This window comes from Lissotriton helveticus, chromosome 9 (genome assembly GCF_964261635.1).
Source record: "Lissotriton helveticus chromosome 9, aLisHel1.1, whole genome shotgun sequence".
Taxonomy (NCBI): domain Eukaryota; kingdom Metazoa; phylum Chordata; class Amphibia; order Caudata; family Salamandridae; genus Lissotriton; species Lissotriton helveticus.
In genome coordinates, this window is record NC_136070.1 from 117,257,297 (window position 1) to 117,401,475 (window position 144,179).

A 144,179-nucleotide genomic window follows, 5' to 3' on the forward strand; every position below is an offset into this window, starting at 1 on the left:
ACTTGGCGTGATGAATAGAGAAGTCAAGGACCCAAGCAGATTGTAATAAAATTTGGTACTGAATTCCATAACACATCTGGAAAGCAGCACATAAACTGGTTAAAATGCACCCTAATGCGCATGCGGATGGATTACTGTAAGCCAGTGCTACGGTAAGAGTAGGCAGTGTCGCGATTCTTTGCAACAGTTAGGTGGGGCAGCAGGAGGGTGCTACATCAAAAACTTGATCTCTAACGGTAGGGTAAAATAATTTTGTGTAGTACATACAGAATTTCTGTTAACTGGCCACCAAAAATGGAAATACCTACTATTAACTCAATGCCTGGGACTAGTCAAGGCCCCCTCACCATATCATCCTCATACATCTGTATTTTATACATATCTTAGAAAATGTGGGGCAGTGGCGTAACAATGGGGGTGAGGGTGTCAGTCCACTCCGGGCGGCACAGGTTTTGGAGGCTGCGGCCTCCACCGCCCCACTCTTATATGCGTTTGCTGCGGGGCAGTATTTGCAGGAATCGTCAGCACACTCCCCGCTCTTACATGCGGCCGCTGAGGGGTGGCAAAGCCAGACACCACCACGGGCGTCAAAGTGGCTAGCTACACCACTGATTTGGGGACGTAGGGGCAGTCACCTTTGTTTTATATGGTCCTATAATAGATCCTATATTCTAAGTACCTACGGTGGAAAAACTTCACAAGGTATGGAGTGAAACGTTAGGCATGGATTACGTGGAAACGTATTGGAGGACAGTCTTGGGACACCAAGGGGAAGGGCTATGCAAGGCTTAACCCCAGTTTTTTAAGATATTGCACTGATGACATTGGACGTCACAGGAAGTATATGGGTTTTAGTTACATCCTGACTCAAATTGTTGGCATTGTGGGAGGGAAGTTGGGACCTTCTGCTCACTCTTTGAGCCACCACCTCACCAGCAATCTACTGGGCATCAATGGAAGCTGAAATGAGAACTGCACATCCTCCTTTTCACTGCATCTGTGGTAATGTTGCGTGAGTTTTCAGGCATTGCTGGCTAAAGATCCATCATTGGTGGTTATCGCTCTCTGTTACCACCTATTGCATTTTACAACACAGAAGATCCGGGTACCCTCCGGGTGAAGAAACATGGAACAAGGAAATAATCTATATTTTTGTACAGCTGGAAGAGTTCGTGGAAAACATATGGGTCCCAAGAAAACTCGTGGGTAAGTCATTTTCTTATTCCTAGTAATGGAGACGCTTAACTTGGACATACTTAAGATATGTTGACAGTGGTTCTTTATTGCACATGATAATATATAATGATTGGGGCTCAGGGTGGATACCTGTGGCTGGGGCTGTACACTTTTCTTCTGATTATATACGTTGACCTGTATGATGTGGAGTGGTGTGGCTCACTGGTTAGAGGCAGACCCGGAAGCAGAGAACGGCCCGGGACCAGGGTTCAATTCCCGACGCGGCAGGGTCGTGGACCAGGGTCAGCAGACTCGATAATTCTCGCCTCGGTGCCTACTCGAACCAGGGATCACACTCGGCAACTCTGGGCATTAGCTTGCCTCATCTCTACAACGGCCCCCCACATTTGCCGGGGATGCCTGGCTCCACCTTCGAGATACCCAGTAGGGACCATCTCACAGGGATAGCCAGGACGGGTTCCCCAGCGGTCTACAGCGCCACGACGCCTCAGGGCAGCAGTGCGCTTTACAAGACACATACATACATACATACATGTTGCTGTTAAAGATTTTACTAGAGAAATGTAGCTGAGGGTTGTTTGGTAGGTTGTCATATTCCGGTTGAATAATTCGGAGATATTTCATGGAGCATCAGATGTAGATTATATCGATACTGTTTTTATAGTCTGCCTGTGATATAAAGAGAAATACAGAATAAAAAAAAAACATGAACTCTCTGCGGGCTGCTGGAGGTCCAAGGTGCTAAGTAGATTCCGACATAACTCGCTTAATGTACTGTAGCGCAATTAGGCAAAATGACAGCAAAATTACGCAAGATTACATGGTAATACGCAAGGAGCGTAACCCAGCGTGCAGCACCTTTTTCTTAGCGCATATTTACAATTCCGCTGCGGCACTTTTACGCCGCTGAAGCATCATTTTTGTGATGATCCGGAGGCGCAGTGAGCAGGTCCATATTTACAAGGCCACACAAAGCCACCCTGCGTGGCTTTGCATGGCCTTGTAAATATTGAGTAAGGCAAAGCCTTAGCATGTGTGGAAGGGGTGTTGCTGTGGGTGTTCCGAAGCAACACCCATGATTTCTGACACTGCCCCAAATTTACAACATAGGGTAAAGCTGGGGCAGCGCCAAAACTAATGCCTCCCTAAAGCAGGCATAACGAGGAGAAAATACTTACATTTCTCCTCACTTTTTCCTCTTTCTACGTGTGCTGCATTTTCACACACAGAACGAGGAAAACTCCTCCTTTGATTTTTTTTTGTGCAGGAAGGTGTCCCTTCCTGGACAAAAACAACTATGCCAACAACACAGGCGCCCTTGCACCATCGTGCAAGGGCGCCTGCGTTGGCGCTCGACTGCAGTTTGTGCACTGGCGCCGGCAGAAAGGCCAGAAATGGGCGTATCTTGTACGTATATACTTGCCTTTTTCTTTTGATGTAGGGCAGCGCTGCTAGAAGCCTTGCGGTGCTGCCCCTACGCCAAAATATTGTAAATATGCCCCTATGTTTGTTGTTCCTGTGCTCCTGCTGTAGGATATTTTTGCCAATTTACTCATAACTAAGCAAACAGGCGTAATTTTCGCCAATTTTGTGTTAAACGGGTTACACGAAATTAACCACATTACTCCGGGGTAATTACAATTTCGCGCATATCTTGTGCTAAGTTTTCGGCTCCATCTCACCATCAGTGTACAAGAGAGCGGCGAGCGTGAGCCTGCTGTGCTAATACTGATCAGTTCACATGTGACACTTGGGTATACACATGGGGGTCCTCTGAGGTGAACAGTCCTTTCATCTATGAACATTTCCTTGACTTCCTTCTTAAATGGCTGACTTTGTTCTATCCTGAACTTTGGCATAAAGTGCCCCGGCAGCGGGAGCCTCATTGACACGTAGTAGCATTGCAGGGTGACTGATCAATGCAGCAAGATATCGGGTCATAGCTATGAATAGTGCAGAAGGTGCAGTGGCACCGGGCCCATGGGTATGAAGGGCCCACTGTTCCACGATGATGACTGTTTTGTTTGTACTGGTCCATGACACCTGTGCTAAGCCACTGCAAAATGTGCACCTTCAGCAGCCCTAGACCTGCCCGAGGGCACATTTACCATCACGGAGTTTGGTGGTTTAAAAAAAAAAAGTCACAACTGAACTGTGTTCTGCATATATCACAGTTACTTTGTAAATGTACTTACGTCCCACAGTATCCCCCACTCACGCAGACAGGGAAACTATTTTCATGAATATGCCCTTGATCAGCACTTTCTGCCAACAAAAACCTAGAATTCAATTAGCCCAGTGCATTCCAAAGAGAAATTCAAGCTAGACAAAACGTTTGTGCTTCCTGTAGCTCAGGATGCTATGATTTAAAGACAAGCGGCACATTTTCCTCTGCAGGATGCCATGCCTAGAATTTAACAGATTGCTGCTTTTACCGATAGTATGAAATGCCCTATTTTGTCTGCTTTGTAATTGGCAGGACATTTAAATGCGGCAGATAAAGCTAATGTAAATGTAAATGTAAATGTAGTTGAGCTTATATAGCGCACACCTACCCGCAGTGGGTTTCCCGGCGCTTGCTTAGGGAACCCTTCCTGGTATTCCCCTGTGAGATAGCAGGGTATCCACAAGGTGAAAGTCAGGCATCCCGCCGCGAGGGGCCGTTGTGGAGATTAAGCAAGCTATTGCCCAGAGTCGCAGAGTGTGAACCCGTGAGTCGAGGAGGCACCAGGGCAAGAATTATCGAGTCCGTGGAATTTTTAGCCCAAGACTCGCCGAGGCAGGGAATTGAACCCTGGTCCAGGACCGATCTCAGCTTCCGGGTCTGCTGCCTCTAACCCCTGAGCCACACTTCTCCACAAAAGAATGTGACCACGGACACCAGTGATAGCCTGACTTAGCCATAAGCAAAATATTAAATGTGCCAGTAAATGCTGCTAACGAAGATTCGGCGGCCAAAGGGAAATATACCCAAAATGTGCCTGGTGCATGATTTAAAAAAACACGTGACAAATATATGGCCAGTAAATATTGCTGACTAGTTTGAATCGAGGTCCGAAAAGCCTACACGCAACTGGTGCATTTTATGTTGAAGTTTGTTCCTAATATTAAAGGTGTGAAACTACCAAAGCCCAATTCACCATCTGCCAATATCATGGCTGCAAAGGAGGGCCTTCTGAACAGGTTCTGGAACTGGTTTTGAAGGATTTCGATACCTCCAGGATGAACTAACTCACACATAAACTGCTGTTGTGATATGGTTACAAATGCTTTTTTACAATTATTTTTTTCTTTTTTTTAACTAATTTAAGTGATTTTATTGTAAATTTATTATATCGTCCGGTTTTGTATTTCATCCTATCTACTGTGGAAATGAACTATGCTTGTATTTTAATATGCTTATTATGCAATAATTGTGTGTATTCTTTATGTGGATCTCATTGGAGATCCAAATTCTTTTTAAAAAAAATTTTTTTTTATTGAAATCAGAGACATCATACAGATCTTAACAAATCTTTTACATTCCATTAACATTTTTCCTATAGGCCACAGACCATTAAGTGCTGAGATCCAAATTCTTAATACACGTATTGAATTGAAATGAACAGGTTCTGGGTCAGCACAGACTTCTACGAGCACCTTAATTCCATGTATGGCAGTAGGTGAAAATTTGTCCTGGAAGGTTTGGCTGGTCAGTCTATCCCTGCATTCAAAGATAGCTGAAGGACCCTTGCACCTGCTGTCACTCCATGCATCTCACCCCATGCTGAGGAGATATGATCATGGCTGATGAGACTTGCTGCCCAAATAAATCTTATCATTCTTTTCTCTGGGAAGTTGGAGAATCCAATGTTTGGTTAAGTACATGGAGAAAGCATTGCAGTAGGGGAATACTATTATTAGGTTTAAAAGTCTTAATGGATGCAAAATCGTCGAATACAGAATTGTATACTGTTGTTAGACAACGCGGGAAGGAGGGAGAGACGTTGCCTATCTAAATTACCTTTTTTATGAATTAACTGCATAAATTGACTTATTAGCTAAAACTCCTGATTAATAATAATTTTGATGCATGGATTGTGCATGAAACATTCTGTAAAACAAAATAAAGTTTGTTTAAAAACAAAATGGAGTAAGCATTGCAGTAGATTGTCATAACAAGGATGGGCAGAGAAAAGGGAGAATTTAGGCGACTGTCAATACCAAAATGATGTATCAGATGTTACTAGCGAATGCATGGGCTAGATGTTTCACTTAGGGATTTAATGCAATGGTCTTATTGAATAGGGAGCAGGACAACCTTTTAAGTTTGGCAAGGCTTATGCCATTTTGGATGAACTCTCAGCTGATGATGTCTAATGGGATCTACTAAGGCTCAGATGTAAATGTTTATAAGGCAGGTCAAACGTCGGGCGGGGGCACTCAGGGACACCAAACACACAAACTGTGATGGGAGGAATGTTTGAAATAAATCTAACCACTAGCAATCACTTAGAGTAGCATTCCAACCAACCACTCGTTTGGTCATCATGCCACCTCAGTTTGGACCAAGCCATATGCAGATCAGTCTTGACCCTGCTCCAATAGGAACAGTTCAGCCCAAACTGTCAGTGGCAAGTGTATGCCACTGAGGTCCTGGCCTGGCAGTATGGCTGGGCCCAAACTGAGGTAACATGGTCAGCAAAAGAACTATGGGTTGGAATGCTACCTCGAGCGATTGCCAGTGGTTTGACTTATTGGAAGGATTACTCCCATTACCCGCCACCTCCATCAATAACCTAGGCAGTGTGATCCTTTACATCTAGTAATGGACTTTCATTTTTGATTTCTAAAATAATGGAAGGTGCACCAGAAAAAAATCCAAATTCAAATACGGAAGTCCTTTATGTTTCTTTTATTCATATAGTACAAAAAGCAGTCAGACATCAGCCAACGCGTTTCGTTCTTTAAAAAAGAACTTCTTCAGGGCAAAATAAATCATTAGCAGTGATCAACTTGGAGTCAGAAAACGAAAGCAGTACACAGCGATCTATATAATAAATATAAGTGTGTAATTTCAGGGTCCCTACCCAAAAACTGTATAGTAGTACACAGCAATCTATATCATGTGTGTGAGCAAGCAATTGAAAAGTTAATCACCGCAAAAGTGTCTCAATCTCACAGAGAATCCCAACTAGAGGCTTCGTGATAAGAGTCCCAGAAACGACAAATCCAGCCCCAATAGTCAAGAAACCCTTGAGCCGCCACTGGGACCGGCCTCGTTCCAGCAAACAGCTTCCAGTGGAAAGATCTAGATCTACGGGAAGCTGTTTGCTGGAACGTGGGCGGTCCAGTTCCTTAGAAGCTTATAGGGTAAGATAAAATGATGTGCCTCACCCAGCCAGCACTCCATACTGCCAATCCCACCATCACACTTCGAACTAGATGACCCATACATTTGCACTACATTCGCACAACAGATTCAACCTCCTACACATCCCACTAATTCCACACACTCTCAAACTACAGAACATGCATTCCAGATCATGCTCATTAACACTTGCAAGCACCAGACATCACAGTCATCATAACCTATCACAAGCTTGACTCTCTCTTCATCACAGAAACATGGTTTACCCGCCCCACCATTCTCACACATCCTAAGTATCCTTTTCCCCACAGACTAAAGTATCGATTGAGTGGACTGTGTATATAAGAAGGAGGAGTCCTTGTCACTAACCCATATGGCCTCCTGGTCCTGCACCCTAGGCAAACAAGTAACACTGAACTCCATGGAGCTGCTGACTTGCCACTTCCCAGCTCTGCAAATCTGATCACCACCGTCTATCTCATCTACAGGGTCCTGGGTGGAACACTGACTTCATTGAATAATTCTCGGATCTCTTCACCACCTCGTCGATCTGGCATGCCCACATAACACTCTTTGGGGACCTCTACCTCCAATACAACTTAAGTTCAGAAAAAGAAGAGACACACTGAAAGTAGTTCAGCATGTCATGAAACCAACATGCTCAAAAGGCTACATCCTTCACCTGGTCTTATCAACTACACCGACAATTCAATGAAAACCACCAATACCCCAGGACTGGACCAGAATAATTTCCATCCCTAACTCCCTGCTCAGCTTGAGCTCGACACTGAAACTAATTAATGTCCAATGTTAAAACCCTTCAAAACAACTTCAAACCATTTTTTGAAAACATTCAGGTGCAGGTCAAAGCCTTCAGCACCCTGGTACTCTAAAGACTTTTCTGACAGAGAACGATGCATCTGTAAACAGGAAAGAAAATGGAAGAAAATCAGAATTCCTGATGACCTTACAATACAGAATACACTTCGCATAACTCACAGACTGTTCATCAGTCAAAAGAAAGTGCCATCCCAATGCCATCCTTGAATGCAGAACCATTCCAAGACAATCGCGCACCACATCAACCCCCAGCTAGACTAGTCAATTACTCACACCACACAAAAATGCAGTCATCAACCACTTCCTCAGTTAAAAGAAACTATCCAAAAGCACACCGATTACCACAAGTCTACTTCATCTCTTACATCCACCTCTCCCAAAAGAATCTTGCAAAGGTTAGCCTTCGAAGCCCTAATTCTTGCAGATCTCACTGACACACTCAACTCCCTCCAGTCCACTTCTTAGGAGGATGATGGCTTACATCATCAAAACTCCCTCAGGTAATGCTTTCTTGCCGTTACTCATGTTTGCCAATACTTCCCTCACTGAAGGCCTCTTTTAAGAAGCTCCCAAGACAGGCCAGATCCTCTCACTCCTAAAGAACCATACACTAGATACTGATGATCTTATCAAATACCGGCCCAAAACTCACCTGCCATTCAAAGGTAACATCATTGAATAAGCAGTGTATGTTGATGAATGATCAAATTAATGCTAACCATCTTCTGCATGACTACCCGTTAGGCTTCATATTACACAGCAGCATTGGAACCACTACCTTACACATCATAGACGATGCCCTCCAGACAACATATGAACATGACCCCTTCCTCCTCATATTGCTGGATCTCTCAGCTGCCTTCAAAACAGTTGAACATCCCACCCGCATTTGCGCCCTGTAGTCTCCAATGGAATTCACCAATGATTCCTTCAGTGGTTCTCCTACTATGTTTCCAACTGACACCAGTTTGTTTACATAGACACATCTAGGTCCGCTACGGAGCCCCTTCCTCCCCCAGAGTTCCACATTGTCCCCTCTCATCTTCACTCACTACATGGAGCTGCTTGTCGCTCTTGACCCAGATAACAGCATCAAGATTTACCAATATGCTGATGGTACACAGTTCTACTTGATAGTCTCCACTGATTCAGATGTGCAGCATCTCAAACAGTGGTGGTGCGTCCATTGGGGTGTTGGGGTTTTGCCCCACCTGGCCACATGGCCCCATTCATTCACAGTCGCACGCCAGCAAAATAGCAAATATAACTTCTAAACTACTCGCTTCGCTCATCGCTCTGCGGCACTGGTGGATGGCAGACAGTCAGGCATTGGCAATCGGCACTGAAGGGGGTGGGGGCGAGGCTAGCTATGGCAGCAAGTGTGACTGACAGCAGCGCTTACTAAAGTGCAGCTGCAATAGTGTGCATGCTCGATTTTGGGCTAGTCATTTTTATGACCAGCCCGAACATGCACACTGCAGCCACCTCCTAATACCATCCAGGACCAGGAGAGCAAGGGAGGAGTCGGGACCCAAGAGGCCGAGGGTTGCTTCATGCAGCAGCCCCCAGTCTCTAATGGGCAGGCCGTCTGCGTGCCCTAGCCAATCCTGGCGCTGCTAATGCAGCGTCTGGATTGGCAGAGTGACCGCGGAGCCTGAGCCTGTGAGGGCAGGCATGAACACATTGGGTGCCGTGCGTGGGTGGGTGGCACTACCGCAGCAGCCACGCTGTGATTGGCCATGCTGAGTCTGTCCGTCAGTCACGTGTCACCGCGCCAGTGCCACACGACGAGTCTACACCACAGAGAGAGACCTTGTCTAGTGCGTACTGCTTAGAGTGACGATCATCATTTGAGATTCTGATCATCAACATTCTTCAGTTCTTGTCACCTTTTTGTGTTGAAAAAAAGTAAGAAAGAGTCATCATCATGAGTAGATAAGACATATTTCCATTTACTTAGTCCGAGTCCATGAGGAAAAGTCAGCCCATAACACACCAGATGCCCAGGCTGCTGGCGCAGGACGCCTCTTAGTTCCCATCTTGAACGATTACCAAATAAAGAGACGGGCGCTGGAAGCAGGAAGACAAGAATAGAGTTTTATTGCTCATGAGGAGAGCCTGTCATTTTGGACACTCGCATAGTGTCTTCAGGAGGTGCTCTAACAAGTTCTCTGAGGCTTCGTCTTTTATACATATGTTTATGGCACACAAATATTCCTTATTACAATAAGACGCTTCAAAGTAGGGGAAAGGCATGCTTGGAATCCCAGCTTCAGGCCTATTCCCATATCAGTCGCTCAGATGTCATCCTCCCCTCCTAAATGTAACAAGAGATTGTGATCTCTCAGCTGGACATTCCTACAGGACACGAGGGCAGGAGGGGATGATCAGGTCAAAGGTTGGTCAGGTGGTAAGGTCGGACACTTCGGTTGGTGTATCACGGGTTTTGTTATGCTGGGCAGAGAAAAGGGGGATGTATATCCAGGAGGCTTGGTCTTAGGACTTGGGACCGGGTCGATAGGTCAAGTGCAGCCGGGGGGGGGGTTGTCAGCTGAGGGGAAGGGTGTTCTTGGGAGGAAATGGGGGGGGTGTGGATCAAGCAGGAGTGCTACTTTTAGAGCAGGGTCACGCAGAGGGAGAGGGTCTTGTGGTCGATGCATGAGCAGTGCGCGCGGGGAGGGGTGTCGGGGGTTTAGCAAACGGTCAGAGAGGCCATGGTGCCTAAAATAGCTGACGTGTACATGTGTGCATGGGTCTTATGCTGGCGGGATAACACAGTCAGTGTTTCGTAATTATTTGTTCTGCTTACAACAAGGGGTACAGTGAACACAAATGAACGCCGCTTATGTACACATACATTGCCATTTTCAACAGTCGCTGCTTTTTTACATAAGCAAGTTCAATTTCTACATAGTCGATGCGATAGGCAGAATGCAATACATGTTAATTTACATTTGTTGGGTTCTTCATACAAGTCTAGAGATCGGCATAAAAGAGGTTCCGAAACATTATAGAATCAAGTTCAGACTTTCTCTCCGGTGACATCAACATACAGTAAGAGTATCTGATACCTTCGGGTCTTATCAGTGCTTTGGAAAACTAGATACATGGGTGACCGATGAAACATTTTAGAAAGCAATAAAAAATGGCTGAGGGAGGAGTTCGAGTTGATACAGGCAATTTGGTCAAGGGGGTGAGTAGAAAGTTCAGGAAGGGGGTTTTCGTCACAATGTCTTTTTAACGGAGTCCGTCTTCTTTTGTTGGCGCTGTTGAGCACCGGCGGTGGAGCTATAGGTCCAGCTCGGATTCATCCTTACACGTTGCAGGGTGCGATCAGTCCTCTGCTGTTAGATCACAGTCCTGTTTCTTAACTCATTTTCTTAGGGGTGCCTCATGCTTGGCACCTGCGTGTCTTTCTTTTTCCGTGGTAAAACCTCATTCCATAGTCAAAAGTTTATGCGAAAAGGGTGATGTTGTTGAATAATCAAGGGAAGAGAGGGCGGAGTGGGATCAGATCTTTGAGCACATCAAGGGACCAAAAGGAGCAAAGGATAATCGAGCAGGCAGGCCCATCGGTCGGGCTCAAAAAGGACGGGGACTTCAGGCACGAGTGGGGCAGCAAATCGAGGGCTTCAAGGCAGCCCTTTATTCCTTAATCTGCCGAGTTTGAGAGTGGTGCCTCGTCCCGCGTCTCGTTGCTCGGTGGCTCCACCTTTGGTCGTGGTCACACGTGCTTCATGATCTGTGGCCAGGCTGTGCGTCACGTCCAGCTCCTCTCCTCCGGTGATTGTATCTTTGAATGGGTAAAAACAAGTTTTAGAAAGACTGGCAGGAGAAGACATTTATACATCTCAATTCCGTCCCCAATCCTATATAGGTGGGGGATAAGTTCATCAGTCACAGTCAGAAGTCATTATTTATGGAGTATGTAGGAGGGCATTACCATTGAATTCATAAAACCTGTTTGGCGTTCATTCGTGACGTATGTGGAGAGAAATTGGACCTTTACACACAGTGCATTATATCAAAACTCAAAATCGAGTCCTTATGTAGAGACTCGCCCTTCCCTTTAACCCAAGTATCGACAATCTTACATTTCCCTCCGGGGTCGGCTAACTCTTGTAAGCAGGGGCGTTATCGTCATGAAGAAGGGGGAGGGGGCAGATGTAAAACATGCTTTTCTTGGGGAGTGGCCGTTAATCAAGGTCATCAATTTCGCTTTCGAGGGTAGATGACATGAAGCTGGGGTTAATCGGGGGAAATGGGGACGCTTTGGACAGGGAGCTGGGGTCGATCGGGAGAAGTGGGGTACTCTGGACATCCGCACTTAAGGGAGCGAAGTAATCTGTGCATTGGGAATTGCATTTTTAGCGAACCGAAAAACAGAAGGCCATTGACGTTATAGTCCCCCCATAAAAGGCCAGATTAGAGGACATCCGTCGTCTTACCTGTCCTTTTCTTCATTACCAACTCGGGTTCTATCGTTTTGCAGAAAAGGAGAGGTAGTAATATGGCGAGTCACAATCGTTTTAGTTCCTGTCAATTTTTCCAAACACCTTTGTGTTCGAGGAGACCCAATTAGGTGTTGTGCCGGGGGGGGGCACAACGTTACCATACAAAGAAAGAGGGAACAGGGGGCTTTTGGAGAGAGAGAGAGAGAGCGCACTCTAAATGGTCCATTCGGTACACGTATGACATGGAGAGAGAAAGAGAGTGAGAGAGGGAGAGAGAGAGAGAGACGTGTACAATAATGGGTCATTCAGCGCACGCACAACACAGAACAACAGGGATTAAGTACTACGGAAACACAGGCAGAGGGATGACGTAGATCCACACATTACGTACATACATACTCAGATGAGGGAGACAGTACATGTATTATATACAAAAATCCAAGACAAGACATATAACCGTTATTGGCCATAATGATCTCTTCCTGTATGCTGCGTATCTTTAGCATACTAAGCTCTTTTTACCCCTTTCTTTCCTTTTATTGTCGGCTGCCTTTACTGGTCTTTGCTGTTTTACACACTTACGCCTTTGGCAATTGGTCATGAGCTAACCTGGTCGGGCTAATGCTCACGGTGGTATTTTCGAGTCATTTTAGTAAATGTGTTTCCAGGCTGAGACAACAGTTGGTGTCAGTTGGGAGAACAATAGGGCAGCTCTGAGTTTCCGGTCCATGAGGGTGTGGAAAGGACGCAGTAATTTCTATACACTGATAACATTCCTAGTCCTCCAAGCGGAGTGTACTAGAGTTTAAACCTCACCTCAGAATATTCTTTAAACCTTTCCCTATTTAGTTAAGTGTGAAGTGCTTAATCATGTGTGCACATATTTTTGGTTGTATTATTCGGGGTGCGTGGGCACCATAATCGAACACCTTTTTCCCGTCTCTTCGTCCGTTAGATCACCTTTTTCTTTTTTTTCGCATTTTTAATCGATGTTCCAAAGTGACCTGCAGAAAGAGGGAAAAAGAAGGGGGCGGGGGCAGCATTTAAAAACACATCAGCGCGCATAAACCCGAAAAGGCTTTTACTTACTACATACTCGGTCTATCTCCACGGAACGCAGTTCTTGCCAACTCGGCATTTAAGCCCAGATGAACCTTTTAGTGTGGGAGAGATGATTATCGGAAGCCGGTGGATAGCATAGGTCACCCAAGTGTGGTATTACGGACCGTATGTAGGGAGGCCAGGTGGCACTCCTTCGGGGCGACTTAGGGGCATTTTAGCACAATTTTCCTGATACAGGTAGCATATAAAGTATAGGCTGAATTCCAGCGTCTTTCTAGCGGTTGCTTTAGGCTGCACAAAAATGTGCAAAGTACATACAACAAAAACCTAGACCATTCATATTTGCAGTATTTCTGCGTATTATACTTTTTAACCCTTAACTAATCGAGCTGAGCCATTTCACCTGTAATTCAGTTATATCGGAAACAGTGATCATTTATTCGAAACGTACCAATTTACACGTGACAACTACGTACGTTTTTTCCAAAAATCTTTAATAAAAAATGTCGGTGCATAAATACGGGCCTACAACCCAGTGGGCCGGCCAGAACTGTACATGTGGGGATACTTATTAGTGGAAAACCTAATGGAGTCGGTGATCGTTGATTTCATAATGAAAGTGCGACAAGTGCAATAAAATCATATCGAAATTTCAGTGTGGGCGAGTATCATAAGTGTTGAAATTCGAACTTTCAATAATCATGATGCGCCAAACTTAACAACAATTCATTGTCCGAATGTTCAATCAGCACCCATCTCACTTCAATTCATTGTCCGAACACATAATCAGTACCCATCCCATATCAATTCATTGTTTTTTAAAAAACTGTATGCATATTTCATTGACACCAAAGTTGAGCAATCGGGGTACAACAAGGAGTTGAAAGTTTTATTTGTACCAGCGCCATTTTGGGTGCGGCCAGGCAGATCCAGGCATAGTCAAAAACCTCCACCAACTCGTGGTTGGCCCAGAACCTCTTTCGGCAGTCCAAAAAGTTCCGTTGAAGGGCAACAGAAAGGGATCGGCAGTATGAACCATCAGTCAAAAGGGGGAGGGAGGCAACAATTTTCCCTACCGGGTCATACTGGGTTTTTCACCGGAACTGTTCCGAACTGTAGTCTGCAGGATTTTAGTCATTCAAATTGAGGCTGGCGTCAGCATGGGAGCGCCGACGTCCTGCGGCTACATTTTCATCGTTCCACAGGCAGTTATGGCAGTCATTCCCCATCGGGGGTATCTGCGGGGGTCGGGGACTCCCGCGGCTCCTCTAGAATCTTCAAGGTCGAGGAGAACTTTTATGATGGTGGAATCAACAAGCAACCGGGCCATTCCTTCATGCTGGGCCCGCTCTTACAAGGTCGACCGCCATTTTGAGAGTTCGGCAGCTACCGGCAATCGCGGGGTCAAATGAGCAGACGGGCTCCAACCTGCCGGGCGAAGTGTCGCAGCATCGCCATAGTGGATGAACCCTTTGCCGGGTGCGTGGAGCGTTGGGGGTGCAGCTGGGGAGCCTTCACCTGGGGAGGTGGGAGAGGCTCGTTCGCGCCGCCTCTCCCTCCCGGTGCACCCCACGGCGTCTTGCTTGACATTTGTTATGGCCGGACCAGGCGATGAGGACGAGGGGGGGGTCGGAGGCATGGGCAAGACATCCCCCCCCCAGTGTTGTCGCAGCAATTATTAAAGAAGTGGGGACGCATGGCAGGTTTCGGGCCGGGCCCACAGCCGATGGCGGCCGGACGCTTCTTCGCCCTGGCCCCAGGAACGGGTCCCTTGGTTCATCCGGGGGACAGGCCTTGGCGTATGGCGCCGCCTTCGGGCTATTCGCGTAGTGGTCCTTCCACCCCACCGCCCCTGACGGTTTTTGTAGACTTTAAAACGCCCAAAAACTACTAGAAAGTAGCCCAAAGTAGCCCAACATTGCTACTTTGGGGAAGGAAGGGCTGGAACGGCGTCAGGCAGACGGCGAAATGCATTGTGGGTTTTCGTTTGCCGTTGCAGCCGTTTGTCCTGCAAATAGTTGCTTAAATGTTTTTTTTTTTTTGTTTGTTAAAACAAATAAAACGTTTTCACCTGTTACTTCGCTATAGTGTTGTATATTTTCTATTATTCGCCTACGGTTTGTCGTTAATTGGGTGGGGTGGGTGGCGAAGCCAAGCTGTCTCGAAGTTATAGCGTTAAGTTCGGCTTTCCTCACCAGTTTCATATTTCCTGAGGGGTTGTTCCCTATGTTTCCATTTCAGCGAGGTTGAAAAGAGATCTCATCAGCGGCCTACTGATTTCACTCTATTCCTTTTCTTTTCCCTAACGATTTTTATATATATATATTTTTCTCTTTTATTTGCTAGCATGATACAGCGGCTAATCCGCATTTTTATATTTGTCCTTTTGTATTAGGGGTACCCTCCTGGTCGAGCCAGATGACCTACCTCCAATAAATGGTCCGGGTGGAACTGGTTTACCAATCAGTGGGGAGTAGATAGGCATGACAGATTACAACGGGGGACAAAGGTCCGCATTACCTACCCTTCCTTATTTGCAAAGACTAGACAGAACATTTCTATTCCACGTTATTTGCAAACAGAGAATGCCTCAAAAGAACTATTCCTTGAACAATAAATGTCCAGACAATGAATCAATCAGTGGGGAGAAAAAAACAGGCATGACGGATTACAGCGGGGACAAAAGTCTGCATTACCTATCCTTCACTATCTGCAAAGGGAGGCAGAATATTCCTATTCTTCCCCGTTTGTAGACAGGGAATATCTCAAAGAGCAATAATCGATAAAAATCGATAACAAACAATCAAATGCGGAGAAAAGATAGGCATGACGGATTACAACGGGGACAAAAGTCTGCATTACCTACCCTTCACTATCTGCAAAGGGAGACAGAATATTCCTATTCTTCCCCATTTGCAGACAGCGAATGTCTCAAAGAGCAACAGAGCAACCAATCAATCAGTGGGGAGAAAAAATAGGCATGACGGATTACAACGGGGGACAAAAGTCCGCATTACCTATCCTTCACTATTTGCAAAGAGAGAGGAACGTTCCTATTCGTCGCTGTTTGCAAACAGAGAATGTCTCCAAGAGAACCAATACTTAAAGTAGCAACCGAGGCTAAATGAACCAATCAATGAACAATACCAGTATCTAAATACCGTTTCCAATATCAACAATCAATCAATCAATCAGATGGATAAAGCCATCCTACCAATCAGACGTAAAGACGTCCTACTTAACCTTACCCGGACCGGATCATGTGGGCAATTCTTTGTCTTCCTTTCTCCAGCGCCTCTTTTCTCTATGTTTTTATCGCAGCATTCTTGTGGGATTCCAGTCAGGACAGTAGGTCACTTGAGAGAGGTCCGTTCAGAATCGGTGAAGTTCATTCAATCGGCAGCCGGACGAGGGCCCTCTCAAGGCAGGTATACTCCAATCATTTAGATGTTCACCCCATCGTCTGGACCTCTCTTACCGGACCTTATGTCGCTGATGGACCCCGCGTTAGGGCACCAATTGAGGAAAAGTCAGCCCATAACACACCAGATGCCCAGGCTGCTGGCGCAGGACGCCTCTTAGTTCCCATCTTGAACAATTACCAAATAAAGAGACGGGCGCTGGAAGCAGGAAGACAAGAATAGAGTTTTATTGCTCATGAGGAGAGCCTGTCATTTCGGACACTCGCATAGTGTCTTCAGGAGGTGCTCTAACAAGTTCTCTGAGGCTTCGTCTTTTATACATATGTTTATGGCACACAAATATCCCTTATTACAATAAGATGCTTCAAAGTAGGGGAAAGGCATGCTTGGAATCCCAGCTTCAGGCCTATTCCCATATCAGTCGCTCAGATGTCATCCTCCCCTCCTAAATGTAACAAGAGATTGTGATCTCTCAGCTGGACATTCCTACAGGACCCGAGGGGAGGGGGGGATGATCAGGTCAAAGGTTGGTCAGGTGGTAAGGTCGGACACTTCGGTTGGTGTATCACGGGTTTTGTTATGCTGGGCAGAGAAAAGGGGGATGTATATCCACGAGGCTTGGTCTTAGGACTTGGGACCGGGTCGATAGGTCAAGTGCAGCCGGGGGGGGGTTGTCAGCTGAGGGGAAGGGTGTTCTTGGGAGGAAATGGGGGGGGTGTGGGTCAAGCAGGAGTGCTACTTTTAGAGCAGGGTCACGCAGAGGGAGAGGGTCTTGTGGTCGATGCATGAGCAGTGCGCGCGGGGAGGGGTGTCGGGGGTTTAGCAAACGGTCAGAGAGGCCATGGTGCCTAAAATAGCTGTCGTGTACATGTGTGCATGGGTCTTATGCTGGCGGGATAACACAGTCAGTGTTTCGTAATTATTTGTTCTGCTTACAACAAGGGGTACAGTGAACACAAATGAACGCCGCTTATGTACACATACATTGCCATTTTCAACATCCAAACAGACTCCGAGTCGGAGTCCGCCTCTCGGCTGGGTGTGGGTGGTTGGGTGGGTGTGGACCCTCAGTTTGTTTCAGACAGTTCTAGTTTAATGTTTTTTCTTTTCCTGTAGTAGGCCAGAGCGATTGGCGGTGAATCCCCTGCGCCGCGGGCCTGCTCACCTCCCATCAGGTGCCGCCAGAACTTCAACACCTCCTGCCAGGCCTGTAAGTTACAGGTCAGGCAGCAGGACTGGAGGTGTTGAAGTTCGGTCGGCGCCCGCCGTAAGCTTCTCCCGCTTCCACCGTATAAACCCTCTCTTTCTCGCTCTCTGGAAGCCCCCCGGAGTTGCTTTTTTTGATGACATAGTATAAAGTGTCACAGGATCAGCAGCATGAAAAGGCAAACATATCAACAGATATAGAAATAATTGTTTCTACTTGTCGATCCAATTACAGCTGCTGGACAGGCTCATTATTCCGACCATCCCCGGCACTTACAGGAAAATCCTTCTGTAAAGGCTGCATAAGTCACTTTTTAATCGAGACTGCGAAATGAATTATTCCTCGTGGCCCACAAAAAGCATATCTAGCAATTCCACTAACCAATGAAAATCAATGCTAAATATCTTGAAAGGGAGCCTGCCATGGCCTCGGAAAATGCAGCGCACTAGCCTTTCATTCCCCTGGGAGTGATTCCGTGCAACTAAACGTGAAGGGTGCTGCCTACCCCAAGATAAGATTTAGCTAGTAGATCAGAGGGAAGCCATTTTTCTGCTGTACAATGGTTTTACTGCGCCTCCCTTCAGTGCTTCCATTAATAGCAGCAGACTCTGAAATAAAGACTTGACTTGCACCGCTGTGACTCATGATGACAGTGGGTATTTCCTCACCACTAATATCCGAGATATATTATATTTTCGAAAGATGCCCATGCTTACAACATAGTAACCACCTCCGTGTCATTTGCTGTGCTTCCGTTTTGTTGAACTGGACCATTTACTTTCCCTTTTCCATCTACCAAAATGGTGCTCCTATCATGGAGGTTCGCAGCACCTTATACCCACTGTAAGATGGCGTCACATTAATGTTTAATTATTGATCAAAAATAGCTGTATTTAGTAGTATCTTGCAATGGTCTCTGATGTCCCCATGTTAAGTTATTTTTCTTCTCGCTACAAACAGAAGAGACAGACACTGTGGGTGAGGGACAGATTATAGGATGCTACCGTGAGACTTTCATCAATGGAAGGGAAATGCAGCCATTTTGCCTACTTGCTGAAGAAACATTTGTTCTGCTCCATGGGTCTAAATAACGTTAACTTGACACTTCGAAGGGCACCCCAGCACCTTTACAGAGTACGCAGTTCTTCTTGCAGCGACCCTTTTTTTGTTTAACAAACTTTAGTAGCAAAGTCGGAGATCCTGAGCTTACGCGCCAACTGTCAGTGGCTCACGCGGCGTTTCACTCAGTACGCGTGTGTTGGAATGTTATTACATACTTGCTGTCAATGCAAAACCACTCCGTTTTCAGACGTTAGAGTTTGTGGGTCGCACACGAATGAAGAAATGTATAGCGCCAGTTCACAACTCAAGAACCTCCTCTCGAATTCCCTATTAGCTGCAAGAGCCTGATGAGCACTCCCCCTATGAAACCGGGGGAACCTTCTCTGAGGAAGACAGAACCATTTTGGGGATACAGTCGTAGAGTCAGGTCTCCAAAAAGGCTTTTCGTGTACTGTAGGTACTCAGAAAATGCATTGTATCTCGAAGTCTGTTATGAAGCTCTGTGGTTATACTGAATAAGCAGCTACCTATGTTATATGACATCACTTTATTAATGTAATAACAGCACTTTCACAATTGCTTTATTAACCTTCCTGCTTTCTTAAATGTGCTTGAAAATGAACCATTTTTCCTTTCTTGTTTTCAAAATTTTCTCGGGGGAGAATCCCCCCGAAACCCCCTTAGGTTGTTCGTGATCGCTCGCTATGCTCGCTCGCTACGGTGCAGTATGCCAATCATTTTACTCCCCACCACTTTCAAACGTCACCATCCGCCATTGATCTCAAACATTGCCTTCACTTTATCCAGTCCTGAGTGTCCAGTGCCTAGCTGACGCTCAACTTAACCAAGACAGAATTTCTATTATTTGGCAAGAACAACAAACAAGAAACAGTACAAACTTGGCTAAATGACCTGAGCCTTCACAGCTTCAAGACCCATTACTACCCAAATCTAAGTCACTTGGATTCACCCTGGACACCAACCTCACTCTTAAGGAATACATTGCCAAAAAAAGATTAAGACAGTCCGGTACCAGCTCTCTCTTCTAAAGAGAGTGAAATATTTCTTCCAGAAAGCAACTTCAGTACTGCTGTTCAAGTCCTTGCACTCTTGCATCACGATAGTGGTAATGCTCTTCTCTATGGCCTGCAAAACTCCACACTGGTTCCCCTTAAAGGCATCCTACACGCCTCGGCACCTCTCATCCAGGGCCTCAAAAAATACGATCATATCACCCCCATCCTGATGAAACTCCATTGGCTCCCTTTAATAGAATATATTGTTACTCAAATGCAACATCTGTCCATGTACAAACAGAGCCTTTACCCTCATGTTTGAGAGGTACGCTCCTTTTATTACAGCAACTGGCATGAGGTTACTTCACACTAGACGTTGAAGATAATTATGTGTTGCCCTCCTGTTACAACGACATATGTTGAGCTTTCATTTATATGTGTATATGCATACTCTGCAATGTATCAGTTCCTCAACCCATTTTTGTAATATTGTTGACCATTTGATAACATCTGCCTCCCAGCCCTACGTCACCGCGTACGTGCCTGACCGGCTAGTCTTTTTACTAGCTCTACTCTCCCCAGCTGCCACCACATGACCTGTTTCCATGACTCCCATATCTAATCAGGAAACGCGGCATTCGCACCGCATCTCGCTAACGGAGCCACAGAGAACAATCTACCGAGTAAGTCACTTTTCACTCAAAGCCCGCTCCCATTCCCCCCTGATACCAGATGATTTACCATCCTTCCTTGTTACATCCCACAGACTCATCTCAGCCTGAAATCGCCGACTTTGGACATTACCGAACACTGATATATTCAGTCACCTCCCAAATCGGTAAGCTGCCCGGCTTAATTTACATGCGGGACTTCTCTGTCCAGCGGCCCCGCTGTTCCTTCTAGTCAGCATGTATCGGCCTTAATTATTTAACTTATTTTAATTTAATTTACCTTATTTATATCCCACAGACCCGTCCCGCAGAGCATTTAGCCTGCAATTGACGATTGTATTTTTCCGTTCTTTGACGACCTGTGTACCGCCGCGAACTGGTAAGCTGCCCGGTCTTTCTATTATTCACCAGTTGGCTGTCTTTGCGAAGTGGTTGCATTGGCTCGCCCAACCAGCCGTAGTCGGACCTTAGTTTATTGATGATTACCACATTGCTCGTTCTTTTTCCAGATGCGGTATTCATCTACTTGTTTTAACCATTTGACCCGCCGCCTGTGAGCCATGTGACACGCTGACTTGCGGTAAGCGTTTCTGAGAGGGCGTTGTCCAGACATTAGCCATTCTCCTCTGTTTAAATTTAAATAAAATAGAGACTATGTCCCCCGGTCATACCCACCCGGCAGCTCCCACTCACGCGGCTTCTATAGTAGGCCGCATTCCCTGTATCCCCACGGTAGTGAATCACGCCGACCGCTGGCCGTACGTACAGGTCCTTATGACTTGTAGGACTGTCTCATACCAACTCCTTGGCATTCAATCTTGTGGCATCGCTGTTTGCGAATGCCTGTGTAGTAGCGCACATTGTTTTCTGTCTTACAATCACTATGTCTGTTCAAATACATGGGTATACACATACATGTCCTTAAGACATGTTGGATGGTCTCATTTGAGGTGCCACTGTCTGTAAATGCTTGTGTAGCGGCTCGCTCTGTTCCCTATCTCCAGGCCCATTTATGCATCCGGTTTCACTGCATGTATAATCATTATTTCTCAACCAATGACATAACTTGGTCATTTTTTGTTTTGACCCAAGCATTTCTACCTATGTGTAAATTTAGAGGTTGATTACCCGCCTCTAACCTGGAATTATTGTACCCCCATTAGGTCCTTTGCCCCCACCCCCCTGGTCCTGATGAAGACCCGACAGCAAGGTTAAAACGATCCTGCAACCTCAAGAGGGTCGAAACGTCGACTGTTTGTTTTTATTGTGGCAACTACACACCAATATTGTATATATGCTGTACCTGGTGTAGTATGCCTTTGTTTGAACAAGTGACTATTATGTGATATACAAGTTGTTGCCACCGCATTGGTGTCACGTATATATGCTTAAACAACTGATTTTACTGTCACCTAATCCCTTCACTTCACGCTATCCTCACTATCACGTTCCTTCTCCCACCTGGGGCACTGTATGACGCTAATACAGTTTATTGCATTCTACTATTTGTATATGATACTCTATCCCACTGTGAATTAAACCGTGCGGATCTGTAAACATTTGTGCTTTGAATAATTGTGTTCTAATTGTCTAATTAGTTCCCTTGATACACTGGGACCCCTTCCTTCTAGTATACTTACAACCCAGGTCCCAGTGACCATACATGGGTATACCCCCTCGTGCATACTCCCTTTAATAGTCAGCATCATCTGCAAAACTAGCTCCATCATTTAGAAAGCAGTCATGACTAGCGCTGCTGCTTATCTCTAGTGGTTCGCGGAACCCTTGTAAAAGGACACCATCTGATTACATACCAGCAAAAGTAACAATGAAAAAACAAGGTGGCAGGCCTTTTTCATCTATGCTCCCAGGAGCTGGAATAACCTCTTAATATCCATCAGGACCCGCCCAAACCTGCTCCAATTTAGGAACGAAATGAAGATGTACCCATTTAAAGAACACTACATCACAATGTATTAACCGGTCCACAAACCAGCTACCTTTCCTTTTCACTTTTTGATCTCATGCTTGTCTTTGACCTTGTACGGTGCTCTACTGATACTGTATAGGTTTGCGCTATAGAAATGCCACAGTTTATAGATAAGGAGTCGCCTGAATGAGTCTGTAGAGTGCACACATTGTTATAAAAATGTCCACTAAATATTTACCTAACCACCCATGGTGTTATTAGGGAACTGGGGTGGGTCTGGTAGAGAATTAATATGAAACAGTGGATAGTTTTTTTTATTACTGCAGGACGGCTTTGAAGACTAGCTGGGTTACTGATGCTATTTCTTTGGCATTGGACCACCCAACACCCATTATGCCCCAAGGAAGAGCTTCTCTGGTATGCCATCATTACGCAGTCCTTTCTCTGTGTCCCAATTATTCCCTTTCCATGGCTGGGGCCGGCGGCTCACAGAGGGCCAGCAATGATACTCTTCTGCTTGAACACAAGTCATGTCTCCAACACTTCTTTTTTACTTGGAGCGAAGCAAGGAATGCTTTGTGGAGAAGAGTTTGAATGCTTTTGATTCAATCAATCAATCAGAGATTTGTAAAGCTCTACTACTCACCCGCAGGGGTTACGAAAAATGTCTGCTTTATAATGTGCTGCCTGATTTCTCACCCTCCCATTCCAAAAGCTGTGAAAACAACAGTCCCTTTCCCGCTAACGCATCTGTGAGCATTTGGAAAACAGATATTAAGCAGCTCAGCACATTGGTTCTTTCCTTTCCTTCTGCCTGCTGTGAATGACTGTGAGAGGAGGGAAGCGAGGGGAGAGGATGTGGCATAACAGCCAGAGCTACCGGCCTTAAAACTGGGGAACCAGGTTCGATTGAGGCCGTTGGTTCAACATTCTGTGATTCTGGGCAAATCACTTAATCTCCACATGCCTACCAAGAAATGAATGAGTCCTTGTAACTAGTGCTCATGTAAAGCGCTACAATACATTTGGGTTGAGTTCACGCTATATTCACGCTATATAAAACTGCAACAACAAAAACATAAAAGGAGCTACTTTCTCTCTTTTTACCCTGTTGATTGTATAGTTTTTAGGTCTCGCCTGAGCCAGCGCATGGGCTACTCAGCAAGACATTTAGTAAGTGGGTTTTCAAAGTGCTACAACACGCTTTTGCTGGCCTCAAGCTTGTGGTTAAGAGCACAATAGCGCGCAGAGCTGCCATCTGCCTTTCCTTTGTTGTCATGGGTAATTAAGCGCCTCTCTTGCGGGCACCTTTTTTATTCCATGACGTGCTCTCTGTTTAAAGCCTGCCTCTCTCTCTTTTTGCCTCTCCATTAACGCGCCAGAATTAACTTTCACGGCCGCGGGACCGCGCTTGTATTTCAGTGCTTGTTAGGACTTGTGCCCTGATAACAATTAATATTATTAAGATGCTGGCTTAACATGTGCTTGCTTCATTTGTCAGTTTGCAAAGGCCAACTGACGCCCACAACAATCAAGCGAGGAGCACGACCAACGCAACGTGGGACACTGATGCACAGACAAAACCCCCGCCCGCCCCACCCCTCCACCTGCCTGCCCACCCGCTTCCTCATTAGGACTGTAATATATTTCTTAACTCTTTGCCATTTGTTCTCAAAGCACACAGACAAAACTGTGCAGTCGGCTCATTAAGACACTAAAGAGCCATTTGTTTGCTCCGTCTTAGTAGAATGGAAATATTGTGTAATGTGATTATTAGTTCTATTCATGTCCCCTACTCCACCGCCATTAAGCAAGCACATTCCAAAAAGGAAATGAGGCAAGGTCTCTATCTCGGGAGTCAGACACAAAGATGAGTAATTGTATTCAGGCTGGCAAAACAAGCGGAAATAAGATCAGTTCTTGTGCTGTTCCTTCTGTATATCAATACTGCGCACAATGCCGGGTGGAAACATGGCGTCTTTTTTTCTCTTCTCCGAACATGTATTTCATCTGCGTGTTTAGGGGACGTTTCTGGAGAACGACCATGCAATAATAAAAGTGCAGCACTTACTTGCAGACTAGGTATGCACAGATAAGCTGGAGTTTTGCTTAGATCCAAAGCCCTTGCCAGCGTTGTGTGTGTGTGTACATGACGGCTGCTATTTCATTTGAGGTGCTTCCTGTCTCCGCGCAGTGGGCTGTCATGCACAAGAAGTCAGCAGTACACAATCAATGTGGCCTTGTGTTTTATTACTTGCGGTTTAAGAGGTACTATCGTTTACACAGCACTAACATGCCAGGGCCTGTACTGCCTCACTTGCTTGAGGGATTAATTTGCGGCAGAATCAGTCAGGAGAGTAACACATTCCCATTAGGCACTGCGTAATAGTCCTGTTAGTGGGAAATACACTATTTTGCAGCAGAAAATGCTATTAGGCTCTGAGACCTGATTGTTGGTCATCACGCGCACCTATGAAAAGGTGCACTTATGAAGAGATCACCTTTTCTCACCACCGACACAAATCACTTCTAATATAACAGGAGAAACAGGCTCAGGTGTCACATATTACTGTTGTCCAGGCCCTCTCAAACAGGAGGACGGCTTTATTGACCACCGGCAATGCTGCCCCTCCCCTCACAGATCAAGAACAAACATTGGCATAGCCAATAGGTCTCGCCTTTGGGACCTTATAAGTGTTTAGTTATCCAGCACAATATCCTTGGTGCAACAACATCAAGTGTTGCATGGCTAAACACTTATAAGGTCCCAAAGGCGAGACCTATCGGCTGTGCCAATGCTTGTTACTATTTGTCACTCCGTCTTTCCAGCAGTCACTAAAGCCACACATATACTCAAGGGATTAAACCTACAGCTTGCCATACATCTTGTGTATAAGTGAATCACGTCTTAACAATGATTAAGTCCACCCACGTCCTTTTCGGAAGGAAATGTTCAGCCACACGTCACTTGTTTACTCTTTCCTTTTGGTATACGGTATAGTGTGGACTTACCTCCGATGACCAGCCTAGAGCGTTACAAAGAAAATTTTTATTATAACAAAGCAAGGGTTTTGTGTCTACAAAAAGTTAAATATACAACTGGATCCCAGCTCAGACCAGATTACAGAAACCAGGAAGTGACGAGGCGAGGGAGAGCACCGAATACGTGTACATACATATTTTGCATTACACTAAAGTGCAATTTGAGACACAGGGAAACACATTTCACAAAATGTACTGCAAGTGCAAAGCAGGGATTAAGGTCCATGGCAGAGAACCTGGCTAAAAGAGGAGACCTTTTAGAATTTGATTGGTGTATTTTCGCCAGGGTAATTTGTCCAGTTGCATTATAATATATTGTGAAATGTACGTACTAAATGACGTGGTTCGCAGATATATACTAATATGGTCTATTCTACCCCTTCCTTGGACTGGTGCCATGCAGGTCAGGCAAGGCAGGAAATAGTCCCAGGCACCAAAATAAAAGTAAATTTATGAACTGGGCAATAAAAAACACCATGGCCAAATTTGTAAATCGAGAAACTCCGGACTTTTAAGGCCATGCTGCGTGGGTGGTCTTTGAGGGATGGGGAACTGCAGGAATTTGGGCTTGCTGTGGGCAATGTGAGTGGTAATAATAGACAAATGTGGCAGTGACACTCACTATGTTCTTTACCTATCAAAAAAATTACATTTTGGACGCACACTTTCTTCTCTACCCACAAAGGGTGATTAGTCCCAGTGGCATAAAGAAAACTTGAGGGGCCCTCCTGCAAAGTAGATGAAGGGGGATTCCCCACCCTCCGCTGAACCAAGTCAGGAGGCCTCACATAGCTACCAGGTTTTTCCATGTCCTTGAGTGATGTGCTGGTCCAGTACCGTTTTGAAATCTGGGACTTGTAGTCCTGTTTTATGAAAAAATAATCAAGCCTATAATTCCCAGAATTCCAAGAAAGAAAACAGGTACAGGAGGCTTTGCTTTTCCATTGCTTCTTGTGCCTCATTGTGTAACACTAGCTCAGCCTAATCAGCCCCCTTGCAAGATGCTCATAAAATACATTGGTCTCAATTGGGAACTGTGTGGAGTGCAATTCCAGTGTGGGATTCTGGTTTGCACAATTGTAAGAGGTTCAGTGTTCCTGCACACACATTAGAATCCTTGCATGACCCCTGCTCAAACCTTACACAAGGAACATTCTCCACTCCTTCTTCCACCCTCCTCGCCCCTACCTTCACCCCCCAACTTACAACACATGTTTACCACTTGTTCAAAGCAGGTGGTAAATGTTTGTGTTAAACCCCATGATAAGGGAATGCCATGTGGACTACCACCTGGTAAGTTCAAGTCTGCACAGTAATTGTCCATTCCTTGGGGTATAACTCATAATTACACAGCACTGGTGGGTTGCTACTGCACAGTACAGGTAATTACTGGTGTGGAGTTTGCACCCCGCAAGTATTACACAACTTGTAATCAGGGCAATGGTGGGCTATTTAACACGTATATGGATAGATAAACAGGGAAGAAAGGCCCAGTTATCACATCCCATCGTATCTACAAATACAGAGCTGGGGTACTTTACCACTCTCCAACTTCAACAACTAGTCTGCAGACCTGATCCCGGGTAATTGTTGCATTAAGCAAAGTGTATAGTGGGTTCTGTAGGCTCTGTGAAGTTCACATGGCTGTTTCTTAACACAAAGACTGTTTTGGGGTTGATTGAATGCACTCTTGGGCCTTGTAACTCCCGTCCTGAATATGAGTTTCTCCACCCAAAGTTCAATCTATTCATCTCTGTGCACTTTTTAAGGTCCAATATCTAAGTGGTTTGAACTGTATAAATAAAGACCACGCCATAAATAAATGGCAAATATGAGCTTATGTGGCTGCATCTTTCCTCACACTTCTGTCCTACTCCCATTGGCATGACAGCTACACACTTATTTATGACATTTTCAGTCGTTTAAGCCATAGTCACACACTAATATATATTTCAAACATAGATAAGACTGCATGTACTCACACACAATCAGAATTGATTGCTTAAGCAACCCATCACTCACTTATTTCTATTCAAGTTCATGCAGATGCATGGCAACAAAATGTATTAGTAACAGAACTCTGGTCCTGATCTATAACATCAGGTGCCTAAGCTAGTCTCAGTTTGGGCTGACCAAGCCACCTACTTTGCCCATGTTTGAATCTGTTGTATCCTTATAGCCTCTAATAAAGCTCTAACTCTGTCTTTGCCCTGATAACACAATTACATATTTGTAAACAGAGAAGGGGGTGTGGGATGTGGAGTGTGACTGTGTGTGTGTGTTAGGGGGAGTGGGGGTGGTTGGAAAACTGATGGGTTTCATCAATTATTTCTATTTTCTTGCTGTCACTAGCTCTGTCTTTGCTCTTGCACTAGGATAACATAGAGAATGGCTAAAGGGATAATCAAGACAAGCATAGATACTGATGAGAAAGAGAGACCGCCAGACTCATCTTCAATATCAAATGCCCTGCTTAGGGAGACATTGAATCTGGTAGACAGTGAATGGATCCACCAGAAGGGATAACCCCAAGGTGTCTACCACTCAGCCAGAGGACGGTCCACCGCATTTCGATATCGTAGCATACCTGGCCAAGATTTCTGTGCTGTGAGGGCAGCCTTGTCGGCGACACCCTCATTAGAGCACAACAGGCTTATTGAATGGAAACCATATTTAAAAACACCTGCTCAGAAAACGTCTCTATATTGAGAAAATAAACTTTCAAAGCAGGAGCTTGGTCTCTGAATACAAAACATAGATGGCCTGGTGTGTGAGTAGTTTTTGCCTTGAGTGTGAGAGCCATTCTTCATCTTCCCTGCCTGCAGCCACCATACCTTTGGAAGGAATAATGAGTGATGGTGGCTGCCCCTAAAGCGTGGGGAAACTCTTATTATGATTTGGTTGGCCCTGGCCCATGCCACCATGTCTAAATTTCAGTATAGCCAGTGGAGGCTCCTGCTGTGTAAAGATAACACTGCCACCAATTCTAAAGAGAGGGAGGACTGAGAGTTTGGTGGGGCAGACGCACCACAGATGACGGTTGTGTCCCGGGTCCGCCCAACTCAAAATAATGCACTTAGTTTCACCTGTGTCTTTGCTCCTGGTGCCTTGAACCTACCAGCTTGTGGTATATACAGTGCTTAATTTTTTAAACAGCATGTGCCGGCACCCAAGAGTTCACTTAGGATGCCACTGCAGCTTACACCACCCACTGCCCATGCCAGTGCTGCAAAATACCAGCACCAATGGCCTTGACACACTACTATTATAATTTTTAGAGCAATTTGATTGGCTAATCTGATGTGCTCTGTTGAAAATTGGCAAACAGTGACACATACCGTGACAAGTTATGCACTGGGAATATAGTGCTTAAGAAAACACAAGGATTGGTCTCATGAACAGCAAAGCATCATTCTTTTGAGAGGACAGCCTAGAGGTAGTTTAGGCATATCCGATTGAGGTCTGGAGGAAGCAACACAGGGCTGCAACCCCTTCTCCGTTGTAAGTAAAAAAAATATGCATTTTGCATTCAGCAGAATACAAACCTATATGCACACACACCAGACTTTAAAGCACCACATAAATGGCAACATCTCATTATTTAAAAGGTGTCTCTACTAAGACGTCTTTTATTTCAAAATCAATTTCTCAAGTTTCCAACTCCTCATTGGCTGTTTTGCAGGCAGTCTCCAATTTCACAAATCTGCTGTGTGTCAAAGTAACTTTTCCCCATGTTTGTGACAATTTGGCCTCTTTTTTTCTGTGACAAGATCAAGGGCATCCAACAATGTATTCTCCAACTTCTAATTTCATCCTGTCTCAAACAGCATGATTGAAGTATTCACCCTTTTCCCCCACTCCTATCACAGCTCTTCCAGTGTTAAGGAAGAGGAGTAGGTTTCCTCCTTGTTTACCACTCTAAGGTCGGGCTCCCCAGATGATGTGTGTCCAGTATGAACTCTAAAGTCTGTGCCTTTGTTTCATCCATAACCCCTATTTCTAGTAGATGGAAGAAAGAGGTCCTTAAACCCCTTTTGAAGAAGTTCGATTTGGACGGCGGGGCAGGAACTAACTATAGATTCAGCTTTCTTTTACCAGCAATCACTAACCTTGGTGAAAATGTCTGAACTCGTCTGCTTTCTAAATATCTTGAAATGCACCAGTTGCCAGCCGTATGAGTTTAAGGCCCAGTTCAGACAATGAGACTGGTCTTGTGGCTGCACTGAGTGACATCAGACAATATTATCATGATGGCACTTCCATCTGCCTTATTCTGCCTTATAATTCTGTTGCAGTTGTGCAAAATGAGGATCTTGAAAAAAAACGTATTCTATTACACTTGAAAGCATGTTTTGTTTCGTTCGTTCCAAAACTTTATTCGATTAAAAAATAATCATAAAAGCACATAAAGAAAATTTTTAACATTTACAATCCATAAAATTATGTTCTGATACAGTTATCAAGGGGAAGGAAAGACAGGTTTAAACGCAGACGTTGAAGGAAATCAATGCATATCTATGTAACAGTAATGTTTTGTTAATGCTACCATCATTTCTAGATTGAACTATGCCAGTGCTGGCTATGTAGGTCTCCCTGAGTTAGCTATTTATAACCTTCAGTATGTGCAGAATATGGCAGTGTGATCTATGGGGAATTTTAGGAAATTTGATAGATTGTCCGAGCCCCGCCATAAGCTGCACTGCATGCCAGTTTTTAGAAGGGTCCATTATAAGGTGCTCCGCTTTGCCGACAGAGCCTATTATGACACAGACCCCATGCTGCTTATGTGTTTGCTTTCAAGTCTAAGCAACCACTTCATTTGGGCTATTCCCTCCTGCTATCAGTTCTCCCCAATTTAAAAATCTGTAGTGGGTGCGGTGTAGAGGGGGGATGTTCTTTATCTTTTGCTGTTTCTTCTAATTGGAATGTACTCTGCCTTGGCATGAGCAAAATAGAGAACCCTGCTTGCTATGTTGTGGCAGGCCCTTACAATTCATCTATTTTATTGAATATTTTCATATCTTTTCTGATGTTGTCAGTCCGTTTAGCCATAGGACAGTCAATGTATTTTATTAGCAACAGCTCAGCTCATATCTTGCAAGTTTGGGTGGACAATATATTTAGCTGTGATTGGCATTCACTTATTCAATCTCAGGAGGAAGGGAAGACACATTAGGAATCAAATCCATAACTTGCCTTTTACACATCCCATGGTCAGGGGCATTAATCTACTAAAACCAATATTCTAAGACCTGAATGTGTTTGGCCTCAAAGTAGCTTATGCTGCAACGTCCTAATGACCAAGCTGAAAACATACCTTTGGTCAAGCCTGATTTGCATATAGCCAGGTCTAAATTGGGGTTGCATGGTGAGCAAAAGAATGATGGATTCAACCCAGATCTCTTGACTGGGGGTGAATGTTTTGATTTGTTCTGCATTTCGTCCATCAAATTTGTGTCTTCCACTTTCTCGCCCTAAGTGCGCCAGGAATTCCCAGATGTGGGTCCAAGGCTCACTGTGCCACTGGAATCAAGCTATTTTGGCTGAAGCGGGGTGAAACCCTGAAACCGGTCCTAGGATGCTTGTATCTGGTCCAGGGAGGACCTGGCTTGGCAGTTCGGGCTGGACGGTTCCCATGAGGCACAGGGTCAAGACTGATTTGCATACGGCCAGGTCTAAACTGGGGTGGCATGGTGATCAAAAGAATGATGGATTTAACCCAGATCTCTTGACTGAGGTGAATGTTTTGATTTGTTCTGCATTCCGTCCATCAACTGTGTGTCTTTTGCTTTGGTCAACATTCAGGCATGAGTGTCTTTCTGAAGATGGAATTAAAAATATTTCTTGAGCTCATTGTCATTTCATAGAAGGAATCTTTGGAGAATTAGCAAAAAGGTCCATTGCCGTGTACCAGCTTAGCAGAAACTGGTGCTGAAGTTCTATGTACTGAAATATGTAGAAACTGCTTTTTGGTAGTCAGATCACTTATAGCCCTTTTTTAAAGATATTTGTCAGATGCTTGTAAACATTATCAAATCCACTAAAACATGTTTGTTTTACTCCCATCAGGTTTGACCAATAAGTTTAAAATGCACAATGTATCACTATTTTCTTGAGTTGTCTCCAAGTATAGCTCTGTCCTATTGTTAGAAGTGTCAGCCCTGCTTCCATTGGATGATCTGTTAGCCCCCAAGCACACCTACACCCCACCGTGAAGTTCAGGTCTAGTTAGGCTACGGCCCTGTAAACCAATCTGCCCCTGGTGGCATGTTCCATCCTTATTCTCACAGTTAAGGCACAGAAGATCACAATCATGCTGTGGTGTTTAGTTCTACGACAACAATTCTGATTTAGTTATATTCCTGTAGGGTGGAAGGTCTCTAATATTGTAGTGGGTGAATCCACCCCCATTGTGTAAATCGGAAAATATCTTTAATTCCGTTAGGTTACATTTTAAAATAGAAACCAAATGAAACTACTTTTCTTTAAACTCAGTGATTTTGAAAGATTGACGATATTAACACACTCCAAAAAAGACTCCTGCAAACTAAATCATTTGCTAAAGTGCTTTGGAATTGTAAAGCTCCTCAGATGTTTATCTAGGGTTTTGAGGTGGTAAATAGCCATGGGTCACTTGTTGTGTAGGCTGTGGCGATGGATGATACCCAGCACTTAATTTCATACGGTGGTTGCTGGTGGAGGAGTCACCGACACTCATTTTTGGGGACCAGCATTTATTTTTCCTCATCAAATATTTACCAAGAACAACAGAGAGAGAGAGAGAAACACACAAAGCGGAAAGAGAGAGTAGGGGAAAGACAGAAAAAAAACATGAGAAAAGGAGGAAGCAGGGACCAGCAAGACAGATAATGGGACAGGGAGTGTCGTGTAGTGGGTTATAGAGGCCTGCGGTGGATTTTAAGACTACGCAGTCTTGAAAGTCAGTGCGCCAGCATTTAATTGCTCAGGCAGCGGGCTTTTGAGCAGATCTTCATTCTTCATAAATTCAGCCCTGATAATATTCCCTATTCCTAGTGTTTATGTATTAATTCGTGATTTCCATATCTTTCTGCCATAAATGAATAGAGCTGGTCGTTTTGTGCGTGGCCTCAGTCACAAACCATGCATTTCTTTCCAAGTACTTGGGCAGGCCTCCGAGGTAAACAAACAGCGGAAGTGGAACATCTAAGCAACATGGCGACTTGAACTCAGACACCGCCTCCCCACCGCGGAAAAACAACACCCCTCCTCCCCTAGCGCCTGTCTTGAGGCCAGACATTAGTGTACAGCCAGCTGATATAAAACCACAGAGTGCAGAGGAGACCTAGAGAAATATACGAGTTCTGGTCATAAGGAGAACGCGCCCTCTGAAGAACAGAGAGACTCCTTATGAGAAAATGTTTACTTTCTTTATCCCCTGGCTGCATACCTCACCAGCACGTGCACTCTACCAGCGGCACTTCCGTGTTTACCTTAGGCAAATGTTTCAGGACTGGAACTCAGAAGTAGGCCCATGGGTGTTTCTTGTAAGGGTACGCCGGCCAGGGCATGTTGTTTTTTTAATAGATCACATGTAGCACAGATGGAAAGACATTCCAAATGTATATCTTGCCCTTTGCGGATACCACTTTTAATGTAACCTCTAACTCGGTCAGAGGGAGGGAAATTCTGGCCCAGACAAAACAGACCTCTCTGTTTTTTTTGCAAACAGCAGTTGAAAAAATATACCACTTAAGTAACTTCAGAGCAAAGTAGTTTGGGTTCAAACAGCAGACGCTCTGTGGGCTCATAGGTTTCTCCTGCTCTTTGCTGAGGGAGCAATTACTGTACATCCGTTTCAATATGTTAGCGAAATCTGACTTACACCCTCCCTCCTTGGAGGGCCATGTAAGTGCCAACTCGGCCAAAACAGTATTTCCAAGTCAAATCGGGAATTACCAGGATAGCAGAAACATGGCATCTCTGATGTCCTTCCACATCCCTGCCCACTCTGGACATTTCACTTCCTAAAAGCTGGAAGGGGGATATTTATATGAGAATGGCCCAAGAACTGGTGAATTATTAAAAAAAATCAGGTGCTGACAGTATTCCTGATTGCTGCAGTAATTCTCCAAATATCTGGGAATTCTAGCGACAAACTTGGAAACCTTATTCCTGAGCCTAGGAATTACTGATACCTGCAGTACTTGTAATTTTGGGTGCAGGAATACCAGTATGGTGTTCCTGCCGTACCTGTACTCGAGGTCTTCATTCTTACTCTATGACAAGTTCATTACCTGTATCCAACACGTTATTTTTCAAAGTCCCTACAAACTACTATAATCTTGACTTCCCGATGGTGAAAGTCCAAGCGAGCTGCACATTTTGTCAGACTCCATGGCACACTTCATGTATCAGATTCAAAAAATACCCCAAGCTAAAAACATCCTGTCCATCGCAAAGTGATAATAGGTGTATTTGTGGACAAGGTAAGAAACGGGATTACTAATTGGGAAGGGTGACTACCCACCTCAAGGAATAATCACAAACCTTGTCGGGGGGAACCCTCAAAGTCACTAAATTAACCTGAGCTCAACCCCCTGGTAGCCATGGCACAGAGCAGACAGTTTAATTTAGGGCAATGGGGGATAACACACAAAAGATGGCCATTTCCTATAGATGGTAATTGTCTTGTGCTAATAACGAGCATTCATCCTTAGCCAACAGGAAATATTTCTTTGAGCAATGGGTCCACAAGTCAACAGCACCATTCACCAGACACCAGTCATGGGTAGATTTTCCTCAGCACATGGGCCAGTGTGGGTGGACTGGGGCCATGCCGAGTGGGAATACAGACGGGGTCTCACCGGCGCACTTATGGGCTATGTAATTAGTTTGGATCAATATGGACACTGCTACATCCCAGCGAACAGGGTGGTTTATTGGGTGCCGGAAGCAGTTAGTACTGGGAAGCATACTTGAATGGCGAGATTACACTTTTTTAATCTGCGCTAACCTAGTCGCAAAAAGTCAATAGTAATTTAAAGATAATAAAATAGGAGATTATTGGAACACTAAATGCAAAATATAAACCTAATATGTTATGAAAGTAATAACAGAATTGTGCACTGTATTTTCTGCTGATCTATACAAATATACCCTAACCCATGCATACCATTCCTCTTGCTATTCTAAACCTGGAGCATCCCTCATGTTGCCAGTATCCAAGTCCTTGGGCATATCGCTGGGCCTATCAGAGTGCCCACCGTAAAGAATAATCCTTTCTTGCTCCTGGCTAAAACAAGGGTATTTGTTTAGTCAATCTTTCATTGTAAACATTATTGTCTTTCTTCCCATGATGTGCATGGGAATGCGGCCTAAGAAATGTGCACATATAAAACTGTCTCAATGTAGCATGTAAACTGGGCCACTGAAATTATGCAGCAGTGGAGGGCCAAATTATGCGGCAGGGTTGAGTACGCTTTGTGGCAAGAAAAGACAAACTGCAGCATGATGCCGCACAATTCGTGATAGTATTTCTTCATCATTTTATAATTTTACATTTTTGTTGGCGAGATCCGGCAAGATGGCCGCTGAGGCGCTGTAGGAGTAAGTCGCAGCCAGACCCCTCTCCGACCTAAGCGCAAAATTCAGGCTTGAGTGGAGCTGCAGAAGCGAGCAAGCAAGCAAGCAGAATGAGCGCAGTATGCAACCTGTATTCTGGCTTCAACAAGCGGGAGGCTTCTGTCTGAGATCACTTCATGACGGAGCTATTAGCCTTACACGAATTGTGGAGAGGGCAAAGACAATATATCTCAAATTCCTAAAAATGTCTGCGGCAGAGATGGCGGAAAAAGTGACCCGCGGCAAAAACAGACAGCAGCAACCGCCACCCATACTCGAAGGGGCAAGTAAAGAGGTACTTCAGAAACAAGAAGCAGGGAGAACGGGTACTATCCCGAAAAACAAAATGCCCTTTACTAATAGAAGAGCGACCCCCACAGTCTCCGCATTAACGAAAGCGCAAATGCGCAAATTGGAAAAAGCTAGCGAAAAGGGCAAGGCGGTCGATCAAAGCAAAGACCCACAAGCTGTCAGTAACATACCGGCAACGCGGGATACAGCGGAAAAGAAGAAACATGATACTGTGTACCGGCAGCCGTCAGTATCAGAGGTTTTCAGCGTAAAGGCTCCCATAGAGGCGTCGGGTGCTGCCACGGCAACCTCGCTAAGCACTTCATTCACGCCGACCGCCGGAGCTGGTCTGAGCGTCCTCGAGGACGCAAGCGGTGGCGTTGCCAAGCAACTAACAACTGCAGAGCCCATGCTTCCCGCGGAACGTCCTGCGGCGACTGAGTCAGACAGCGCTGGGCAAAATCAGTCGCAGGAGAGGCAGGATGACTGGGACACACTAAAGGAGGTGAGAGAGGCTGATCAAGGGGCTGATCAAGGGGCAGGGATGACGATCACAGGGCAAATGCTCGAGGCCCTCATAGAAGTGGAGACAGAAATACGTGAGGAGCAGGCACATACCCAAAAGAGAGATAACGCAGTGCTGGGTGAGGACACTGCGTTCTTTTCAGTCCCTGAGGACTGCGAATCAACGCTGGCAAGCAGTGAAGAAGAGAGGGGTTCTGCAGGATCATGCTCGAGCTCCGGTGATCGTGATAGCTCTAGGGGGAGAGACACACAAAAAAGGCGCAAAATGGCATCCAGAAGGACAGGATCCCCACTGAGCTCACATAAAGGCACTCATAGGAAGCTTGTTTGGGATTATTCCGCTACCTCCAATATTTATAAAGAGGATGCTCAAGAAACTCAAAATGATGGCGAGAAACTGGACATAATGTTTACCACTCTAAAGCAGATGCAAATGGAGGCTAGGGCGGAAAGTCGGAGGGCCAGGCACGATACTAAAAAAATTCAAGCGTCAATCAGGAAAATAAATAAAAAGTTTGAGGAAGTGGAGGAGAGGGTTATAGGAGTGGAAGAAAGAACTGGAAGATTGGAGGATGAGGTAACGGACTGGCAGACCTCCAGAGAGGAACAGTCTAAAATGGTGGAGGACTTACAGTGGAAGGTGGAGGATTTGGAGAACCGCCAGAGGCGCAATAACGCCAGACTCCTTGGAATTGAGGAAGGGAAGGAGGGGCAAGACCCTAGAGGCTTTGTTATCAAGTTATTAAAGGGGGCCTTTCCGGAGGTACCATGGAACTGGGAGCAAGAAGTGCAGAGAGCTCATAGATTCCCGATCTTTGCAAGGAAAAATCATAAAGAGGGTGCAGGGGCTCTCCCAAGGGCTATGCTTGTATTTTTTGGTAACTTCCTGGCAAGGCAAGAACTAATGAAAAAGCCAGGCCTGACTCTAAAAAAACAGTTGAAGGAATAACATTTTTTGCTAGACCTGACTTCTGCCATGTAACAGTGGAGAGGCGTTGGCGGCTCAGGCAATTGATTACAGCATTTCAAATGCAGGGGGCGGAGGCCTATCTAATGTTCCCAGCAAAGCTAAAGGTTATCTCTGGAGGCCGCACAAGAATGTTTTTCTCGGAAATTAAAGCAGGGGAATTTCTGACAGAGTTAAAAGAGCAAGGGGGGGCCAGAAGGAAATAGATAGGGAAGAAAGGGGGCACTAGGGCACATTAGACACATAAAATGCACGCAATGGATGTATAAGTTCTGGGTAAATCTATAAGCCTGATAGCTAAAGATAGCAGTAAGTGAGGGGGGAGGAGAGGGGTCGCGACGCTACATCGCACAGCGGACACGCATAGGTCAGGAGTGACCTATTTGCCTGTCGCAGGGGGGGTGGGGCAGTAGTCGGGGTGGAGGGGGGCTAAGGGGGGGGGTGGGGTGGGGTGAAAGACACTGGTGAAAGTTGGTGGTTTAACACGGTGCAGATTTGTAAAGTTTATAAGGAAACAGCAAGAAATTGTTTTGGTAAATTGAAGCTGGCTGCAGAGGTGTCGGTAAAAGCCAAATCTAACGCATGGCACTTAGGATAATGACGATCAATGTCTGTGGTTTAAACAATAAGGAGAAAAGACAGAAGCTCTCCGCATTGCTGCGATACTGGAGAATTGATATAATATGCTTACAGGAAACACATGTGGCAGTTAAGGACAAATTTATTTTGGACCAAATGGGGTTTGAGGTTCTGGCTTATACGGGTCAAGAGGGGAGAAACAAGGGAGTGGCTATCTTGGCTAGAAAAGGTATTGCAAAAATCATAAAGAAAAAGGGAGACCATGATGGGAGATGGTTATTGTTAGATATAGAGACCACCGCAGGAAGATGTACACTGGCCTCTTTGTATGGACCAAACGAGGATGAGCCTGATCTATTTGAATTTATTGACAATGAACTAGCGGTGTGGCCAGAGCCTGTGATTTGCTGCGGGGACTTTAATATTAATGGATTCAATGGTCTAGTAAATGGGAGGGGGGGCAGATATCAAGGGAGGAAAAAGAAGGTGCTCAAAGCTGTACAAAATCTGGCTCACCATAATGCATTGGTGGACGCATGGGCGGAATTCAATCCTGTAGGTACAGGCAGCACTTTTTATTCAGCTCCTCACCAAACAATAGCCAGGCTGGATTATTTTTTTATCTCTAGTTCACTTGTTGGTAGAGTTAAGATAGAATGTTTTCCCAGAATAGTGTCAGACCACAATCCGTTGGTTTTAAACTTAGCAGCGCTCCAAAAAATAGAAAAGGTTAACTCAACATGGACGTTTGAGAGAGGGTTGCTGAAGGAGGAGGGATATATTACTAGAATGAAAGAATGGATAACGCAATTCTGGGACATAAATAGATACTCAGCCTCAGCAGATATGGTGTGGGACAGTTTCAAGGCAGGGGTGAGGGGAGAGACACTAAGTTATACTCTGGTAAGACGCAAGCAGGAAAAAGAGAAGGTGGAAGAGGAGATTAGAATTCTGATGGGTCTGGAAAGAGCATTAGTGGAAGCAATTGATAGGAAAGATCCCATTGATCAGATTTTGGTGGCCATGGAAGTACAGAAGGCAGAAACGGGGGTGTCCCTGGCACAGAAAACAGCAAGGAATTACTTAGCAAAAAAAGAGAAATGTTATGAATTCAACGAGAGGGTCGGCCACTTGCTCGCAGTTAGAACTAGGCAAACGTTAGCAGCAGGGGAGATAAAAGAAATTAAAGATTTTACAGGGGCAATTGTCAATAAAGGGGGGGAGATACAGGAGGTATTCAGAAGATTTTATGAGGTGTTATATGAGCAAGACACAACTAACGACAACATAGAGGTAGAAAGCTGGGAATATCTTAGGCAAGGTACACAGGAGGGGTTGAGTATTGAAGAAAGGGACAAGCTAGATGCACAATTAACAGTTCAGGAGATAAAAGAGGCAATTTTCAGCTTACCATCCGGGAAAGCATCCGGTCAAGATCAAATTCCTGTAGAATTTTATAAAACATTTTGGGACGTGTTGGCTAAGGATATTTGGGTAATCTGTTGCTTGGCACAGGGGGGCAGAATAGTCCCTCAGTCATGGGCGGGCGTGGATATAATCGTGATCCTGAAGAAAGACAAACCCCCCATTGAACCAGGCTCCTATAGGCCGATAACATTGTTGAATGCTGATGCAAAAATATTTTCCAAAGCTCTGGCTAATAGGTTGAGCAAGGTAATAGAAAAAGTGGTTTCTTCTACACAACATGGCTTCATACCGGGGAAAGGAACTACCCAACACACTAGGCAGCTAATCACTATTTTAGACGCTGCAGAGGCCGCAGGAGACCCTGTCGCGGCTATATTTTTGGATGCCGAGAAGGCTTTTGACAGGGTCTCCTGGGCATACCTATGGAAGGCTCTAGAGTGGGCTGGTATAGGCGGAGGATACATAACAGCAATCCAGGCACTTTATAAACATCCTAGTGCGCGGATACGTATTAATAGATCCTATACCAATACAGTACAGATTAGACGGGGGACTAGGCAGGGATGCCCAGCCTCACCCCTATTGTTTGCGATATATTTGGACCCCTTTTTAAGAAGACTCACGCAAAATAGGGGGATTACTCCAGTTACATTGCACGAGGAAGAATATAAATTATTTGCATATGCAGATGACGTAGCTGTCATGACTCCAACACCAGAGGAATCACTGAAAGAAATAGAACAGGAGGCAAAGAAGTTTGGCAAGGTTTCCGGGTACCTAATAAATAGGGGAAAGACACAAGTTGTTCAGAACAGATTCACTGTATTTACAGACACAAGAGTAACTCCGGAGGCAAGGTATTTGGGGGTCAGGGTGACTGCAGAGCTAGAGAAATTAGTGGAGATAAATATGGAACCTCTGCTGGGAAAGGTTAAAAGTAATATGGAGAGGGTAAATAATCTACACTTGACTCTCATGGGACGAATTAATTATATTAAAATGGTGACTTTTCCTAGATTTTTATATTTGTTTAGAGCAATTCCGCTATATTTTGAAGCGATATGGTTTAATAGAATAGAATCAACAATAAATAAACTAATCTGGGCACAGGGGAAGACACGCAGGGCATACCGCTTCTTGACACTACCACGACAGAGGGGAGGCTGGGGTGCACCCGATTTTAAATTTTACTACTGGGCATCAGCACTCCAATATTCCAAAGGTTTACTAGGTGGAAGTATACAACAAGGGGAGAGAGCACACTTAGGCAATGTTTATGAAGCACTCCTGGGAAAGGCAGCAGAGAATGCCTTAGTAACAACTATAGAATACGCCTACTTCAAACACACAAGATTTAAGACCCTGAGTGCAATCTACAAAGTTTGGAGAGCAGTAAAGAAAAAATTGGGGCTTGGGAGATATAACAGATACCTCAGGCTGTATTTGAATCAGGATCTCCCATCAGAAATTTTCAGGGACACAGTCATGAAAGAATGGGACGAAAAAGGGATTAAGAAACTGGGAGACTTAATGGATTTAGGAGGAGGGCTTCTAATGTTTCAAGATATACAGCATAAATATAAAATAACAGGGAACAGCTTTTTTAAATACTTGCAAGTGCGGAGCTTCTTTCACACAAAAATAGGGGGTACAGGAGGGATGACAAGCTGTAGGATAATGGAATTTATGGGAAGCAGCTTAAAGTGTTCAATTAGGCAGCTGTATGCGGAGCTGCAGGCTCTTAAAACAGACGATAGAGAGAGTTATAGTAACAAATGGGGCGAGCAAGTGAGAGCCCGTCCAGAAGATCTGCAAACCTCATTAGACCTAGGCCGCTCCATTCTATGCTCAGCTACACTACAAACTCAACATTATAAAACCATCTATTCATTATATCATACACCTGCTAAGATCGCCCAATGGGGGGGAACCACGGGGATAACATGTCCGCGTTGCAATGCAACAGGGGCCAACATCACACACATGTTTGCACAATGCCCGCAATTATACACCTTAAAATTGGCAATAGAGGAGTTTTTTGAAAAGTCATTAGGAATTAAAACCAAACTTACTGATGAATTGATAATGTTGGGTATAAGTGTAGGAGAAAATACTGTATATTCAGAATTTTTATTTATTGCGACAGCAGTATTTAGGATAATTGTAGCCAAAGCTTGGAAAGAGAAGGCAGCACCGTTGTTTCAAATCTGGATGGCAAGGTTACTTTCTACTTATAATCTAGAGAGGGCTATATACGACAGGAAAGGCAAAAAGGCAAGAGCCCTGGGGGGTAGGATATGGTTTCCCATTGTTCAATGGAAGAGTGGGAAGAGTTAAAAAATATGTTTTCTTTGTTTATTTGGTTTGATTTGTGAAATTTGCACAGGCGATAAGCATGTACCACATGATGTATTTTATTTATGCTGCTTCTATCTTTTGTATATGTATAACCGTCTAAAAAACAAATCTGTACAGGGGTGGAAAAACTCGATGTAACATTCAAAAGACTATGGTTGTAATAGAAAAAAGGGGGGGGGGGGGGAAATCGAATAAAAATATAAAAAAAAAAAAAAAAAAAGAAATACTTTGTGTAAAACTGTGTGACATATACAATCACAGTAAATGTTTGATTTATTTGTATTTTATTTGTTTATGTGCGTATTAGCGGTATGTTTTGTAATCGTTACTGTTTAAATTAAAAATTTCTGGTCCATATCAAAAGATGCTTATCCAGCTTACAGTGTCACCTTGAAGGTATTGTGTGCTTTGACATGATCCCAATAAGAAACTTAAATGAACAGAATTAATACATTATGAGGTGGTTCTTCAATGTAATGCAACTAACATGTGAATTGAGGGGTTAAGCTATGGTCCTGTTGGAACCTTAAAATGTATATTTAATGTTTAATTTGTGCAGTGATAGACTGAAAAATACCTAATTAATTACCCGGTTCCTCATTTTCATTCTGCTAGGCAACATTGAATGTAATATTGGACACTCTAATTCAAAGGAAAGCAACCAATAACTGGATTTAGACCAGAGGATCAAACAAAAATCATTGGAATGATAGTGACTAATAATTGATTTTGAATATTATGAATTAGGCTCAGTAGCTGTATATCGCAAAAATCGAATAATACTGTACTCAAGCGCACACACATCGCAGTCGATCATGAAATAAATTAAGTATGTGTAATAAAAAAATTAAAAAAAATAAAAAAATTTTTTTTTATAATTTTACACTTAACACTGTCTGGACATTGGTTTAACCTCATTAGTATCAGTTTAACACCTACATTTAGCAATAAGCAACAGAAAGGTGACTAGTTAAGCTTTGCAAAGGGCCTTCCACTGCACTGTAACGCGTTTTGCTGCATTTTTAGTAACTTTTGGACCATTAGAGTTTAAACATTTTTGTTTGTGAAAATCTACAGATTATGCAGCACATGATGGATTATGTGGCAAATCAATAATTATGCAAAAAAAGCCATTGCTGCACAATCGCAAAAAGCCCAGCATATAAATTGCATACATTTAGGACTAAATGCAGACCTATACATACTATTGCAGTTAAAGACATCAGTAATAATAACTCACAGGCATATTAGAAGACATTAGTTACAATAAAACAATACTGCAGTGACAAATAAAATCATAGTATGACCAACAAAAAACGCATATCATTTTACACTACCATGGTGCAAAGACGAAAGGCATTAAGTCATATGTACCATCTGCAATACTGGGTGTTTCACCTTTTTGAGCTACAAAACAAACTCTTAATTGTACAATGTTTATCCCAATACAGTCTGACAGGTTCAAGTGTTACCCTCTCTGTGAAGTGAGATGGTGAAGTCTATCATGGTGGCACATCTAGTAATGTCTATTCAGGTGAAAACTCCTGCTTACACATGAACCCTCTTTGTGAATGTTTTGGCAGATTTACAGCTGCTTTGGCACAGATACAGTGAGTTGTTCAGCCTTGCACCCATAGGCCTGGTGAGAAAGTAGGGCCAAGGACTAAAAATCATATTATAATTGGTACATTGTAGTATTTTGCCTGCCATTTTTGTTTCATTGCCTGGGTAAAGTAAACAGAGTCATAGAAAAACAGAACATAGCTGGAGAAGCCCTGTATTTTAAATTGCAGAGCCAACCACATAAGCAGAGTAAAACTGCTAAGTTAATCAAACCTTGGCCTGTGATGGTTCATGGGCCTTCTGATGTATTTGTTGATCAACACTAACTGGCCACATATGCTTTATATAAATAAATATACATTCTTTGTAAATAAAACATCTCAGAGTGGACGTTTACCAGAGGCATGTCTTAGCTAGTTAAGTTCGCAGACTGTGAGCCTGAAGAAAGCACTGCTGTTAACCCAACTTGAACAAGCACTGACAAAGTAAATTGGTGTGCTGTCAGGTTTTTGAATTTGTCAATGGTGCTTTGTCAAGTGTTTTGAAAAAAAAATATTTGAGGAGCTGTCAAGCACTTGTCAAACATTGGCTAAAATCAAGAGTATTTTTACCCACACACATTACAATTCGCCATTGCAATTCATGGTAGTGAAGGGAAATACTTCGTGTGGGTGTACTGTATATGAAAGAGACGAATGCTGTCGTTCACAGTGAAGAGAGCCAATAGTTGAAGTGGAATGACCTACTGACCCATGCTGTATGCTGTTGTGGGCAGAAGAAAACATGAATGACACAAGAACAGACAAATGGATGAAAAGGACTGGCTAAAAGCCTGTATAGGTATACCATATACATAATTTTAGTAAAATCAAAAGATCTTGGTTGACACCATATCTAAAAAGAAGGTGTATCTATAGGAGAGTAGAACGCTGGATAGGTGCTAGGTTGTGAGTGGAGAGTAAATGATACAGTGTAAAGTAAACAACATTATTTAAACCATTTAAATGCATTCAGACATCAGGGTGTCTGTGTTATATAAAAGAGGTTGACCATAAGTCAATAAACACATCAGTGAGTTAAGTAGAAGCCATACAAATGAGTTCCCTGCCAGATAATGGCTACAAATCCAAAAAGATAGCTCAGGAGGTTAAGTGTCTCTTGCTTAATACAGATTGGAGTATACACTCTGTCAGTCAGCGGTTACAATGTCTGTAAGATTGCTTGGTGGGTTAATCCACCTGAAGCGCAGGGGCATGTGAATACTCAAGTGCACTTAACAAAGAACATTTTTACTTCTTCAGGAGTTTTGCAAGCTAAAGCCACTGCACAAACAATAGTAATGTGTGAAATGGATATATCTGAAAACACATTAGAAAAAACAATTGATGGGGAGGTGATGAATAAGAGACATATTATTGTAAAATCCAAAACTCATAATGTGGCTTGAAACCATCCTACCAGCCTTTAAACGTTTTCAGGTCAGTCAAATATTCTTTATTCGGTCGAAAGGACCATAAAAGCACAGGATAAAACAAGTTACAAACTTACTTAGTTACATATATTCGATTGTATTTCTGTCGTGTCGTGACTGAGTCACTGTATACTGTATACTTTTTCCTTATACCCCCTCGCCTGTGTAATAAAATTCAATACTTCGAAACAGATTGTAGAAGACTCACAGCGTTGTAAAAACAGTAAGCCTTCTTGGTGAGTTTTAAACCAGTTCCCTACTAAAATTGGGTGTAAAAAACGGGTTCTAAAACCCCAAAACCAGGACAACAAAGTGCATGGGCAATTTCTTGGCCTTTTCTCCCTTTTTGTTCTCCGACTGCTTTGTAGAACATATAGTCCCATACGAACTAACACATTTTCCAAAAAGGAGAGAATTGGTTAAACCTTTTGATACAAAGAGTCATTCTTCTATACTTTGCAGTTAATCTGATAGTTCACAGTTACACCGAGTCCCTGCCATAGTAGCTAAAATACTCCTATGCAATAGCATTATGCCCATTGTAGTTGTCACTTATTAATTAATTTGCTCACATACTTTAAGTGAAACTGTACTTTTTCAATATGAATATTGTTACTCCGTTAGAGGGCACTTTATGCAGACACTTTTAACATAAAAAAAATGTATAGTTGAAGCTACATGTAGATACCGATTTGCATAGGACACACAATCACATGATTTGTTGGTAATAGCAAGGAACAGACATTTGAAAACAGGGGGGCTGTTTATATGGTAACAGAAAGAGATTATAAAATACAAGCTAAATTTGGTGCTGTAGCGCTTTATCTTGAATTTGGAGGTAGGGTCCAGCATCCTGTGGCCAGTTAATATCATGGGTGCGCAAATTTCCAAAGCCACATAGCTTGCATGTGCGGGTAATTGTGTTTTTTTAAACTCTGGGTAGCTATACAAGGTGTTGTGGTGTGCATAATTTAAAAAAAAGTGAGAAAACACTCAATTCAATTGGGAAGGAGGCAACTTTTGCAGCTCGGCTGACATTCGCACCATACTGCGAAAAAGACATTTGTGCAAATCGCACTTCTGTTTATGAAAGGTATTTACAATGAGTGCTCTGCATACCAAACTGTATACCGTTCATGCCGTTTTCATGTTCAATCGCCATTTCAGGCTCCTTTTGCTCTTAAAACCGCAGCAAGTTCCCTGAGCACACCATGCACGACAATTCACCAAAGTGCCGGGGGTAGCGGAAGTGATATCACATGCAGTTTTATCTCACCCACAAATGTGCTTACATATATACACACTTTCACACTTACACACACTCTCTCACATAAACACACTCTCACCCACAAGCATGCATACAACATACATTAAAAAGCATTTTTACTTACCACGGATGCCAATGCAGGTCTTATTCCAGGTAACTGAACTCCATATTTAATTACACTAATAATGTATGTATAATCTACTCTTAATTGACAGAATACAAAGAGAGTGGAGCCCCAACCAACGTCCATAATGGACAAGCCACCACTGTGTTCCTGGTAATGATTTTGGCACCTCTGAGACCAAGGGTCGCAAAGGCGGTGCCAGGGGTTGCAAGAGGGAAGCCAGGAGTCACAGCTGCGACCCCTGCAGACCCCCTAAATGCTAAATGATGTCCATAGTGCACACTGAGCGCATGCCACTTTTATTCCTTAATATTTGTTCGAAGATTATATACTGCAATAGTTGCTTATATAAATCAATCGTATCTCAGTTGTTGTACATGATCGTGTTTTCGATATACTAAGGGCATCATCTAATCGTCTGCGTCTTTTCCTAATATTTAATCCTTGTTGGACAATAGTGTAAATAATTATACCGTCATTAGTACTATTGCATCCAAAACACAGCAACTATGTATTAAAAATTAAGTAGACACTTATTGTTGCACCTGGAAAGTTCTTTAGTCCTCAAAAGTGGTATAGAAATAGAAAATGCAAAATAATGACAATATTAGGTGTGGCAGGGAGTGCTCTTCGGGAACAGTTGAAAAGGATCAGAAATAAGCCCTGCTTGTGCTGCTGATTGGAGTTGACACTAAACTCAGACAGAGCACACTTGACTGCAAGGCCCCACACCCAACTAGCTTTCACATCACAAGGCATTAGCTCCTCCACCGCCTCCCCCCGCCCCTCGCCCCACCCCCAGCTTCATCTCCTATCACTCATTGACTTTAGGCTTGTCTTTGACTAAGTGCAGTGCTCAGCTGCCGTTTGGCTAAGTTCATGCTATAGAAATACCATATACATCTCAGCAACCCAAAAATCTTATGGGAGGGCATCCCACGCACCCCAGGAAGGTATACTCATTATATTGAGTTTAATTGTCTTTACACTCACATTTCCTCCTGGAGTAAGGTGTGACTGCTTGCACCAGCTACCAGTAGCAAGTGCCTTTTACAAAGGTTCCTCAATTTGTGTGCAATGCCCTGGATACTGAAAAAATGCTGGACGTAGTGTATGCACCTCTATGATTACAAAGTGTGCATAAACAGCAAAACAAAGATTTTATAAGACAACAATCATACAAACTGAAGTCATGTGGCAAGGTTTTAGCATTTCAGAATTGAGATTAATTCTAAATAGCTCTCCTGTATTTTCTGGGATGCACAAACAGTCCCAAAGTGAGTGTTCTCAGTTATCTGCTTCCATTTGAAGACCTTTTCCTTTCTTGAAAGTGCACATGTTTTCCAATAGCTCACTGTTCTTGATGGAGATGACTTCATTAGAGCACTGCCTTACCTCATCTGATCTCCTCATCTGTGATGTTATCACCTCCCAGATGAATAATGCAGGGCCTTACATTCCACTGTGGTGACGTTTGTCCCACCAGGGGTCAGGCACTCCACCCACTCTCTTGGCTTTAACTACGGTTCATTATAAGTCATAGTATGGGACGTTCTGTAAGGGATGCCTTTTAAGGGAGAGCAGACTTTGAAGAGGGCTAAGTAGCAAGCAGTGCTGTGTGTCAAACTGTGCAGTCCAAACTACCTAGTGTGGCTGATGACACAAGTACGTAGAACCATTCTGACCCAATCACAGAGATAGTAGAAATGACAACACATTCCCCTGGGTGGTCCAGTAATATCAGAGGAAGTGACATCATGCAATGGATGAAGAAATATATAATAAACTTTTAATGCGGAGAGTTATAGATGTTAGGCAAAGACATCATTATAAAAAGTACTTGGAACAACAGTCAGTCATGGTGTAAAGCAAGTCTGCTCGTGGAAGAGGAAACTTCACAAACATGATCTATGGAGTCAATGAAAGTTTTTGCCAACAGGAAGAAAGTTCCCAAGGGCACTCATATCATCCCGATATTAAGGTAACCGCATTGGTGGTGATCCCATAAGAGATGGCTTAACAGCAATATGTCATAACTATGTCTGTAATGTCTGCAAGACATAAGCACATCCTTATAGGTTAAGCATGCACATACTTGAGTCTACCAAACTTAAGACTGACAGCCCGGCTTGAGTCCAACTTTAGCCCTGGTTTCCCTCAATATGCATTGATTTCCTCCTTCGGCAGCATAGTTTAGTCAGTCGGTTAGTTTGCTGATAACCCGTGCAGCTGCAGGCTTACTTGTTTATCTATCCATTGTACCTTCATTCTGGTCAGTAACTCCAGAAATTCTCCATCTGAATGTCACACTAGTGAAATAAACAAACATGCACAGATGACTGGTGGCCATAGTGGAAGGGATTTTATAGACATGCACCCCTGGCACAACAGGGTAAAACAGCTTTAGACAGCAATCTACCCCATGGCAACAAGGTAACATTCCACTTCATTTGGGCAAACATTCACAAACAATATCTCTTGCAAGCCCTCTTGGCTCAGACTCAAATGTGAGCTGGAACATTACTTTTCATCACCACCAAATGCAGGTGTGGCTCCTCCATGTCTGATGAGTACTATCCAAATGCTTCTTACACATGGGTGGGTGGTAGGAAACAAACAGTGAAGATTCAACAGATACGGAAGGTGTGAGGAAAGCCTACATCTCATAATGTCCACCTAACAAACATGCTGAACAGTGGAGAACAGACTGGCAAGCCCAACATTTGTAGTAATTGCTTTAAGCCAAGGTCTGTGAGCAGGCCCTACACGATGAAGAGTAGGTAACCGACCACCAGTGCCATGGTAGTGGGGTACCATGAACTTGCCTGCAAAGGTTGGAAATGCCAGAGAGATGATTTGCACCACATTGGCAATATACTGCCAACTCCAAGAAACACTAAGCCCAGATCCAGCAACTGCTGTGCCCTTTCTGCAGCTCTTTTGGGCAACGCGAGGATGGGCCTCTGGGCCGGAGAGTTTTATGGAACCTGTTGCACAATAGCACCTTAGGGACTATTGCTTGTCTATCCAGTCATACAGGACAGCCCCACAGGCACTGCTCCCCAGCACTTTAGTCTCTGCTGCCTACCTGGAAGAGAATTCAATTCATTTGTCTTGGCATGGTCCATAGGGCTAGACGGAGTATCTAAAATAGTTCTGAAACTGCATGCCCTTGATTACCACTCCAGTACAAACACATTTATTTGGTACTACAGCAAACAATGTCCCTTTGCCTTTGGTGTACAGGTCTGTGGGGAATCCACAGCTTATATTCATTACAGTAGAGTTCCTCAAATTATTTTGAAGGTATAATACCAAACTCAGAGTTAGGCCTGCCTCTTCTATTATAGACGGTAAATAGATGTATTGAGTAACCTATCAAAAGTCAAAGACAGGTGTAAAATATTGTGAGAATGTTTTCGGGTTTATATAGTTGCATATTAATAATGATGATTAATTTGTATTTTTAGGAGTAATTTCTTATGATGTATAGAAACGTGTTTATTAATATGGTTTAGGTATGTAACATTTCTGTATAAAACACAATTTTAAACAAGATGGATGCCATCTCTGTTGCTCACTCCTGCTTCCCCCACTGTGCATACCCTCTCCCCACAGGCTCCTTAGCACACAGTATAAAAAGGTCATTTAAGTTTATTTTCATTGCTGTATTTTTTTGCTCACGATTAACTTACTATGGTGCAAAGGTAAGTTTGAAACAAGCCTCTGTCCCACTTGTTTCTTCACTGGATTTAGTCACTGAAAGATGGACTCATTGTCAGTGTTTCTTATTTGTTCGAACACCTCCGGCCAGTATTTCATATTTGTTCGAACATCTCCGGATGATATCATAAAGGGTGTTGAAAAGTTTTCTTAATAATTTAGATGGTGCTTATGATACTTTTGCTCACACCATGATAAATTCACAGTTTTACGAATATTCTATGCAAGAGTTGTGAATAAAATCCCTTGCTTTTGGGCTAAGAAGACTTTCTCATTCTACTAGGGATGCTGTCCGCCTTATTTACTGATTTTGCTGCTCAACTGGGACTTAAAATATTTTCAAATGTTTACATATTCTATATAACTTTGCATCTGAGAGCCTTCATGGCAATGACTTTGCACTGCTTATGTATGAATTTTGTATCAAAACCTTTTTTTTGATAATCAATTTTATTCATTTTTGCAAAAAGAGAGCGATAAAACTTGATTACAAACAGCACAGCATAAAGAGCAGCACTACAACATGAGGTTTTTAGTAGGGGTGGGCGTAGTTCGCGAAGTAGCGATACTCGTACCTACGCAAAGTGCACTTCGCACTACGTGAGCTACATGTAGCGCTACGCGACCCGCGTAGTAGCATGTTCGCACTGTGCAACATGTCGTTTTCAATGATTGCACAGTGCGGACAAGTATCCGGCACTGTGCAATCATTGAAAACGGCATCTTGCACAGTGCGAGCTGTACTTTTCTGCCGCTCGAATAGATTTCTACTCAAGCTGCAGCTTTCTCAACGCGGACTGGCAATTTCTCATCGCGAGCGGTCGCGAGTATGCGCGACCACTCGCAATGAGAAACCCGACCCCCACGTTGAGAATCTCACCGGGAGGTTTATTTTCCATTCTTGCGATTGCGAACAAGGAAAAAGTCTCACGAGGATGTCATTTTGCTTGCTAGGGGTCGCCAACATGACGTTGAGGACCGCGACCAAGCAAAAAATTACTGCTACGCTACGCATGTTTGCACTGTGCTACGTGCAGTTCGCTTAGTGCGAAGTTGCACAAACTTCTCAAACTACGCGAGCGTAGTGTAGTGCTTTGCCCAGGGTTAGTTTTTAGTGAATAATACAATTTGCAGCAGAATGCATTGTTATTCTTTCTCTTCCAGGGGGCACATAGAATGAGAGCCAGGGAGACGAGGGAGTCAATCAATCTAACATTCTCAAACATCTGCCCCAGACATTCCGGTGTTTGGCCGGGCAACCTGTGGTTTCACATAATGGTAGTTCCTGTGTAGCGCACCAGTCCACTCCTCGGTGCCACTTAGTTATAGTGGGCGGGGTGGGTTTTTTCCATGCTTTCGCTATGTCGCGCTTGGCTACTACCAGAGCGGTTCCCAGGAATGCCTTTATCTGCTCTGGACCCATCCAACCCGTCAGTAATACCCAATAGTATGTTCAGGGGGTTATGCAGGACTTCCCAACCCAGCACCTCTGTGAGCTCTGCTTCTAGTGCTGCCCAGTAAGGGGTTATGTGTGGGCAGGACCATACCATGTGGAAGAAATCTGCTGGTTCAGTACCGCATCTTGTGCATGTTGGGCGCGGGATTAGGCCTGCTCTGTGTAGGTGGCTAGGAGCAAGATAGGAGGGGTGCAGATAGTAGAGCTGGACCAGGCGAAGTCTGGCTGAGAGAGTAATGGTTTTGCAGCCATCAGTGCATCCCTCCAATCCTCCTCCTCCAACGGGCCCAGCCATTTCTCCCAGCTATTTCTCAATTGGTCAAGGGAGGAGGTGGAGGGTCCTGGGTCTCGGCGAAGGTGAATGAATGGCAGCAGTGACGGCAGGTAAAATGTCAGTGGGTGTCGAGTGGTGAGGAGGGCTTGCAGTTGCGGTTCTTGCCAACATTAAGTTCATGGAGAGCCGAGGAGCTGTAGCGCTGGTTGACCGGAGGCCCATGGGTCCTGGTGCTGATCACGGTCGGGTCGCGGACGGGCGCAGACAGGCTTGCCTTCATGGTGCCTGCAGCGCGGCTGCGCATCAGTCACCATTAAATAGGTGAGGAGGTAAGGGAGACGCAGCTGGGAGGCAGGAGCGGGGGGAGGGGTCGCGGGGGCAGCAGCAGTGGGGACAAAAGCAGGAAAAAGACAGGCGGAGAAAACGGACAGGGGGGCACCAAACAAGAGCACAGGCACAAGAGTGGGGCAGAAACAAGGCAAATTAAATACAGAGGAGGAGAAGCAGAAGCAGGCAGAGATGTAAGGCAGAGCGGGCGCCGGCCTCGAACTGGAGCCAAGGTGGATCATGAGACAGAGGACTTCAGGTGGAGCTGCGTGCCTGGGAGAGCAGTATCCTGCTATTTAAAATAGTTGCTGCTCATGTAAAGTGTTCCAATGCCCTTGGGCAGCTGCCTCTCATTTTAACAGAAAAATGGTTATGAGCCTTACTCCATACTTTGCTGCAGAAGAGGTTTTTCAAATTTTCTAAAATCACTGTTACCAACACCAGGGTTTGTGATGTTCGCGAACAGCTTCCACAGGGCAGGACCCCACTCTGGAAAACATTCCAGCTCCAGTGCAGTTCACTATATGCCACTTTTATGGGCAGATCAATATCTTTGCCATAGTCCGATAAAGACATATCGAAGGGCGTGGTCAAGGTCATAATGTTTACAAACAATTGCTGTTAGAGAGCAACTCCAAAAATTCTAAAGAGTATTGAATGTTGGTACAGTACTTTGAAAGCACGTTTAACATTACATTAAAAAACCACTACTGTCATATTAGGCATACGGTCCCTTACACTTGAGGCTATGACCCATGCAGACTGGCGGCTTATTAATGACATGTTCGGTGCTGCGAAACAGCTCATATGCCACGCATGCAAGATACCCACAGCCTCTTCTACAGCCCTGTGATTCACATGTCTTTGGCATGTGTTTGCAATGGAACAATTATGCCACAAACTGGCACACACTGACAAAAAATTCACACATGTCTGGCAGGCGCTAGTTAACTACCTCTCCCAAATAGAATATACTTGCTTCACCCCACCCAAGCTTAAAGCACTACCACTCTTTGAATAAGGGGTACACTCTTCAATATGACTGGGACTACCGTACAGGACATCAGTCCTCTCCCCATCCCCTAAGGTGGTTCTGATTCACACCTCTCAGATGGAGTGATGTAAGCCTGTTCTCCCCGAGGTTGTATCATGACCAGGTACCTGTTGATTTCCCCGGTTTGTTGTTATCTTTTCTGCTGCAAGTCCTTTGACCGGTGACTCAGACCTGTAATGTGTTCCAAATCAGCGATCTCTCGCCAAGTACAGTAACATCCATGGTGTGTTGCTTATCATCTATGCTATGTGAAAGCGTTGTGGATTTGACTCTGAAACCATGTCTTGTTTTACTTCATGATAAAAAACTTTAAAAGACAGATTTCTAGTAAAACAAAATCACCCCACCTCATGGCTAAGTGGGTGGTAAATGTTTGCTGGTCTAAAACTTGTGTGATGCCTCTAAAAGTTTCGGGAAGCACTGAAATAATACATTTATTTAAGCTCCAAGAAGTTGCATTTCTTTTGCATGGTTCTACCTTGGTGCATAGGAATCACTCAAGGGTGGGCATACAATTAGTCATTTTATGCTTTTTGGTCACACGTCAGTTGCAGGTTGGACAGCCCACATATATGTATATACTGAATAATTGACCCCACACCTTTCTGACACTGGACAATACACTGTTCTCACCATGTCTTCAGGGTTAGAGATATTCACTATTTTAATATGAAGCAATTTCATGAGAATCTCAGAAGCTACTGCAGAGCTTTCCATACAGTACGGAGGCATAGGGTGGCATCCGGCTGGGCTGCCTCCACGCGGACAAACCCTGAATCTGGTACACTAACACGAATTCTCCCTCCTTGCGCAAAAAACAGCTTTGAGCCGGATTTTCTCACACCCTTTCCAGTAAGTGTGTGAAAGATTTCTTAAATTACCTGCATTATTCTCTCCCCTTGGTGTTACTCAGGGCACCCAATTATTAAATTCCCCGTGCCCTTTTATGAGTCAATGGAAGTGAGCAGACAAAGCCTTAGTCCTTTCAGTCATCTGGCTGGAATGTTCCCTCCTTTGTTGGCTCTTTTTGTTCTGCAGCTCAGGCCTGCTGATGGCATTACATGAGACAGAGCCCCGGCGGCCCGGATTGTTCAGTCCCAGCTGCATGCTTCTGCAGCGCCTTGGGTGTCAGCGCTATTCATCTCCTTGGGGGCCTGGCCTCGGAGCACACGCTGTTCAGTGGGAATGTTCAGCCTGTGCTTGCACAGGAGGGGAGTGCAGAGAGTGGGGCCACGGTACAAAGGCGCACACGTTTCAGCTGGTTCCACCAGCTACAGTCCTTGGGCTCTCAATAAAGGCTATTCAGTGCCCTTGACAGGAAGGTCACCTGCTCTAGCAGAACAAATAGTTTTAAATTTCTTATGGAATAAGGTAACAGTACACTGCAGAACTGCAAAAGGGAGGCACCTCTGAATGTTGTAAATACGATGCCATTGGTTGTTAGACATGCTATGCTGTGCACTTGCATTAAAAAATATAATAATATTTAGAAGTGGCTCTAGTAGGAACGACCTGGGAGTTTGACTTTGAACTTCAAAGTTTGGTAAAGTTTAGCTCTCAGTGTCCTGGACATCTACACTCACAAAGAGAAAACTCACCTTATGCTAGCTTATGCCAAGCTCTAGTTACTGCTGGGGTGGGATGGTAGGCAACCAGATCTTGAAAAGCACTTCAGTTTAGAAATGAAAATTGATAAGAGTAAACATGTAGGAACTAGCTATCCTAAATCTTATGGCAGTAGATTCTAGAGATGGAACGATAACAATATTTTTAAGGATTTACAATAAGCATCCGGGCAGTCCAGTGCTAATAAGAAGCAAATGGACATCAATGTTAGTCTGTAAGGAAAAGATAAAGTGGATTATGTATCAAATACTGTTATTACGATTCTCAAATAGAGATTTTTAGAGACTCGCTATTTGAGAATCGCAAAACGGGATGTAATAAAAAATTCGCAAATATTTTGTGATTCCTTGGCATTCCTTAATTGCGATTAGCAAATGGAGAATCACAATTAAGGAATACCTTCCCATTCATTCCTGTGGGCTAGGAGGCCCATAGCAATGAATTGGAAGACATTCTCAATTTGCGATTCGCAATTAGAGAATCGCAAATTGTGTATACAATTTCAAGGGTGGCAGGTTGGTAAAAGGACACCCTGTTGCACCCCTGAAATATGTATGTGTGCACATGTGGCGCACATACATGCCCAAAGGGCATGTATGTGCGCCACATGGCACTTTGAAAAATGCAAAAAGGTGCATTTTTCAAAGAAATCGCAAATTTGCGTTTCCTCATGTCCAAATCACAATTTTTCTGTGCTTCATACATTACATTTAAGGAATCACAATTTGTGATTCCTTAAATGCAATCGCAAAATAGAGAATCACAAATTTTGCAATTCTCTAATTTGCAATGCCCTTTTGGGATGATACATCCTAAAAGTCCTTTTCCCATTCGCAAACGGGCCGATTTGCAAACGGGGAAAGGGCTTGATACATATGCCCCTGAATCTTAGAAAAAAAATTACCCAGAGCAGGCTAACTACCAAACTGGGGTGATAGTCTCCCACCTCAACCTCCCCACCCCTTCTTTCCCCCCTCAATCCCCACTCTATCAGCGCAAATTCTTTGCCCCAAAGTACTCCAGCTGATAGAGTGGGTGCAATATTGAGAGGGATACCACATCACAGCAGCCCAGTTGACATATTTGTTTTTTTGTAAACTACCCACAAAGCGGGAATTTGTGTCTGAAAAACAAGACAGGAAGGCCACCTGCTTACTAGGAAGCGTCTCCCAGTTCATGGGGGACATTGAGGCTTGTCTAAACAGGGAGAATCTTTAACACCATCGCAATGCTGGTTCTTTGGTGGCTACAAAAGGGCTTCCAATAGTGGAGCCAAAGAGTCGTCATCTTTAGAAAGAAAGTGAGGTACAAAGGAATGGACACTGGATTTCAGTGGTTGTCCCCTCCCACCCCCATATCTACATATCTACATTTCCCCCTTTTTTTCTTTGCATATTACACAAATAAGGTAAACCAAGAGAGAATGTGAGTGGCTTGAGTAAGAGCCTGGGACCAAGGAAGAATAAAATGTTTTACTTCATTTAAACTTCACTTGGTGTTGGACTTCCAGTCTTTATTACACCTCATTTTGTGATGGGGGAAATTGCTTTATATCTGATGGCAGCCCATTACGTCTCTACCATTTGGAACAAACTAATTGTGGTCCTTGTTGTGTTCGGCAGTCGATAAGACATCAGAAGCCGTGCTCTGTGTATAGCGAAGCTTCCATTGCCATGTCAGAAAAAGTTTTTTCCTGCGTGAGACTGCGAAAGAAGGAAAACATTAGTTTACTCTATTCTCCGGAGGAGAACTCCCAGCATGTGAGTGGCATTGGTGTTTCATTGCTCAAAGGTAAACTCAAAAATGGAATTGTACAATTTTGGCAGAAGCACTATTGTGAAAAATTCCCCCCAAACAATCAAGGTTCCACACATTGGATAGGTCTTGGTCTCTCACATAGAGCAAAATGAGTTCATTGGAACAGGGGGCTATACAATGTTCTAAAAGGTTTCCAGAACCACAGACTCAATGGTGGAAGCTCTTTTGGAAGAAGAACATTTTAGACAACAGCTTCTAAACATTGTCATGAGCTTATAAAGATCCTAAAAGAGATGCTTGTGGTGTGAAGCTGAATTAGGCATAAGTGGTCTGAACTGTGGAGGAGAATAATTTAGGTTCCACCCTGATACGTCATGTATGACTGTATGCAACCATTGATTTATATTAGTGTAACGTACACCCATTTTTATTCTTGAGTCAACTTAGATTGACATTAGGGCTTAGCTGAAGATGTTTGCTTTAACTCTGCCAGTGGGCTGTTTTTCTCCTTTGCAGGCACGTTATGGTGCTTCTTGTTGGTTGGAGAAAGGCTTATTGTTATGTATTACAGTGCTGATGGTGAGGCTTGGGAGAAGAAAGTCGGCAAGGAATGAGGAGCAGTGATGGTGAGTTCCAGGTGTACCAGGAGGATGCAACATCCAAGGCCAACAGACGTGCATCTGACGATGTGGAGCTGGGAACTTAGGCATGCCGACTCCCTTCAAATTTGGTTACCTCGCTGGCTCTCAGTGGTGGGAATGAGATATGGATGTTCTAGACACTGTTGACTGTATTTAAATTGGTGTTTCATAGCTAGTTAGGCAGACTTCGAGAGAGAACAGATCTCTCTCTGATGGGCTTCTCGGAGACTGAAGCTTCATCCTGAACACTCACTTATTTCCCTGAACTTCAGACCTTCCATGCTCCCCTCTAGAAAGTATCTTTAGAGAGCCTTAGATTAGAAAGGAAAAAGTTTCTCTATGGAACACATGATTGCATCTATTTGGTTTTTTTGCATTGTGGCTGTTACTATTTTGTTAGGTTAATCAAAAAAGGGAATGGACACTGGTATCTACTTAACCATTGGTCAAGTATTGACAACCCTCATAGAACGCCTGGTCTAGATCGTTGCGGTATATCTTTTTTCCGCCCCGCCAGGGATCTTGGCATAGTCATAGGGTTGTCAAATAACGTGCGGTATGCCTGCCTCACCCGAGGCTACCTCTGGTTCAGGTAGAAGTGTCCAGAAATCAAAAGAGGAAAAAAGGAAAAAAGGGGGGATTTTTCTCTAAAAACAGTGTGTCACCTTCGTGGTTTTTAATAAGAAATAGGTTGACACTGTGTTAAAAGTTAGCGATATATAAGGTATAATCGGGTTACTTGATTACCATATATCAATCAGTATATGGGGGTGTCGACATGTTTCAGCTCTTATGGCCCAGCCGGGTCTAGCGAGCTTTCGTCAGGACAGTAGACAAACAAACAACATATAAAGGTACTCACACAGTTAGTGTTGGGTCCTAATTAGCTAATTGAGCTGAAATTTTACCTATAATGGGGACACAAAATACCACATTGAAAGTATACAGTATAGGTGATTAGGCATTTTCCTGTTAAGTAAAAAGCACAAACTAGAATTACTAGTAGAAAGAAGAATGGTATATATCTAATTTAGAGTACATACAATTACGCAAGATAGGAAGGTAGGAAGGAAATGGAGTAAGGTTTCAGCAAGGAGTGTCGCTTTTAAGGTTAAGAGTCGGTAATTTGTAACTTGAAAGCCCCTGCGCATTGTTGTTCATATGCGTGGAAGCCATTGGGAAATGTATGTTACAGCATTGTCTAATCGCATTCAATTCTAGAAGTAAAAACATGAAAGACCCTTCGCATTGCTGTTCACATGCGCGGAAACGATTGATAAAATATGGCCACTGATAGCTCGAGCGTTGTCTCCTCGCTTTAATTTCTTAAAGTTGAAACAATAAAGCCCCAGCGCATTACTGTTTATATGCGCGGAAGCCTTAGGGCAAATGTGAAGGCACCGTTTGTATATGGGCAGCGTTAGTTGTAAATGACATGCTTCCCACCGGTACGCTGATTTTAAAGTGCGCGCTAAAGCAAATACGTCAGCACACAAACACACACCCCCCAAAAGTGCTACATACAAGTACCTTAATAGGTTTAGTTTGTCAGCATCAGCAGGAGTGCGGAGTCGCTGTACGCGGTCCTTGCTATGAAATATACATACAATTAGGCAAAGGTTGCTATGCACTCTTACCAGTTTTCCGACGTGTATGAAGAGAGATCTCTTACCCGCATGGACCGGCTTGCAGTCCTTGTGCTGACTCCGCTCCTGGTTACGGGCGGGGCTCAACATCCGGGTTTAAGACTGGTGTCTCTGACACTGAAAAGGGACTAAGAGAATTCATCTAAACACCAACTACAATATGGCTGCCAATCAGTCTTACCTTGTAGTCACATTCTCAGTATGAAAACTAGATGGAATGTTGGTAAAGAATGTTACTAGTTACCGTTACCTCTAATGAATGCCAAGTAATCATAGTTCATTACCCCCAAATTTCATAAGAACGAATACAGATACCGGTATTCATCTGATTTGTTAATGTATGGTATTCAATGTTCATCTCAAAGGGTGCCACTTAATTGAACTGGTTCCAAGGAACATTGTCATTCATTCCCCGTACATGGGTGCCAAGGCGGTCCACCCATCTTTGCTCCTTTTCGAACAAAACTTGCTCGGCGTTGTCATTTTTGTTCTTTAACATCTCAATTACTGTCCAGCGTAGGTCCTCGCAAGAATGACCTGCTTCCACAAAATGTGTACAAAGCTTGGTGTTGTTTTTCTTTGTCCTGACATTACTGCTGTGTTCACCAATTCTCAACTTGATTTTTCTACAGGTCATGCCTATATATTGGCGTTCACAGGGGCAAGTGACCATGTAGATTACGTGTGTTGAATTACAATTGGTGTGTTGCCTTTGAGTCCATTTCAGGGTAGATGTCAGTTGTAGAGTCTTTGTGGGTTTTGTTAGTTTGCATACTCCACATGTGCCACACGGATAGTGTCCTACTATCGGTTCCATTCTGATGTCTCTGATCACAGGAATAGTCTGTTATTTCTGTGGTCTTGTATGGACCAGGACATCTCTGATATTTTTTGTTCTTTTATTGGCAAATCTGGGTTTCGGCCAGTTCAATTGTCCAGATGTAATTATTTGCCAATTTTTTCTGATAAGCTTTTGTACATCGTTGGTAGCTGGACAGTAAGTGGTTACGCACGTTACCAGATCTTTTATCGGTTCCTTTTCATTGATTTGCAAGAGGCAATGACGTGGTTGATTTTTAGCCCTTTTCATACATTTCTTGATCACGGTGGTAGTGTAGTTTCTCTTTTGTAGTTTCAGACTCAATTCCTGTGCCTGTATTGCGTAATCGCTGTTCTTGCTACAGTTCCTTTTGTGGCGAAGGAATTGGCTGAATGGGAGGTTATCTCGCAAAGGTCGAGGGTGGTAACTGCAATAGGAAAGCAAGCTGTTCTTTGCCGTTGGCTTTGTAAAGGTTCTAGTCTCCAATTTTCCTTTTTCATGGAAAATGGTTAGATCCAGGAAGTCTATGCTTTTGTTACTGGCAGCAAAAGTGAACTTGAGCCATCGATCTCTTGTGTTCAGCCAATTCATGAACTCTGGAAGGTCCTCTTTTGTATCCCAAATCAGTAACACATCATCTATGTAACGTTTCCAGTATATGATACTGGAAACGTACGGATTGGTCATGTTCAACACCGAATCTTGTTCCAGTTGGCTCACGTAGAGCCCAGCCACCGAAGGAGCACAGGCACTCCCCATGGAGGTTCCATGAATTTGAAGGAATAGTTGTCCGTTGTACTCAAAATAGTTTTCTTTTAGCACCAAGCGACAACATTCCAAAATGAAGTGGCGAGGGGTTTTATGGAGCCATTCTTGATTAAAAAGTAGATCTTCTAACATTTGCAGAGTGTCTTCTTGGGGTAAGCTTGTATACAAGGCTTCAACATCAAGCCCTACCAACAGCATTTTGTTGGGATTAAACTCTAAATCTGCAATTTGGATCAAGAGGTCCCTGGTGTTACTATTTTGTATCTAATTTTGTTACAACTTAATTTCCTGCCACACTTTGGTCTCCAGACCCTGTTGTTATACCTTTTAAAATTGTTTCTGCTTTGATATATACTGGTTGGATTGATGTTCTAGAAAAAACCTTCATGGTTGGATTAATTGAATCTGGGTCTTCCTTGTGGAGTCATATTGGTTTCACAGAATTGGAAATGTGTTTCTGATGTTAACTCTCTTACAATGCTTCAAATCGACTAACTAAGGTCTTTAGGACCAATGGGGAAATATATTTGATGATTTCACTATGAGATTGCGGTTCAGATAGCCACGTTCCATCAACAGTTACTGTAGGAACTCCTAATAGAGGGTCTTTTTGAATTTTAGTTTGCCCAGGACCAAGCACTTGTTCAGACTGAGCATGTTATGTCTTTCCACAAGTGTTGGCAAGTTGTTCCCCAATGGTTCTCAAACTTCTACAAAGTCTTTCTTGTAAGTAAATTGACTGCTTTGCGTAACCTGGGTAGCAATAGTTGTAGTAATGTTATATCATTTTATGTTTCCTCAAGACGTTTCCATGCATTTAGGTCAGCTGATCACAGCCTAGAAGCAACAACAGGTTGTTCAAACAGGCCCAACTCCCCTCCTAACCAACCTAAGTCTCAAGACCAAGAGGGAATAACCTTTTCTTGCTTCTTTGGGGATGGTAATGCCAGTTAGATTTTCCTGGCCTCTTAAGGGGGTGGGTATGGCCGTACCTCTGAGAAAAAAAAGAGACAAAAACTGACAAGAATTTCACATGTTCCCTAAAATGCCATACAAACCTGAAGAAAGGTGTTTAGGGAACATCAGACCTGACAGAGATACCCCATTCCGACACCCCGCCCCCTCTAAATCAGTGCGCACCTAAAAGGCATTATGATCATGGAGAGTTATTATACTCTAAACTATACAGTGTACATATGTGCTAGAATATTCATGATAGCAAATACCAGCAAACGGAAACTAAAGATTGGAAAGAATAAAAATACAAAACTTATTTCTCACTAGTTAGCGAAAAACCTAATTTGTTGCCAGATCTACACTACTATGTAAAACATCCCAAGTTACCTAATTGTGGACCATGTGCCTGAGTAGCTAACTGCAGTGGTGTAACATATGCCCCTGCAGCCTCCGCGGTGCAGGGAGCCCTCGAGCTCTGGTGGCCCCCTCCGGCACTGGCAGGTACCTGGCCTGAGAGCTCCGAACTGGATCTCGGAGCATGTACTTTGCAGGGGGCCCCTCACATTTCATTACGTCACTGCCTAGCTGGTTAGCAGGAACATCCTTGAGGTGGACAGCTCACAGTGCTTAGAAGTCCTTCTCACTAACAGAGATGGGAATACATCTTTTGTGCCTGGATACAGCAGTAGCCTAAAAAATGGTATGGCCACCCTTTGCTTGTCAAGGGAACTTGTTAACCCGTCACCAGGTCTGTTCGCTTATTGGCCTGTTGCTGGGGAAAGTGGCATGGTAACCAATATGTCACGTGGAAAGCATAGACTGGAAGCCATTGGTGAATAGCTCACTATGTTATATGCAGGACACAATTTGCACATGCACTATTCTTGTTATGATATTAATAGATGTTCTTTTTTTGTTACGGAGTTTTATATAGCGTATACTCGACCGAAGGTATCGGGTATCAGAGCGCTTTACACAAGCACCAGTTGCGTTACATGAGGACACATTCATTTTTTTAGGCACGGGGAGATTAAGTGATTTGCCCAGAATCACAGGATGTTGTGCGTCTTTGCCGAGACTCGAACCTGGTTCCCCAGATTTGAAGTCGAACACCCTGGCTGTTAGGCCAACTCCTCTCCCCAAATACCATTTTACATAACACAATATGTATGCAGCCAATAATCATTATAACCTAAGGGCTTCTACTCCAAGAGGTAGCTAGTGCAGGTTACTAGTAAGGCAGAATCCTCTATAACTCAGATTGCTATATTGTGTTAGAAATGATGTCATGAGGTTGAGCAGCAAAAATAAGTAAAACAATGGAAAGAATCCCTGCAGGGGACTAAATCACATCACACCTTGCCTTCAGGGAGCTGTTCACTGTCGTATAGGGCCTAGCAGCTAGCACGTAGACAGAAAGGTACTATGCACCCGGGGTCAACCAGTAGGAAGGAAGGGTGCCATGGAATGGATTCCTGTGAGACTGGTAGTAAGTCAGAGAGGGCTGGCTTGTCCACCTTAAATAGCAAATACTCAATCCAACTTAGTTGGTTCAGTCCAGAAAAGGACATAAAGCAAGCAGCAGGTGAATCAGGAAATGTTCTTTCTCCAAATTATTAGTAAGCAAGTGGACCTAGCTTGCCTTTCTTGTTGTGGAATCCAGCTATCCCATTGGGTGATAGTACAATTCACTTTGTAAGCAATGGCCACAAATGCAGATGTTCATAGCAGTGTGAGGAGACACAAGGTTTGGGTTGCCAACTTCTACCCATTTCCTCTCTTAAGCTTGATGGTGGAAATCTCTATTTGTTAACATCAATCTCTCACTTTCAGCCATCAGTTAGTGTCAATTAGCAGCAAATTGAGCTACCAGGAACTCCCAACTGCCCGGTGCCACTAGTCTGAGTGCTGTAACAAAGGACGTCACCACACCGGATGATAAGCACCTCCTTTCATCCTCCTGGCATTTTTAATTGGATACCCTCCAGGTGCTGTGTCCTGGGAATGTGCATTCCACCAATGACGTCAATATAGTACAAAATGTAAGCATCTTTATAACTCAATATTTCGAGATTGATCATAATTTTTTCAGATTTTTCATATTTGGGTGCTTTAAACAGGCATCTTTTCCCCTTTCCCTTACGAAGTTAACAATAGTTGACATAATGAGGATAATGAAATAGCGTTTTAATAGATTTGCACAATATCTTGTTGCACCACTGATCTACACAACGAGTCAGGTGCTGGAAAGACCATGTAATGGAGAATGAGCAGAGTCAGCCTGAAGAGATATGGTACAAGTTCTCGCAAAACATCATAATTTTAGGGCTTCTCTTTGCCCCAAAGTCAGTGGCGACAGCCTCTATTCATAGCGCATTTGCTTTCCATATTTTTAAATTGAACATATCTTTTCCTCCTTCTTTAGTTCATTTTACGCTATGAATAGAGGCTGTCGCCACTGTTCATGCACGTGCTGTTTGGGCTAGCATGCTTAACAGTGAGCACGCCACATGTGAAAGTTTGTTGGTTAAATTATGGTTGGAAACTTGTTAAAAATAATGGTGTGCTACCCATATATATGTGAAAACAAGTTCTCCCAAAGCCAATTTTAAAATGTTACACAAATGACATGTTAGCGGTCTACTTACACTTTGCATGTACCTGACTCATCCCAAACCTCATTCTCCTACTCTCTCCAAGGCACTACCCTATTTCTCCCCACATACCTCTCTCAATATATACTCTACCTCAACTCTCTGTCTCATCCCAAACTCCATTCTACTACTATGATCCCCAAAATAACTCTTTCTCGACTTTTTCCCACCTCAACTGCTTCTTGCATCATCTCTAACCTCTATTACTATTTAGATCTCCCAAACAAGTTTTTCTAAACCCCTCCCTCATGTATTCTTCCTGGACTCATCCGGTGCTTCATCTTTCTCCCTAATCCACTTCTAGAGACTCTTCCCCCTCCATTTCTCCTTCACTCATCCCAGACCTCCTCCTACTACTATGATCTCCAAATAAACACTTACTAGACTCTTCCCTCTTCTGGCCCTTCAATATTATTTTCAATCCAACCAACAGACTCACATGTCCCCCACTCAAATTAATTTTGTATTTCCCTATACTAATTCACCACTGATTCTTTTTGGGTTCCGGAGTAGAGTGCTACTCGCCGAAAAGCACTTTGACACCTCGAGTGAGGTAGTAAGCGCTACATAAATGCGATTACAATTTATAGTGCAATTCAACAAGAAAGCGCATCTGTCCGTAACAATTCAAAAGATCTTTGAAATGTCAAGCCACATTTAAGTTAAACAGCTGTGCTGTGCCTGGGCTAACACTCAAAAGGGGAGCGAGGACCGAGAAGGGAACAAAAAAATAATCTGCTGTCATCCTTAAATGCTGTTTTTATATAACACTTTTTTTTCCAGCATGTTTATTGATTGAGTTTTATACAGGCAAATATAACCATTCCAATTGTTGATGGTGTCCACCTGTCATGGAAGCAAATTAAAAGATGAGTCAGCATGCAATCGCGTGAGGAGGTCACAGGCTAATAGGGGTCAAACTACCCCCATGTTGGTGGGGAGTGGTGGGAGGGGACGGTGGGAAGTGGAAGGGGAGAAAGGGATGTAGGAAAGATTGGGCATGGGGGCACCCACTGCTGTCAAATTTGGACTTGTGTACTATCTGGAAGGTGGAGGGGTGGGATTCAGGATGAAACAAAATGCTTACGGTGTATGGCGTGGGTTATAAATCCATGAGTGTAGTGTCAGAGTAGGAGCTCAGTGGCCGGTCTATCAGCTTGCAAATTAACTCTTCCCATGTTGGAGCCATCGGGCAACGATGCAGCCCCCTGGTGAGTTCACAGTGCAGTGCTGTCACCTCAGCTTTAGCCCAATGGATGAACAGCGTCAGTCACTGGTCAGGGCTCAGGTGACATCCAGTGCGTTGTGACAGTTTTCTTTAGCCAAGATAACAGGCTAGACAGAGCCAAAAAAAGACTTCCTAGAGGAGTTTTAAATAAAAGCCAGCCCAGCTACTTGCTACATCTATGTTTTATGCACCTTTATTTCAATTTTGTTGAGCAGAATCCACGCAAGGTCACAATTCGCATCCCTTTGCTCATGTGTGAATTCAGGCAGCGTACCAGCCACAATAAACATTTTAATTTACCCAACCTTTCATTTTAGTGTCATATTTCACACTTAGCAAGTTTTAGATAGAGAATATTCCTCTCCTTTAGGCATATCAGATCTGAGGTTTCTCTGCGTGCCTGCCCAAGCTTCTGGGACTGTTCCTAGTTTTTATTTTTCTTCATTCAGCAGGTTTTGTATCTAATCTGGTTTAGCCCTTATGATATTTCGACTTCAAAGTAGGCATTCCACATTCTTGCACAAGAGATAAACACTGCGTGAAGGAATCAGGGTCTCCAGAAAACCCCGTTTCCCTTGATATGTATTTTTGTGGTTGTTTTTTAACATCAGTGAGCACTTTGCCTGGTATGCTGAGTAGAGTCTCACACATTTAAATGGTACCACACTCGGGAGATTACAATGGAGCTGCTTGTTTATGAGGCAATGCCATTGTGATTAATCTTCATTTTGCATTTGTAATTCAAAAGGAGCGCGTGATGAGCTCAGCTTGAAGTGATTTTTTTTAATCAAAATGGCCGCGCTCTCTGACTCAATCAACAGCAGCCTTTATTCCCCGTTTGAGATGTTCTGAAAGCAAATGAGTTTTCAGGAAATGCTTCCAGCAGAGGGGATCCAATTTGCATTGCCTGCAGAACTGTATCACACCGCTACGCTGCCGAAGGGTACAAAAAAGCTGCAGAGGAGAAAACAAAAGAAGATCCCGGGTGTAGGCTTCTCAAAGGGCTCTTGACATGACATGCCAAGCCTCCGGCACCCCTACTTACTCCTATTCTGCATTTGCAGTGTGGCTTTTCTTTTGCCCATCATCCGCTCATTGCAAAAAGAGAATAAAATGTGTGCATGCAGAGATGTCCAAAGGCGGTGTGAACTGTTCCCGACCTCTCACACCGCCCCCCCACTCTTGTCGAAGATTGACAAGACCACCAACCCCTCAAGGAAATGTACATTCAAAGGGTGGACAGGCATAGAGCAGGTCAAGAGGCTCTTTAACTCCTGAAGTAGGCACCGAACAATGCACACCTGTATCTCAATATGTGGGGCGTCGCTTCTCTTTTTATAAAATTCATATCTCCCCTAGCTTTGGGGAGCACTAAAAAGTCTCCTTTTTGAAATCAGTAGCCTCAACCACAAATCTAATTTTCCATTTAAATATAAACAGTGCAAGGCATGCTAACTTTACCCAAACATAGTATCTGTAAACTCTGTAAATCTACTAAAATCTATCACTCAAGTGTATTCTGAAAGAAACTCAGTGCAATCCAATAATGAGTTCAATAAAGATTTACTAAAATGTCTGATTGGCTCCCGAAATCACAATATGCTGTGGTTCTTCCGTCCATGTTTTTCCCCAACTGAATTTACATTTGTTATCTTTCACCTTTGTCAAGTCAGCCATCTTATGAGAGAACTCTCCATGGTAGCCTTTACTCATATTTAGAGCCCTGCACGGGGCAGCAAATTTAATTATCTACTGAGCCTGCCACATTGCTGCCAAATTCAGTCTTGTTCCACTTTCCAGCTCTGTCGACTCGCGCTTTCTAATAACACCTCAGTCACTATGTAGTCTCTCCCATCAGAATTACCAGCAACTAATTCTAGACTAATGCCCAATGGCAATTATTGTTAACACCAGTAAACCCGTATGGTTTTAGTTCTCTCTATGTTTGGTCTGGTCAGAGAGAAGCTGGTTTTAACTCTTTGCTGAAGGACTTTGGCAAGATTTTAATCCAATAGACTGCAACACCAGTAGAGTGTGCGGTCTCGTTCATTTTGCTAGGTCATATCCCGCAATGTAAATCATCCCTGCCAGTGACATGTGTACTACAAGGCTATGTATGCATCTGTAGGTTAACACCAAGAAAGGGAACTCAACCGCTGGTGGAGTGCCATACCACTCTTCATAGAGATGATTCCAAGGTTTATTAGACTGGAGGGAGAATAGGTTGTCTCCTTGACTGATGGAATGAAGCATGATTTAGATCATAAAGATCATAAAGGGATCGACAGCTTCTCAAGGGCGGTGTAGGCGATGATGTGAATGCTGTGGCTCCTTCAATGGTTGAGCTCTCTCACCACACCCTTGAACAGGTGCATCGCTGGACCCAGGGCTGCGCCTGTCCTGAGATGCATGTGTTTCCTTGGAAACACGTCCTTTGTCATCAGAAAGAGGATACTCTGTTATCTTTACTACATTTCTAAATGCGGCAGGTATGGCAGTGAGAGAGCTTGGAGGGAAGGATGGTGGCAAGCGTTAGAGCTCTCTTAGTATCGATACCCTTGATTTTAGGGTTCTGTGTCTCATTCTTAATGCATGCTACAAATCTAGCACTGTCTTACTGACAAGCTTGATGGCTTTGAAACCCAGCTTTCACCAAATGCCATGGCTCCTGGATACACCTTGGACATCAATATAACCCTCAAGGGCCACACTAATTTGGTCTGGTATCATCTTTCTCTTTTAAAGAAAATGAAACCTTTTCTTCCAGAAAACTCCTCGATGGAGTCCAAGACCCCACACATGCCCCCCATAACGGCATCCTATATGCTGCAGCACGTCTGATCCAGAGCCTGAATATATATTATTACATTACTGCCATCCTTAAGGAAATTCACAGGGTCCCCATGCCAGCCCACACCATGCTCAAACCCAGCTACATCATTGACAAAGCCAGCACAAACCGCACCCTGGCTTATCTTACGTACAAACTCACCATCTCTGGTGGTTCTTGACACCCCCACAACCAGGACACCATTAGATTAAGAAGTGTAAAAAAAGAAAAAAAGAAGGCAGCAAACCTTTTTCGGTTTATGTACTAAGAATCAGAAACAATATCCCAATATCCAACAGGACCCCTATACCTCTTCAGTTTAGGAAAGACTGGAACATAAAATTACAATGCATTAACAGTCCACAAACCAGCTACCCCTTCTACACCTCGTTTACTGCATGTTTGACTTGGCCCCTGTGCAGCACTACACTGACTTTTGGCTAGGTTGCACTACAGAATTATTGCAAAAAAAATTAATGCATACAGGAATTTGCAGTTCCATATGAGAATTTTCAGTTTTAAATATTTTTTCTGCCACTGGTCAAGAGTATTAAAGCGAATTCACACATTTAAGAAATCTCCACAAAGTGCATTAAAAGTAGCACAGTGTCTTTAATAAGAATTCTTGTAGCTAGCCATATTTAGAGCTAATTGTTTCAGAGATGATGACTAGATAAACACCCAAACCATAGAGAGTATAGATAAACACCCAAATCATAGGGAGTATGGAAGAATGTTGGCCAAGCGATCAGCACTTGAAAAACAGGAAATGTAACGTTTAATCAATTGTGTGACAGTAATAATTCTGGTTGATTTCATAATAGTAGTTTGGCTTGAACTTCTATTTCACATTCCCTTCCATTGCCAAATAACAAGCTCTCCTAGAATTGGCCGTCCAAGACACTTTTGGGAAGTTGCCCTTTCGGGGCTATCCTACAAAAAAGACTGCTTTAAAAGGGATGCTGCGCAATATGCTTTTTAACTTGAATATTTGAAGTCTAAAATTTTAGTCTTGTACAAATGTTCTGCTTTTACAAGTTGCTATTAAATGCAAGTCAGTTTTACTATAACAAGTTTATGGGGCTTGACCATGACATATTGGAAAGGAAAAGCTGACTTGAATCTAACACAGAAATAGAGACAAGAGGGTTAAGAATAAAACAAGAAGCATCTGAAACAGGAATTCAAAAATAAGATACAGACTCCCATTGTCAAATATCATTAATATATTTCTTTTAGTCACACCACAGTGTGCAGACTATACTTTTTAAAGTAGGCAGGTTTGGTCTTGCCTTTTCTATTTTCGTTCCCACCTACTCAGGCCCATTACCATAATTCTGCTCCACAACAGCAGGTTGTTTTACCCAAAGTAGTGGCAAGACAGAGGTGCAGCAATGGCCGGCATGGGATGCTGGAAGAACCTCCTTCTGGTAGCTGTCTGGTACTTCTGATGGTCCCATGAAGTTGAGCTGCACTTTCTCAGCATTCTCAAATCTTCCTTAAGGATCAAATAGTAGAAGGCTTGGGGAGGTGTAGCTAGGCTGAGACATCATTTAGAAGGCCTTAGCCCAGCCAGGAACTCACCTAGAACCTTCTCTTTACTGTGGGATGCTCCTCTTTGCTGACCATGCACCCTTGAAATACCAAATTTCTGGGTGCACCAGCCGTGGTCTAAGCTAAAAACGTTTTCGTCCTGTATACGAGGCAGTGACTAATAGCATATGTTAGAAGAAATAGATCAGAGTGACATTTATTGCGCATTAAGTACTACCTTTTTAATATTCGTTTTTATTCACATAAAATTGGGACACACCACAAAAAGATCCGCTACACCCAGGAAAAACTACGAGACCTAAGCGCGATTCCGGTTAGCCATACGAAGCTGCACGCGAACCAGAAGAAATCGGAAACCCTGGGGAGCTGATGGGCACTGACCGCATAGGGCAACAACTATGACATAACTGACAAAATCGGATGTAAGAAAACGAACTCCGGCAGAGAAGAAAACCAAAATGGCGGCGACGGAGTAAGAAGAAGAGTAAGTCGGCGATACAACGTGTGCACTGGTCTAAAGATCTTTCCCGATCGGAGAACCACCACAGCGAGGTCAGTGCTCCTATCCCCTTCTCCCCAGGCAGTATACCACCACTTCCCAGACTCCGGCAAGGGTCAAACCGAGGACACTATCAGCGCGCAGAAAGCGGAACTAAACGGAACTGCAGGGCAAAGCCATCTTGGGGAGGTTGGGAAGCCAGACAGCCATTACGCACCCGAGAGGTTATAGGCGCTATTCAGCTGCCCGGATGGCCCAAACCCATCTTACAACAGCTACTACCTGCTCGACCTACAACAAGGAGAAAACATTACAATTAGCTACAGTGATAATGCTCAGCCCAGACCAGCGGAGGGTGAAACCGAAAGTAACTAAGGGCGCTGCCATCTTGAGCAGACCCACCCAATCAAGAGCAGCGCAAGAGTGGACGAAACAAACATCCACAAAGGCGCTCACTAAGACATACCAGCAGCTGCTAACTGCGCGACTAAAGCAAGTAGGAAACAACAGAAACATCCACGGTAGTAGACCTCAGCCCATTTCTGTGGAGGGGGAAACCGAAAGTAATAAGAAGACGCCGCCATCTTGAGCAGACCCACCCAGTGAGGAGCAGCGCTAGCGTGGACGAAACAAACTCCAACAAGGCGCTAGCAAAGCCATACCAGCAGCCATTACCAGGCCGACAAAGAGCAGGGCGATAACTATAGGGACACTCACGGCGATAAAGCTCAACCCAAACCAGCGGAGAGCGAAACCGAAAGTGACAAAAGGGCGCCGTCATCTTGAGGAGACCCATCCAGGGAGGAACATCGCAAACGCGAATGAAACAAATCAAACCACAAAGCCACTCGCAAAGACAAAAACAATAAGAGCAGTCTTGGCGGTAAAGCTCATCCCAGGTCAGCGGTGGGTGAAACGGAAAGCAATAAAAGGACGCTACCATCCTGAACTGACCCGCCCAGTGAGAGCAAACGAGGACGAAACAAAATACCACAAAGTCCTCAGAGAAAACCAAATCCCAAGGGGACAACAGAACCAAAGTGGGGCCCGATAACACCGCAACCTCGGGCGCTAACACGACACGAAAGGAAGGGAACAAGAATCACATCCTTTAAGTCTACCGTGGACGGGACAACAAGCAAGCACAACCACGGAAGCATCCACGAACAAAGCAGACAGTGCACACAATAGGGCAAAATAACTAGGGAGACCAGAGCTAAGAAACTCCAAGCGGTGCCACCACAACTGAATACACATACAAGAGCAAACACACAGAAGAACTACGACCCACAAAACGTTCGCCGACAGAGAAATAAAGTTCTTTCAACTCCACAACGAGGCGGTAAGAGATTCAAAAGCCTACTAACAAAAAGGGGCATAGCTAAAATGGCCGGAAATGATGGGAAACAACTGCCGAAAAAAACAAAAACGGAAGGAGTCTCTAAATCACCAATAAAACAAAAATCGGACATCAGCAGCACTCTAGACAGCATTCTCAAAAAACTTTGCATAAGTCCATGACCTAGCAAAGACTACCAAAAAAAACACGAACGCGATCCGGCTCGAACTGGCAACCGTCAGAGCAGACATTCACACAGCGAACAGCAGGCTCTCCAAAGTCGATCAGAGAGTCAGTGATATAGAAGACAGATCACAGCTCACTGGAAAGGCGATCGGCAACTTAGCTAAAGCTACCACAGACCTCCGCAAACAAGCAGCGGAGCTCGAGGACAGAAGGAGAAAAGTAATATAAGAATTCTGAGAGTGCCAGAGGGTCAAGAAGACAAGGCAGGCTTGTGCGTGTCACTTCTACAAAACCTCATTCCCAAGCTGACTAACCTCAAGTTCGATAACCCATTCGAACTAGACAAAGCATACAGAGTCCCAGCCATAAGACAATCTAACAGAACAGGACCAAGACCAATAATATGTAAACCACTATGCTCACATCAAACAGAAGCCATTTTTGGAGTAGCACGGAAGAATCACAATCCACAGTGGAACGGAAACAAAATCATCCTCACACAGGACTCCTCAAAAACCACTGTTGACATCAGAAAGGGCTTCCTAGCCCAAAGAGAGAGGCTAAAGAAAGAGAACATCACTTTTTAATTCGCCGGACCGACAAGATTCAGAATGAGCAACAAAGAAGTCACACTAACCTTCGAAAATCCTATGGAACTGGCTCGCTATCTAGAGGGCCCAACCACACAGGTAATGGAGACGTCAACACCCTCTAGCAAGAGGAGTGCCTCACCAGACATCTCTACAGACTAAACAGACACACAAGATGCCATTCGTCAGTTTCGCGGAACTTAACCAAATCACAAGAACCAAGATCCCAAAACTCACATGGAATAAATGTGCACACTATAAGACTACTTGACTTTACAAGAAATCAACCTCATGAATGCACCAATACTCCTTTGCACAGCTGAAACTACCTCACGAAAGGCCCGCTAAAGACATGGCAGAGCACAGACCTACACACCGTCACACAAGGAGTGAATAGACGAGCAATATCGATCATAGGAATGCCTATATCCTTTAACTTTCATACGGGAGGGTCACTGTAGAGACAACTATCACTGGAGTGACAACGTTAATAGACATACCTATCCCCTAAAGCCGCACAGCCAATGTTATGCCAATGTTATGTGCAGAACAAAGGCGAACTCGGACTAGTAGCTGGGCGGGAGGGACCTTGCTGTCGCACGTCTACTGTATGACAAAGTTGCAGGGAAGGGGGGGAGGGATGGGGCAGAAGGGGTGTGGGGAGAGGAGGGGGGATTCAGTGTACATAATATTCGTCCTGTCTGTACTGTCGTTTTGTTTTGTCTTGTCCACGTCCTTGTCTTTGTCAATACCAAATGCCCAGTTAGATCACACAAATCAAAACAACCACCACAACAAACAGGTCCTACCTATAACACACACAACAATATTCACCAGGGCCTCGTAAATCATGACACCGAATAACAACAATACTCTGCAGGCTGACCTAAAGATAGTCTCCCCTCAACGTCAAGGGTCTAAATCACCCGATTAAGAGGAAGAAAATATTAGACTACCTAGCCAAGACCAAAGGGGACATCCTCCTCTTACAAGAAACCAAACTAGCCAGAGAAGACGCAAGCAAGTTCAGAGCGAGATGGATAGGTCAGGTAGCCTGCTCCCCGGCAGTAGGGAAAAAAGGGGCGTCATCACCCTGATAAATAGCAGATCCAAGATAACTATTGAGAAAGAACAGTGCGACTACCAGGGGAGGCTACTGATCACCCAACTGAAAAGAGGAGATGAAACCATACTGATAACCATCACCTACGCACCTAACACAGACGACACTAATTACTGGGAAGGGGTAATGAGGAAAATAGAAGCTCACCAGCCGTGCGACATAAATGTGCTGGCAGGCGATTTCAACCTAGCCCTGGACCACACCCTAGACAGACAATCAGGTTCACAAACCCGACCATCGGCGTCCCTCAATATTCTAAAAAACATATGCATTAAGTTTAATCTAGAGGATCCATGGCGCCTTCAACACCCCGACACCAGAGATTACACCTTCTACTCTAACCCACACAACTCCTACAGTAGAATAGACTATATTCTCATCTCAGCCTCACACACACACCTGATAGAAACACAGACATCGCGGCTAGAACAATCTCAGATCACTCGTGCATCAGCCTACAGCTCACAGGCAGACACAATGAGCACATCACATGCAGATGAAGATTTAACAACATAACCATGGCAAAAAAGGAAGACAAAGACAGAATAGAGAAAGCCATAAAAGACCATATAGCTGAAAACGATATACCTGACACAGACTCAAAGTGCCTGTGGGACGCCCTTAAGGCAACCATCAGGGGGACGCTAATAGAAATCAAGGCCAGGCAGAGAAACAAAAGCTGAGCTAAACCAACTAGAACAGGACATCAAAGAACGAGAAAGGAAACACATTGGGGATACCTCGAACGCAGCCGCACTGGTAGAACTCACAGGGAAAAAATATAAATTCAACAGAATTCTGAGCGAACGGGCGGGACTTTGGATCAGGAAATATAAACAAATCAACCTATGCGAGGCTAATAAAGGGGGTAAAGTACTTGTGTCATACCTCAAATACAAACAAAGGCAACAATGTATCTCTACAATCACGGATACAAACAAAAAGCCACACACCAGAAACAAGGAAATCCTACACACATTCATGGAATTCTACAAAGAACTCTACAAAAAAGACGACAACCTAGACCAGGAGGGCTGCTCAGCCTACCTAGACAGCCTTAATCTACCCAAGATAACAGAAGAGGAAGCCAATGCTTTAGGTCAGGACATAAAAACTTGCGAGATCATTACAGCCATCAAGGCACTAAAAGATGGCAAAGCCCCGGGACCAGACTGTTATACCGCGCCCTTTTACAAAACCTTCCAAGACCAACTACTTCCGGTCTTGGAAAAGAGGGGGCAGAGACAAAATCCATGTCACATGCCAACATATTAGTCATAACTAAGGAAGGCAAAGACCCACGATGGCCCAAAAACTACCGCCTATATCACTCATAAACTTAGATTGCAGGCTATACTCCAAAATCCTAGCTACAAGATTAAACAAAGTGCTCCCACAGCTAATCGGAAATACACAGGTAGGCTACCTAAAACCTCGCATGTCCCATGAAAACACAAGACTCCTCTGCCAGGCCATAAAACACTCCTCTGAACTGGTTGAAAGCCAGTTTGTGGGTGCAACCAACAGGAACTATTTGCTTCAGTTATGTCTGGAGAAGTCTAAAGATTTTGCTGAGCTTCACTGAGGCGAAATTTACAAATCTGACTGAGAAAGGTGTTACCTTCACCCTCCGCTAGTTCCAATAGGTCCCATCTAGTATACTGAATTGCAGTTCTTGCATAACCAACAGAATCATGTGCAGTTTGTGTTGGACATAATTTCTTTGTCTAGCGGCCCCAGGAATTCCATTTGATAAATTTGCTGTGTATCATTATTCGCTATTTCTTATAGGCGGGGGAATATTGCTATGCAGAAGAAAAAAAACTATTTCACAGAAATAAGAACTACAAATTGAATCTAAGCTCAATGGATTATTTGAACCATTTGTGTAAACATTCAGCTAATGTTTGAATTGTTTTCTAATATATTATACATACAGCACATTTTCAAATAGGTACTGAAAATATTACTGATCCTGACCATAGTCTGAAATAGAGGTGGGCAAACCACTGGAAGCTTAAGTCAGGCTCGAGCCTGAAGCCTGGCTTTGGCTCAGCTCGAGGTCCTGTTGGAACCTTGAGCTAATAACGAGCCGAGCTCCCATGCGGCTTCTTCTGTCTCCCTCACTCAACTTGGGATATGGTGTTACGGCCAGATCAACTTGGGGCAGATCAACATCATGTGAATCTGGCAAATCACGTAGTATCCCCAAGCCTATAAACAAGGTGTGTGACCTTGTGTAATGTAACTGATGCTCATATAAAGCGCTCCAATACTTTTGGTCACGTTTGTGCTTCATTTTAAAAACTGCAGAAGAGTGCAATAAGATGTAAAAACAAAGCCTTAACATAAGAAAAGACAAATAGATCCCATTAACTAGCTGAATTGTACAGAGTGAAACCAGAAAACCTAGATAAATCATGGCTTCTCAGCTTAATTTTTGTGATAAGGCACATATTTTATTTCGTCAACACTCGTTTTTCTTAATTATCGCTTATAAAAACACTTTTGAAAATGTGAGTTCTTCCAGTTATACAAACCTCTCGCAATTAACAGGTACTTCTCAGTGCAGGCTATATTGTGCCCTATCAATGTCAAAGCTTCCACATGTTAATGAGAGACGTTTTTTAGAGTTTTGAAGAGACTTTATCAAATTTTATGTGATGTTTGTTGGATTTTCAGGGCTTGGCCCATGCACGGGCTCTAAGATCTGAGCCAGACCCTTTTCTCGGCTCTTCCTGTTAATTTATCTCGTATGTCTCTAGTCTAAAACAGTAGAACTTCACATGCCCTAGTAAGGGTGGGAAATCATTTTTAATTAACAGTAATTAGAACATTGGAATGCTGAGAGCTCCATTGAGGACAATGGAGTGGCTCCAGGCTTAAAATAGCAGGGGTAAGCCTTCTGCTCCAACATTCCAATGCTTCTCTTTCTATTTCACCCTTTTTGATTTAGAACATTCTATCTTTAGTGAGCGAATGTTCTAATACCCTTAGAGCCCTTCTGCCTCGTTCGATACCTTGATTAAAGGCCCTAACGCTTGTTATAGACCCTCGCCAACTAGGGTCCAGTGCCTTTCACAACCAGTATAGCCCTCTGCATAGTGACTATCTTGGGTATGGTTTTTGACCTACAAGACACACAGTGTGTATAATTTATTGTTTTCTCCTACTTCAGAGTTAATGTTTTATCAGCAGTAGGGCTGACACCCCCTCACCTTGGCCCACAGATCTGAGTAGGTCTGGTCAAAAACTTCAAACTGCTTACAACACATTTTTTCCTGAGCAAAGTGCAGGTTTGAAAGGAAAAGTATCAGTAACAATATAATAATATTAATAAAACAATTGCATAGCTCACAAACTGAATGGTCTCTAGGAGCTAGAGCAATACGTGGGATAATCTGACTAAGCAAAGGGCTCGGACGCTTGAGGTTTCCAGTGTTAAGGGATGGTCAAAAATAGTTTTGCTACTACTGACTGCAGGTTGGGGTCCCTTTCATCTGGACATAGCATGGAAACTCAACAACTCCTTTTCCTTTTTTTGTGCCAATACAAGCATGAATTATATGATAAAGTGACAACTGCGCACCTCATGCCCATCACGAACCATCCATCCTTTGCACTTTGTGCACCATTAGCCGAGACGTTTTAAGGCATGGGCAAAGTGGGTTCTGGCACAGGGCACAGTGCCCAGCCTTTTGGGGGGGGGGCTGATAGAGCCAGCTCTGTTCTGCAGAGAGACCTGTCCTTGTGACTTGAATAATTCGTAAACCGATTGTTCTAAATACGATTTTCCTTTAATTTATTTTAATGTGGGTGTTTTGTGAGTCTATTTCTAACATTTTGAAGAGAAATGCTGTGTTTATGTTAAATTCAACATCCATAAATAAAGTTTATTTTTGATCAGAACAGGACCTTCCCTTGTGAGAAATAGGAGGGTGTCACATAGATTATTCACAGCAATATTACATGTCACAGTAACTGAATATTAGATGTAACCACATTTAAAATGTGGATGAGCCTGTGCACTGCCCTTTACCTCTAGCCTACCCCTCCCCCTTTTAGGTTTCCCACACCCCTCTCTTTGTTTTCTTTCACCTATACGCAGGATGTTTTGGATCGTTGGTCCCCAACCGGGTTGTCTGTCTCTCACTTGACTGCACTGTCCCCCTTAAGTTCTTTCCCCTTGCCGGTGTGCCTGACACTTTCTTCTTTCCTTTCCCCTTTTTACCTTTCCCCCTCTACCTTCCATTCCCAATTAGACATGTGTCCTGGCTATGCCATGCGCTAATAACTCATGTCATTCTGCTATCACTGTTTTTCTTCTATGTTTATACATGGCTTCGTGTAACTGATGTAATTTTGTAACATGTAACTCGCTGATCCTCATTTAAAGCGCTCTGATACCTCCGGGTCTAGCCAGCACTATATAAAACTATGCAAATAAATAAATACATAAATAAATAAATAAATAAAACTGTCCGTGACCTGCCCAACGAGTGCAGGAAAGTAGATCATAAATTCAAAGCTATTCCGAGCAGGGAGCCCCAAAATACGTATGGCCCAAGGCCCCCAAAATCATTAATAGGCCTCTGACCATTAAGAAGGGTGAACTGGTCGTTCTGCAGCACCACAGTTGCTGGTCTTTCTTCCTAGCTGCTCTCATGCACTTACTCAGCAAACCAAGCCCTGTTGATGAAATGCAGGGCCCGTCCTTGACCCAGATACTATTTCTGTTTCTGCTCAGCATGTTCTTTGCTGCTGTTTGTAAAATAACAAGCACGTTTTCCTCCCCTCCCAGGAGCTGACAACTCACAGTCTTGGCCAGAGAACAACTCACAAGTGTATTGACCGAGTTCATGTCAAGGAGGCATGTCAACCGGGCCTCTCATTTCATCATTTAATTTCCTGCTTTGAAGGGTGTCCCTGCTGAAGTATTTAATATAATTGCAATAGGGCACCGGGGCAACATCAAAACACTCCATAGTGCCAATATCTACACTCCATAGCGCCTCGCACACACATTCTTTCTGGGAGCGTGTGCAGATAGAGGGAACAGAGCCATAAAGGTAGAGTTGAGGGCTGGATTTACAAAAACAACATGCGAGACGGGTGTTTCCTCGTTTTCAGGGTCCTCAAGTTAAAGTTGAATTTTTGTGCGTCTGGCCTGGTGCCCATTAAGGACTAAAGCATGGAAATTTACAGGAGGCATTTAGCCTTTCAGATTTGCTTGGAACCAAGAAACCATAAAATCTTATTGTTATGCTGAGTAATAAGTGAAAAAAATCTTTCTTTATAAATATTCACGATTAAGCAAGTATTCCTTTATTAGAAACGAATGCCTCACATTATGGGCTAAACATCATCGGTCTACACACATTTTCACTACTCGCAAACACCCTCTCGCTTCAAGAACTCCAAGAAACAGCTCAGAACTATATCATGATTTAATAAGACAATTTTAAAATCAGCTTTGTCTGTGCCATCAGCCCCAGAGACTTTTTAAGGCATGGGCATAGTGGCTCTGGTCCAGGGGCCAGGGCTCCAGCCTTTCAGGGGCCCCCCTGATAGAGCCAGCTCTGTTCTGCAGCGAGTCTAACCCTGATTACCTTGAATCATTCTTAAACAGATTGTTGCAAATACCGGTTTTGTTTCATTTATTTTTATTGTGGGTGATGTGTCAGAGTCTGTTACAGACATTTTGCACAGAACTGTTGTGTTTATGTTTCATGCAACATCCATAAAAATATTTTTTAGATGAAAACAGGAACTGGGTGGATGTCATCTAGATTATTTGCAAAATTAGTGAGTAGCTGCTGTGTTTCAATATTCAAAACACACATCACTATCCCTGTAGTCAGTGACCAGGCCGAAAAGTGCATGAAAGAGTTGACACTGTATCACAAATCCAAAGCTGTTACGAACAGCGACTCCCTAAAAAAGGCTTCGCCCTGGGCCCTCAAAATCTTTAAGGTATCCCTGACCAGCCTGCAGTAAAGTTCACTTTTCTGATGCGCTCTTGCCACACAGTGCCATCCTTTCACATGAGTCGCTGTAGGTCCAAGCTGTCCAGTGTAAGAAGTGAGCAGCCTTTGCAGAGCAGCCTGTGTGCTGACCTTGAGCCTTTGATATGGTCAACCACGCTGGAGCTTGTCTCAGCCAGAAAGAACAATGCTGACTGCTTCACTGATTTTGGTCAGGCAAAGCTTCTAAGTGAAGCCCTATTTAGGAGAGGACGAAGAGGTGAGGCAGAGGAGAACTGAGACATGGGCAGGGCCAGATATGACTGCATTTGGCAGTCGCATTAAATGTTGCTCTATGACTAGTGCTTTAAATTGGCATTTCAGATTTTTTGCCCTTCCGCACTGGAACGTCTCCTTGGCCAAATAGAGTACTGGTACTCATGGGGCAGAAAGGCAAGTTAGTGGAATGGATATATACAGTAGCTGCTGCGGCTCCTCCACAAGGGCAAAGAAGCGAAGCCCCACTAGCTCAGAGCCAGCAGCTGAAAAATAAAATATTCTATTATCGTTCTATTTTTCAGCTGCTGGCTGAGCCAGCGTGTGCAGGGAGGAGGGGAACGGGCCATGGGATGGGGTGGAGGAGTGGTATTTGTACTTTTTTTTGGTGCATAATATTTTATGAGATTTTTGATAAAAGAGAACATACAAAAAAAGAGCTCAGAAAAGGTACAAATGGATATCAAGTAAAACAATATGCACGCAAATAAACATATATAATATAAACAAGCATCAAGAATAATTTATTAAGTACCTCTAATACTAAAATTCATATCACTGTAAGAGAAATGAAAAGGGAACAAATTCACAAATCTATATCAATAAATTTATAGAGCTCCTAAAGTTAAATGTTAAACCTAAACATAGAAAGTTAATACCTTTAATAACACTTAACTATTTAGACCTAGATAATCATCAATTGGTTTCCAAAAGGTTTGATCATTCGGAGTATTATGAATGATGCCAGATAATGTCAAATTAGCACCTGTCATAGTAAAAATTATCCAAGCCCACCACGCATGAACTAATAATAATGAGGCATCTTTCCTATTATTAGTAATTGATTTTAAAGCTGCGGATATTAAGAAATCAAAAAGTTAGTTGTTAATTACAGACATTTTAGTGGAGAGTGACGAGGATTTACAAATTACTATAGTATATGATAAAGTATCTGTGACATTCAATATTTGAGTAACAACCTGCCAAACTTCATTCCAGAACTTCGTAACAATAAGACATTCATATAACATATGTCTTAACAAACCTGTACTTAAAAAAACAGTTCCAACAAGTAGATGAATTCAAAAGTTTTGCATTATATAATTTTTAGGGGGCCCATAGTCAATTAAAAAGTATAAACAAATTAGTTTGGTATAAAGATACAGGCAACAAATTTTCTTCCATACATCAAAAGATAACGACAAGTCTAATTTTGTATTCCAAAACGTAGAAGGAAAATTGACATGTCCCCATTCGAATTATTCAGTATTTTATATATCAATGAGACTACATGGGCTGAGGAAGCTATTGTTTGGAGATACAATTCCAAATAAGAAGAAGCAATTAAAGGAAAGTCATTCGAGAATCAATCAAGAACAGAGTTACATAGCAAGTCACATTTAAAAATATCTGATGGTTGTAAATCAAACCTTTGTTGTAATTCATGAAAAATTAAAAAGCATTACTATTGTAAATATCTTTTAAATAAAAAAATACCAGCTTTTATCCATGAAAGCAAAAAATGTGTTTGGTGAACTAATTTTAATAACATATAATGCCACAATGTTAAATTTGATGTAGGTGAAAAAGGACACGAACACAGAATCCAAATCATGTAATATCAATTTTGCAGATTTCAACATTACTGATTTCTTTAACAAAGCATAACAATTGGACATTGTGAGTAATGCAGGTAAAGGAAATGATGATATTAAATTATATTCAATGCAAAGACATGAAGGTGAATTTTTAGGTTCTATATGCTGAAACCATAAAGTGCTTTGTTTTAAAATAGGAGCCTTATGATAAACAAGGAAATACGGTAAACCAAATCCACCATTGTTTTCAGACAATTTCAGTTTTTTATAACTTAACCAGGGAGATTTCTTATTACAAATACATTTTGAGAAATATTTATCAATGGTCTTATAACATTTAAGTGGGAGTTGAATAGGTATCATTGAAAAAAGATAAAGTTTTGGAGCCATTATCAGTTTAATTGCATCTCATCTTCCCCACCAAGATAAACTCAAAGTGGACAATATTTTAAATGTGTCCTTAATATAAGCCAAAATAGATTTACATTTATTGACAGAGATTGTTTAATGGTGCTAACAAATGATATGCCTAGATATTTAAGCTTATCTTTTTGCCAAACAATTACTTTATTGGTAAACATATCAGATGAACAATAAACATTTAGGGGACAAAAAATTCATTTTGTTAGTGTTAAGCTTATAACACGAGATCTCAGAAAAACTATCAATTAAACTAAAAAAATGGAGGAATGGAAGATTCTGAATTAGAAATATATAAGAGAATATCAACATCATAGGCTGACATTTTAATGGGGCTTTGTTTATCTGAAGGCCTTCGATTTCAACACAGTTTCTAATAGTGATGAAAAAGGGTTAAATTGCAATAAGAAAAAGCAAAGGAGATAATTGGGCAACCTTGCCTAGTTCCCATAAAAGGAAACCTTTACGGGAAAGTCAACTATTAATAAAAAGTTGGACAGATGGACTAGAGAATAAAGCTGAAATCATACGAACAAACAATAAACCAAAATTGAAAGCAGACAAGGTTCTACAAAGGTACTGACAATGTATTTTATCAAAAGCCTTTTCCACATCTAATGCCGGTACACCTGCTGGTAACAGAGTTAATGATCCAGCTACAATTGCAGGAAATAATAATTTAGTATTATTTGTTGAATGCCTGTTTTTCAGAAACCCAGACTGGTCCACATGTATAATATGAGGAAGCATAAAAGCTAATCTAGTTGCAATAATTTTAGCATAAAGTTTACAATCTTAATTTATTAAAGAAATAGGGTGAAAATTTGTAACCAAAGAAGGGTCTTTATCAGGTTTATATTCAGAGCTTCAGAAAACGACCCTGAAGTAGATCCAGTACTACTAAAATAAGAAAACGACTAAAGCAAGTTCGGTGAAAGGTGAGGTGAAAATTCCATATTAAATTACGAAGGAATACCATCTGGGCCTGGAGATTTTTGTAACTTCAGAGATGTAATTGCTTAATGTATTTCATCTAAAGTAATGGGAAGATCCAATTTAGGTCTGTCTGCTAGCAAAATATTAGGTAAACCACATCCTTCCAAAAATGTATCAATATGCAATATACCATTAGGAGGTGGTTTATTATATAAGTCAGAACAATATTTAATGAATTCAATAATTATGTCTTCGCTGGATAAAGCAATTCCATTTGGAGTGTGAATAGAATTATTTGATTTGTATCATTTTTTATACTTAGATAGTTAGCCAGGCACCTACCAGCTCTATTAGCACTAAAACAAAATGTAGCTTTGTTATTAGAAATTTGTAAGCCTGCTCTATTGCGTAATATGGAGTTCAATTCATAAGAACATTTTTGCAACTGTACCTTATATATGCTGTGATTGGAAGTAATATATAGACGTTCAAATTTTGCGATTTGTTTATCCAAATCTTTCATTATATTATTAAATGATTTAATTTAATGTGCCCTTATAGATATCGTTTCTCCTCTGATATATGCTTTAAATTCGTCCCATCGATTAATAATAAACGTTGAACCTTCAGGACTGAATGACAAATCAACATGAATTGCAGACAAAAGCTTTGGCTTATTTTTGTCGTTAAGAGCAACATTGGTATTCATGGGCCATTGACCTTTAACAAGCTGACGGAAGTTGAAACATAAAATGCATGATATGGGAGGATGGTCAGAAATATCTATATTCTGAATAGTGGGATTAAAAATTGAGGATATACGATCACAAGATATTAATAAATAATCAAGACGAGAATAAGAATTATACGGGTTACAAAAAAGGATTATGTAGACACCAAACATCTACCATTTTGATAGTTCTAAAGATGGATTTAAGAGTAAAAAAATCTTTTGGAGGACGGTATTTGGTTTGGGAAATTCTATCCAACCAATAATAAGAGGAACATTACCCAATTTTAGTACTTCTGAAGTAAATCGAGACCAAAAATCTGGATTATCGTGTGGGCCCATATACATTAATTAGATATAAAACATTATTTTCAATTTTGATATTGGCTATAATGAAATGACCATCAGAATCAGAACATTTATGCAAAATTTGAACATGTAATTTTGTTGCAAAAAGAATATCAAATCCATTTTTAATATTAAGAGCAGGAGAATAAATATTAGAACCCACCATTTTTTTATTCATCTAAGATAAAACTGTATCATCTACATGGGACTCCTGAAGTAAACATATCTCTGCTTTATGCCTAGCTAAATAATCTAAAACCTTAGTACGTTTAACAGGGTGCTGTAAACTTTTAACATTTAATTAAACAATTTTAATACCGTTAATATTTGACATGAGAGAAGAAAAAAGATGGATAAAAGAATTGACGAATCAGGTAGAATGAAAAAAGAAACAACAAAGATACATAAATAGTACTTTTGAATCGCGCACATGCATGTCAAGAACAATCTTACTCTACATGCCCTTATCAAACTCTCTAATCAAAAGGCTAGCAAAACAGAACTCAAATATCACTGAGTTCAGGTATTTGTCTCATTTATTTCCATGGAGAACTGTGGCTGTTGATCCAAAAAGCGATGAAGATCATCTGGATCCTGAAAGGACTCAGAGGACCCATCTTTCCATATTCGCATAGTGGACAGATCTAACAAACCATACTTATAACCAGCATTTCTCAGTCTTGGTCAAAGATCAGCGAATTCTTTGTGGATTTTAATTGTTTCCTAAGCGAGGTCCTGATGAATAAAGATTTTATTTCCATTGACCATTAAAGAATGAATGTCTCTGGCTGCCTTTCGTATCAAAACTAAATGGTGATGATGCAAGACTTTACGTATCATTTGACGAGGCTTATCCTGTCTTGGATTACGATGAGAAGGAATGCTATGCGCATTATCAATCTCAATTTTTTCAGGAAACTTTATGCATAAAAGACCAGGTAATATATTTTCGAAATATAACCTGCAGTCATTACCTTCCACTTCCTCTGGTAAATTAAAAACATTTGCAGATTATATTGTCAGTAATAACTTATTAAGTGGTACTATTTAGCTGCAATAGGCATAAGGTGGTCAATTTTAGATTTACTATCCAGAATGTTAATACCATTGTCAGAAATTTTCATGGAAAGGCCAACCATATCCTTTCATATATTTTAAATTTCAGACGCAAGGTTATCTGTATTGGAGCACACAGCTTGTATTTCTTCCAGTAATATGGATAATGAAGGCTCATTAAGAGCCACTAATTTAGACTTAACTGTTGGAGGAGAAATATTTTGTTAGTGTTTAGTAGACATAGCCTCAGTATTCTTGCCATGCGTATCTCAAATAAAAAATTGAGTCACAATATTACTTGAAAAATAAGTAAGTAGGAATAAAATTCTACCTTAAAATGAGCTGTGCAACTATGGAAATGGCCTAGGCCACAGCTGCGTCCTTTCCTGGGAGTCACTCCACCCTCCTGACAGGAAGAGTTGCCAGTACTAGCACAGAACACACTGGAGAGCAGTCCAAAACAAGTTGCTCAACCCAGCCGACAACGAAAGGCACCAGAAGCACTCAGCCAGAAAGTGCTGAACAAAAGAAGCCTCCGCATCTCTACAAAAGCGGTAAGACCCAGCTGTATTGCACAGCCGGGTTGGAGAAACAGCACAAACTCCCTGTGTCTGAGCGAGTGTTAATCCAGCCCACTCTGGCCAATCTCCACGCTGCTATCATGTTTTAGAGCAGCGCGGGGATTGGATGGGGAGTTTGTGATTAAACCCTCATTGTGCGCTCCTCCCGCGCCCATCCACCCCACCACTCTTAATCTGCATCGGCCGCTAGCGTAGTTGCAGCTAACTAGCTGATAATGAATTAGTCTGTCCATTTTCATGCTGCACTCTGACAATCGAGTGCCAATCTACCATTGGCCTGTGCTGCTGATAACTAATTCCTATAGTTTGAGTCCTGAGAGGCTGCATACTGGCCAAGAAGAAAGTTCCGGGACTACATTTTATTATGCATTAGCCTGAAATTCGATACTGGAATGTCACTAACAAGACCACTAGCCCTTGTTATTATTTGGCGGGCGTCCATCATTATTGGGCTACAACCTCCTAAAGTTAATTTGCAAAAGAACAGACATCCTGATGGTGAGTGGTGCCAAGGCACTCTTAGTTCTTCCATCTGGCCAGCTTCCTAGGACAATTCCCCATCTAAGATGATTCTGTTAGGAATTTAGGATTTACATTCTATTAACAGCTCAGCAGTGACCTCCTGCTACCACCATCTCTAGTTTCTTAGGAAAACCTTTCCTCTTTTCCAACACCCATTACAAGAAGCAGATTTTGTCTAAAACGTTTATACTCTTGAGACTAGATCAGATTAGAACAATGACCGTTCTAAAACCTCTAGATTTCCTTCTCATGAAACACCAGTGAATACAAAATCTTACTTTTGGGCTAATATGCAGCTTCAGGATTTGAGATCACATCACTGAAGCTTACAGAAAGTTCCAGTGGCTCCCTGTTTCTCAGCATATCTCATTAAAAGTATTTGCACTGTCCATCCCTCTATCAATCTGGCAGCAAAACAGTTATCTCCCACAGTTCGGCCCACATCCTGTGTCAAGCTCCAAATGGCTTACCGTTTTTATCAGTTTTTTTCATTTGTCTGCCTTTTCAGTGATTTGTCTTGGTACTATGATGGCTTTCAAAGGCTGTGCTCTTTACATGCATCAGCTAACAGACAAGTTATTAAACAGTATGCAAAAAATTAAGAAAAACGATTTCTATTAGTAATCAAAATATATGTGCTATGCAAACGTTCCTTTGGTTCAGTTACTTTTGTTTTACCATCTAATGTACCGTTCTAAAATAGGCATCCACCATGTTAAAATAGTAAATTAAAAATATCCGCCATGAATAATGAGGCATAAAATATTTGCACCATTACTGCCAACCACCAACAAGACACTGACTCCATGCATGTGTGACCTTGGTGGTGCACTTATTTGCAATGTTGGGAGCCACTAGTGCCCCTTCCCTCCAAAATTGTATGATGCAAAGTTTGCCCCATTGGCCTCAAGTGTGACAGATTTCTTCACCCCACATATCGGTTTGTTGAACTACTGAATGCCTGATTTTTATTCCCCTGCATTGCTTCATACCGGTAATTTTTGGTCCACTTTCAGCAACTATATGTGTGTGTGTGTGTGTGTGTGTATGTATTATCAAAGCAGTCAATCTGTTTATGGCTATATGCTCCAAAGGGCCCTGCCCTGAGCAAAGTAACACAACTCAAACAGTTCTGAACATGATAATTGTGAGCAAAGATTTCATGAAAAATGTGAATTAAACAACTATTAAGATAAATGTTAAAAGGGTAGTGAAAGAAATTGCCGTTTCTGTTAATTTTCTCACTCAACATGCTGTAAATTTTAAAATATAAATGTGCACTAATACAATTGATCTAATGCAGGCAAGTAAGAACCACCAGGAAACAAGGGGGCGGGACAAGCTAGCACTGCATCTCATCTTGGCTGAGTTCAGACTGTGAGGTTGTTCCAGTTCATGTGTTTCTCTTGCAGTGTTGTAGGGGCTGCCAGACACTGTGTACCATGAGAGATGCGGAAGAAACGGTGTGGGTACTGAAAGGCTCATGGTGTTCTGACTGGTAATGAGTACCAGGCTGCAGTGGCATGGGAGTTCCTGGGAAAGTCACTACTGAACTAGTTTGCAAAAGCAAAGAAAAACGCACAAAGTTGCCTCCAGGATGCAGAGGAAGGATTCAACTCATTCAATCAGAACACTGTGAGACCGAGACCTAAAAATATTAAGGGACAGAAATAGTGTTAGGTGTGGAGATGAGGTATAGAGGTAACGCAAGGAATATGTATAGCCAAGGCAGAAGCCAGAAAATGAAAATACTCTAATTTGGAACATATCCCTAATAACACAATCGTACAAGGCAAGCAAACCCTACCCTCCTTGGGACAGCATTACCGTTTATACATACATCCAGCCATATATGCATCTATCCTTTCACAGATCCTCCCATCTACATATATATATCCAGATATAAAACAATCCATATTTTTATCCATATACTGCTCACTTTTCCCCATCTTATCATTCCTCATCCTTCCACTCCTTCACTCTATTACCCATCAATTCTGCTACTCTCTCGTCCATCATCTCACCTTACCATCTATCAGCCTTTTTTTCCTGTTTTTCCTTATTTCCTTTTACCTTTTCTTCCATTCATCCTTCCTTTCTCCTGCCATACTTTCTCCTTCTATTTGCCCATCTTCTGTTCAACACAACTACTTTTTCTTTCTTACGTCTCATGCTGACTTTTTCTCTTTGGTCCTTTGTGTTTTCCCCTAATTTCATGAGTTCATCCCTTTTAGGTTTTGCCTGTGCCGCACTTGCCCTGTTCTTGTGAAATCCATTGTAGTTAATATATCTTAAAAGGGACTTACATTCTGCCTTCACTTCTTATTGGTCTGTGTGCTTGCCACTTACTTTTCCTCCATTTCTATTGGCTGTGGGCTGTTGTTCCCCCGTGCTTCTCTTATCAGTTTCCGGAGCCCTAACTACTCATTCCCATCCACTTTGATGTGTGGAACTTATTTTCTTTTTAGTTAAAACTGCATACAGTTTACAGTGTTTGCTGTTTATGTTATTACTCCTGTCTTTGATGAAAACACTTTTGTGTTAGCACACATTTCACGCGTGGTTGTAGGATGCTGAGCCAGCGCCAAGACATGAACCGGGCTTCCCAGCTCCAAGGTTGGCAGTTATGGCTACTAGACCACATCCTCTGTCCTGCCCTTTCTCTTCTATTTTCAAAAGTCCACAAAAGCACTTTCTGCTTCTGGCTGGCGGAAAATCACCAGCCTGCTAACAGTGAAGAGGGCCTAGAAATGTTGCAATATAAACAACGAGCATACGTATTACCTACCTGGTTATATTTCTTCAAATAAAATTTTGTATATTTCACTGTATTGAACAAAAGCAATGAAGTGATATGTAAACTACTCGCATATAAGTGCTCACTGCTTTGCCAATGGCATGTGTTGCAAGAGTGGAGAAAAGAGCTAGCTCTGCACCGTAAAAGTACAGGGCTTGTTGCACATATCACAACAACAGATTAAAGCAACGGCGGAGTCTTTGTATTATCAGTTGCTTTGCAGACACTGACTATGAGAGATGGTGATATGTGTGTGTCTAGGGTCTGTCAACACATAAGTTTGAGCTGCAGGATCAACCCAACAGTTGTGACAAACATGGGCACATTAAGCTCACTGGAAAATTGAGAGCAAAGAGATGCATAAAAGACAAACCCTGCCTTCCATTCGCGTGTATTATTTTCTTTTCAAGTTTCCTCTGAATGTGGGGGTGTTAACAAACCTCTTACACAGCGCCCACCTTGTCACCTCATGGCAAAAATATGAACACAGGCTATGAATTGCAGATGCAATTTTCCACAGTCCCCCAGCACTGTTCTGGCAGATGAAGGCCTTCAGGCAGCAGATTTGTTGCTCACATAAAAATCTGAGCACTTCTGACAAACCCCAAAATTGAAAAGTAGCACAATTTTTAAATTCCAGCTGGGTAGGGAGCAGGCAGACTTCCGCTGCAGAGTGCTGTGTAGTCTGTTTTTTAGGTTTTGCCTGCAAGCTCAAGTCATATACGTAGCTCACATATAAGCGCTAAACTGCTTAAAAAATGGCATATGATGCGAGCGTGAGGAAACAACATAAAAGTATGGGGTGTGTCACACATTTCCTGGCACTAGATTAATGTGGAAGCGGAGTCTTCATATTATGCTAGCGCTGCATCGCAATTGTGAAGCCGGGTAGACCATTACCCCATGCTTGAAGAAGGCAAACTTGAAAAGGGGGGGCCCTCGGCCCCCCCGCACGCATGGCGGCGCGGCGACCGCCTCACCTCCTCTCCCCCTCTGTCCTTCGACGGTGGGGGCGTGCCCTGGGGCGCGGCCCACCGCCGATTGGCCGGCGCCCCTCCTGACCCGGATTCAATGGACTGGTTCCGGGTCGGGGGGGGCGGGCGATAGGAGGGGCCACCCGGCCCCTCGGGAATAAGAGGTGGGGAGCGCCCAGGAGACCCCCTTGTCCCTGGACGCTCCCTCGCTGAACGCTGTGCCCCGCGTTCGGGGCTTCTTTGTTAGGGGGAGGCCAGATCGTCGGTTAACAATACTGGCCTGTGGCGGTAAGGTCATTATCGGTGAGCACATATTTGAGGTCTGAGGGGGCGGGCATCATCCTATGGAGGTTCCCGCCCGGGGGGAGGGGCCTGCGGGCCACTCCCAGTACTCCAGGGGCAAGGTAATATGCAAAGGAGCGCGGGTAGGAGTAGTTCACGCTTTCCTTAGGCTGGTAGCCACCCCGCGCGCGTGGACTCATGACGCCACCGGCGCAGAGTAAGGGCCCTCCTTTAGTGGGTAAATGGAGTTTGGGGCGTAGACCGGGCAATTCCCGGGGTAACACTGCGCATGCGCACTTCTAGGGGGAAGGCGCAGCTTGTAGGACCTGACACCGGTAGTGACCCTGCCATATGGCCAGAAATGTACAAAAATCAAGGTAGGATGTTTAGTTAAGCTAGGAACAACTTGTATTAGAGTTTTGTTAAGGTCAGGCTCTCAAACTTGTTGATAACAATTGTATAACTGAATGTCCTGCTGATTTTTGTATTCATTGTTGATTATGCAATTAAAACCTTTTTTAATTTCATACTTTAATAAATACGGCCGGGCGACTAGCGCCCGCCTTCCAAAAAGTAAAACACGTCTCGTGTCCACGTTCCTGGGTGTTGGGTGCCGGATTGGGGGGGAGGCGGCAGCTAGTCGCTGACCATGCTGTGTGGAGTGAACGTAAGCAGGGATTAATAAGGTGTGCAGTGATGCATATTGTTGTATTTCCTGCCCCACATACAGCTCCATCATTTCGACTGATCCACAAACCTTGCATATGTAAGATGAACCTCGTACAGGCAGAAGCCACTCTGGGGCACTTCTCAAGTTTGGGGTCCATCCTCCGTACTGCTCAGTCAGCTGGGGCAGGACAGACACATTTAGAGATGTCTGCACTGTGCGCAGGCTTGCTTTTGGCCCAAAGTGCCACCTCCCTCATGACGCGAGTCGGTTACTAATAAAAAAACAGACAGTGTTGTCTCTTCCAGTGCAGCGTGATGACGTAGCGAATTTGTCAACACTTATTATTTTCTTCAAAAAGAGACCCCTAAACCAGCACGTTTTTTCAATGCATCTGTAAATCCTTGGAAAATTAGCATTATGAAAAGGTTGCATGAATTCAGTGAATCAGTGTGAGCTGCTTCAAACAACAAAATGACAATTACATTCTATATACACATGACAGTTTTATGATTCAGTTACACGGTGGACACACAATGACAACAGCTTCATTGTGTAAGAATGACATCTGTCATGTTGAATATGTTGTTTTGCTGACAACAATAGGTTGATAATCTCTTAATTGTGCAGGACACTCATCCAAAGCACATTCTATACACCATATACACCATATTTATATACAATTATAATTCGGGCTCCTGGTTTTATGGTATTAATTTTTGTAACACTTCCGTCTGTATTTATCCATATTTATTTTTTGCACATCTTATTAGTATTTATCCATATTTATTTTGTGTTTTCCAAATATATGTAGTCATAAAATGGTATATTTCCACATTTATTTAACTGATAAACATGCACTCATACTTTGCCGCCTGTCGTGTTTTAGCAAATTGAGCAGACAAATATTGCAAAAAACTACACCTTCAGGTAAATATGAGCATTATAATAAAAATATATGTCACCATTCACCTGCATTTAGGGAAATCTCAAACCTGCCTATATGTTCAGCTGTCGAACTAGAAATCACAAAAAACTGCATGGAGAGTCAACCATAAGAAGCACAGTTTTCTGCATTATTCCGCTTTTAAAAATAAATACAGACAGGAAACAAGTTTTCTGTCCGTAATTATCTGTACAAATCTGTAAAAACAGAAAACCGTGAGCCTTAATTATAATTAATCAATCGAAAAGGGTTCTTGTTTAATTGATCTTGGAAGGGTCACAAGCTATGTTCACCATGCAGCGATTTGAGGCTGCGATCCTGACATCACTGGCTATATTTTGTAATGTAGGAGGATGAAACATACTATAACTACTGTTTATTTACACATTTAGGTTTCCAAATACTGGGGCATCTCTCTACGCTCCAAACAGATGTGCACATGGTAAAGGTATAGGAAAAAACAGCTAGCAGAGACCAATCCTTGCTACAAGGCTTTAGTAGGTATCTGCATAGGGAATAAAAAACACATACTTCAGTTAGGTTGTACCAGCCTTTGTATAGAGCATATCTTCCATTTGCAATGATAGTGGGGCTTGTCCATGGGACTGGGCTTTTGTATACAATGGCAAGTATGATTGAGACCGTGGCACAATGTCCAATGGCCCATCATGTCAGGGAGCCTATGGCTTCCACTTCTCTGCGTGTCAGATATAGGAATCTCAACCTGCCTGGGACCTGTATCAAAACGAATACATTTTCCTATACCGGTCCTGCAAGGGTTGAAAGGTTGCAACAAATAAATGCTCTGAACATTCAAACTTGCAACATTCTTGTTAGGTTTTGCCTACACGGCGCTTGCGCTGTTCTTGTTTGATTTTTCCTCCACCTTTTTCTTAGTCTCCCTGTGGCTGCACGCATTTCAAACGTTTTTGGCTGCTAATTTTTTTTTTCTTTGTCCTCCGCCCTTTACATGCTTTCCCTGCATTATCTTACCACCAATTACTGCACAATATTTTGCCTTTCTCAATAAACAAGCCATAATATTTTTATGGAGTTTCAGTAACGTATATCGCACAACTGCTCACCAAGCTAAAGCTTACAACAACAAAAAATGTATATTAATCACGTAGGCAGAACCAATTGTATTTACCAATGCTTGTTCTTTCCCTCTTTGCTGTGCAAGTCACTTCCCTCAACCCTCTGTAATTTATAGCTAAACAGTATTATTCAGGAGCACTTTGTCACCATATTGGCAGAGAAAACCCATAAACAGCAAATTAATGTTTACTGTGATCCATTTTACAAACCCAATGCACCCAGTGGCAGCCCCCGCTTAAGCTGTTTAAGTGAGAGGTTACCCCTACACTCTTGGGTATAGCGGTATGCCTAGAGCTACAATGAGGGATTGACATACATGTAAAGGAAGTTTCAGAGGCAGGTGAAAGGTTTTTCTAGAAATAAAGCAACATCTATGCCTAGGTTTAAGTGTGGAGGTAGGTGAAGCTGAAGAGTAGATGTGTGTGCAAGTGTAGAGACAGGAAGGAGCATATGTAGATGTAAAAGTAGGTGCAGAGGTCGAGGTAGTAGTTAGTGCTCTGAGAAGTATAGGGTTGGAGTGAATACCGTGTTTTGCCATCATTGCATTACTTATTATGGGTTCATTGTAATTGATTTGCAACAAAATGCATGGAAGGAAAGTGGCTATTAAAGGGTTTGCAATCATTGCCTTCTCTGCTGGCAACATACACTGTTAACACAGCACTATGAAAAAGTTGTGTTCATTTCAGCATCGGTGCCCATGCGGTCTACCAGACCCGCTTATCACAGCTATCAGTCCAGCACCTCAAACAGACCCACACTCTTCATAAATGGCTTACACATGTAGGAAAACAGCCGTGGCACAAGAAACAGAAGGCATCAAGGACCCTTCTGTTTCACCAAACACATTCCACCCTCCTTATCTAATTGAACAAGTCTTTCATAGGCTGCCATATCCAGGGAGATCTTCGAACCCTCGCTGTGCCAAAGGCATGAAATGCCACTTTTTATGTTGAATAATATTTTTCCTGGCACTGCGACATTTTAATGCACAGACAAGTTTCTGAAACTTTATAATTCGAAGGGTTTCTTCAGTTTTTTCCATAGCTTCACAGTATAAAGTTATACTGGGCATGGGACCTGGGCATGGACCCTCCAATCCTTAACTTCATTAGGGAATTATACAGAGACGCTGGGGCGAGGGTGCGTTTTGGACAACGAGGGGAGTGCTCGTCAAGATTTTCCATCAAGAGGGGGGTGAGACAGGGGTGCATTTTAGCGCCCCTACTCTTCTCCCTCTATATTAACTCTATTGGTGACCACCTCAAGGGATTTCAGCATGATTACCCCTCAGTCTAGGGTCACCCTGTCCCCATTCTCCTGTATGCGGACAACGCTGCCATCATGTCGCAAACCAGGTTGGGCTTACAAAGGGCTGTCTCAAAGTTTACACTTTTTATGAGGGAAAAGGGACTTAAGGTTAACATATCAAAAACCTTTTCTATGTCCTGTGGCCGTGGTACAAAGAAAGCACCCTGTCCCATATTCCTCAAGGGTAGAAGGGTAGAGACAACAGACCAATTCCCTTATCTTGGGATTTCTTTCGACAGGAAGTGCTCTTGGCATACAGCAATTAAAACTAGAAAATTAGCATTTTCGAGGACGATCGGAGCATTGCAGAACTTTGCGGCAAAAATTTGGGGTAGACCTATCAAGGAGCTAATTTTAATATACAAGGCTAAATGTGTATCTACGGCCACTTATGGCTCTGGTATCTGGGGTATTGACACTATAACTTCAATACAGCAATCTGAAAATTATTTCCTCAGATATCTTCTGGGGGGCCCTAAATCCTCAGCTAGCTATTTTTCACACATAGAATTGGGTCTCCCCTATATTTCTGACACTATTAAGATTGAGCCCATTCTGCTATGGCATAAGCTGTGGGTCACTCCCGAGACAGCCTTTAATCGCAATATAATTTCTGACTGCCTAAACCTTGATGGTATAAGGCAAATTAAATGGCTGTCTTTCGTGGAAACAATGTTGAACGAGATTGGCCATCCCGAGTTTTTTAGTAACCCCCCTAGTATGGAAACGATGCCTAGGAAAGCCCTGCGAAAATTGGCAATGGACTATCTAGTGAATAAAAGATGGTCCACGGAAAAAATTCTAAATTCTGTACTAGCTTATCAGCAAATCACCTCTGAACTGGGGCTCCAATTGTACCTTACAAGTGATTTTAATTGCTATACTAGAATGCTTCTCTCAAGGCTTAGACTGGGATCCTTTTTTCGCTTAATTACTTTCCCAGCCTGTAATGATTGGTCGAGAGACTTACCGACCTGTCCTTGTGATAATCTCTCCCCCCAAACTAATATGCATTGTATTTTATTTTGTAAATTTTATGTGGTTCCAAGAAAGATCCTACTTAAACCAATCTTTAAGGAGTGGGACCTACGGTCTTGTAGAAACGCTTTTCTTAGACTACAACAGCTGGAAAACATGGAAGTGGCCCACACCCTAGCTAATTTTCTGAAACTTTTGGTAAAGTTTAGGAACTCGATGTAACATATGATATATACTTATGTATTTTAGACTTTTTTAACCTACTAGATTTTAATGTATATGATCCCTCTTGTTTGTTGTTCTATTGTTATTTTTTGATTTTAATGCACTTGGCACTTTGAGATCGTACCCCTGTTTTTAATATATGTCATACCTATGATGGTCATGCAATTGGCACTTTGTGATTATATATCTGTTTTTTTAATAATGTTTGCTTTTATGATATTATTCTGAATATCGAAATAAAGCTTCTTTGAACCTATATATATATATATATATATATATATATATATATATATATATATACATATATATATATATATATATATATATATATATATATATATATATATATATATATATAAAATGGCTGTCGCTATGTTGGTTAAGACCACAATTCCATAGGCAAAGCATTTTTTGGTTTCCTTATAGCATTGGTGCCGTTTGACGAATCCTGACAAAACATTTTAAAAGAAAATCTCATTCACCTCCGCTCTTTCCTGGAACGTTCTGGGGTGATCCGTCAAGTGAGGGCCGAGAAAAAGGGGGCCCCAAAACGCATTTTCCCCATTCATTTTTCCATAGGAAATTTAGACACAGCCTAACGGCTGAACAAAATTACCCACATTTGGTAGAGAGCTGGATCTTGGTCAAGAAAGTGTGCTTTTGTGATTTAGATTAAATCTGTTTAGGAATTAAGACACAAAAACGTTGTATCTATCACACTGCGGATGATCCCTGGAGCCGACAAGGAGATCCGATTGGCTGCCAGCACATCAATAACAATGTGGTGGCAGCTATCTTATGATTCAAAACTCAATCAAGAGACCTAGAAAAAATACATTAAAAAAGACATTAGGGGGAAACAATTTCTCAGCACTATGGGATCTTGCTTGCTGCACCCCCTTCAGGGAACAGGAAAATTGACCGGTGTCACTCACTCTACTCTGTGGGATTATATGTAGCTTTGCAACTCTCACACTGACACTCAAAAGCGTAGCACACACAACCTGTATGTCAGCATGATAAAAATTATTATTGTAATCTTGGCAGCCATAATATAGAATAAGATATGCAACAGAAAAACCCAAAGCATTTAATGCCATACATCCATACTATCTGAAGTTATTGGGCGAATTTCTTCTAATGCCTACATATATATCTTGGGTACAGAAATTGTGGATTTTGCTGTCTCTGCATCATCGACTGCCGCTGTGACACCATTGCCACACCACCCACCTGCCCTGGATTCAAATAGTAATCAGGTGGGCGGGCTCTCCATGGGCTTGGTGGTCTTCCTGGAATTGCTGTGGTGGCGGTCCCATTGGAAGTCCACCAAACTCGTAATAAGGCACTAAGACAACAATTGACCTAAAGCACATTTCATTCCACATTAGCTTTGTACCAGTTCGGTGAACTTGCAATGTGGACTACTAATAGCTCTCTGGACAGCAGAATGGAAGTGTTCTCTTTGGTGCAGTTCTGTTATTTTGGGTCAACTATCAATTTCCTTACAAAATAATATGTTCTGATTTGTATGGAACGTGCACGCTACCAGAGAATCTGTGCCACATATGTTAGCAGATAATCCATAAAATAGTTTATTCACATGTGGGGCAGCAAACAAAGGAGGGAAATAATTTCCATTTAAAAATCTTTACAATATATTACAAGCAATGCAAGACCGATGAAGGCATGGAAAACAGAAAGAGCCCACGATTGGGAATGAGAAGATGAAAGCCATTACAACACATTTCATCAGCAAACACAAAACTTGAAGGTTTGTTAGTGGCATTTGCCAAAACAGTTGCACTAGAAATGTCACAAAATCACAATAAACTACTGCCAAATAAAAGCACAACCTTCCCCAAAAATTTGCTTTCCTCTAATAACTCCAAACACCAGATGGGTCACCAGAAGCTGATCCTACAGCCATTACCTGCTGCCCACAACCATGGGCCATAGGCAAACCCTCACGGCCCATGATCCAGTTGTTGTGAGCCCTCACAAGTTTAACATTTCCAGAAGATCAGGTCTAAAACAATAGCATTCCTATCAGAGAAGCCTGACAATGGAACTGCCTTACCCCTCCTTTCAAACAGAGGAAGACCAAATTGACGATCTGGCAGATAGTGGTAACTAATCTCCTCTACTAGAGATTGAAACGCCCATTTCTCTTAGATATAACCAGTGCAGTAGGTACAGTGACAGCTACACTACACGTACCACTGTATTTTAGTAGCCAAGACAGCTTCAAAGTGGAGCTCAATTTCCTTTCCTGTATTAGGGCCCTATGCCGTTCACACCTATGATGTGTACTGTGTGACAAGCTCTCCTCTACCGGTGCCAAGATGCCATTCCTGGTGCTTTAAAATACCATAAACATTAAAATATACTATAAGGGAATATCAATTACTAAGCCCCTGTTTAAAGTATAATGACAATTCAGAAAACATAACATTGAGCGCCAGTAATTACTGTATCAGTTTATCAATTCATACTTTATTCGGTATAAGAAAACATAAAACCCGGTAACACATTTAATAGAATAAAATATATCAAGAACGACGTAAAAATAAATAACACAGTACAGCAAGCCGACCCACAAAAAGAAGCATCTGAGAACATGGAATTCAGGAGTCCACCTTATTACTGTTCCTAATAGTAGCAGACAGAAAACTCCTGACATACATGGACACTCAAAGGATTAACCAGTAATTGCAGAAAAAAAGCAGGTCTACACTGGATAAAATTAGAAACTTTAAGTACTAGGATAATACATCTAGTTCTAGGTGCAACATAAAATGTGCACACAAAAATGTAAAATGCATGGCTGGAGGTTGCGTCGCAAGGACAGATGTTCAAAACATCAGACACCGAATTCCCCTATCCGTCCTAAAATGTGTTAAAGGACCCAAGTATTTTCAACATTAAGTATGATTCCATTGATTTCTGTATTTTGATCAAAACCAAGGATTTAACAGTGCAATTAAAAAGTTCAAGGAATTTTGTATTTGGTAAAAAGTGTTCTTAGCCCATTTTTTATCTGATTTACTGGTAGTCTTAGGACTCGCAAAAAGATGATCTGCTCAGATCTTGACAAAGTGCTACACTTAGCCATTTAGAAAAAAATATGGAAATCCTGAGTTTAGCAGTCCTCGATTACCCATCTGTTTAAGTCTGAATAGGAATTAGACTAGATAGGTAACAACAACAGGAGCAGGCAACTGCATTCTATTCTAAAAGTAGGAAAGGGTAAACAACCTTTACAACAAAACTTTTACAACGAACTACCATTACAACGCAACTTTTACAACGCAAACTATTACAACGCATTGCTCTGGGGGGCGCTCTAGGATAGGGAATAGGTTAATTTACTATCCAATAACCTTCCCTACTATCCACGGGGACTGGAGTTGGAATAGTAAATTAAACTATTCACTATCCAGCGCCTAAAAGCATTATGCGTTGTAATGGTATGCGTTGTAAAAACCGCGTTGTAAAGGTAGGCGTTGTAAAAGTATGCGTTGTAACGTCATACATCCGTAGGAAAGACCTGAGTCTTTAGGACATGAATAATTCAGAGTACCCTGCAGGAAAGCTAGTAACATCTACAAAATCTCTGTTCTTCGACCTGTAAAACCTGGGACTAACCAAAGCCCCAAACTCCTGCACTTTAACACACTGAAAAGCCCAATTTGTGTTGCATTATGTAACCATATGTGGTAGAGATTCGTACCCCCAAACTGAGGAAGAAGGTTAGAATAGCCTGTAGGGACACAAAAGACAATCTTCTTGAGGACAGGTGGTGAGACCACCGGGTACTGTTATCAGAGATGACTCCTAAGTAGGAGATGGCTTGGATTTTGCCAAAAACATGATGGTTAACATTAACATTCTTGTCATAGTGAACTTGGACCCCGTACATGACATAAGATTCACTTTATCAGTCTATTTATAACGTGGAGGATTAGCATTCACATAATAATACACACCTTGAGATACCAAATGAAGTGTGTCCACCTAAGTTAAGGTTCAGCTACAACAACACTTCTATGTGGCTGCAACAGTTCATAACAATGCTACCACCAAAACGTATGTGGCAAACACATGCCACACACAATAAAACTAGCACCGATACCCCAATTCACAGGCACTAACAGGATACCACAGGTAGTGGCATTATAGGAGTCACTGTACCTTTGCACTGGTGATGACATTGTATTCACAGTGGCATTCCTTTATTTGCACACATGCATGCACTACAAGGCTTTTGATCTATATTGGTCACCAACATTTTCAAAGACAGCACTAACATTGGTGTCTGCCACAATATTAAAGTTTTAATATTGACACACTCTTAAGTCTACTTCACAATTTTGACTATTAACTTGTTGTCAAAATAATTATAGATTAAAGAAGAGTAAATGAATGTTTCCCTGTAAATGTTGCTTACCTTGATAGCATGTTGGAAGTCCATATTCTAGAGTCGATAGGTATGTTAGCTAGTACTACTCTCAGCTGTATCGTGATAGACAACCCTAAGATTATGTCACACAATGTTGTTAAGTTCTAGATAGGCCACAGCCAACATTGGTATATGGTTCTCTCATTATTAATATTGGCTGGAAGTATAATTTCCCACTTCGGCAATGGTAAAATGTGTGCAAAAACACATGCAGTAAAATCAATGCAATAACACTGCATGTGTGTTAATGTTTAAATGCAGGTATAATACCGATCAAGTGGATGAGGAAACTATATCAAAGTATGGAGATCTATTTTATAGAAATAGTACCAAACTCTACATGAGGTAACAGTGTGACTGGACTTCTCACTTGCAGCATGGCCCCTTACTGTACCATGAGTATTAAGGGCAAGGTAGGTTACTAGGTCACAGAAAGACCTGCACCTCGGTCACCTCCGTACAAATTAACCCAAATGATAAAGGTTATCAACCAAGCTGGTTGAAGTTCGGGTCCATCGGCATCACACAAGATTAAATTTGCTCGTACTGGAGTTATGATATCTTGTAATACTTAACTTAAGAAAACCATTTTAAAGTAACATCTATTTCCCAAACTTGGTCCAAGTATGTGAAACCTACCCAAACAAGCATTTGCAATGCAATCGGTCTCACCTTTGGGACCTTATATGTATGTATTTAGCTATGCAGCACATTAGCCTGGGTGCTGAAACATCTACTGTTCTTTAACATGGAGGAAAAGTAAGCACCGAACTGCATGACACGCCAGGTATGGGAATACATGGAGAGAAATATTGCCTTTCAGCTGGAAATGTAATAGTCCAAAGCTCTGTTTTTAGTATAAAATCAGGGCCTTCGGTGGTCATATCACCGAAAATACAAGATTTGAAAAAAATAATATTGTCTGCAGGTGCTCGTGGAAGACATATTCTATGGACTGTAATCTAGAGAATGCTAAAGTGATTACGGTATTTTACTGACCTCTGCTGGTCGTTTTCTATCAAGAAAGTTAAATAGAGGCAGTTGCCAGAATAATTATAAAAATAAAGTCCCTCAGCAGAAAGCAATTCTGGTATTTTACTAGCCTCTACTGGTCGTTTTCTATCTAGACAGTTAAAAAGAGGCAGTTGAACAGAAAAATAGTCCCTAAGCGGAATTAGACAAGTCCTAGGGCTGATCTCCAGAGCCCACAAAGTAGATACACATATAAGTATATACTAATGTATATTCAAGAGGTCTTGAATGCTCGATTAAAAATGTCATTGTTCTTGGTTCTAGTGAAAACGTAATTTCCGTTTTTTTGCCATCATTTGTCCCTTGAAGACATTTGCATTTCCTTTTAAAAATGTACTGAACTGAAATGTATTTACATCAATAACTTCTTCTACAACTTCCAAGCATGTGCAAAATAAGCATTGGTAAAGCCAATATGTCTACCGTTGGCAGCCAGTTTTTTGGATTTGTCAATGCTGGACCTTTCCCAGTCTGAAAATACAAAATCAAAACATTGACTAAAGGCAAACTTTTTTTTTGTCTTGAAAAGCACACATTACAAGAACAGTCCCTTATACATAAAAAAACCAATTTGTGTGTGGAAGTGCTCATTTTGATAAGGAAGAATGCAATCACTCACACAGAAGTTAGCTCGTACCCAAAATGGACACGAGAAAACATTCTTTGGTAAGAAATAAAGGTAAATGCAACACAATATAAACAGCAGCAGCCAGCAGTTGCTCATGGTTGCTATGTTTGTTATTCCAGGAATCCTGTGGTAGGCTTTCTGTGCCAAATTACTTTTAATTAAGTGAACTTTTGTAATTGCATAATCTTCAGTAACTTTGCTTCAAAAAGTAATGCGATATTACCAAAATTACCCTGATTTCTCCTGAGTAATCAACATTTTGCCTTAACCTACCAGTCTTTCAACTGTCAAATCAAAGATCGGACCCAGATCCAGAGTGCAGGTTTTTCTGTAAACCAGGGTCAAGTTTAGGATTAATTTAAAAATGGTATGAGAAGATGCATAGCTATTAGCACTATCAGATCATGGATTGGATTGTGACTTGGAGTGCAATGTGGTCTTAGCTAGATGGTTGGAGCTTGGATAAGAACGAGATGTGGAATGGTAATTTAATCTTATTTTGCAGTCAAATCTAGGATCGGATGTTGTCCTGGATCTCGAAGAAGTTTTTAGGTCAGAACTAGTCATGAATGTAAGCCTGGAACAAGAATTGAAATTGACTTTCTCTTCAGAGATCAGGTGGATTCATATTGGGACCTTGAATGAAAGGTAAATTCTTCCCTGCTTGGATCTACTGTTTGATTGGGATCTGGAACAGAATTTCACCTGATCTCTTCTTGATTCGGTACCTGCAAGAGAATTTCATTGGAGCTCAGAGTTTGGCTTGAATCAGGACTTGGAAGAGGAGGATCATTTAATTTTATAATCAGAGCCAAGTTTATACAGGGACATTCAATGAGTGGGTGTCAGCTTCATATTCATATAAGATCCGGCTTTAGACCGAGATCAGAAGAATAATGCAGTATTACCTTTGGAGTTGGGCTTGGGGACAGAGTGGGTTCTGGGCTTTTTGTGGAGTTGTGACTTGTCTCATTCTGCTTCCAATCATTTTTTACCTTTTCATCAAACACTGTGATCTCTAGCCCCTGGGGCAGGAAGCTGCTTTTGATACATTCCTTCCTTCTACTTGATTTGCAATCTTGTTTGATGGATCTTTTTCTTCATTCACACTTGGTACAGCTCCTACTTTCATGGTCCTCATTCCCACTCTTCCGTCCTTCCTTTCCTTGTGTCCTGCCCCCGCTCTCTCTCTTGCTGTGCACTTATCCTTGTTTCATTGCTTTTGCTCTTTTGGTCACATCTGTCCAGATCTTTGTTAACTGAGTTTGAAAGGCTATATCCTTACCACTGACGTGGTTTGCAACTAAGCAACTCAGGAGAGTGGTTGCAGACAGAAATATAGTTGCCATCTCCTCAAGCATGTCCACCAACATGGGCTTACCACATTGGCTTTTACACTAGAATAAGTAGACTGCACTGGCTGTATCATGTAGTCCATCAAGCTCCACAGAGCCATACACATTTTTCAGGTCCACATCCAAGATCCTAAGGTAACCCTTAAAAACGCTGATCATTCTTTGATGCTAGGCAGCTGAGCCAACTGATGCACACATGGTAAACTGAATAGTTTTGCAAAGTCGCAATACTTACCAAATGCCTGCATGAAGATAAAAAAAAAGCTTTGCAACTATGCATACCACACCTTCAATGACAATAGGTTATTTGGACCCTGATGAAAGTAAAAGTTCCCTCAGAGAACTATTCTTTAACTCTGTGTAAATTAAAATTCATGCTTTAGGTTTCACTTCTGTTATGCTTATTTAATATTCCTTTTCCTGTACGTTTGGAGCTGTTGTCTCACTGTTATGTTTATTCCCATATTTCGAAATTCAATAAACAAATTTGAAATGGAAAATGTATCTCAAAGGGGCCTGGCTCAATCTACGACTGCGTTGTAGCCTTTAAGGAACACATTTGTCTCTGCTCTTTTGACCCACCTTTCTCCAATCAGTTTCCTCTCGGCATCCTAAAAGCAAATCTACATTTCAGTGCAAAGGACTAGCAAAAATTCCAGTTGCATATGTTTCTGACTTGGCCATGCATATACCACAGTGCTAAGAAGCTACTTAGCCATGGATATGCCACGGTGCTAAGAAGCTTTGCCCAATAAATTTGATGCACATGAAAAATATGCCACCTCATCCTACAGTGATTGAATTTGTGTATGTAATAATGATGCATGGGTATGAAATGGAGTCAGCAGTTGCTTCCTCTGGATTAACCTTCAGTACCCGGAGCACTGCCCTTAGTACTGCGCTAGTCAAGGCTCGTGAAGGTAGCAGCAGAAGCACCAAGCAAACATGGCCCTTGGAGACCTGATGACTTCCTGAGGGTTCCACTCCTTCACTTTGTCTTAGCCATTCAGCCAATCAAAGGCTTTTGAGAAGCATAATGGTGGATTAAGGGGGTCAAACAACACTGTAATGTCTTCAAAGGCCAACGTCTGCTTGATGTCCCTCCTGCTACTCCTGATATGTTGGTGAATCCATCTCAATGTAATGACCACCTCAAATGACTCCTTAAATTAGCTTCAAAAACATGTACAGAGAATGGCAGCTGTGCTTTGGGTGGTGTACGGGTATGGAAGAGAACCCTCTGTTGGAATAGGATGAGAGTTTTTGGTAACACTTCCCATGCAGGCGATTGCCGCCGGCATCATCTGCTACTGCTGAAGGCCCTTCTTTCTGCAAGGAAACAGCTGTCTTTCCACAGCTGGCCAACAAGCTGCAGAGTAATCCAAACTCCAGATGTGCCTCTTCCGCTGTCGCCTGCACTTTTTTTCACCCTCTCTTTGCTGGTGTCAAAATTTGCACACGATCAGAAACTGGGCATTGATTATTTTGAAAAGCTGCTTGTGTAGCCTGCCACAGAAGAACGCTGTTCCCTCTAAATCCCTGCCCTCAAGCAGGGTTTATTTGTCCAGTGTGTTCCCAGAACACTCTTGGGGAAACTGAAGCCAAAAAAAAATGATTGCATTACTTCAGCTCCCCCACTACAATGCCAACCTTGTCCGTCACGGGGCACAGAGGCGGCCCAACACCGAACACCTGCTCAGAGATTTTTTTTTGTGTGATAAGCTCCATGCTCCGTTAATATAAACCTGATCCTGTTGTCCCATAAAGGGACAGAAAGGTGGAGGGAGGTTGGGAAAGGGCGGAGAAGGGGGTAAAGAAATCCAGTCACATGATCCACTGAGCCCTGGCCCAGCAGCTTATGCTTTTACCCTTGAAACCTATCATCCCCTTCACCAGTCTCACAGGGAAGCCTCAGATGTTCAAGATGGCCCCGCCGTTAGCAGAGCAGATGCGGAAGGCGCGCGGTTTCCCAGGCCTTCCGACGGATTAACGGAAAGCGCCCGATCAATATGAGATTTGTTCGAGCCCTGGCCACATATGGGGTCTTCCAGAGCGCACAGAATGCCTACACACACACACTTGTTGGCACGGTCGGCCGTCCTGAAAGGCGAGCTTAATCACACAGCCCATTAGTTACAGCAAAGAGGGGAAGGGAGAGGAAAAGAGTCCGGGATAATCGGAGGCGGGGGGATCAAAGATCGAGAAGGTGCCTAAAGCCACTTTTCATCTGCATGGAAATGAGGGAGATTCATCTTGCACATGAAGCAGAAAATACATTTGACAAAGTTCCCCTGTGCACCGCTGCTCCCAAACGACGGGTCCAATTGGAACTGATGCGATGAATATTAAGTGCGTTCCATTTCTAAAGGGTATTGTAATGATGAACGGAAGCGGGCTCGGCTGCCTGATTCAGAGTAAACCCATTGATTGACTGTCCTTGCTTGCTGCAGGTGACGTCAGAGCCTCTCTCAGAGCCTCCACGTGCCCTTCAGTGCCAGGGAATAAATTCAATACCTGTGCATCTCATGACGTGATATACGTCATAAGGGCATGAAGTGGCAAGTTATGCTCATGGCATTCCTATAGAGCTTCTGTTCATTATCACAGCACTGTAACACTTTCCTAGCCCGGGCGCTGTTTCATATGGACCTGGGAGTGCTTCAACCAGGGGGGTAGCTTGACCACTAATATTGGGGGAAGGAGGGCGAGCATCAGATTTCCCGACAATCACTCTGGCATATAATATTTAAATACATTAGACAAGCAGGGTGCATGAGAAGAGTTTAAGGGGCAGTGGAAAGGGAGTGGAACGCAGAATGGTAGGAGTACTAAGTGAGAGAAACACAATATTTTGTAATATAATTTTTTTTAGGATTTTATCAAAACAAAAATGAGATGAGAGAGTGTGTATGTTTTTGACAGAGTGTGCATGCAAAAATCTGAGGTGAAATCCAACAGATACCTCACCATACCCGACTGAAAGCAACTGTACCATACTATTTATTAGAATAAACATTTATTAGCAGTAGCGGCTGACAGGGAATGAGGGGTGGAGGGGCAACTAAAATAAAAAATACCACTTAGCTTCTCAACATCTTCCCTCTGCTTCCCTGCTCAGAAACCAGGAGACACCATGGCTCCCCATAGCCAATCACAATGATGCAATGCAATGAGCCAAAGAGTGTTGGGAGAGACCCACCAACCAAGGGACTGGGTACCAATGTAATTTACAAAAAGAAAGAATCCCTTGGAGAGACCTTCTAGTGATAACTAAACTTCAAGCATACCTCATTCACACTGGTGTCAAAAATCAGAATGCCCCAAATCTATACATTCTCAAACAAAGTAAAAAGAATTAAAAATTATTACAGGAGAAAACTAAATTAGAAACATTCTTGTACAATCTTATTGATGCAAACATTAAGAAAATAACACCACTGTGTCAAAAAGTATTCTTGAACATACACAATCTACCAAATCATTAAAAATATTCATCAGAGACAAAAGAAGGGAATCATTTAGTGAAACATCATGAATTATTAATCCGACTAAAATCTAAATATCATGTCCCATTAATATCAATTGATGGCACCCTAATGGTTCCTCGGATTTGATACAAAGAAGTATGCGTCGACGCGTTTCGGTGTTGTGACTTGATGTGCACCACCTTTTTCAAGACGAAAATGATATGTTGTCTCTTATTCGAATTAAAATAACTAAAAAACATCAAAAACATGTATCTACATTACAGCCTTCAAAACAAGTTGATTCTCCCTGTAATACAAAACTATTAAAAACCATACTAATAGACAATTCATTCTGTTATAAAATTACCCCACAATGGTTACTGTACAACAAGGTGCATAATATCCATAAATCACATGGTGCCACCTAAGTATATGCAAACCACCAATCGCTTGGTACATATTCATATGTAAACAATTAAAAATAATTTCGTTTTATAGACATCAAGAACTCATAATCATTTTATACACCCTGAAGCTCCACATATGGAATTCTGACCCATGACACCCCAACACATAAATATCTCAAAACATTCCTCATTTATTTATTTAAAACATCACTTACACCTATATCAATGCTGTCTTAACAGAAACGCATTTCATATCGACAGTAGATACTATTATAGGTCTGAATTGTATAATTCAGCGCTCAAATTTTATACTTGGCACCTATGCATGGTTAAAGTGTGAGAGGCGAGTTGTAAATAAACTACTACATACCTCCCATGTGCAGGTGAGCATTGCAGTTGGACCAGAGGTTAATCCAAGTCCTCACTAAAACTGTTTGTATAATGAGTACTGAAATATAAACCAACATATGAAAAACTTTTTTAGGAGTTTGACCCGAGATGATGGTTCATTTAAGACTCACTCTACTTATCAAAGAATATATGTATACCTGTATCAAATGATTACAAATATTAATATTATCTTCATCAAGGGGGCTAGCTTCATAAAGAAGTGTTTTTGCCTTGGAGCACGACTCTCTAGGTTCGATGCCAAGATTGTATAGATGTTACTTCTTTGGCATTTCTAGTTCTAAAATGAGTAAACAAAGATTTTTAAATGAAAAACGTTTTTAATTTCCTAAGTTAATACCACCTATGTAAGTCTGTAACGTCATAAATTCCTATATTAACAAAAACGCCACCCGATAGTGGCCTGATAGGCTATAGTCTTGTCCGTTATCGTAGTCTCTTACAGTTGCATAACGGGATAATACCCGTTGGCTCTAATTCCAAGATATGTTCCGAGTACGGTAGATCTAAATGTATAAACAGACATACAGTGAGTGTGTACCCCGAAATCCAACTTTATCGTTGGCTTACATAATATAAGCACACAATCCCTCGTGGCATACCGGATGTTAAAAACGGCAAGGAGCAAATCGATGAATCTTCCTTGCGATTTGCCACAGCAACACGAAAGGGTAAATCCCCGTGTGGAAAAATTTGTTGTCGGTTCCCAGTTACGGTGAACCTGAATGCATAAAAACCATAGGGTAAATATATAACCCCGTTGCGGGCTATATCGCTATAATGTGCGGTGCAAAGCGTGTATCCCTAAAACCGTACTGAGCACCATGGATAGCACTCAGATGGGGACTGGGGGCCTGTGCATGTTCCCCACCAGGCTGTGTAATGCAGGCTGGTGGGGCATATGCAAAGTGCGCATAACTGTTTGGCCGGGCCAAGATTGCCGGTCAAACAGTCTTGCGCACTTAGTGTGCATAGTCCACTCCTCCTTCCTGAGCCACCAAGCCCCACCCACCCTAACCCAGCCCACAACAACCAAATATAAAATGATAATAGCGTTCAGTTATTATCATTTTATTTTTCCAGCTCAAAGAGCAGTGAGGCGACACTCCTCTGCATCAGCGGAGCAACCCCTGTTTTTCAAAGGTGTGTAACACCCCAAACACCTCCCCCTGAAGCTACGCCCCTGGCTTCAACCAATTGCCTTTCTTATTTATTGGACTATGGTTGTGTAAGGTTTGGAGAGAGGTTTTTTTACACTGTTTATTTTCGAAGCAGTTTTCGTAAGTTAGTATGAAAGTAAATGAATTTAGTGTAGGAAAGGATCTTCGTACTGTACTAAGAGTATGGATGGGCTGTTGGTCTTCCATTGATTGGCCTGTGCAGAGTACTTTCAACATATGCATCATAATCAATGCAGAGAATGAGGGGATCCACCCAGATCCGACAGCTGTCAGGGAGCTGGATCTGGGATCCTGTCTGGCCCCAGTAAAATATGTTGAATGTGTGTGACTTGCCAACACCAGGTCATATTCAGGAGTGTGTGCACATTGTCAGCTTTCCAATCAGAGCAGCAATGTGCTCGGGTGAGAGGGGTTCTCATTTTCACTTCCAGCCGGCCCTCACACAAAGGCCTCATTAGAGGGGTCATCAGCAATTTATTGGAATCTCATCCTGGCTGGGAGCTACCTGGAGCCTAACACTTCACAAATGCTTAAGGTATGATTTGGAGGTAGGTGTTTGACTTTGTTCAATCTCTGAATGTAAGAGAAATGCATGCATTGTAAGAATGTTAGCTGTATCTGTCCGTATGAGTATTTACACTTGTTGTAAACATATTGTGTTTACTTTCTTCATGTTTTCTCTATGATCTTTTCTCCTCTCTATGTCCTTTCTTGATTCTAGAATTAGCATGTTAGCTGGTGGGACTCTGGTTCTGCTGTGGCAGTTTGCAGACTGGTCAGCAGGCGTTGGGTCTCATTCTGCTGTGCTCCTCAATAAATCTCCTATTTTATTACTACTGGCTTGGAGATCTATTTACTACATTTTGGCGACTTGTGCCTGCTGTCTAGCGAGTCCTGGTGTGGTGTCTTTTGATTTGTTACATTCACCAGCGTGGAGAAGCATTTCAGCAGCTGGACCCAACTAACACGAACCCACAACACTCATAGTGATTTGAATAAGATTTACTAATTTAATCTTTAATTTCTTTTACAGTGCTACTCATCCCAATGGAGGGTGTGCGAGTGTTTTACATTATACACACAAATTAAACAGACACAATTAATAATGCAAGTGTGTAAATCAATTAACAGAAAATAATACTTAAGATAATGAAGGTTGCAAGGTGTAGGAGTCACATATCCTCCATACATTTGTCCTTGTAGCCAATTCAAATTTTGTTGCTGCTGAGTTGTTAAAAATAAATCTCTAAGTTGATTGTCAGACACTGGTTTTTTATGGCTCTGCCCCTTGTGACTCGATTCCCTTTTCTGCTGCCACAGGATGACCCTCAATTTATGGAATTCTCAAGTAATTTTTCTTTAATTTCCAGAACTGACCATAATCCAAACAGGTAACTATGGTGTAATGTTATACACATAAGGGTGTGATATGTTTAAACTAGTTTTATCTGAATTATTTAATGGTGTTAGTTGCTGTGGTGCATGATGGTGTTGTTCATTTCCCTGCCCTTTGCCAACTACATGGCTTTGGTGCCTTGAGCACACAAGAGGGAAAGGGTATTAGGTGGTGTGTGCCTTGCGTTAATGATCATTTAAAGCTGTGACTGGAACAAAACTGTGTGGTGTTATTTTTTGTGTTTGAAAAGTGCTGATGATTGCCCCATGAATAGCAAATAGAACAATAAAACGAATGTGTAAAAAAATACTGTATTTTTGCCATGGCTGCAATGAGTAGAAGGTAAACAGACAAAAGCTGGTGTATTTGAAAATAATAAAATAGAACAAAACATTGTAGAGAGATTCATATGGACTTATGTTTCTTTAAGGATATACATCACAAATGGATTTAACCCCTTTGCTCCTAGGCTTTTCTCGCTTCAGTTCTCGAGGCACTTCGAGCTTGAGCCATGATATTTCTTTTTCCACAAAAAGGGAACAAGGACATATATCAGTGCTTTATCCCCCACATCGTGGGGATTCTAAAGGCACCTAGGGTGTGTGTATTCTCCTTGAGGAAGCAGAGAAAAAATATAGCAATATTTTGGGATTCTTTTGCATTATGGGAGAAAGACTGCTGATATACATACAATCCTACAGGTTTTAGTTTTTTTTAAATAATGTCAACAAAAGATGTGCTGGGCTGAGATGGCCATCGTCTCAACTTTCAGGAACAAGAAATTTAGTAAAAGAAAAACAACTTTTTACCGTAGGTTTTCCATTTTCGCAACTCACAGTCCATTTTTCCTATTTTTGTGGGTTCCACTAGTTAATAGTGAGTGAAACAGGTCTGAAACCCATGGGTGGTCCTGAAAGCTAGACACTTCTCAAAAGTAATACAATTCTGAATTTAGCAAGGAGAAACAAATTGTTGAAATAAAAAATAATGAAAATAAGCAGGCTAAGATAGCGATAATGCTTTCATCTGTAAGGTTTTGCCCTGATGGCCAATTTACAAAAGTAATTTACGGTTAAGTCCATCAGGCCCTTCTGTCACAAGGATACATACTGTTTGTGTTGGTTGTCCAGAAACAGGCGATGTTCAGAGCCAACAACAGCTGCAGTTTATAATGATTTTTCATTGTGTATGACACAGCGGCAATTTTTATTGTAAAATCTATTGAACGAAAAATGGGTATTACGGAAACCTATGTATTTTTGAAATGTGCACAGGATGTTGAGTTTAGAAATATGAGTTGTTTTTGCAACTCTGAATTCGAGGTCGTCCATAGTATTGTGATTCATGGGGCATTTTGCAAAATATGTACTTTGTTGCACACTGGCTTTCATTTGGAAGACAAAAATGGAGTGAAATCCAATTGATAATAACAAAGGTTCGACTATTCTGTGTTACCACAATTCTCCAGATAAATACAGTACCCTTCTTATGTAGCTGGGCCTGTAGCCTAATACTAAAAATGTCCCCAAAACATGAGATGAAAAATTACGCTTTTAGGTGATGTGGGGACATACGAAATTTGGGCCCAGGCTCAGCTGCTGCCCAGGGAAACATACAAAACCCAGATATTATTTAAAAATAGCACTCACAAAATTCCAGGATGGACCCGTGCAACACAATGCTGAACATTTGACTAACCCAGTTGTTGAATATTTAAAAAAAATTGATCAGCATATAGGGTGGGCGACAGGTAATCTGGTGGGGGTTCCCAATCCTAACTATTGGACATGATAAATTCATAGCTTTTAAGGTAAACATTGCTTGAATTGGTAATTTTTAAAGAACGGGCAGGCTGCTAGGGACCATTGTAACTAGCTGGTTCACTATCCTTCCTGGCTTAAGTAATCAATTTGTTTAAACCTAGCATTTTAATGACGCATAGTTCTGTATAACTTCACTTTTGTAGGGGGAAAAACCATGGTCCATCTAGTACTGTCTAAATACCCGCCCCAGCCCTGTACAATGCACTTAATCATCTATAGCAACCTACGTATGTTAATCCAAGTTACTTGTATGGCCATTTTGCACTTTGCACATTAGGGAAGTGACCAATCCCCGATTAGCCATTTCTGTCTATTCATTATTTTAATCTGGCACCCCTACTAATATTCTTAGGAAGGAAAACTAAGGAAACTGAAGGACTAATGACAAGATTTTTAGCGGTCGAATTAGATGTATGACGTATGACAAATCTTTTTTAATTTCTCTTGTAGCTTTTTTAAACTTTATGAATTCTATGATCTTGTTTATGGTTTTAATTGACTGATAAACTAGATATTCATAGAAAGCTAGACATTTCTCAAACGTAATTAAATTCGGAATTTAGCCAGGGGTCATTTGTGTAGATTGCTCGCAATTCCTAAAGAAACAAATTGTTGAAAAAAAAAATAATGAAAATAAGCAGGCTAAAATAGCGACAATGTTTTCATCTGTAATTTCATGCCCTGATGGCCAATTTACAAAAGTCATTCATGGTTACGTCCATCAGGCCCTTCTGCCACATGGATACATACTGTTTGTGTTGGTTGTCCGGAAACAGGCGATGTTCAGAGACAACAACTGAGCTGCAGTTTATAATGATATTTCATTGTGTATGACACAGCATCAATTTATATTGTAAAATCTATTGAACGAAAAAATGAGCATTACAGAAACCTATATCTTTTTGAAATGTGCACAAGATAATGAGTTTAGAAACAGTAGTTGTTTTTGCAACTCTGAATTCGAGGTTGCCCATAGTATTGTGATTCATGGGGCATTTTACAAAATATGTACTTTGTTGCACATTGGCTTTCATCTGGAACACAACAATGGAGTGAAATCCAATTTATAATAACAAATGTTCTACTAATCTGTGTTACCTCAATTCTCCAGATAAATGCAGTACACTTCTTGTGTAGCTGGGCCTATGGCCTATTGCAAAAAAAATCCCCAAAACATGACACAGAGACAGTACATTTCTGTCATGAAAAATGACTCTTTTAGATGATGTGGGGAACTGCAAGATTTGGGCCCAGGCTCAGCTGCTGCCCAGGGAAACCTACAATACCAAGACTCACAGAATTCCAGGATGGTGTGACTTTCATGGATCCCACTATGTTTTCTTACCTAGAAGGCCTTACAAACTTTGGCTAAAACCCTGCATTTTCCTCATATTTCTTTGAGGGAAGTACCCAAATCCACAGGAATGCACGAAATTCCTAATACCCAGCGTTCCGACACTTCTACTGATGTAGATGGAACCCGTTTTGTCTGTCTGGGCCTATTGACTGTGACACACTATGCCCAAAAACGTTAAGACATCAAGATTTCACAGTAAAAAAGGTACCCAATTTAGCATTGTGGGTAGCTGCAGTATTTTGTTCCAGGCTTGGCCTCCACCTAGCAAATCCTGCTAAACCCAGACATTTCTTAAAACTTGACGCCCAGGGGAGACCAGGGTGGTGTGACCTGCATGGACCTTTCTATGTATTCTTACCTAGAATGCGCTGCAGACCTTGTCTACAATTGTACATTTATCTCACATTAATGCCCTGTATGTGGGATCCCCGGAGTCATCCATGCGGAAATTACAGGTGGTCCAGAACTGCGCAGCCCGCATCCTGCTACAGATTCCCAGGACTCAGTCCGCAAAACCAGCACTTAGCAGCCTACACTGGCTCCCAGTGAGACAGAGAGTGGCATTTAAGGCTTTATGCATCGCCCACCGTGCCTTCTGGAAATCAGGCCCAGCGATCACTAACAACCTGGTCACCCAATACCACCCCAACAGAACCCTACGGTCCACTGAGGCCTTTCTGGCCGTAGTCCCAAGAGTACGGAGAGCCAGGACCGGAGGAAGACTGTTTTCCTTAAACGCTGCTAAGATGTGGAACTCACTCCCACTACAAATCCGGTCCAATCCTAATTTATTCTCATTCCGAAAACAACTGAAAACCCATCTATTCGCCAGACCCATCTAATGTTAGTGTTTTCCTTCTCTCTCCCACCCCCATCAGCTCTGTTCTCCACTCATTAGCGCTTGGACGCCCATCGGGCAGCAGTCGCGCTCTACAAATCACAATACAATACAATACAATACATTTCTGTGAGGGGAAGTTTTGGAATATTTGGTGATCCACAAAATTCCTAAAACCCAGTGTTCCCACACTTCTCCGAGTATAAATTGCACCTCACTTGTGTAGCTGAGCTCAGCACTCGCAACACGATAGACCTCAAAATGCAATGTGAGGACATTAATTTTTCTACATGATAATTAACCCATTATTGCATATTAATAGCTGTGGTATTTAGGTTCATGCTAGGTTGCTATCTGGAAAAATCTACTTAACACCGACATTTGCTCAAAACAAGGCATCCAGGGCGGTATGACTTGCATAGACCCCACTCTGTGTTCTTCTGCAGAGTGCTTTGCAAACCTCAAACCTTTTCTAAAAGCACATATTTTCCTCACAGTTATGTGCTCCCGGAATCTGTGGGGAGCCACAAAATTCCTAACACTCAGCATTCCCACAGTTCTCTTGATAAAATGCTACCCCACCTGTTTTATTTTTTCTTGTGGCTGCAACAGGAACAGATGAAAACTGTGACCTTGAAGTCAAAATGGTCTTTTCATTGTCCCTTGTTTGCGCTGATCTTGTCTCTTGTACTAGGATAAGCCACACAATTCCATTTTGTTGGACGAAATGCGGGAAACAATGAGCCCCTTTCCAATGGTGCCCAACATGTCTGGGTTCCAGCCCAGGGTGCAGCTAAAAAGCTTCTGGGCAGGAGCGCCCACAAAACAAAATGCCCACTAAATTTTCCGTTCCCTGACATGGTATGACCACACAACCTGCTTGTGGGACCAATCAATCACCACTGCGAAGACCCATGCCTCGGGCCGACCTCCCTCAAGAGTAAAAATTCCTAGTGTCTAATGGGGCTTCCTAGAGTTCATGATCCTGACGTGATCCCCGAGCAGAAGTACTTTTGGGAGAGTCATTGCTTTAAAAGGGGACTTCCCTCTTTCCAATGATGCCTCTTCCATTAATGAAGAGAAATCCCACTGGTGGAGCAGCATTCACCTGCTTCTAGCTGCATATCATCAAGTGGACTAATGTCATCAGCGTCCTGTTCCTATTCAGCTTACTCCTGTCATTGATTGGTGGAACGAGAGGGCGGGAGCTAATCAGTGGTGGCTGGTAGGGAACGGTAGAGGGGCGGCAGGCGTGGTGGAATAGGGTAAAAAATAAAAAAATAAATTTAAAAAACGTATCTGCTGTTCAGGGAGGGCCTGGCAATTTGGGCTGGACTGTTCCTAACAGCGCATGATCAAGACTGATTTGCATATGATTGTGCCCAAACTGAAGTGGCATGGTGGACAAAAGAGTGATGGGTTGGAATGTTATCCTGAGCAATTGCCATTGGTTAAACATATTGCAAGTATTCCTTCCATCACCTTTTCTGTGTTTGATGTAATGATCAGGTGACCTGGCGTGGGTCCTGTGCTCACCTTGCCACTGGAACCAAGCTACACCCGACTGAAGAGCCCCATTGAGGGCGAACCCGGTCCTGGGTTGCTTGTGTTGTGGTTCAGGGAGGACCTGGCAGTTCGGTCTGGACTGTTCTTATTGGAGAAGGGCGAAGACTGATTTGGAGATAGCTAGGTCCAACCTGAGGTGGCATGGTGAGCAAAAGAGCGATAGATTGGAATGCTACACTGAGCGATTGTGAGTTGTTATACTTATTGCAGGTTATTAAGAGGTGCGTGTTTAAGTGTATCCGAGACAAGTGGGTGAAAAGCACCCAGGTAAATCGATGCTCGCCTCACAATTTTCTCATATCACAAGAGCGTCAAAAGTTTTTTTAACTTAGCCCGAATCCCATATCATTAAAATTGTTAATCTAGGATTCAGAGGCTGTTTTAAACCACCTATGCCCCCTGCCTTCACTCACTTCTACTATTCAAAGAACTCCGCTTACAAACGCGTCGAGTCCACCTATTCATGTCCTTTGTTTGGGTGAGGTCCGATGATGAAGAGAGCCAAGAGTAGTACCTTTGGGTGAGGGCCCTATATACATATATATTTGTATACACATACATACTGGCAAATAAGCATATATAACTCACAGATCTGAGAAAATTGTGATGTGTGCACCAATTTCCCTGGGTGCTTTTTGCCCACTTGTCTCGGATACACTTAAACACGCACCCAATGATAAAAGGGTCTCCCCTCTCTTTGTTCATTGACTAATTGGAATCTGAAAAGCTGGGGACACACCCATTATAAAGACTTCTCACTCCTCCCAAACTTTTTTGAGTAGACTTATTGCAAGCATTCCTCCCATCACTTTTTGTGTGTTTGATTGAACCCTAAGGAATCTCCTCATTGGCTTTAAGAGTCAACATTGCCTGTCGATCTATAGAACAAGAAGTAAAAAGGAAGATATAAAACCAGTTGTACAAATCATGGAGTGTGAGACAAAATCCAGGATTTAGAAGTATCTGCTGACAAAGAGTTAATCTTTGAGGAATACTAATGAAACTTGATTTGTATTTTTATATTTAAAAACAAAACTATAATGGAACATACTCTAATCTGCAAATGTGAGAATCTTTAGTTTAAGCGTGACCCATATCCGAAGACCCCCATGAATCGCTTGAAGGCGGCCAAGGGCTGACACGTGTGTTTGGGGCTACCACTGGTTACAGCATCCTGACAAATAAGGCCATTGTTGTTTCATTGAGTTCTTTCTATTCTTCTTGCAGATGAAGAACACACAGGGGTTTGTTTTTATCTAGAGTGGGAATTGGGAAGAGAGATCAGTGTGACTCCTCAAAATTGACCGTAACTAATTAATGCATTTCAAAAGAGTGAATTTGGAGACAACTACTAATTCAGTGAATGTCAGATCTCTTGGAAGAGTTCAGAGTTGAAGAATTATTCAATCATTCAAATAAATGGGGGCTCAAAGTCTTATGACATTGCTGAGACCTCACATCTCTTCGGACAGCATCTGATTTGAAAGGTTGGTGGACACACAACCACTAAGAAAACAAAGAAACATTCCACGATAACAGTCAAACAGAAGACTCTTCTTTTTAAATTTGACAGAAGAAAATGCCTATTTTACTGATCAAACAATAGATATTACCCGCAGAAGAAAACGTTTCATTGTGATGCATTTTTTTTAATATATCAAAAAAGGAAAATAAGTTGATCGAAAATAAATTAATAGTTCTGTGAAATATATCTTGCTAATCCCCGTTATAACTGGAATGAGATGACTGTACTTAAATTCACTATTAATATTTATAAAGGTAAATGTAGATATAGAATGACGTCATATCAATACATTGGAGATCATTAGCAAAGTTACAATTAGAAACTGTTGATTCACATAAAAAAATAAAAACATCCATTTTGGACAACTGGGCCACTTATTGTGACCCTGAGTCTCTGGTGACATTGGCAAAGCACCCCTCAGCCTTCAGCTTCATGGTTTAATATATTCGCAGCAGAACCACTCGAATCCATCCTGAGTCCAAAGGTAGATAGCTATGTGTTCTTTATACAGATTTGTGAGTGTGTGCGCGAGCCAGCTAAGAACTGCAGCACCTGAGAGGGACTACTCTGGATCAATACTTTAGGTCCTGACTCTGTATGCTTAGTGCATTTAGATGTTTTTCCCACGGGAGCTGCATTTCATCTGAGCATAATAACACAGTAGGCGCTGCTTTTCCAAAACAGTGTCTTCGATTCTGTCACTTTGACATTCTGCTCTTGAACCGACAGCTTCCTTTGAATACGATATGCCAATTACAGTTTTCTTTTTAGCTGCCATTGCCACTCATGCATAATAATTACATGAAAAGCAACTTTGTAAGGATTTAGTGAAATTGATTAAAATACATTTTCATGAGCCTGGTTGTTCAGTGTCCCGTGCAGGTCTGTGCTTAGACTCTTTCTTGGGCCCTGAAGGCGCCCTGCCACGGGATATGGGTGTTCAATAGGAATTGCTCTACACCGATATTTTCCTTCCGATTAACTCACTGGAGCCGAAGGAGCTTTTTTTGGGGGGGAGGGGACTTTTTGAAAAAAATATCCCTAGGTGAAGTCTTGGATAATTTCAATCAACAACAATTCCCCAAAAAATAAAATTCTCACCCATGCCTCCTTTTGATCAGATCAGACCAAATCGTCCATTTTACAGGCTTATGGACTCAGCTGCACACCCCGCCATGACCTACCATTCAGCAGGGTCTGCATGGAGCCAGAGAGAAAGGCCCCCCCTGAGTGTGAGAGACTTTGGCGTGCCACGCTTCAGTAAGCGTACGCATGCAACAGCTTGCTGCGCCTTCCCTGAGTCGCGCGGTCCCTGGCAGTCGGTTCCTGTCACGCAGCTTAAGCTGTGAACTAAAGAAAATCTGCCTACTTTGAAGGCTGTGATGACCAAAGACTCAAACACCTGGAACTTGAATGAGATCAAGACTAAATCCACCAGTCTCCCTGATCCGTCTGTATAGTAGATCAGAAGGGTGTGGTGGCGTGCATGCGTTGAGCATATGTTGCTCAGTGCGCTGTAGAAAAACAGCGAAAGATACATGAGCCTCTTATAACGCCAAAGTCAGGATATTTACACAGACACTTTTTAAGTTGACAGCGCTGCACATTAACCTCATTCACATGTGCATGATTGTCAACGTAAAACTAGATTCTAGTCTACAAAGGTAGAGTGTTTTTCTCATTCTAATGAAAGATGTCAAATTCAACCTAGTGGAAAGATGCCAAAGACGACAACTGGATAGGCAGTGTCCTTCCAAAACTTGACTGAAGAGATAACTGGATAGGTGCTGCGCTTCCAACACTTGATGGAAGAGATATTAGCTGGATAGGTGCTGTGTTTCTAAGACTTGACAGAAAAGACAACAACTGGATAAGCAATGGCTTTCGAAGACTTGATGGAAGAGACAACAACTGGATAGTCACGGTCCTTCCAGCACTTGATGGAAGAGACAACTGTTTACAGTTAAACGCCAAGAAAACCGAAGTCCTGATTTTAGGAAAGCAAGCGGATTTGTGGGGAGATCAATGGTGGCCTCCTGAGCTGGGGGTGACTCCCATTCCAGCGGCCGAAGTGAAGAACTTGGGGGTCTGGCTGGATTCCAACCTTTCTTTTACCAGCCATACTAAGAAGATCGCAGCCACCTGTTATGGGATTCTGCGAGGACTGAGACCGGTCCTTAAATTCTTCGACCCCCCTACTCGGCAACTGGTGGTCCAAGCCTCCATTCTATCCCGGCTGGACTATGGGAGCGCTCTGTTACTCGGCGTTAATCAGGCCGAGGCGACTAGACTGCAGAGAGTACAGAATGCCGCTGCGCGGGCCATTGTAGGCCTCCCGAGACGGTGCTCTGTATCGGCAGTCCTAACCTCCCTGCATTGGCTGCCGGTCAGACAGAGAATCAAATTTAAGGCACTCTGTTTGACATTTAAGATCTTGAAACTCTCGTCTCCCCCCGCCTTGATGGGCCTTGTTTCCCCATATGTCCCCAGGCGGTCTCTCAGGTCGGAATCCCTCTACCTAGCGAACGTGCCTAGATTTAGATTGAGTAGGATAGGAGGTCGTTCTTTTTGTGTTATGGCGGCTGGACTATGGAACTCTCTTCCTGTCCATATCCGTGCCCTGAATAGCCTGACTCTTTTCAGATGGGCGATTAAGACCCATCTGTTCACCTCCGTTAACTAATTTCTTCTTCTCAGTGGCGATCTGTTATGTTGTGGTACTTGATCAGGCGCCAGGACGCCCCTTCGCTGGGGCAGCTGTGCGCTGAATAAAAGTTATTAACATAACATAACATAACATAACATAACATAACTGGATAGGCACTGTCCTTCCAGGACTTGAAGGAAGAGACAACACGTGGATAGGCACTGTCTTTCCAAGACTTGAAGGAAGAGACAACAAGTGGATAAGCACTGTCCTTCCTGGACTTGACAGAAGAGACAACAACTCGATAAGCACTGTCCTTCCAAGACTTGATGAAAGAGACAACTGGATAAGCATTGTCCTTCCAAGACTTGATGAAAGAGACAACTGGATAAGCATTGTCCTTCCAAGACTTGATGAAAGAGACAACTGGATAAGCATTGTCCTTCCAAGACTTGACTGAAGAGATCAAAACTGGATAGGCACTGCCCTTCCAACACTTGAGGGAAGAGACAACAAATGGATAGGCACCTGTCCATCCAAGACTTGACGGAAGAAACAACAACTTCATAGGCAATGTCCTTCCAAGACTTGAAGGACGAGACAAACCTGCTGTTGGGTAACTCGTTTGGAGAGTTCACTCATGGAATGTGGATACAAGGTGTCAAGTCGTTTCCCTACCAATACAAATAAATACATATGGCAGATCACATGTTCTTGTTCCATTACTGCTTATTTAATATTCATAATAACATCTGTGAGACCCATACTGGACTGCAGAGCTTAGGTCAGGGATGTGGTCCAGCATGAAGGGCACCCAGGATATTGGCTGCTGTATGCCAGGGTGAGAAGGGAACCAGCACACCACAGAGGTAGCATATTTGAGCCTTGGTTAAAGTTACAATCAACCAATGTGACAGCGAGTAGAACATAACTGGCACTAGACTGATCTGAAAAAGAACAACAGTGCGACTTTGATGAAGAAAATTAAAGCAAACATTAGCATGTCTGGTGCCACAAATCTGAGCTTTCTATTATATCACCGTACTGTACCGCGAAAAACGTTCATCCACCTCACCTCCATCCTGGAAAGTTTCGGAGTGATCTGTCAAGTGGGGACTGAGAAAAAGGCATTTTCCCCATGCAATTTCCTATAGGAACTTTAGACACCGCTATGGCCAAAACGGCTGAAAAGAATTACACCAATTTGGCAAAAAGCTAGATCTTGATCCAGAAATTGTGCTTTCTGTGATTTGGTGTAAATATGCTCAATATTTTTTGAGAAATTAAGGTTCATAATTTAAAGATATCTAGTGACGTTGTACTACAGCAGTACTACAGCAGAGTACCCTAATACTGGGAGATCAAACATGCACTCTGATTGACTGGCCTCAACACGAAGAGAAAGCTGCGGCTGCCAATTTACAACTCGGGGACTTGGTCCCCATGTCATTCAGAACAAATTACAAAAAGGGGGCAGGTCAAGGGCCTAGGATTATTTTCTTTGCAGCACGGCAGTACCACAGTGCCCTGCATAATTTTGTGGTGGAACTGCAGCGTCATGAAAAAAAGGGGTGGTACCTTGGGGTGCTACAAGACCTTGGGATTGGCCAGCAATCTGGTCTTGAGCCTCCTATCGGGGTAGAGCACAGAGCATGGGCGCAGGCCAGAACCTGCAGCTAACCCCACACTGGCACCATCGGCATGAACTGCTTAGTACCTCACATTTTACAACACTAATGACATATTCTATGAAATCAATAATAACGTAGATGTTACATCTGAACAGGTGTGTGAGCCTTATATCTCCTTGTTTCCAAATGGGACCTCAGGTTTTATTTAACAAGACTACAATTTACTCTATTGCACCTATCACAACTGTCTTCATCCCACACAGACAAGATTTAGAGAACAGCAGGTCATGGACACTGCTCTCCTGATGGTAGTAGAGGAAGCAAGGAAAATCCTTGATGGTGGAGGCTGCACTACCCTTATTCTGTTAGACCTCAGTGCAGCCTTCGATACGCTGAACCATCAATTGATAAGTCAAAGACTCAGGGATGTGGTGGTGACTGGAACATCATTGAAATGGCTGCAGTCCTTCCTAGGAAACAGATTCTTCATAGTCTTCGAAGATGAAATCATCTCAAAGCAAATGCCCCTGACATGTGGGGTTCCTCAGGAATCGTCCCAAAGCCCCACCCTTTGTAATATATATAGAAGTTCCTTGTCACAAATTGTACATCCGTCCGGGGTACAGGTTCTCACGTATGCCGACGACACCCAGTTGGTTGTCTCCCCTAATCAGCAGGATAACTCTGGACCTGGCCTAGCCTCGTGCCTCGAAAAGGTATCCAGATGGATGGACAGCTCATATTTGAAGCTTAATGGGGCAAAAACTGAGCTTATGTTTCTCTGTAACTCTGCCCCCCCAAACATAGATCCACTCTGGCCCAGTTGCCTGGGCCCACCTCCTGCTCCGAAAAAAACAGATTAAGAGCTTGGGTGTCTGGCTCGACTGTAACCTGGATTTTCATGAACATGTTCGGAAAATCACAGCCAGATGTTATGGTCTTTTGAGGATGATTAGAAAGATCCTTAGGCTATTACCTTTTGTTGCCAGACGGCTGCTAGTTCAAGCATTAATTTTGTCACGGCTGGACTATGCCAACGCCGTTTATCTAAGAGCCCCTCATTTTACAACCAAAGGACTACAATCTGTGCAAAACTGTGCAGCCCACCTGCTACTGAAAATCCCCAAACACCTCTTGGCTAAACGCGCTCTTGCCACTTTGCAGTGGCTCCCAATACAGAAGAGAATTCATTTTAAGGCGATGTGCATTGCACATACAGCACTTTCCGGAAAAGGCTTGCCAATGATTCGCTCTATGATTCAGCCATATCGACCCAACAGGGCTTTGAGATCCGAAAACAAGTGTCTGATAGTAGTCCAGAGAATTAGTCGGACACGAAGTAGAGGCGGCCTGTTCTCAAATAACTTGGTTAAGCTTTGGTACCATCTTCCTCATCACATTCACCTTGAGCCAAATTATTTGAACTTCCGAAAACTGAAAACTTTTCTCTTCCCTTGTTCTGCTTGAAGTTTAATGGGGAGCTATAGTTAGTGGTGGGATGCCCTCTGGTAACCACGCGCATTAGAAATGTTTCTTCATTAATTCATTCATAGTTGCTCTTCCTAGGAACATAGTCTGGTGAGAACCACTGCCTAGGTGTCTGTGCAAAAACACTGCCACTCAAAGATCATTGCTTTTTATTCTATTTTGCACTCTGTATGCTCATGCTAGGAAGCAATGTCCTATGTTTTGCTCCTTTAATACGAACTCCCATAAGGAGTTCGTATTAAAACAGCGAAAGGCTGGAGAATGAGAATATTTGCATTGTAGTGGGAAATGTTGTCCGCCTTTCACTGTGGTTAGAAACAAATATGGCTCAGCATAACTACCCCACCCTTATCATATTTGTATGTTAGGGTCTGACCTCATTTATTTATTTCATTTAAAATAATAATCTTTAGTGTGAGATTCATCGGCCCTTTTTATATATGTTTTATGCATCTTATCATTGGTATGTTCCCTATGTAGTGTCTTCCTTGAAACTAACTATATTATCCCCGGATGTGTCCTGACCTTGAATTGCTGTTCTATTTATTTATTAAATGCTTTTTATTATTTGTAGTTTTATGGCCACATTTGGCCAAATAATGTTTTTGTGACTTACTGACTGACATCACAAATCACATCATTGACAATGTCACTGTGCATGACTAAGCTACAGCTACCTCAGTTAACTATAACTGGTGATTTTCAGTGTTCGATTTTTTAAACATTTTAATTGACATTTTCACCTAATTATTACATCACATTAACCTTTAAGTTTTTCAGTGATACACCGCCAACCCTCCCCTTTTAGAATGGAAAAAAAAATTCATTTTCTTTTTTGGGGGTGACCCTCTGAACCCACATTATTATTGAGCAGCTACTCCGATCATTTCAAATTCACTGTTTTCTTTTTTTTTGTGGAGTGAGGATGGGGCATGCGGCCCGCTCCCCGAGCCATTTCACAGCCCCAGGGATCATGTCATCCCGGGCTGACCTTTATTTTTTGGGGGTTGGGGCATGCGGGCCCCTCTCCCTGAACCGCATAACGGCCCCATGGACCTCATCCCCCAGGGCCCATTGTTTTCTTTGGGGGGGAGGGGTGGCATGAGACTTCTAAAGGCCCCAGAAACCCCATTCCCTTTGGCCCATTTCTTTAATTTTAGGGGATGTGAAGCCCATTACTCCTAGAACCACCCTCAGGTTCTGTTGCCGACTACTTAAGACACCATCCCCTGGGCTAAATTCTTTTTGATGGGAGTCGGTGTGGGGACCTGCTCTCCAAGCCTTGTAAGTGCTTCGGGGTCCTTATCCCCAGAGCCTAAGCATTTGTTTTGGAAGTGGGTTGTGGACCCTCTCTCCTAAGCCGTACAGGATCCCAGGGACCCCGTCCCCTGAGACACTGCAGCTTCCTGCTTGCAAGAGCGTGGGCAGAGAGAACTTAATCTCCCTACCCACGTTCTTACAGGCAGGGTACACAGATTTGCTCCCACCAGACACTGCGATGGGTGCCGGCAAGGGGGGCTAACAGAGACCCTGGTGCTCCCCCCAAGGCCCCATGGGCACCCATTGAAATGGTTTGCTGTCCCAGGGGAAGGGTCCCTATGGCCTTCTACTGTCCCGGGGAGGAGCCGCACACCCTTCTCCCCATCCAAATGGAATGCAGCTCCGTAAGATGGGGTCCTTGGGGCCTGAAAAGTACTTTGGGAGGGGTGGCAAACACTCCTTGTCATAAAAATAACATGAGGCTAGGTGATAAGGTACCCACAGCCTCACAATGGTTCAGGGAGTGGGGCAGCACGCCTCACTCCCCTTAAATTAAGTGATTGGACCCGGTAGGATGGGGTCCCTGGAGCCTGACAAAGATCTGTGGAGGGAGGTGCATGCCCTCCCTGCCCAAAATAATATGTTGCATCATCCATGCCATGGCCCACCACAGGGTTTTGTGTTTTTTTAAGTTTGGAGACCACTTTTTAAAACATTTTTTATTGTGGATCCACGGATCCTCTCTGAATTTGTTGCAATTTGATTCTGGAATGTTTTTGAAGATTCGTCAAACAGCACCAAAGTTATTAGCAAACCCAACACCAATCTATTACATTGGTGATGAGCAGTAGTAAGAAGCAGACAGACCTTTGTGGTGTACCTGGCTGCAGATTTCCATGCCGCACTCGCTTTATTTGTTGTCTTTCCTGGATTTGCAGTGAGACGAGTTATGTGTCTACGCGTTCTTCGTTCTAGGCTGACATGTCAACAGATTCTGCCATAGCTGCCCTTCTATGCAAAAGTCAGGCATATCTTGTTGATGCTGTGAGATCTTCATCCAACGTTGGAATCGGGTGCTGTGTGTTGCATCATTCTGCAAAATGCAGCCATTTTGAAGGCTTGGGCAACTCTGTTTTCCATGAGTTGCATCACACACAGAGATGTGGTTAATTCCTTTAAAATGACACAAATAACAAAAAGAGTTATACGAAGTGTCTGATCTCAGTTTTTCCCTTCTCTGGTGTGCATTTTTTTAGAGTACGTTTTAGTGTACCATTGTAGCGCTCGAGTAACCCATCCATTTGGGGGTGATAAAATGAAGTTTTGATATGGGACAGGTTAAGGACTTTACAGACATCTTTCATGAGTCGTGACACAAAGGGGGTCCCCCCTGGTTTGTAAGTATTTTCTTAGGGAAACCCATTCTAGAAAATACTTCAATTAGAATTTGTACGATGTATTTGAAGGAGGGTGTTTTTAAAGGAAAGGCTCCAGAGTAGCGAGTAGAATAATCTACTACTATAACCAACACATATTTTCTGGACTTTTGGATTGGGCCAATTAGATCCATTTAGGTATGTTCAAAAGGTTTACCAACAATGGTTAAAGGCTTGCAAAGGTACAGTAGAGGGTCTGTAAGGGGTTTTCCGATGACACACTGAACATTTCTGACAGGTTTCTTCTCCTGTCTTAACTACTTGCTATAAAAACCATTTTTTATGATAAATTGGAGGTAGTCTGGTTTGGGGTTTTCCAGGTTTGTCTGTGCCTCTATCCATGCATTTTGTAAGGTCACATCATTATTCTGAGCATGTAGGAAATCGCTATCTAATTCCTAATGGTTTGGTAGTGAGTAGGATGTTTTGAGATGGGATTCCTTTCAGGGACTGCTCTTCTTGGCTGAAAGATCGTATATTGTTAAGAAACATGTCCAAGAAGTCTAGGTTGTCAGTACCCAATATTATGTCTTCGGGGAGACTTTGAAGGACGTCCATCTACGTCTATATTCTCCCCCTTCAGTGTTGTTAGTTAGGTGTGCCAAGGGATAAGTCTCCATTTACACATCGGATACCCACCGTCCTCCCAGGAATGATTTGTGAGAAGTGTACTAGGGTGCTCTGTATCACGCATTGTCCGCATCCTGAATCGAGTAGGGTGGTTACCCATTTGCCATTACAGTGCTGACTTAGCTAGAAGCAATGACCAAACTCCTGGGTATGTAAGATGGAGGGAGGTAGTAGATTAACTTCCATGGGCTCTTCAGTTTTCTTTTTATTTGGCAGAACAGTGCTATGTGGCCCCACTCGCCACAGTCAAAGCCCTTAATACAGTGTGCTCTCTTTTTTCATGATTCGGAATTTAGTGGCTTCGATAGGGGTTTTGGTTAGTTTTTTTTTCATTCCGTCCAGCCCCTGTGGAGGAGAAGGTCTGATGACCTCTTTCGGGCTCCCAAAAGAAAACCAAAGTTTGAGCCCTGGAATAGGTAGTATAGGTAGTAGCCATTACAACAGCCTTTTCTACTGTAATATGAGTATGTTGTCGTAACCATTTGTGAGTAGACACCGGAAGTGCTTCTAAGTATTGCCAAAGGTATATTTGATTGATTATTTCTTCTTTTGAGTTAGCTTTAGGTTTCAACCCTTTCTTTGCCATCTTTAATTGTATCTGGGTGCCATCTTTAATTGTATCTGGGTGTTCCCCTCTCCTTACGAAACTTCACCCAATAGGAATCTGCATCCATTCCTAGATGATTGAGTATAATGTCCTTAATTTCTTCATAGGGGGTATTTCCCAGAGCATTGGCTACTTGATAAGTGACCTGGGCTTCTCCTGTCTGAGGGGGAACTAGGAAGAAAGGCCATTTTTCTGGTGGCCATGCACAGCCTCATGCCGCTCTTTGGAAATTTAGGAAGAAGGCATCAGGGTCCTCTCCAGGGACATACTTCTGAAGTACAACATTAGTCTCTATGTTACTTGTGTCCCGAAATCCCGAAATATTGGAGGTGCGCTGAAATTGTTCCTCGGTGACTTCATGTAGATTCTCCCCATGAGTTTTCATAGTGTTTATGAATATGTCTCTGTCCACTTTTGCTGAGGACATCTGTCTCACCAGGGCCCACTCCAATTTACATTGGTCCTACACTAACTGCTGTATGACCACATCTAATTTTTAGCAATGGGGGGCTGCCTGCCTTCTCTACCACATGTAAATGTGGGGCAGTGGTGCAGGATTTTTATACTCTTGAGATTCAGGTTTTGGCTTTCTTTATGCTTTTATTTGCGTAACAGTCACTTTAATACATTAATGGTTTTATCCTCTTCTTCAAGGGCTGGTACGATCCGGAGCACACAGGCTGGATTTAACCCTCAAACAAAGAGATGCCAGAGTTAAGCAAACAAATGGTACGTTTCTTAACTTGACAAGGGATGTAGGGAGGGTTGGGAGCGTGAGGACGGGGGTTAGTCTTTATACTATGTGACTTCCACCAGAAAGCAAAGTAGAGACACAGGTCTTAGTTGCCCAACTAGGTTTGCCTTTATTTAAATTGTACAGTTCTGTCTTTCTAGAGAAAAGGATAAACAGGGCGGTGAAGCGTGAGGTCACGCCCGGTATTCTGACCTCTGAGGACGCTCAGAGAAATGTGCTATAGAGTTGAGGACCTTTAACTCCCCGGTCTGCCTTCCCCTCCCTTGCCCATGACCACCCGCCTCCCATGCCTTCCCAGTAAACGGTGCCGTACCTGGCTGAGCATTGTTCCTCCTGGAACGTGGCTGGATGATCCACTTTTCCAAGGGTCCAACGAGGTTCTCTCTTTGGTCACTGTTAGCTCCTCTGCAGTGCCCAGTTTCTCTGCTTTGGACAACAGGTTCTCTGGTCGGCTATCGGCTTCCACTTCCAGCTAGGTTTGTTCTGCGCATTCTTTCAGTTGCTCCTTTATGCACAGTGTAGGGGCACTCCACCACAATGGATGTTGGTCTCTGATCGGCCTTTATGCTGGTGTCATCACGTCTGTTTCCTCCTGCTAGGTGACATCATCGCTCCACTTAAAGGGGCCAAGATACTTTTTTGGCCGTCTTGGTGAAAAACTGAGCCGGGAGGTAAGGACTGGTCTTCTAGCATGGGCCAAGAAATAGTGTCAGGCTCATCGTCCCGGCCAGTGTCTGCCTTACTTCATACAATGTTTTATACCTTGTGTGGCATAAAACATTGTATTGAAGAAAATTAGTTTTCACTAGGTCCTATTAATTCCTCCATTCCTTGCTATCTCATGACAAAATCCTGCCTACAGCCTCCATTTCTGCTGACGCAAAAAAAATCACATACCCAAACCCCCCGTTCTTTGCAGTTAGCCAATTCCTCAACAGAAAGCCATAAGATACCTACTCCCTGTGTAAACAAGCTTGTTTTTCATCTTCTGCTCCCTGCTTGGTAAACATCCTTGACACAGTTATCAGGTTATCTGGACAATGGTCTGAATGCCGAGCCTTGATCAAGCTGATTGAACAAAGGTCTGAATGCCGAGCCTTGATCAAGCTGATTGAACAATGGTCTGAATGCTGAGCCTTGATCAAGCTGATTGAACAATGGTCTGAACACCGCCTTGATCAGGTCATCAACTACAAACACCACCCTGATTGAACAATGGACTGAGTGCCAAAGAGTGGAGTAAAAATGTATATAAGGCTTGTTCGCTGTGGAGTAAAGCAGCAGCCTCCTGGGTTTTGTCTCTGACTAGCTTGGGACTCTGTTCCATAGCCCGGGCTATTGTAATAAAGGTGGTTCTTTCTGCAGACAAAGGTTTCCAGGTCCACTTTATTATATAAGGAGGGTAAGAGTAGACTCGGGTGATTCCCTCACAGCCAAGCCCCCATTCCTCCCGGAGGTGGGCTTTTCTTGGTTCTACAGTATGACTTCCAATTATTATTCTCAAGCTAAAGTAGAAAGTTTCAATGGGTTTGTTAGGGAATTTGAACAATCTTGCTGTTAAGCGTGGTTTGCTTGGACAAAAGTGGTTCAGGCTACACTGTTGGCTTATAGCAGCAGTTCCCAAACTGTGCGCTGCGGCGCCCAGGTGCGCCATCAAAACTAGCCTGGGGTGCCGCGAGCACTAATTGGAACTCAGTGCTTTGAAGTTTGAAGGGGTTATTGAGGCGCTTGCATGACTGAAAAGAAATGCCCAGCAACAGTTCTGGGAGGGCAGCAACTCAAAACTCAATAAGACCACAGTGAAGGACTGGGTGCCTGGAGTCGGCAAACAATCTGAATTCCTGGACTAGGAAAATCGCTGGGTCATTTGCTCATCGACAAGGCCACACGCATAGAATCTGCTCGTACACTTGCAGAGACACACTGTAGTGCAGCAGAAACCCCAGCAGTGGTGGCAAAGCACAGGCGCCCCTGGGGGCGCCAGGTGAAAGGAAGACCTTCACTCTTGCCACATGCCCTTCAGGCATCAGTGTACGTCAAATGGCATGAGTCATTCGTCTACCTAGGTCATTTAAATCCCGATAATAAATGTTTGTAAAATAAAAGGGCAACATAGGGCACTGAAGCTTTGCTTCCTTCAATAACAGAAATAAGGAAGTGCGAGCTCTTTGAAGTGATCACACGTGGTAGAGTTCAGGGGAAGGCAGAGTATAAATGCATTTGAAGTGGGGCCAAGCAGAAAGTGGCCATATTTTACTCAAAGGCTGCTAGCCTGTCTGGCGCACAGTAAGTACAAAAAAACCTTTTTCTTTTTTTGCAGTTTTCTTTTTTATTTTATATAGTACCAGTTATGCTAAATAAGGATACATTCATTTTTCGATAGGCACAGGGATATTAAGTGATTTGCCCAGGTAAGGAATGGAATATTGCTGTGCCTCCTTCAAACGTAATGCATTAACAACCCTTCTCATCAGCATGTAGTGTTGGCACAACTCTAGCCAAACAGAACAGCCAGTATTCAAATATGCCTCATAACCAATACAGCGCACTGCAGTACCTTAACTGAGGAGACCACATTCCCCGGCTTACAAATAGAACATAATGAGGACTTATACAAGACCACTTACAGATGGGCCACACGCTGAGTCAAGGTATGTGTGCAGCCACCTTTTACCTTCCAACTACTACTTGCTACATCAGCCAGCGCGCATCTACCCAGACACTCGATGCGCGCTTCACCCAACACACAGACATCTCATACATTTTCAGGGAGAAAAATTTCAGTCTCCTGAGGCCGGGCTTACACTCCCCCAACCACCCAAAAAAAGTAACGTAATGAGGAGCCACGGCCAACGGCCAATGAGTCTAGGGAACCGCTGGTCTAAAAAGCTTGGGAACCACTGGCTTATAGGATCACACCAAATTTGATCAATGGTTCTTCTTCTTTTGAGATGCTTAGAAGAAGAAAGCTTGGATCCAAAGTGGTACCATGGTGGCTTAAGAATGGGTATAGTCCTGACGGTGATAATAAGTTCAAAAAAATTTGAGAACGTGTGCAAATATACAAAGAGAAAATGAGAATTTCTGCAAATCAGAGAAGAGGTAATCCCAACTGGGTGATTGGTTTAGAGTACAGAAACCTAATGTAAGTGGTAGGGAATTGCACAGATGGTCGGATCCTGTTAACCATCATGAAGTGTTTGGAAGGTGTGGGAGGGTGGAAATAGGCAAGGTGTGGAATTTAAGTAGAGTTTATGTTTGTAGAATTTCAGAAAGCGTGAAATCCGGTGAAAATGGCCAGGAATGTTCTCATGGGAACAATCATATAAGTTACTTGCAGACAAATAGCAACAGAAATGAGTTTCTAGATATTTCCAGGAGATACAAGGCAGATATGGTTGAAACTTGTAAAGACAATCGTGATGCTGGTGGCCCCTCACATGTGGATTGTATTCTTGGTGGTGGTGTTCAAATTTCAAACCAATCTCAGAATTCTAGATCTGGTTCTGCGAATATGAGCTGTAGTCATGTTAGACATTCACCAACAGACTTCATTTATTCATTAGGTTCTAGAAACAATCTTTTTAAAGCCATCTCTTAGTTTTATTTCCATTTTAGTCTTTTACATCACCTCTAATATTCTTTTTCGTTTGTGTTTGCTGGTTTTGAATAATATGTTTTTAAAGGGAGATGTGGTATATGGTGTGCTGCGCAGAAGGAACTTTGGGCGATATGTACAAACACATTTTCCCATAGATACAGAATGGAAAAACCCTTTGATACATCTGACAGTTGCTGGAGGATTTGGATGGAGATGCTGCTGTTATACTGCTATCCCCCTCCTGTTCATGAGGAAATACTTTTATATACTCTCGGTACTCCTGCCCTCTTTACAGGATTTAAAGTAATGCTGCACTAGAAACTCATGATTTGGCTGACAAAATACCCTTAGAAGTGGTGTAATGAGGTTACACTTAGTCTGTAGTGTGGTACAAACTCCTCAGGCTAACTTGAATGAGTGATTGCTTGACGACAACTGTAATGTAGTCAATGGACAGTGCCCAGTGACCACACTGGTCAGGCACTAGGACCAGCCCGAGGGAAGGCCGAGGGCGGGAGGAAAGGGAGGAGCTGGGGGAAGAAAGGGCAGTTCACTGCTGACCACCATGCCTGTAGGTCATGAATAAAGAAGCTCCTTACTGAAGCAATTGTCCGCGTGGTTACTGAGTCACCAAAGACTCTACAACTGGCGACGAGGGTAAACGCAGCCTGCGCGTGTGCATAGCCACTGCAGCGACAGTGCACTGCAGTGAAGCGCCCACCGAGTGCCCACCTCGGCGGCGACGGCGGACTAGAAGCGCCCACCGAGTGCCCACCTCGGCGGCGACGGCGGACCAGAGGAGCGCCCACCGAGTGCCCACCTCGGCGGCAACGGCGGACCAGAGGAGCGCCCACCGAGTGCCCACCTCGGCGGCAGAAGAGACCCTGGAGAGCGCCTACCGAGTGCCCACCTAGGCGGCAGAAGAGACCCTGGAGAGCGCCTACCGAGTGCCCACCTCGGCGGCGGAAGCGTGACAAGACCACCACCCACCGAGTGCCCACCTCGGCGGTGAAAAGGAAAGAAGACTGCCCGTTACCTGTGGCGTCCCCAGCGGCGGATCCCCGGTCCCGGTGAGTGAAGACGCCGACCCAGCCAGCAAAAACGAGACTCCCGGCTGCAAATTGAATGAGATCGGCTGAGATCGGCCGAAATCCCGCCGAAAACGAGATTCCCGGCGGCCATTTTGAAGTCAGGCAGTCTCGACCAATCCCCTGCGAGGGATTTCCGGCGGCCATTTTAAGGTCAGGCAAAGGCCCTAAAGTAACGAACAAGCACTGGCAAGTGCAGCGAAGAAAATAAACAAGCACTGGTGAGTGCACCGAAGAAAATAAACAAGCACTGGCGAGTGCAACGCAGACAATAAACAAGCACTGGCGAGTGCAACAAAGAAAACAAACAAGCACTGGCGAGTGCAACGAAGAAAAAAACAAGCACTGGCGACGCAGATACCAAACAAGCACGGGTGAGTGCAACGAGACCGGACAAGAGAGTGTACAAGGACTGAAATAAACGTCAGGCGCTACGAGCAAACAATGGCCGACACTGCCCCTGAGAGCACGTCGAGAGCATCTCTCCTGCGGCGCCCCGAACCCCTCATTCTCGAATCTGGCAGGAGCATGAGCCTGCGGTGGCAAGAATGGATTGAAGACTTTGACGACTTCATAAAAGCATCCAAGATAATTGACGAGGAAGGACAACTACTTTTCCTCAGGAACCTGATTGGCAGGGACGGAGGCCGGGTCCTGAAAGAACTGCCAAAAGAATCGCTGGAGTCTTACACAAAAGCACGGGAAGCCCTGGACGGTAAATTCCTACACAAAAAGAACGTCGACTATGAGCGGTACACCCTCAACAGAGCTGTGCAAGAGAGAGGTGAACGAATGGAGGAGTTCGTGACTCGTCTGAACCGCCTAGCGAAACACTGCGAGTTTGACAAGTTCTCAAAGGAAGACGCTCTGCGACTAAAAGTCATAGAAGGCTGCCTCTCCGAACCATTGAGACGTAAGCTACTGAAGAAAAGCTACACACTAGCACAAATCGTGGACATGACGAGAGTAGAGGAGCAAGCTGACGATTACGCAAAAAGCATGGAAAGCGGGAAAAGCGAGAGACCGGAACAAGCCTTCAGAATGCAATCTCGGCACGAACATAGGCGGTCTCCGCCACGTGATCGCTCGTTCAGGTTTAAGAAACACCACCACCAGTCCCACAAAGGGCACAAAGACACGAGATACACAAAAGGACGCTCGGACAAGCACACCAAATGTTCCCGATGCGGCTACGACTATCCACATGCAGATGCATGCCCAGCGCTGGGTGAGCAATGCCGGAAATGTGGGAGAGACAACCATTTTGAAAGTATGTGCTGGGCAGTGCCGAAGAGTGATCACAAGGGAAGCCACCGACGATACCCAGACAGTCGCCATCATGTCAGGGCTGTCGAAGCCAAACGTGACTCATCTTCTGGGTCGTCACAATCAAGCGACCGCTCCTGCAGGACATGTCAGTCTCGGCGATCATCCTCAAGAGGATCTCAATCTCCACCACCCGTTCCCCGAAAAGAATACTTCAATCGGGTGGCAGACCTTGACCAACTAAAGGAATACCCGCGCCTGGATATCAACATTGGCTCTCACCCCACGCAGTTTGTGCTCGATAGTGGGGCAACGCTAAACTATCTACCAGCCGCTGAATATCACCGGATGAATCCTCCGCCCAAACTAATGGAGGCCCATGTGCAGGTGTACACGTGGATGGCTGAAGAGCCACTGACATGCCTGGGAAAGTTCGAAACTGACCTTTCATATGAAGGTCAGACAATACCAGCGTACATCCATGTCATTGAAGGGCCCGAAGCCGACTGCCTCCTGAGCCTGGCAACTGCCGAACGGCTGAAACTGGTAGATATCCTATTCTGAGTCACTGACAAACCAGCACTCATCCGAAAATTCCCAAAGCTGTTCCAAGGCCTAGGAAAACTGAAGAACTGTCAAATAAAACTACATATAGATGACCAAGTCACGCCGGTGGCGCAACACCACCGAAAAATCCCATTTCATCTACAAGAAGCCGTGGAGACGGAACTCAGAGACCTGCTAGAAGCAGACATCATCGAGAGAACGGAAGGGCCGACCCCGTGGGTCTCCCCGGTCGTGGTAGTCCCAAAGAAAGGAGAAACGGGCCGAGTTCGTCTGTGTGTAGACATGAGAGCGCCCAATACGGCCATTGAAAGAGAGAGACATCCTGGACCACACATCAGTGACATGATCACGTCCCTCAACTGAGCAAAGATATTTTCAAAACTGGACCTCAACAAAGGATACCATCAACTAGAGTTAAATGAAAGGTCTAGATACATCACAACATTCTCGACACATCTTGGCCTATTCAGATACAAGAGACTAAGTTTCGGAGTGTCATCAGCGGCAGAGATATTCCAAGAGGCCATCAGGAGAACAATACACCACATCCCACAGGTTCTGAACTACAGTGATGACATCCTCGTATACGGAGCAACGACAGCTGAACACAACAAAGCGCTGAATCAGGTCTGTCAGGCACTGATGGACGCGAACCTCACACTTAACGAAGCTAAATGTGAACTGCACAAACCAACACTAAAGTTCTTTGGACACCTATTCTCTGGAAATGGAATGAAACCTGACCCAGAAAAGGTAGCAGCGTTAAACGACACACCAAGCCCAAAGGACGTGGGCGATATACGCTCGTTCCTAGGTATGGCCAGCTACTGCTCCAGATATATTCCCGACTACGCTACATTAAGCTACCCGCTGAGGAAGCTCACTAAACAAGGGCAATCCTTCCAGTGGTCCACCCAGTGTGAAGGAGCATTTCGTGAAATTAAGAGAACTGTTGAATCAGCAAAGAACTTAGCATACTTCAACCCCACAATGAAGACGGAGATAACGGTAGACGCCAGTCCGGTAGGACTAGGAGCCATCCTAGCACAGTATGACAGGGAAGAAGACCAAAGGCACATAGTAGCGTATGCGAGCAGAAGCCTGACGGACACAGAGAGAGCCTACTCGCAACCAGAAAAAGAAAGCCTGGCGGTTGTCTGGGCGTGTGAACACTTCCACATCTTCATCTTTGGGAAGCACTTCACACTCATAACAGATCATCAGGCCCTAATCACAATCTTTGGAAACCCGAAAGCAAAAATGCCACCAAGAATAGAGCGGTGGGGCCTAAGACTGCAAGAGTACACATACACCATCATCCACAAGCCAGGCAAAGATGCAAACCCGGCCGACTACATGTCACGACACCCCATCAAAGACAACAAACCAGAACAATCAATAGCGGACGAATACATTCACTTCGTAGTGAATCAAGCGAGGCCTCCGGCTGTACCTCTGGATGCCATCTGCGACGCAACACAAACGGATGCCACCCTGCAAGAAGTGAAAAACATGATCCAAACCAACGGCTGGAGACGCCAGTCAAGCAATGGACAAAACGACACGGACATGGCGGCATTCAAACATGTCCATGAAGACCTGTCGATCGCCGCCAATGGACTCATTCTACGAGACAAGAGAATAGTAATACCACGACAACTCAGGCAAGGAGTCATCAACTTAGCGCATGAAGGACATCGGGGTGTGGTAGCTACAAAAAGAGCACTCCGCGAAAGGGTCTGGTTCCCAACCCTAGATCAGATGGTGGAGGCGACATTGAAGGACTGCCCGCAATGTCAACTCGTAAGTCGTCCGGACCCCCCTGCACCGCTACAAATGTCCCCACTACCGGAGGGCGTCTGGCAACACATTGCCATTGATTTCTTCGGGCCAATCAAATCGGGCCAATATGTCCTAGTTATCATGGACGAATACTCCAGATTCCCCATCGCCCAACTGTGCGCCTCCACGAAAGCATCAAGTACCATACCCATCCTAGATGAGGTCTTCGCCGAATGGGGAATCCCCCTAGTGGTGAAGTCGGACAATGGACCACCGTTTAATAGCCACGACTTTGCTGAGTTAGCTCAACACCTCAACTTCACACACCGCAAGATCACGCCACTATGGCCACAGGCCAATGGAATGATTGAACGCTTCATGGCCACGATCAAGAGGACCCTCCAGCAAGCAGAAATCACCGGAAGGCGCCTACAGACAGCACTTGACGAGGTGCTGCGGGCCTATAGAAACACGCCCCACTCTACCACGGGCAAATGTCCCGCTACCGTCATGCTAGGACGCCCAGTGCGCACCAGAATACCAATGATGAACCTGACTGCGCCAGAACTGGATACTGACTCTGATCACGAAGAGATTGCGGCAAGAGACAAAGAAAAGAAGGAAAAGATGAAAGACTATGCGGATGAACGACGTCACGCGGCCCCCCCACAAATAAAAGAAGGAGACTGGGTGCTGGCGAGACAAGAGCAGCACCGGAAGACAGACTGTCGATACAACGAGGTTCCCCTCAAAGTGATCCAACAAAAGGGAACCATGATCACAGCGGAGGCCGAAGGGAAGAGACTCACCAGAAATGTGACATACTTCAAAAAGTGCGGACCCAATGTCACCGAGTTACTGGCCGATCCCAAACTGGAGCCAGAAGACCTCGAGACACTGACAACCAACAGCTCATTGCCCAAGGGGATCACTGACGAGAATGAGAGTGACAACTCTGACCCCCAAGCACGCCCCAGACGTGTGATTAAGAAACCATTGCGTCTGATTGAAGAACCTTAAAGAAACGAACTTGTGACTTGACCAGGGACAATGTCATTGTGTCATCATCCACCGGGGGGGAGATGTAATGTAGTCAATGGACAGTGCCCAGTGACCACACTGGTCAGGCACTAGGACCAGCCCGAGGGAAGGCCGAGGGCGGGAGGAAAGGGAGGAGCTGGGGGAAGAAAGGGCAGTTCACTGCTGACCACCATGCCTGTAGGTCATGAATAAAGAAGCTCCTTACTGAAGCAATTGTCCGCGTGGTTACTGAGTCACCAAAGACTCTGCAACAACCATCAGGCTTTGTCAATTATATGATTCAGGATCAAATTTATAAAAAAAGAGTAGCTGATTACTCCCTCAAGTTGAAAAAAACAACATGGGATTGAATTCATTTTTCACTAACAACCAGTATGGTTAAAACAACCCACAAGGTGGCTTAGGTCACCTTCTTCATAAGAAAGTACTTACAGATCTGGATCATAAATCGTAATATAAGTCAGTATCTTATCTGCAGAGCCCCACAGAAATCCTTGGCTCAGGCAGTATAGACACAACTGCAACTCAATGTAGAGTACACAAATCTGCTTGACCCAGCTGTAGTGAGGGGCAAAATGTCTGCCAATGTTGCTACTGAGGATGAAATCCGATAAGCATTGTGCTGGGGCCATTATTTCATCAGATACTGCTGTGGCACTCGACTCTGTTTATCATGACATCCGGACTAATAAAGCTGTGCAAGGGCTGGCACCGAATTGGGTTAGGTCGTTCCTGTCCAAGACAAATGAAGTGAGGTTATGCCACATTCTCTCATCAACCTAAATCTGTATGTACCTAAATCTGTATGTGGAATGTTTGTTGTTGGACTTGGCCCTTTTGGCATGTTCACCCTGAAACTTTTTGCATTTGCCTAGCCTGTTTCTGTAACCTGGTGTTGGTGATTTTAGGCCTCTGCGCACTTTTTCACTGTGGTCCTGTGTAAAGTGTGTGAGCTCTCTGTGTATATGTGGTGAGTGGCCTGCCCTCCCATAGAAATGCATGGGGAATATGTGTGACCATGGTAGCTCCTGATGTGTGGGGAGTGCAGGGTCAAGTTTGGTGTGTGCGAACTTGTGTGATTAAATGCTGCGCGATGATGTGCGCGGATTTATTGTGTCTAGTGCGGAAGTGCCACTTCTAGAAGTTGGCATGTCTGTGCAGTGAATGTGAATTGGCTGTCTGGCTTGTGATTGGCTGGAGCTGGCTGGTGTGCCTGGCTCCAGGAGTCAGGATGGGTCTGCCCCGGTGGTGAATGAAGAGATCTGCATGTTGATAGGACGGAGGAGTGCACCTGGAACCTGAATAGGGCTGGGCCTTCCCTTCACAATGCTGGCTCCACCCCCTGTGGTGCGGCTGATGTCCCTAGCCTGGCCAGTGAAAGGGGGAGAGGGGCAGAGCAAAACAAAGTGCTCAGGAGTTCCCCATAACCAGTTATAGCTGGTTCTCCCATTCCCTGCACCCTGCTAGACGAAGGATTTTGGTGTATAAAAAGGGGGCTGTGACCCCATGAAAATGTTCTTGTTTCCTGACTTGAATCTACCAGGGGCATGCTGCTGCTGGGGCCCAGGGGAAGGCTTGCCTCCCTGGGCCCTGCCCAGCCCCTGGATGGCCGGGAAGACTTCTTGGGGACCCCTCTGCCTTGTCTGGAATGAATGGGGGATTTTTCCTTGCCCCAGGATCCCTTCTTTATCTTTAGGGACCTTTTACTTGCCCTGGCGCCTGGGAAGTGCTTTATTTTAAAATGCCCTGTTACTGAGGGAGCCTACCCCTCATTGCTGCAAATTATTATTGACAGCACTGTGCTGCCCTGTGGTCTGGGGGGAATCCCCGGTGTGGGGATCCCAGCCGAAATGATCCCACTGCGTGTGCCCACCCCGCTTATTTTTTTATTTTTATTATTATTATTATTTTTTTTTATATCAGCTGCCCTGATCCTGCTGGACCTGTCTGCGGCCTTTGATACGGTCCACCACAAATTATTGGTGGACCGACTGAGGGCCTGTGGGATTCAAGGAAAGGCACTTAAAATCTTGCATGCCTTCCTTTCCGGCAGGACTCATAAAGTGGCTTTAGGGGCCTTTGAGTCCGACCCTTTTGTGCTCCCCTGCGGAGTCCCTCAGGGGTCCTCCCTGAGTCCAACTCTTTTTAATGTGTACGTTTCTACCCTGGCGCCAGTGAATAGATCCTTTGGCTTCAACTTAACATCATACGCAGATGACACACAGATAGTGGTGTCACTGCTACCGGGAGAAACTGACAGCCCAGCAGATAGGTTCAGAGGCTGCATGCGTGAGGTTAGCAACTGGATGGCAGAAAACTGCCTCAAGTTGAATGCAGCAAAAACTGAAGTTATGCTATTCGGTTCCAGAGATAACTTCTGGTCTCCACGCTGGTGGCCAGAGGAAATGGGGACCCCTCCATCGCCAGTCACGAAGGTAAAAAAACCTGGGCATATTGATGGATGACTCTTTATCCTTCAGGCCTCAAATAAACGCCCTCTCCTCAACTACCCACTATGTGCTAAAAACCATCCGGAGAGTCTTGCCGGTTCTTGCGGATGAGCACAAGAAGACAGTGGTCACAGGTTTGGTGATGTCCCGGTTGGACTATTGCAACAGCCTTCTGCTAAATGCACAACAGGGAATCCTAAATAAACTCCAAATTCTGCAAAACGCAGCTGCTCGTCTGATCACAGGCACACCCAAACGTGCCTCGGCTGCACGGGACCTGGTGAAGTTACACTGGCTACCAGTTCGGAAAAGAATAATTTTTAAATCACTGTTTGTGGTCTTCAAGGCACTCAATGGCCTTGGCCCCCACTGCATGACTCTGCTTTTCCACTGGTACAGACCGGTAAGATCCCTTAGGTCAGCCGAGCAGAGATTGGTGGCAGTCCCCAGACCTAGGAAAGCTCGTTGGGGGGTAAGGAGCTTCTCCTTGGGAGTGGCGAAAGCATGGAACGCACTGCCGCTAAACCTCAGACAGATGCCTGACCTTTTATCATTCAGAAGAGATTTAAAGACCTGGCTCTTCACAAACTAATCTCTCAGATCTCACGCACTAATGTCAGTCAGTCAGCGCCAGGACACCTCTGGGTAACAGTGCGCTCTAAAAATGTGAAAAATAAATAAAATAAATAAATAAATTACGGGTGCCCACCCCATTTTTAGGAGCCTTAGCGGGTGCCCACCCCGCTTCTATGTTTTGTTTGCCTACCGAGGGTGCCCACCCCATATTTTTCAAGGTATAATCACCGCCGCGGCCCTTGCGCCGAGAACGGAAGTCAGGCGGCCGGGCGTCTGGAGCGGGGCGGGACTTCCGCTTGCTTCCAGGAAGTCCCGCTAGCCGCCCGAGATTCAAGTCCCGGTCCCGAGATGGGGGACCGGGTGAAGAGTGGCGCTGCAAAGGCGGGGCTCTCCCGAGGAGGGAGAGCCCCGCAGGTGCCACAGAGAGAGCGGAGACGCGGAAGGGCTCGAGGCACATTGCCGGTGCCTGCCCTGCCGCACAACAGAGAGAGACTCCCCTCTGAGCCGGTAAGTGGAGCCGGCTGGGAGGGGGTTGCAGGGAAGCACCCCACCGGTGCCTCTCTTCAGGGCAGTCCCGCTTGGCAGAGGGCTACCCCATCGCTGTCCCCTTAGTTGCAGAGCCCCGGTGAGTGGGGGCTCCCTGTTGCCTGGGGCCAGTCGAGGTCCCAGGCCGATGTGGCACCACGAGCGGCCCCGGCTTGCAGCGGGCCGCTCCTACGGTTGGGGGCATGTTTGTTCGAGGAGCGGAGGTAGCTCTCCCACCCCCCATGAGTTGTTCCGAGCCTATGTAGGTTTTTGTTAGTGAGATTGTACTTCACTCTGTGCTTTACGCCCCTAAATGTGAGTTATACTTAGGAGGTAGGGTCTAATTGTTTAGACTAGTGAGGAGATTGCATTATGTGTTTATGTAGGTGAGGTTGGCGCAGGATGTAATTCGCGCCTGATGTGACTGTATATTATGTAGTTTATGTTACAGGTTGAGGTGGAGTACAGTGATTACCTGTGGCTACTGGTTGTAGGTTTATGATCTATTTTTACTTGTACCAATTTCTGCTAAGTGTTGATTCTGACAGTGGCCCACATGGCCCTGTCCTGTGTAAATAATCCCTTTTGAATATTGCCCGTGCCAGTTGGCACAATGTATATTGTGTGATTACTATCTGATGTGTTTTGAGAATACAAAGGCTATTTTTATATAACCTTGTGTGGAGTTCCTTTTGTAGTGTGCCTGGGATGTTGTTGCTGTGTGCGTGCGCAAATGCTTTACACATTCCCTCTGGGATAACCCTGACTGCTCGTGCCATGCTAACAAGAGGGTGAGCAGGGGTTATCTTTGGCGTGTAACTCCCTTGCCCTGACTGGAGTGGTGGTTTCTGCCTGGCTTTGGAGCAAGCCTTAGCCAACCAGAAATCCCAGTTCTAACATCTGTTTTATTCTTTATCCATGTTTATTGGTAAATGTGACTACACTGATCAACTCTTATGGGATCTTTTTCATAACTAGGCCAATAACACAAATTAACTTCAGCTCTTTGCACAATTCCAGAAGGACAACCTGCCATTTTCCTCTTTTTTGTTGACCATTCACAGCTGGACGGGTACAAATATCTTAGAATTATAATTTTTCTGAAGTTTTATATAGCACAACTCGACCCGAAGGTATCATAGCGCTTTATATGAGCACCGGTTGCATTACAGACCAACACATTCACTTGTTTAAGGCACCAGGAGATTAAGTGATTTGCCCAGAATTACGGGATGTTTGATCCTTCCACCAGACTCAAACCTGGTTCCCCAAAGTCGGCCACTCTAACCGTTGAACCACATCCTCTCAATCCCATCAAATGTTTTCAGAAAAATGCATCTTCAACCATCCCAATCAGCTACCTGGTAAGTTCGCTTGTGCCAGTATTTTATTCTAAAGAAAGGCAGGAGGGCTCCATCAGTTGAACGCTCGCTGTTGAGATCTGCTGTGGTCTGACTGATCTTAGTTCCGATCCTCAAGGGAAGATCATCAGTCCATCCTTCTGAGATTGGTAAATTGAGTACAATTAAATCTGGAAAGAGCAGTGCCTTTTATTTACAGGGCATTGAAATAGCAGAAGTGCAGTAGGGGCCCTATATAAAAAAACAAATAGGTCAGCAGTTCTTTAAACGTCATCCAAGAAAGATATGTTATTTTATCAGAGTTGGGGACTAAAAACTAGCCCTCATCCATGCCTCTTCATTCAAGACACATTAATGCTCATTTGGCCTTCAAAAGGGGTTTGCAAACACATATGATTTCATTGCGTTATTCCTGTATTTTTGCACTATGTCTGTGTTAGCGCCGAGAGACCAAATTGTCTGGTGACTTTTTCACTTAAAAAGATTTTTCAGGAAAACAAATGTAACATGCTTCAAAAGAGAAAAGCACATATGGAGATCCCTTGGGGTACTAGGCCATAAAAAACTGAAAGATCTAAAAAATAGGTTGTGGGGAGAAGCTAACCTACAGTGTATCAAAAAGCATCTGAAAAGAAAACTGAACAATTCAGGTTACCATTTGTCTGGACATCTGGGGCCATATTGTTCAAAGTGCCTTGAGGGTGCATAGGGTATATGTGGTCTCTTTTTGTACCCAAGTGCAATATGGTACACTCCTTCTCTAAGATGGATCCTGCTGGTGCTAATAGTGTGACAGCTGGATTGCAAGAGGGCATGCTCTCAATTGTAACATGGTGGGCCACATGAAAATGAGGACTCGCTGTTGTTTCCCTTCAAAATACTACCGATGCAGGCGCAGACACAAAGAGGCCTTCAGGAGCTGTACGCCACATTGAGATGGTACACAGCCTATGTACACTTGTGTGGTGGCACCATGGTGCCAGGGGCCAGCCAGGCATTCTCATGCAGGTAGATGCAGTCACTGACTGCACCTGCCTACAGGTGGATCTCTGCTCCCCTTTGAACCAGAGGCATAGTCACCAACTCCAGGTGAACCGGCGACTTCCATCACCTGATCCGCCTTTCACTAATGCAGTGTTTCCAGTGCAAACTATAATGATTGATTGGAATGTGGCCCCAGTGTAATTACCAGTGGCTCAGATTAATTCAAGCATCCATCACTTCTTTGTGCACTTTAGTTTGTCACCTTAAGTGGGACCGGTATGCCCAGACATGGGCCCTGTGCCCCTGTTACTGTAACCAACCTGTACCTGGCTGATGAGCCCTAACGAGGGTGAAACTGGTACTGGGTTGCTTGTGTTCTGGTTCAAGGAAGACCTGGCTTTGTAGTTTGGGTTGGACTGTTCCGATTGGACCAAAGTCAAGACTGATTTGTATATCGCTAGGTCCAAACTGAGGTGACATGGTGTGCAAAATAACGATGGATTGGGATGCGGTCCTAGTAATTACCAGTGGCTGAGATTAATTAATTCATGCATTCCATCCATCACTTTTCTGTGTCCTTTAAAGTTCCTAGTGCAGGCAAGGGTTCTCGTCTGCCCTGGGCACAGTGCATCTGATTTGATATCTTGTATGTCCAGGTGCAGATCAGAGCGGAGCATCCCGGGTCTGTTAGATGTGCGCCTAAGTATCCATAAACTGACAATGCGGCGCTATACAAGAAACATCATATGATCAAATAACAGTACTGTATGATACAGAGGGATTGGGTGGATGTTGTTTTGAAGAGAACAGCACTGCCCTCCCCAGAGCCTGTGTCCTGCCTGGCTGGGGTGGAGCATTTCTTTTCACTGTTTGCAGAAGAATATGAGCAGAGAATGAGAAAGAGGCCGAGAAATTCAATTACAGCCACGAAAAAAAACTGAGAACTCTTATTATGTGAAATATAAAACACTCTGTCATTAGCGTAACAGAACTCCAGCTGCCCTCTGAAACTGTGTTCTCTGCTTCACAAAAGCTGGGTTCACAATGAACTACCCGGGCCCGGCTGCACGTATACATCTGTGTTCAGAAGGCAGTGTCACGGGTTTCACGTTTCCTCGTGCCAGCTGTTTCACGGCGCGAGACTCCTGTGTGCCTAGCTGGGTCTTTCCACTCTTCAATCAAAGTAGTTACTACTGTACGTATCAATTATGCCAGACAATAGTGCTGCACCCCGGGAGGGGGCTCTCATGGCCTGTGCTGGTTATTTAAAACCACTGTGTCAAGGCACACGGAGATTTTTTTTCAAGCTGTGCCAAAACCAGGGCTCGCTGTTTTGGTGTATCAAGAATAACCACAGAATTATAGATCTTAATGCTCATGTTTTGTGAATAATAAATATAACAATAATTTGTTTTATATAGCGTTTAAAACTGCACCTCTGCCTTTTCCAGGCGCTGTTCATAACATATGTTCTATTTACCCTATTTAGTGATACTCATTATGGGAATGCATCTGGAGCGAGATCCTTTTGAACCACGCCTGTCTGTGTGAGAGATACTGAAGAGGCTCAGCCATGATTTGAAGCCATTCTCAGCTCCTCTGGGGGGTAGAGCAGTTTCCCAAGCGCTGATTTGATGGGATAAGGCGCTTGTCTGGATGAGTTGCATCTTCTGTAAGGCACTGTGTGTCAGGGTGATGTAGAAGGCAATGCAATAATCCAGCTTGGTGGGGAGTAGGGGGTAAAGGGGACCAGCATCAATTAGTCAAGTTTCGAAGTTGGTGAGGAGCAAAGCCATGATGTTTCTGGCCTGCTGAGGCATTGCCTGCAACCTTATGTGTAATCCTCTGAATTGTTGTTGAAAAGGCTTAGTTACATATTGACTTTTATATTAAGTTATATTTCGTGTACAGGGTCTAAAGTTTATATACATGGTGGTGGCATAACTTGTCCTGGCATCTGTTGGCAAAACCATATTGGCACTGACACTTAAGAGTGAACCCTCATGATGCAGGTTACATTGCTTTTGGAAGACCAGGGCAACATGAAATGGGACACTCTACTGGGCCACGCACTGGCAGTGGGACTTGCCTGCAAGGTCCTCTCCTTTGGAAAGCTACATATAGCAGTGGACCATGGTCCATTAAGCAACATGGCGAGTTGCCAGCAGTTGCCTGCTGCTCAGGGCTCATGCTATTACTCCATAAATTCTTCTATTGTTCTGCTATTTTTGGGATAGGTATGCCAAATTCAACCTACGGTCACCAAAGTGTTGGAGTGTTTTCAGCGATCACTGAACGATATTGCATAGGAAGTGGCTACAGGCCATACAAGGAGCTGATGTATGGGTCCAGCCGGGTCGATGTATTATTTTCCAAGTCATATGGGCAGATATGGACAGCCTAGAGATTTGATATTGACAACCTTTTTTGCTTTGGACGCATTAACGAGTAATATGGAGCCATAAACTATGGTTATGGGCATCAGCCTGTGTTCTTTTATTTATAGATGGGGCTCCTGTTGCCCAAGCCTTGTTCTAAAGCACGGTTGATATTTATACTGATGTGTTACAGATGTCGACACATACGTGGGAGGTCACTCTGTATCCAAAAGGACCCCAGCCCCTGTTATATTAATAATACAGTGACTTACCGCACACACAACCGCTTCTCAACCCTACTTTTATGTAGATTTAAACTGCTGGTCTTGGGGTTTGCGGACTACACCCTGATTCTAGCCAAGATAAAAAGGAAGTGCAGCCTCCAATCTCAGCATTAGAGGCTTTCTGTGGTGAGCTCTCACTAAAAAGCAATGTAGAGAAATCCAAAGTGTTGGTGAAATGCTGTACTAAG